General features: G+C 47.2%; 4 protein-coding genes across 7 annotated transcripts; all 4 read right to left on the bottom strand.

Moving 5' to 3' along the window:
• Positions 1–49,494: 49,494 nt before the first annotated feature.
• On the bottom strand, positions 49,495–59,191 carry MCM5 (minichromosome maintenance complex component 5). The gene is made up of 16 exons (XM_074168668.1): positions 59,015–59,191; positions 58,001–58,127; positions 57,761–57,889; positions 57,121–57,293; positions 55,693–55,848; positions 55,422–55,588; positions 54,651–54,822; positions 54,368–54,479; positions 53,488–53,631; positions 53,120–53,185; positions 52,003–52,179; positions 51,786–51,898; positions 51,396–51,524; positions 50,989–51,131; positions 50,301–50,428; positions 49,495–49,853 (listed from the first exon to the last, which is right to left on the bottom strand). The coding sequence occupies exons 1-16, from the start codon at positions 59,179–59,181 to the stop codon at positions 49,752–49,754; spliced, it is 2,205 nt and encodes a 734-aa protein (XP_074024769.1). The 5' UTR covers positions 59,182–59,191; the 3' UTR covers positions 49,495–49,751.
• A 3,114-nt stretch (positions 59,192–62,305) lies between these two features.
• HMOX1 (heme oxygenase 1) lies at positions 62,306–68,250 on the bottom strand. Its single transcript, XM_074168520.1, has 5 exons — positions 68,124–68,250; positions 67,677–67,797; positions 64,808–65,299; positions 64,090–64,198; positions 62,306–63,028 (listed from the first exon to the last, which is right to left on the bottom strand). Exons 1-5 carry the CDS (start codon positions 68,153–68,155, stop codon positions 62,892–62,894), a joined length of 891 nt encoding a protein of 296 aa, XP_074024621.1. The 5' UTR covers positions 68,156–68,250; the 3' UTR covers positions 62,306–62,891.
• An 11,050-nt stretch (positions 68,251–79,300) lies between these two features.
• TOM1 (target of myb1 membrane trafficking protein) lies at positions 79,301–99,828 on the bottom strand. 3 transcript variants are annotated; one of them, XM_074161981.1, is made up of 16 exons: positions 99,722–99,826; positions 92,158–92,242; positions 91,192–91,270; positions 90,897–91,046; positions 90,651–90,785; positions 90,261–90,407; positions 89,115–89,231; positions 88,538–88,671; positions 87,832–87,865; positions 87,174–87,282; positions 86,019–86,139; positions 83,485–83,560; positions 82,980–83,042; positions 81,215–81,274; positions 80,825–80,861; positions 79,307–80,720 (listed from the first exon to the last, which is right to left on the bottom strand). In XM_074161981.1, exons 1-16 carry the CDS (start codon positions 99,771–99,773, stop codon positions 80,572–80,574), a joined length of 1,548 nt encoding a protein of 515 aa, XP_074018082.1. In that variant the 5' UTR covers positions 99,774–99,826; the 3' UTR covers positions 79,307–80,571. The 3 variants fall into 3 exon arrangements, with proteins under 3 accessions (XP_074018091.1, XP_074018100.1, XP_074018082.1); XM_074161990.1 differs by lacking the exon at positions 82,980–83,042 and having other exon boundaries at positions 79,301–80,720; positions 99,722–99,828; XM_074161999.1 differs by lacking the exons at positions 82,980–83,042; positions 90,651–90,785 and having other exon boundaries at positions 79,301–80,720; positions 99,722–99,773.
• Positions 99,829–100,309: 481 nt separating this feature from the next.
• HMGXB4 (HMG-box containing 4) lies at positions 100,310–117,000 on the bottom strand. Of its 2 annotated transcripts, none has more exons than XM_074164782.1 (11): positions 116,939–117,000; positions 113,297–113,402; positions 112,581–112,699; positions 111,124–111,199; positions 109,042–110,156; positions 107,729–107,810; positions 107,188–107,252; positions 106,788–106,893; positions 106,078–106,247; positions 104,671–104,793; positions 100,310–102,718 (listed from the first exon to the last, which is right to left on the bottom strand). In XM_074164782.1, the coding sequence occupies exons 1-11, from the start codon at positions 116,951–116,953 to the stop codon at positions 102,674–102,676; spliced, it is 2,022 nt and encodes a 673-aa protein (XP_074020883.1). In that variant the 5' UTR covers positions 116,954–117,000; the 3' UTR covers positions 100,310–102,673. The 2 variants fall into 2 exon arrangements, with proteins under 2 accessions (XP_074020883.1, XP_074020891.1); XM_074164790.1 differs by lacking the exon at positions 116,939–117,000 and having other exon boundaries at positions 109,042–109,059; positions 109,234–110,156; positions 112,551–112,699; positions 113,297–113,327.
• Between the last annotated feature and the right edge of the window lie 24,970 nt (positions 117,001–141,970).

Genomic DNA, 141,970 nt, shown 5'->3' with positions numbered 1-141,970 from the left:
TACTATACACCTTTATTTATAATCAAACCAAGCCAGCGAATGGGAATCATTCCAGAGGGAAGATCAGGTGAGAGTGACAGATTGCTCTTTTATATTTCTTTTTGTTCTTGTTCTGCAATCATGTACTCAAGATCCAAAGCGAAATCTATTATAATAACAATGGTAATACTGTGTACTCTTAGTGTAACTTTTTTGCTAATATCTCCACACAGTCTGCAAATATCTAGGAAGCTAAGCTCAGTCCCTCCTGTGGACCGGGAATATAAATATTTTAGCAGTTTACAAATGGAAAAACTGAATGTGCGTACAGGTTTTAAGCGGTTACTCCCAGGTGACTCAGGGTGAGTATCTCCAGACATGAGCTCCCTTTTCCCACACTCCAAGCTATCTGGAAAATGAGCAGCCATTGCTAATGAGCTGTTGAACATGAGTTAATTGGCGCTGTTGAGAGACTGTATAGCTTTTGGCCAGTTTGGACCGTGACCAGAATGAGTTGTATCTGTCTGCAAAGGGCCACGAAAATAATAGGCTGCAGGCTGCAGGACTGGGAATAGCGTTCTCATCCAGTCCTTGTCCCCAGTCCTGGGCATCAGCTGTATGGCCAGGAGGTGACACAGCACGCAGACATGTATAACAAGCGCTCACTGCAGAGTAACAAAACCTTCCAGGGAAGTACAGTTGATGGACATGTCAATAACCTTATCTGCATCCTTGAAAGGAACCAGAGCACAAAACCCCTTTGGCCCAGTTTTTAGAAGACAGTGTTGCCTGCTACAATCTCTCCACAAATATACACCAGGTCCTCAAAATCATGAAACAGACTTAAAACCTGCAAGATTCAAACAAACTAGAGGAAAGAAGCCCCCAGGGTGCTGCAGGGTCAGGTTTTTCTCTGCGCTGGAAATGACTAGCATCTTATTTTTTAACTAAAAAATCAGAGCTCTGACTAAGGCTTCTATATTCACATGTATTTACTGACAGGGGCCAAATTTGAATGGGTCCCTTTAGTTAATGTGAAATCGGAGAATTTTCCTGAACCAGCCTGGTTTCTCTCTCTGCAAATCTGTCTGACGATCTGGAATGGGGAAAATTCAGATTTTTTGGTGACAGCTACAAGCAGTTCTTGTGTGCACGGAGCCAGCAGAGCTGCTGCCTGCCTCCTCAGGGGCAGGATTTCAAGGCTGGGGCGATCCACCCTGAGCCTCCGCCCCAATGTCCTGCCCAGAAGAAGCCGTAGGGCAACATCAGTTTTTCCTTGCCCCAAGGCTGTTTCCTCTGCTCAGGCTGTGTGAGCCTGACACCTCAGTTTTAGCAATGTAACAAGCTGTCTTTCTGACATGAAAGCCTATCAAAGTGGCTTTTACTCTGGTGTAAATGACAAAGCAAGCTGCTGAGTCAAAGGAAATCAGACCTGAGGCGTTTTCCAGGTGTTTGTTGTGGCTGAAGGCTTGGAGGACGTGTACGGGAGTATAAATTTATCCGTTACCTTCTCTATGACTCTGTATGGCCCCAGCCTCCCTCTGTCCAGAGGAGCTTGTTCCTCTTCAGATGATCTCACAAAAGCCCAATTAGTAAGAAAACTTTCCGTCTTCAGTGCCGGATGAGACTATAAGATTATTAAAGGCTCCCATTGGCTCTGACCTGCACTTTGCTTTCAAGCAGAGGGCAAATGCATCTGTGAAATGAACAGAAGGGACAAATTTAATTACTGGCAAACTAACCCATCAGTATTCCTACTCCTGCTAGTGCTGGAGTGTATAGAAAAGGGTCTGTGATTTATGTGTCAGGTTGAACAAAGAAAGGGAAGGGGATAACCATAAGAATTTGTTCAGTCCTGGAAATTATTGCTAATTAGGATAGGATGCAAAAACTCACAGCTGCTTCATCTGTCAGCCTCTTCCATGTGGTACAGACCTAAGCCACCTTGCATTTTTGTTCTCTCTCAAGGATTTGACCTTTTTGCCACACAGTATAATTCTATATAGTGCCCTTCTTAAGGGAGGGGGAAGGGGAAGAACATAAGGAGTTCAATGTTTTTCACTTTTGCACTTGAAGACAGTTTATGTAAGCACCCGGAAATAGCAAATCCTCCTTCTCAGTGTCTTTGAAAGGCACTTTACGCTATTTTAATGCTACAGAAAGGAAACCAGGCACACAGATTCATGCCGCACTTGTGATTCCTTTGATGAGTGACAGCACAGGATGAGTGCTGCCAGTGAGGACTGGAAACCAAATTCAGCAAGAAAGGTAAAGCACTGGCGATAACAAAGCAGAAGTGCTGCAAACCAGTCGCTCTGGCGCAGTCCCTCGTCGGTGGCACAAGGGCTGTGGATACACACACCTCCCAGAGTCCTTCAGACTTCTCCACCGATGGAGCAAAGCCTTTGCCGCCAGTGGATCACTCCAGGGTGGGCTCCTTCATGCCCACGGCATTGTTCAGTTGAGGAGATGGATAGGAGGAATTAGGGACACAAGTTGGCATAGCAACCTCAGGCTCTGCACTTTCAGGCTTATGCAACCATGAGCAGGTTGGGAAGGTGCGAAAGGGCACTTCCCTCCTCTCGGCCTCCTCAAGCAACACTTCACATCCTTGGTAGTTAAGCAGATATCAGCGATCTGCTAGAGCTCTGTGCTTCCCCCAAAGCCTCCCCCTTGACTTGCGTTTCCTTCTGGAGGCTTCACAAGTTTTTGGGCAACAGCGGGAGCTTCCAAAGCACCCTTCATCCCATCCATCACCCACCAGAGCATGCCCCGAGAAAGGTTACTGGCTCCGTGTTTTTGCCAACCACCAGCAGCCAACCATGGGTGCTTCAGGTACACAGTGAACTACTAAAAACAGGATTTATGACCCCCTGACTGCTATGCTGTAGCCTTTGGTGGGCCTTAGCACACCCAGACTTACAAAACCCTGTGCTCTAGGCCTGCACCACAGAAATGCAATCCTGCAGCTCCAAGGACAAGATGAAGAGGGTGTAGGACAGGTTTTTGCTCTCATTGCTGATAGGAAGCATGGAGATTTTAGGCACTAAGCATTTTCAGGTGAACAGCTAAGCAGGTCTTCTGTCCTCCCCCTATAAGCAAAGGGGAAAGGTGAAGAGAACCCAGAGGTTTTGTTTGCAGAACGAATCTCCAAGAGGCTTTACCAGCATACAGCAGTTCGTGGGGTTGGTTGGAGATCTGCTTTCATCTTGGCTCATTGCATCCTCAGCTATGAGTTTTTTAGACACCACTAGCAACTGTATCTATCATGCTAGACAAATTTTATTTGAGAATACTGAAAAGGGCAAATAGAGAATAAATCTGATATCCTCGCTCTATCTGAGCTAATGTAAACTCTTGCCAGCAGGGAGAGCTTTAAAGTGGACAGATAGGCAGCTTGGTCAGGGGTGCAAAAGGGCATTGCACCGAGCCGAGCATATGGCTGCTCAATAACGAGTGCAAATCCTTGTGATTTTACAGTAAATCTAACTGCTGATGAGATTCAAGTCCTCCCGGATTTGGATCTGTGAGATGAGAGAAAAAAAATCTCAGTTTTATTTTTATTTCAAAGCAGGGAAAGCAACAATGACAATAAACCAAAGTTTTCACGCATGCAGAGGAAATTCTGTAAGCATCATTTGAATTAACCCTACAGATGGAAAGGCTTGGAAGTAAAGGCAGGTTATTCCTGTTTTCAGTCAGAAAATAAATATTAATAACTTGCAAGCCAGTTTCATGATTTGGGAAGAGGTGACTCATGCTTCAAAATGCTTGGTGAGGCAGTATTGACATTGCTACAAGCACCTTCAGTGTCCCATTAGCACCTAGTTGGAGGTGCTAGGACTTCCTACAGAGCTGCCACATAAGCAAAAAGCTTTGGCTGCCCAGATATTAAGGTTTTGATATCCCTCAGTGCCTTGGCCTGCCAAACATGCCATGCTATGGTTCTCAGTGAACCTGGCCAAGCTTCTTTAAGCATGGATCATCAGATGGGATAAGGAGCGTCTGGCTAGGCAAAGCTTAGCCAGTTCACTACCTGCTCTGTGGCTGGACAGCTTTTTTCTTTACAGAAAATCTAAATTTCTTTACAGAAATCTTTACATCTCTAGCCAGGGTGCAGTTTTCCAGCACTCCAGACCCTGAGCTTCAGGGTATTTGTTATACAGGTTGCTGGAGCAAAGCCAACACATACACATTCTTTTGGGGTACTTCCAAGCATTTCTCATCCTCTGGGCAGAAGGGAGCAGGGGAAGGTGACAGAGGGAGTTGGAAAGCTTATGCCAGCTATTCTGAAGGTGGATGCGCTTGTGGAAAGGGAATAGGTACTTGAGCTGCCTTGAATGTCCTTTAACAGCTCTTCCAGCTTCCTGCCCAGACTCCTGTCTCACAGCTGTCCTGTGTGTGGCCCAAAGGACTCACGAAAATGGATCTGCAAAGGGAAGACAGGGAGGGACGATTACACCTTGTGCCAGACGGGAACACTGCTCCTGCTTGAGCCTGGCCAGAGCAAGCCCGGACTTGCTGCACTCATAATCAGGAGGAAGGTTATGGTCTGTTTACCAGCACCTGGGCGAGCTAACCCTTGCATACAAGCCAGCCTGCTCTGAAAGGTTCTCACATTCGGTGGCTTGGGTCTGTATGCTCCCTCAGGTTACCTTTCCAACCAACCCCAGGTTATGACACTAAGATGAAAATTTCAGGTAGCTGTAAGAATGAAATATCAGGTACTGTCACCTTCCCTCTGGTTATTGCTGAAGGAAGCTAAGCAGCCCTAAGACTGCAGCGTGTCAGTCCTGAGTTCACTGAGATCACACAAAGTCATAAACAGCCAAGAAATATGTTAGAGCACAGTTTTTAACTCTTGCTTAATCTAAAGGTTTTGCATTCCCTACCTGTCCCTTGGCTGTAGTGCAGAGAGGTCCTGCAGTATCACCTGCATCTGCATGTGGTGATGAAGATGTCCCTCAGATTTATTCAAACTGTCAGACCTTGCTACCACACGCAGATAGCATCCGCCTTCCTCAACAACAACTGTCTGTCCTGAGAGACAGTCTGAGACAGCAGGCCAGAGTTATATTGGAGGGGGTATTGCCTTTTGAGGCTGTGACAGAGACCTATACATAACACAGGCCAAACTTACATTTAGTTTTCTGGCTGGCGTATATGGACCACACAGCCAAGCATGATTTGCTGCCTGCTATTTCTCTCAAGTGTTTCTACAGCCACGGCTGCTTTGCATTTCTCCTCACCATGGCACCAGCAGCAAGCCTAACCCAGCGTACAGACACGGTTGGGAAGCCAAATCCCAGGTGTTCGAGGGAGTTGTGGGAGACATGGTAAGTGCCTTTCACGGTGCTTCATTGCTGCTGGAAGAAAGTTTCAGCTCTGAGAAGGAAGTCGACAGGGGATAAATTTAAAAATGGGCCGAGTGGCTCTTGGAGGGGGCTCCTTGCTGAGGATGGCAGAGGGACGGCGGAGAGCTGCTCATTGTTCTCCTCTCTGGCGGCTACCCCCCTCAATCCCTCTGCTCACGCAAGGGATTTACAAGCACTCCATGCCAGCCATTTTCTTGAATTTGGCCTGATGACCAAAGCCGCTCTCAAACAAGAGGACAGCCAAATTCTTTCACATCTCTGCTGTTTTCTGTTGTCTGCCATTGTCAGGGAGAGTAAAAGACAATCACGGATACAGCGCCCAAGTATGATGGAGTTGGAGTCAGTGGTTGTGGGGAATGGCTGGCATGCTTGCCATGAGACCTATAAGGACCTCTGTAAGACACACAGATTCCAGTATGTGGTCAGTGCAGTGCTTGTGCTCTGCAAAACCACCCTCTGTGATCCCTCTTTGGCCAGCAAGATGCAAGTCAGCGTGCAATTAATAGAGTCCTGTTAGACTGTGCACCCCAAGTGTAGCACTGGACCATTGTAGGCTTTGTCTCCAGTGGGATTTGGAGATGGGGAGGGGGAACATTGCAAATACTTCCCCTGCTTCATACTCTTCTGCCACTTTCCTGCAGCCAAAACTTTCCTCTCATTCTCCAGCATTGACTCTGGCCAGTCCCATTCAAACTTAGGCACTGGTCCACTTGCTGTAAAGCTCTTCCCTTCTCCCAACACTCATTGTACCAAGTTGGGTACTGCAGACAGCAAGCGTCAGAAGGAAAACAACCTTGTTAACAGAAATGGATTTTTCTCTCCACACAGATGGGCAGTGAATATTTTTAAACACAGTCTCAACAAGATGTGCTAATTGGTACCACTGTAACCCCATGATCCTTTCTTGTAAGCAAGCTAAAGAACAGATGGATATTATTATGAAACTCCAGGGAGATGGATGGCTGCATAGTGAAGTGGACACACTTGGCCCTTCTCCAGTTTTCCGAAAGGACCCCAACAAAGCACTTAATTTCTGAAACCCAGCCTGCAGTCACAAGTAACTGTAAGATATGCACACTGATCCAGGTTCAAAAACATCAACCATGGTTGCATCAGCAGCCTAAAGAGAGAAGGTGTATGTAGAGAAGACAGTAAGATCAAGTTGTATAAAATGCTAACTGTTGAAAGCAACAAAAAGCACAGATGCTCCCTGGGAGGGAGAAATGCAAAGCAACAGTGGCCAAAAAGACACTTGAGAGAAATAGCGGGCAGCAAATTATCTTGGCTACCCAGGCGATGTATGTCAGCCAGAAAACTAAACACAAGCAGTTTGGCCTGCGTTGGTTTCTGTCACAGCCTTGAAAGGTAATACTTACTATTTATGTGATTCTGGCTGGCCATCTTTTGGAATAATGAGCTTGAGTATTGAGTGTCCTGTAACACCTTGCCTGGAGTTCAGCTTAGATCACTTTCTTCTCCCAGAGGGCCACACTTCCCGGTCTTCTCAATCACACCCTGCCAAAATCCACCACAGAAATCTGTAAAGGGCGAGACTGACCTGCTTTTGACATCCCTATTTTGCCTTATTTAGAGCAGGGACTAAACCCAAACCTCTGGGACTGTGACCTGACCATCACATTGCTGATGATTCAAGAGTTGAGGACCCCAAATTCTGCTGGGACTACTCCTTTTTGAAAAACATTGGTGCTGCTGAAAGTGAGGATGTCCATGATGGTCTCCCATGGGCCTTGGATCAATGCCTTTCACTTCTCTCTGGCCTTTTTAAATGCTCTTGTCGATCCAATGATGATCTTTGTGCAACCTCAGTAAATCAAGGAATTATGTAGCTTTACGTATGAGATACCTGTAAAGCCTTTATAGGCTTCATAGTAGATAAGCTCCTTTGTGAAGTAAGTGAAACAAGAACATCTGCTACCTCAAATATAGATAGGTTTTTCTGCCCAAATTAAAGGCAGATGAAAGAATTTGCCTATTACTGTTCTGTGAAGGTCTGGGTGCCTGTGAAAAACAGGCAGCAACATTTGGAAAAACAAATGCATGGGAGAATGGCGCTGACAAAAGCCTGGAGAAAGAAGCCTCTGTGCTACATGCTCTTTAAAAAGATTTTAGGACCCAAGGGGAAAGAAGCTCTCCCTACCCATTTGAAGCCTGCTGTGTGCACAGAAGCAAGATTTCATACCTCCTTGGCAAACATACTGGACCACGTCAAAAATCCCCACCTGCATTAACAATTTATTTGCCTGATAAAAATTCCCCTTTGGTTGAAAGAGATAGCAGCTGTATATCCCTCCGTAAGTCGTAAGACCTTTGCACATGGGAGGTGCCTTAAATGGGGAGATTAATAGAGGATATAACCATAGTCCAAAACACCCCAAGGATGCAGACATCAAGGAAAAGAAAAAACTGTTTGGTATGAGCTGAGGAGCAGAACACTTAATCCAATGCCATGACAGTCTCTGAATACTGGGATCTGTCTGGCTTTGGACTCATCTCCAGGGGAAGTGGTGAAAGCCATGTTGCTTTTTGTCTCTTGTGTAACTCAACTGACTCAGCCGCTGGGAAGTGCCCTGTAGGGAGCAGTCCTCTTCTGGCAAGGATTTACTGTCTCAGATCCTCTTCCATCTCTAGAACTCTGCAAGAGCACACCATCACAATGAACACCAGCCTTTCTTACCCCTAAATAACCCAAGCAGCGTGCACAGCCCTGACTTTCATGAACAACCCTGTGTCAAGAGTCCCAGGAGTTTGCCGCACATCTCAGCCTTCAGACCCAGTGCTGCAAGGAACTCTTGGAAGCAGAAATCCAGGTCTAGTCTGCCGTTACAAAGACGGTTGGGAGGCAACGTGCATAAATAAAATGAGTGCACAGCTTAAAATGGGAAGCTGCCCATCTGACTGTCTCTTGGAAGAATCTTTTTTGCTTCTGAAATCTGACCCCGGGCAGCTCCCTCCCTGTCCTGAGGTCTGGAGCTATTCTTGTTGGTGTCACTGGATGAATATTGCAGGAGGCTGCGAGGTGATGTATGATGCTGTCAGGGATGGACAAAGGGAAGCATGCCCTTCTCCCAGGGAAGGAGACAGCAGCGCAGTGAGGGTGGCAAGACGTCAATCAACATTTGTTTCCCTTGGCGAGGCTGGACTCACTCTCTTCCAGCAGCAGGAATGCTAATCATCAGGGTGATTGCTCGCAGGTTGATTGATAGTAGTAATTAAAACTGCATTTCTTTATGGGGCAACTTGGTGTAGTTGCTGCATCTTAGGAGCTTGAGTCTTTTGGAGGCAGAGTTCGGAGTGGGCTCTGTCATATGGGGGAGGCTGGAAAAGCCACACTGGCCATGAAGTGGGGACAGTCAGCACCCCTGTAGTGCAGACCCTCCCACCATGCAAACTCGATTAGGTTTTTTGCTGTGTTTTGTGCTTTCATGCTGCAGATCATCTAATTGTCTTGGTCCAATTAGAGTTACAGCTGTTAAAGCCTAGAGCATGACTGTCTGATTGGGTTTTGAAGAATGTGACATTTTGCAGCTAGAAGTTTTATCAAGAGTAAGCAGCATTAACCTCTTCTCTTGCTTCATTTTTTCCCTTTAACATAAGCGATAGAGGTTTGCTCTCTCCAGCTGGACCACCTGCTCACATCAGGGTCTGGGCAGCCCACGATAAATCATTGTCTTCCCACAGCTTTGCAGCTCAGTCTTCCCAGCTCAGCTGGTGAGTGCTCCAGCCTATTGCATGGGAAAGTAGATCCCCCTCATTAAACCACACATCTGATGTGAAACAGTCCCTATGAGAACACACACGTGGCACAAACTCCCCCAAATGCCACGTCCCAGGTGGGCTGGGGCTCCCATTTTCCTTAGTAGGAGGGTGACAGCCCTCTCCTGCCTGCTCATCCCACCTCACCAGAGTGTGTATTGCCACGTATAGATATAACCTCCTCTGCCTCTCTCCTCTTAGTCTTACTCACCTCTCCTCATACTGCACCTACATATGCCCGTCTCTGCGCACTTCCAGGAAACTCTCAGCTCAGGGAGCAACTTTAGTGGGCTCCAGATGACTCTGTCAGCAGCAATTCCTTGTGCATTTTTAGCAATGGCAAAACAAACCAGGGACATTCCTGAACAAAAATCTTCATTAGACTGCAAAAACGCAGCAATGTTTCCCAGAACCCAGTTGGCTCCCCTCTGCTCTCTGAAAAGCAACACTATGCTCCAAAATCCTTCTAAGCTTGTCAGAAACACCTCTGCCTCAGAGGGGATGGAGGTGATTGACAGCTGTGATGCTGACTGGAGCTTCAGCACCATAGACTGGAGAATCACTGTCAGGGAAGGTTTATTGTGCTAAGTTATGTAGCAGGAGAGCTGCAGAGCCACCTGCGGGAGCTACGGTGGCTAAAAGACACCATCCATGTAGACAGGGATGGTGGAGCTCAGGAGGATGTTTGGACAAATGTCACCTTAATAAACAGGTGGATTTAACTGAAGCCACCAACGCTGCCAGAATGGCCCCAAGCCCAGCTCTGATGTGTCTCTGCAAAGGCCACGAGTGCATGGCTGACCGAGCCACGGCCTCTCTGGCTTCTTGAAAGCAAAGCACCATAGTGCAGAGAAACGGGCATCCTTGTCACAGAGCTAATCCAGGCTGGGCAGGCAACACCTTGTCCTAAGCCTCCCTCCGTGTGATTCACCTGAGAAATACTATCTTGCAAAGCTTTTGATTATGGGTCCACTTCCAAACTGGCAACATCCCTTTGCACTCTGCCACCCACTGAAAGAATTTCCTCCTCTCATCCTGATCAGGTGGATTTTCATCTTGCTGGCAAGCCACAGATAAGTGTTTGATATCAGGCAGCCATCAATTTACCACTGGGTACACACCTCCTCATGAACACCATCTAGGCTCGTGCCTCTTCCACATTTTTTGTCATAATGACCAGCAAGAGGAATCTCCTTTACAACTTACTGATAAGTGTGTTTTCTTAGCTGGAGGTGAATCTGGTTTACGACTCTGCTTCTAGTCCTAAGTACATATTTAGAGAGATAGGGGGTAAAATTGGCCACCAACCTCCTCTGAGCTTTCCCTCCTACTCTTTATTAGGGCCTTGAGACAGAGGCTGCTCTTTACCTTAGCTGGTGTGGGTCATAGTACTCCCTAAGCCAAAGGAAAGGACAGTGGGTCCCTGCAAACAATATCTTTCTGTAGATAAAGGCTCACAGCAAAAGCTTGACTTTTAGAAGGAAAAGGAAATCAAATCCTCCAAAACGTGTCTGCTTTGAAGATTAAATCATAATCAGTTCAGCCTATTTGTATATTTAGCACATTTTCTTGGCACAGATATAGATGCAATTCTCATTTCGTTTACACAGCTGCAAATCCCCATCTGAGTTAAAAGAAGAGGGTAGAGTCAGAGCCTGTTAATCCACCCTAGAAGAGATATTCAATCTTGTAATTCAGAGTTTACACTAGACCTTCACTGCAAGAGACTAAGAGGTTGTCTTTCTACTCTCAGAGTCAGGATGTAGGACTTACAGACAGACTAATGTGGTTTACTTATAGAAGCCAGTGCTGCCCCCAGCTATACCTCTGAAGCCTCCCAATACATAGTGGGTAATTAGCTGCTCAGTTGTGAAAGATTGCTGTGGGTTGCATCGGAATAACCCATGTCCATGGTCTTAGCCTTGTACGGCAGCCCAGCATCACTGTCAGAGCCTGGCTCATGAGCAGTCTATGCATCACTACAACCATCAGTACAGAAAAATACTATCCCCTATTCTTCAAAAGGGAGGGTTTAAGCAAAAAGACTTGTGGGAAGAGACATATCATGGGTACACAGAACCATTGGAGACACTGGTTGGAATCCATTTCAGAGGGTGCCTTTTACACTTGCTCAGGGAGAATTTGGAGGTGATTCGAACCTGTCACCATGAGCCCAGTCCTAAATGGGACATGGGGATCAGGTAGTCCTCCCCAGTTTCCATCTCTTCCTTGCTGATAAAGCCTGTTGTAATTTCACCTCTCTGTATTCATTACTGGTAGATCAAACTATTCTTTCAAGACTTTTCTTACTGAAATGCAGCATTTTATTGATGCCATATTTTTTACTCCAGGACTGAAATATGGCATCTCCATATGGTTGCAAAGCACATTAGCCAGCTTGAACATGAACATGGATGTAGAGTTAAGCACTAAAGATACAGTAAAAATCTGCTGTATGTTTGAAAATTCTGGCTTCCTTAAAATGTTTTCCACATGCACAAAACTGTACATGTTAATATAAATACCTATGACTTTTACTCCTTCTGATTGAAGCCTGGATCGAGAGTCCAGGATCTTCCTGGGAGCCTTCAGGCTTGGATTCATTTTTTGACAGATGAAAATAAATACCAGGGTCTGACGGATGGAATAGCTCTGTTCGGTGCTGGCGTAGGTCTGAGAGCTGCGTATGCGTGTGGGGGGAGATGGGACTCAACATCTCCCAAACACTGTGCAGCACGTCAGTTTTGCACAGAGGGTGCTTCAGCATAAAGCTGACTTGGGAGAAGAGTACAGTGGGGAATTCATGGGTGGAATGATGCTCACTCAGCCAGTCTGCACTAGTATAAGCACTGGTATAAGCCATCCTGTGCTGGGAACAGATGAGGGCCTGCCTTAACAGCACCCAAGGCAAAATCAGAGGCAGAGGGTGAGTGGGGGTGGGGGCTGGGAAATCAGTTTTTAATATTAAGGGACATTTCAAGAGACTCCAAGACCTGAACAGGACAATAGTCTGCTGTTTTGGCTGTGGGCTCTGTGTGTCCTACACCCCAGCTGTAGGACAGGGCTGGTGTCACTCTGGGTCAGCTATCTCCACCCCATAGGACAGGACATTTGAGAGCATGTCTATACTGCCAATAACTTAGCTCCCAGCTTTTCTCTTGGGTCCTGGTCATGGGATCATCCACACTGCACGTATGTTAGCTCACTCCTGGCCTCTCTTTTGGAATGGATAAACCAGCTGCTTCTGAGGCAAAAGCTGGGTGTCCTTCTACGGACATTCAGCTCTGCCCTTCAGGCAGCATGGTGGAGTCTGCACCAGACTCAGCTTCCTCAGCCTTATACAGTCCTCCAGTATGGTCCCCCTGGACACTGCTTGTTCACGTATCTCTTATACTACTTTCCAACACATGCAACATATGCACCCAGCATGGAGCTATAAAAAAACACTCTGGTGGGCTGCAACACTGCCCTCATAATTTCAAACTCCGAAGCTCAGGGGTGTGTGGGAAGAGTAAACACAAGAGGAGTAATAAGTGTGTCTTTGGAGCATATTGGTGCCCTAGGAGGCTCAAGGCCAAGCACTATGCAATGTAGATACAGCCGGACATGCTCATGCAGGTAGTTCTCAGCAAGACAGATACAACACTGTACTCCATGGCCAGGGGATCTAGAGCTCTCTCTGGAGTGCATAATTTCACATTGCAGCCATAGCCACCTTTTGCCAAGAGCGCTTTTCTGTCTCTTTCTCCGGCCCAGAGCACTGACTGTCTGGTGTGAGCCTTGGGGTGATCCCTGGGCACTCTCACCAGCTCCTGCAGTAGTTTTATGCACCTTCTAAATCCGTGGAAACTGCTTGTAAGATGATGTCCTCAGCAACTGCTAACCAGTGCTCCCCCAGCATCTGAAACTTGGTGGTGAAACACCATGTAACTTTCATCTAAGACTTACTTGCCAGAGGAAATCATGGAGATGAGGAGTTCCCAAGTCAAACTTCCTCCTTTAGGAGTCTAATAATGCCTCTGAAGATATGAAATAGCCTTTGATTAGGACTTTCTAACTGTGACTTATTTCTCTGGAGAATTTGTCTGTTTACAGCTTTGCTCATTCTTCTGTACGCTCACTCCCAACCAACTGGAGGTTGTTATTTTGGGGCTGCATTCAAAAACACCCATATGTGAAGAACATAAGCTGCTTTCAGAACAAAAATAAGTCATGGTTACGTACATGCTTTAAAATGCAATCAGTCCCTATCTGCTTCTTGCAGCAGTATTTGAGTGCCTTGATCTTTTGCAGTATTTACCCAGTAACTCAGTCAGCAAAGCACCTGAGAGGGATGGGATTTAGCCACAGCTCTCTTTTCAGGCATGTATTGGCTAGTTTAGGCACTGTCTTAGTCTACGAGGAAACCAATTGCAAACCCTAATTCTCCCAATGAATTGCCTAGGCATCTAACTCAGGGTGGGCCAGCTGGGCAGCTACCCCCGTCTCCTACAGCATCTGCCTGTAGCAGCTTCTGCCTCTTTCCCTTCCCTCTCCCCCTGTAAGAGGTTCCAGCTGTACCCAACTGTACCTCATCCAGCTGCCTTCGCAGTTTGAGGGGAGCAGGGGGACACATTTGGAATGGGCTGCAGAGGCTGCTGTTTGCCTTAAAGATCTGGGCTCTTTCCTCTGGGGGATAAGAAGGGTGAAGGACCGAGGTTTAAAAATAGCAGTTGTCAAGAGAGATGAACTGCTTTAAATTTTAAAAACTGGCTGAACTGGCTAATTGCCAGGAGTGAGAGTTTACCGAAGCAGTGGATCACTTCGACAACTGAGATGCCTTTTGCAGCTGAATAACATTTTTCTCTGCTTTTGTTCCCAGTTTACATCAGTCCAACTGTTAACCCACCCAAAGCTAAGAAGCAGAACAGACACTGAAAAAGGGACATTTGTTTTTCTCTTAGAAGTCAGGACTAGCAATTAGGCTGAGATCTACTAGTTCTACAGTCCTGATGAACTCCAAGAGGAAAATAACTCCCACTAGCATGTTTTCTTTGCAGAACAAATCTTATGTTTTAATGTAAAATATTTTGATAAGTGACTTCTCTCCAACACATGTAATGTCATTTGACTTAGCTAATAATATCAGTTTAAATGTTCGTTTTCTGGATTCTCAGCTGTTTCCTAATATTTGTCTAAAATTATTTTTAATAGGTTAGGAATAAAAAGAAAATGTAGCCATTTAGAGAATTGTGAATGGCAGTTCCAAAATACTATGAGTTTAAACATGTGCACTGGTTATTCTCTTGATTAGCAAAAAGAAACACCTTATTTATTCTGCAGCTTGTAACTACTTGCAAACCTGACTGCCAAGTAGCCAAAAAGAAGCAACTTCTTTTTTTTCTAGAGAAGCAATTTAAAAGCAAAGATGTCCCTCGCTCTCTCCCCCCCTGAATAATAATACTAAATTAAAGTTTCTTGTTTGCTAGCTTTCATCACAGCTAAATGTGGTGATTTTAAAATCAAATTCATTTCACCCAGCCGTCCTTGCAAGTGGTGACCTGACATTTCTGAGGGGGGCAACCAAATATGATCCTGTTATTTGGTCGTCCACCTGTTACAAAGCAGGGATAGATGGCTCCCTGCGCCGAAGCGAGATTGAGTTCCCATGTCCTCTGGCTCAGCCATCTCTAACCTCGTGCGCACCATCCTGTCTTTGTGCTCCGCAGGATCGCGTTCTTGCCAGAGACATTCAGATGTGCTGCATCGCCCTGGTCCTGGGGCCTGATTAAAGGAATGTGCTCTATCTTTATGTGTGGTCCTTTCTTGATACACCAAGGAGTTAGTTGTCTCTGTAAGAATCAATCCCCCATCCAGCCTTGCTCAGTACGCTCCGGTTCAGTACACTGTGGACTCAAAATACCTTTCCAAGTACAGTAACCTTATGATGCAGCGCTTAATGCTCCTCGATCATGTAGCCAAGTAAGTTAGAAAGATTGATTGTCTTGTCTTTTCACGTTGCTACGGCTCTGGGCTGAGTGATGGGTGGTTCCTGGCTCTCCCGGGCTAGCTTCACTCGCACAGCCTCTCCTTGCCAACCTCTCTGCCAGCCTTTTGCTGCCTCCTCCAGCTTTTGCCACTGATGGGTCTGCCTGCACAGTCAGTTCACAGGTTCCTAAAAAGCCTGCCAGACATGGAGCTTTTTCAATCTGAGAGAGTCACTGCTGAGTTGACTTCTGCTGTCCCTGAGGGCTTTCTAACTGTGGATCCTCATCTTAAGATACGAGCAGTGTTTTCTTCTAGTTCCTAGCAAACATGTCTCAGTAGCAGTGTGGACATGGAGGCCGCATGTCCCCTAGGTAAAGATCCTTCCTTAGAGCTACCTCGCAGATGAATATGGTGCCCTGGACTGGAGATACATACACCCTGGGGCACTGTTAAGGGGAACCTGAAGGGGAGCATTTACTCTCTACTCCTCCCCTCCTACATACATTGTGGGAGAAAAGTAGTGTGCCCATATTTTAACTAAGAATCAGGCTCAGTTAAGTCAAACCAATATTTTAGGACGTGTGGTGCGAGGGTACATCTGGGGGATGCTGCACCAGAGAAACCAGATCCTCATGATCACAGATGCAGTTTTCTTGGGACGCGGCCCTCAATTCAGCCTTGTTAAGGTGACACCAGCAAGTGAGGGCAAAGCATCCAGGGTTTTGCTGCCCAGGGAGAGCCAGGAGATGGGGTCTCCCTCAAGCAGAGGCAGGAAACCCCAAGAGGCAGGTGTGGGGCAGGGGAAGTCAGAACTTTCTAACCTTGCAGAAGCACTAGGAGCAAAATGCCCAGGTGCCTGTGTAGTTTTCACATATCTCAGAAAGGGGAGCTACAGAAATCCCTCAGGAAGATGGATAAGTGCTCTCCCAAATTAGTCAGCATCTAAATATAGTGGCTCAAACCTTGCTGAATGACATGTAATCAGACCTCTACTTTAATGCTGTATTTTATTGTTATGCTGCATTATCAAGAATAATCATCACATACGTGTGATTAATATACCAATACCAACGCATTGTATTATAATATTTTTTTCCCTAGAGGAAACAGATATGGGTGTATGTGGTAGTGAAAATATCCTTTAAAAGCAGACTTCAAACTTTCTTGAAGAATGAATCATCTTGAGGGGGGTCAAAAGATCGCTATTAATATGTCTGTTACGAACTCTAAGATAACTGCAGTTCACCAGCTTGCTCTTCAGATGGGGATAGTTATTCTTTCAGTTTCCTATGTTGGAGGGGAGTTGGGGCTTTTTTCGGCCAAAAGGATTCAGGTTTTAGAAGTGTAATTCTTAAAATTTTTAAGAATGTGAAAGGCCCAGCTGAAAAAAAAAAAAGACTAAATGACACAATGATCACTACAGCCTCTCCAAGATGTTATCAGATATTCCTAGATTTTTAAAATATTTCCTGATGTTGCAATAGGAAAGAGACTTTACAAGATTTCTAAGCTCTTTTAAATTTTTTTTTTTCTAGAAAAATGTCTTTTGAAGAACAGCAGCATCTTCTTAGGAATGAATGTTTTTGTGGACCAATTAACTCCGTTCCCCTTTTTATGGAGAAGTACCCCACAATATCCAGTTCACAAGCTGTCCTACCTCCGTTTTAAAAGCATCACTAGTTTTTGCCTCACTGGTCCTATCCGCGGGGGTTGCTCTAAGGTTAAATGCATTTGCAGAAAACTTTTGCTCATTTGCTGCTTTTTTAAGGTCATCCTATAGTTTTAACAGCTTCTCTCCCAGTCTGATATTTTCCTCCTGCTGTGTTTAGCTGGAGCCAGACTCAGCAGATAGTTCTTCTAGTCTCTCCTCATATGTCAGCATTTCTTTAATCTTCCCTAGAAACTTCCCTCTCTGTCCGTTGAATTCATCTTTCCTGAATGTGGCTTGACTAGAGTCGAGTGCAGCCTGCCAGTCCAGGTTTCACTGCAGCTGATACCCACTGTTCTTCAGATGTTTGAGCATCTGCAGAGCAGTTTTTCATTCCTTGAAAAGGTGCCCACATACATCCTAGGAAGACCTGAACTCAATCCCTATTCCCTTAGGAATGTCTCGTTCCATGCTTCATTCCAAAAGGCTTTTCATTTCAGAGTTGAAAAGCAGAACAGGTAATTAACCCGTGGGATTTACCTTATCACAGCTGCTGTCATTTCCCTCCTCATTTCCACCAGGGTAAAGTCTCATCAAGATGAGATTCTTTTAATGAAAAATGTGAAACCTCAGGGAGACAGCTTTGAGGGATGCTTGGCTGTAGCAGGTAGCAAGCTAGGATCCTGTATTGTATTTTTGGCTCTGACGCTGATTTGATATTAAGCGTCAGGCAGACCATTTCTTCTCCATGTCCCCTCCATCCATTTGTCTTTTTTGTCTGTTTACACATTTACAGTCCTCGGGGGCAATGGCTGTGTATTATAATGTAGGGAATAAAGCCTAGCACGGTGCAGCTAGGATTCAGTGACTCCAGTTGCTGATGTTTTAAATACTAATAACCGCAATTCAACAAAAAAAGTTTTTTGATGTAGGAATTCTCCTCCCATCCCAGCGGCTGATTGCTCTGACGTTATCAGTGCACAATTCTAGTTTAGCTTTACCATTTCAGCCCAAAGCTGAAATACTGCATCATGGGAGCTCAGGGCTTTAAGAATAGCATCTTTCCTATTCACATCAGATCATTCAGCATGTAATCTTTTTATCTCCTGCTGCAATTGCTTCTTGTGGCGAGTCCAATCTTCTATTGCAGCATTATTTGAAGTGATTAACTCTGACAGATTCTTAAATTCTGACTCCCAAAGTTGATTTTTGGAGGTATCGAACCACAGTGCTTCATGATACATTTCCCCCCAGATTATGATCAGAAATGGAGCGGTGATTGTTGTTTGTTTGAAGTTGAATCTTATTTCCCTTTAGGCATCTGAATAAGGCAGTTTCCTGGAGCTTGATACCCACAGAGGAAACACAAGATTAAGAGCTTAATCAAACTGCGAAACAATGCCTAGCAGGAGCCAAATACCTCCGAGTCTCCTTCTCAGTAGCAGCTTCTGCTTAGAACTGTCTGTAACAAAATTCCTGGTCAGGAACTTTCTAAAGAAACATTTTTTTTTAATGTTGTCATGCCCGTCCACTGAAACTGAGGATTTTTTTTCAGGGATATACCACTTGGGATGAAACTGTCCCTAGAGGAAGTGAGTCATCATTCAGCACCTCGCTGTGTATTTTTTGCTGTTGTTGAAACTGAAGAGAGAGACCCTCCGGTAGATTCATATTGGTGCAGGAATAGAAGAATGTTTTGCCATTCCAAAAAATTTTAAGGATAGAAAAATACATTTACTAACCAGATTTAATCTGAAATCTATCTCCCATTGAAGACAGCAGGCGGATTCCCATCCTAAATGAATCACAGACTCTTCTACCGGCTTGTAGTGACATTCTGCATCTATGTGGTCTTCTTATCCCAAAGAACTTGCAAATATCTTTACAGCCCATACATATGTGATCCAAAGTCAACAGCAGGTCTTACTACTTACTTCAAAAGCTTTAGATTAGTCCTCTCTATATACAGCAGGAATTACTTTAGGAAATGCACATCTGGTATGAAATGCGGCATCTGTTTAACAGCTTGCAGAAAGCTTTGGGGTTGAGAGTGAAAAAAAAACCATTCCAGCCCAAACTGCAATTAAAGTTTGTCAGACTAGGATCCGGCCAGGACACGAGCAGTCTGACTGCTGCTCTTTGAGAAGGTCCTTTTTGTCTGTAAATGACCATAAATGGCAAGTAGCCCAGGTTTTTGTATGATCAGAATTCAGAGGGTCTTTGACACCTGAATGTCAGTCTTATACTAAAGACGTTTTACATTTCTGAGAACAGAAAATTGTACAGTTACGCCAAGTAGCAGGAAAATAAATGTCTATTTTATGGGTAAGAGCTAGGCTAAAACTGGTCCCTAACTTGCAGTAATAGTTTGAACGGAGGTCCAGGAAAGAGCCAAGCCACTAAAATAAAATGCCAGGGGTCATACAAAAAGGACAAGTTGTTTCTTTAAATGGGAAACAAGAATTGTGGTAAATCAATATATATTTCCAACATTTTGAAAGTTATTCTGTTCCATCTTTTGGACTGCAAGAGGTGGAAGAAGTCTCTATTCTTGTCTGGAATGGCTGATAGTTCCTTTTGCAAAGGGCAGGACAAAAGGCTGCACTTTATTTTAATCGTCCCTCTGGCTTTAGCTGGTAGTGAAAGCCACCTAATTGGTAGCACAGAAGAGTGAAATCTTCCACTTTTCCACAAAAAAGCTACAGCTGTGGTAGCAGTAAGGCAAGCTACTCACCACCAGGAGAGGACCCTGGAGGAAAATACTTAGACAAAGTGAAAAAGGTGCTGTTCATAATCCATTTGATCCATTCAATTCCATTGAAAACAGTACTTGGGGGCTGTGATGTTGGCATCTGGCCACTGAGTTAAGGATCCTCTCCATTTCACCTCTTTTTATGTAGCTCAATGAAAAATCCAGCAGGCAGGAACCACTTTTAGTTACTAATGACCAAAACTAGGTTTGAGTGAGTGGTTGGCAGAGGAAAGTATTAGCACTCCCTGATTTCAGTCCTTTTTGTAAGGACTCTCTTAAACCTGCAATCTCTTGTATTACTGAGGGTTTGATTATTACTCTTTTCTAAAGACAAAGCTTCAGTTTTAATATGGCTATTTTCAGTGAATATCTATAGTGAGGGAAGAAGTGTGTCAGGAAGGCTCAGCAGTTTTATGTAAATGGAAGATACTAGCGGTACAGCATCTAGGCTGGCATTGAGGTCCTTGGGCAGTGTTCCCCATCTTTTGGACCAGTATCATCTGACACGTGTGGTTTCAAATCCAGTGGCCACCTGTCTCTGGAAAGGTTGTCCTGCACCCTGTCCCCAGCCAGGTGCTCTCACTCCTTCCCTTGCCCTGACACTGGTAATCTTCTGTTCCTGAAGTGACCCAGAACACAGAACACAGAAAAAAATAAATTATTAATTCTCCACTGCTTTTGGTCTCCAAACCAGCATACTAAAGGATCAAGTGAGACCTAGACCCATTGGAAAGGAGGGTGAGGGAGATGGTAACCGTCAGTGAAGAGAAAGGTAGGAACATCCCTTACAGCATGGTATCCTTAGATGGTACTTCAGAAATATCAGATTGTGACCAGGGAGATGACTGCAAACCGCTTTCTTTCCTAACCTCCTGCCACTCACCATTCTCCTGCTGTAGAAGCTGGAAAACACACAGGTGGAATAAACAGAACTAATGGATGAATTTCTAATGGATTAATTGTTACTGGATTGTGAATAAAAACCTCCATAGTGACATAACATAAGATGTCCTTGGAGCCCTTTCAGAAAGGAAAGGTGGTGGTCCTTGGATTTTAAAAGCTTGTGAAACTGCTCTAAGGTTTCTGCTTAGAAACTGCTCTAACTGCTAAACTGTTTCTGTTTGAGAAGTTTAGCTCTAATGGCTCCACACAATAAGTAGGGGAGAGGCGTCTCTGTTACTCTGGAGAAAGTGAGACCATCAAGGAGATGCATGGGCAGGAGGAACGGAAAGCACCACGTCAAGGTCTTGTGTCAACAACAGCTAGTCTGGGGCTGACAGAAAAATCCCTCCAGTCTGACAGTGAAAATAGGGTTTAATACCCACTGATAACAGCACTGACAGAAGTATCTTAGGAGAGCAGGAAGGGGATATGATCAAGTCAGGCAGAACAGCTTAAAGCCATGTACTGTAGCCTGAGGGGGAAGACACGTGTGAAGAACAGCAGAAGTCTTGCGTGAAGATGCAAAAGGGGCCTTGAATGTACGTCCTTCATATACATTAAGGTCCTGGATAGAGGTGTTTTGGTGGAATCAAACCCCTTGTACGGTATGCTTTTGTACATTAGACTACTGATCAGTAATCCTCCCCCAAAGTCGTTATGTCCCAGAGACCCCTGTGCTCCTTAGCACTCTTGTCCCATTTCTTCTGAACCAAACCCCATCCCATCCACAAGCCCTTGTCCTTCCCATGCTAGAGCTCAGTTGAGCTCATCAGCTTAGCAGCAGACAACAATTTTTATTTTGTGGCTGAGCTAATTTTCTGTCATCGCAGTGAGTCAAATCAACAAACCAAGGAGTCCAATGAGTGCCAGAAGTATGCAGTACAGGCTACAGAGGATTATGACTTTCCCCCTTTGGTGAAAGGGATTCCCTTGATCCACCGTATCACAGTGCAGGCTTGCAAGCCTGCAGCTCCTGTCATGACAGAAAGCACCTTTCTGAATTTAAACTAAGGGATTAGACCAGGGAATCAGCTAGCCTAGATTGCAGCACTATTTTTTTACAATTAAAAATCTTCTTCCTTTTTCACCGGATCTTTGCACTTTGTATACAAACACATTGCTCAGATATTTCATTCTAACCTTGACATGTTTCTACCAGTGGTTTTTGTGTGTGTGTGTGTGGCATCCCCTGCTTGCAAATACTGAATGTGGTGCTATTTAACCCTTCTTCAGTTCTACATTTCCAAGCAACTGTAGCTCAGGTTGGGCTCTATACTGTCCCCTTCTCCTACTGAGACAATCGTGTTCTGTGATCATCCTAAACCAAGAAACCTAGCCAAGTGCTGCTTCCTTCTCCTTAAGAGATCAGCTTTGTACCACACCAGTTTCTGCACAGCCTGGTTCCTTGTTCCAGCTGGTGCTTGTGAGAGGCTCCTAAGAGTATTTTCCCTACCTGCACGTAAGGTGTGATGCAAGTGGGGCACAACTGCACTTAAATACTTATAAGATGCGGTAGCAACTGAGTGAAGGTGTTGAGACTCTCCAACATACCAGGCATTGGTCTTTTGTGCTTCCAGCTGCTATTTTTAGAGGAGGTTATTTTCGTCGATTAAAAGCTAGGGGACTTGCCTGGGCACTCTAGAGCAGAGTTTTGAACATGGTGTGGCCAAGCTGTGGCCCTCACTGTGGAGTCATTCTTCCTTTCTCAGCATACCCAAGAGCTCTCTGTTTACCTATTTTTTTGTTTTCATTGGGAAAGTGTCCATGTAATGAAAAGTGACCTGTGGGAAACAGGGAACTATGAGCAGAATGTATAGGACATGAGGATACCATATAAGCCAAAGCTAGAGAGAGCTGCTGGAGCAATGGCATTATCAGGGATTTAAAGATTTTGATCTCATGCTGAACAGAGAAGGATGCTGTGGATTTACTGGCAGAGGAGACTGCATGAAAACAACTTGTTGTAGGTGGTGAGGGATGCTCATTTGGCTGTACAGCAATGATGATTTACTCCAGCTGAGGTAGATCCCCATTATTCCTCTATGCAGAGAAGAAACTGTAGCCTGCAGTAACTCTCTCCAATTAACCCTGGAGAAATGAATATGACTTTTCCTCCCTCCTTTCCGTAAAAGGTCCTGTCTTGCTTGCCCAGATCTCTCAAGCATCCTCCTGTGTATGCTTGAGGATAATGCATAGGATACCTGGCCCGCAGCAAGGGAAAGTGAGGTAATTACAAGTTTCATATTTTAATCACCAGGCTCTGTTGTCCTGCCTCCCTCCGCTAGCTGCTTGCACAAGACCGAAGCTGCCAGGCTTCCTTTATCCCTGGGTATCTTCCGTATCCTTGAGGAACACTTAAAATATGTGGGCTTCCCCCAGCCCCGTGGGCGACTCCTCTTTCCCATGGATAAGTCTCTTCTTCTTAAATATCACAGAATTACACAGACATGAAGAGAAACAGATCTACGGTCATTTGTCATGGAAGCCAGCCCAGTGCGCAAATAATAGGAGGGAGGACAGGTCCCCACGGGCCTGGAGGGTCTGCTTGGCTCTAACTGCTGTGACAACTCAGCGCTGCATAGCCCAACCAGATGCTCCCATCCCCAGCCAGCATAGAGGGTTAGGCAGCCAGAAAAAGGCAAGAGGGGAAAACTGACTGTCATTTTTTTAAGATGCCATTTCCTGGAACACTTTCCTATATTTTCTGATCTTTATGTGTTAGTGTGCTCCTGCCCCTGCTTTTCTTTACTGCCTGCAGAGGCAGCCCCTGTTGTCCTCCGTGGGTCTGCTTTGCTGCATGCTGTGGGTCTGGCACTGCCACCTCACCGCAGGAGGTTGGCTGGGGCCTGGGCTGAGAAGAAACCCAGCAGGTGTCTGAACACAGAGGCTTTGCCTTCAAGAAGCATGGTGTTTCCCAAGGAGGGGTGGATTTGGAGAGTATCATCTGTGCTTTCAGCATTTCTCATCACCCACTCCAGGACACGTCTGGGCAATGGCGGGGGGGTTGGCTCCCCCAACCAAGGTAGGAATAGGGATGTGAATAGAACCCAGATTATTGCAAGTGTGGATGAGAGCCTACAGTCTGAGTACTGGCAGGCTAATGGGCAACAGATTTGTCTGCCAGCTTTGCACCCGACCTGCGAAGCATCCCTGTGCCCACAACTGGGACTTTGCCCTCTCCCTGTTCCCACTTGGGCAAGCTCAGGCAAAGGTACACTGCTCAACTGGCTGACCTTAACCCTCTGTGTGACCATCTTAATAGGCTTCGAGTCTGCTTTAAATCAATTTTGTTGCAGCGGGTCCCTCAGTGAGCTGAGATGACTTAGTGCGACTTTACTGTCACCAGAGAATACAGTCACCGTTTATTTTGGTTGTTCAGTTAACTCTCTCTGTGTCTCCCCTCAGTTCTTCTCCAAGCATCTTCTACACTCCAGGTTTTCCTCCCACTTCTTGTTCCCTGAGCAGTGTCCTTGTTGTGACACCACTTTTACTGAATTTAAGCATTCCCAGTGCAGGTCCCAGGACAGGACCTTTAGCAGCTGTGCCCCTGCTCAACCATCCACATCGCTGCTCCTCCGCTCCTCCGTCACACAGCCCTTCTTGCTGCTGCAGCCTGTGTCTTCTTCTGGCCTCTCACCCCAGCACAACTACATAATCCAGAAAATTTTTGACAGACACTAAATGGAACTACTTGCAAAATTGGGTCAAAATCAGCAAATAATTTTGGCTGTAAAAGAAAAACTATGAAGAGAAGGAGGAATTTTGAAAATGCCATGCAATGTCACTTAGACAAGTGAAAAATGAGATGTTCCGTTTTGGAAAAGCCTAAATTGCATCAACATTTTCCAGAGTGACTTCAGGCTTTCAAGCAGCACTCCAGCCATCGAATTTCAAAACAGTGGGTTTTGACTGAATAGCTGACTAGCATTTTTGTTTAAAAAAAAAAAAGAAAAAGTAAGATTTGCAGAAGATACATGAGACAACAGTGAAGTGTCCTCTCCCGCCCTGAAGAAAAAATCTTCTTGATGATCTGAAGCACTATTTTTCATGTTTTTATTTTTTGTGTTGAGAAAAAATAGATGTAAAACTTTCTCTTTCAGTGTCACCCATACAATCCCTTCTACCTCTTCTCCCTAATGCCATGAAAAGTCAGTATTTACCCCATTGAAAATGCTTACTAAGAAGGACCCCCTTTTATCCAGTCTCAGTCAGAGCCTTGATTTCCACCATTTTAAACCGAATTTTGGACCATCTTCTTTCACCTTTGGCTACAGGAGCAGCTTCTTGAGGGAGATTGGCTTTGCTAGGCTATCAGTAGCCTTTGCAAATCCACCCAGTAGGCACACTTAGAGTTTTGTAGCAGTTTAATTATAACATGAAGAGATTTGAAGTTAACGTAATGCACTTCTTAATACAGCCAAGCCTAGAGATAACAGCTTTCAGCACATGGTGCCTCATTCAGGGAATGAAGTGGGTGACCTACTCCATTGCAATTTAAAATTAAAATGGAAATTAACTTCCTCATTCATCCATCATGACATTCTCACCTTAAAAAAAGCTGAGACCAGCAAGAAAAAGGCTATAATTATTTTTAAATTCAATTTCCATTATAGTGTGAATTAGTTTTCATGGAAATTCTGAGAAAGCACTTAGAAGAGACGCCAGAAAAAAAGAAGGGAAAAAAAGGACAAATTTAGTGTGGTTTACAGGAATGTGAAAGAGAAGGCTTTGTGATTTGTTTCTGAAGCCAGGTGCCATTTCCTTCAGGCAGGCGCAGCCCTAGCAGCCTCCTGGCATTCCCAGGAGTCAGGCTTCCAACTGGGACCTGCTGTGCAGAGCATGCGCCTGACCTGGCTTGCTCCAAGGACATCCTTGCTCAAAACAAGCCTGGCCAGCAGTGCAGCCACAGCAGCACAGCCGGGCTGCCTGCATCCCCAGCCAGTGCCTGCCTGCCGCGGGGCTTGCAGGCTGTGCTGGGCTCTGCTGTGGGTATGATTTGTACCAGCCCATCTGCACCCGTTTTTGCTACATCGGGGATTGCAGCATGGGCTCGCCTTCAGCACACAAAAGGTGTCAAAGGAAAATGTGACTTCAAAGGCTAGAAATGTCACCCTACAAAGCCAGCAGGCTGACCGCAGGATGTGAGTTTGGCTGAGAGCCGCAACATCCGATCCTGTGAATGATTTGTGGCATTTTTTTCCTCCAGCGTCTCTTTGGTATCTCTCATCAGCGCTGCTTGCTAATTAGCATGCTTATTGTGGGTTGCTTGCTTCTTTTGAAATGTGCTAAGATACACAGTTCTGGAAAAAGCACAGTGATAAAATTGCAACACCTGTAATTATCCGCAGTAATAGCTACAACTTGGGTCCAATGGCAGCGAGCCACGCTATCGTATCACATCCTCTGCCTATGAGCAGGCAGACGTCCCTTGCCTCCCAAAGCACCTTCTCAGCAACCAAGCTGCAGCACCTGGCCCTCCACAGCAAAAGAGTGCTCATCCCAAACAGGCAGCAACGGCGCTTCCACCCCACACTCAGAAGCGTGTCTTTTGCTGTGGGGGACTGTTGAGAACAGCTGCCAAAAATCACCAGGGAATCCATAAACTCCCCAGTTAAAATCATTCAGCTGCTTTCTTTGTCATTTCCCTTTTATATCTAAATCTGGTGTTCTTGTAGGACTTAATCAAGACCCACCCCATCTTTCTCACCGACACACACCTGACAGACACTGCTGAAATCAAATGTGAACGCTGTGAAACTTGGATCACTGTACGTCTCCTGAAGCAGATCACAAACTTGAGGGCACAGGCAGTATGAAGCAGGGAAGCCATGGCTGGAGAAACCAAATATTGTGTTTTAATCAGCACCTGCCTCCCTGCCCGATAAAGGAGGATACCAGTTTGCAGGTTCTTCCACTTTCTTCTGACCTATGCGTCAGCCTCTGCATCCTTGCTCAGATCACACAGCATTTGCATGATCTGAATCATACAGCCAGGGTTTATTCATTGTCACATGGCTGGAGCAAACCCACGTTTGTCACTTGATACATCTGCAACTTAACCAGGACAAGGGAGAGACCACCACGTTAGGCAGCAGCTGGAAGCTCCTTGTCCTGAGGCTCTCATGGGACACAGGGACCTGAAGGAGCTGATCAGGCCTCCAGGCAACTCTGTACCAATGAGTGCACCAGCCACGTCAGCACAAAACCAAGTGTCCTCAAAAAATCTTTATCTCAAGCCCACACAGAAGAGGAACAGAACAGCTGACCCCAAAGAGAAAAATGCCCTTTTTTCCACTTTTGAGATGGGCAACAATGTTCTCCGATCAGTCTAGAAAAAGGAGCTCCATCTAAAAGAGCAGCCAGCCTGCCTGCTCACTCCTGGAAGCGTACCGCTAAACCCTCTATGCTCCTTTAGCTGGATGCCAGCTGTAGGGTCAGCTGGGGTTTAGGCTCTCAGGCATATTCTTGTCATCTGTGCCTTGTCTCCTCACTGATTTTAAAATATCTATATGCCTTGTTACCCTTTGCTAGGTGCAGCTTTTTGTGACCCCATGGAGCGGTTGTGGCATGGTGACGAATTGCACAGCTCAGGCCACACGTCATGGTGTGGCGAAAGTGTGAGATGGGGGAGAAGGTGAGGTGGGAGGCTAACGCCTGGGATGTGCAGGTGCCCACCCGTGAAACACAGTGACCTGGAAAGGGGTGGTGAGATTTCTTCATCACCCCTCAGCTAACATCTGTGCCTCTGGGCTTGCCTTGCTCATGACTGAATCACCCCATGATGATTGCTTGCATTCCGTTCCTGCTCTGTGCTGGTTTCTCACCTGATTGCAGGAGCAAGAGAAGGTGTCATCTTGAGTGACTGCACACCAGTGACCCTGTATGACACCTCTGCCACTGTGGCATCCTTGCTAACGCTGGTGCAGCCTTCATCTTATGGGTGCATGACCGTGAGGGCTGAAGGCAGAGTGTTTCCATCAGAGGGTGGCATGGTCTCTCTGCTCACTGGGGCCAGCCACCATGCCAGAGAGAGGAGAGGCAATGAGAGGGGCAGAAGCAGGAAGGGAAGCTCCTCACTGCACAGAGTACAGCAGGAGACTTGGAGGATGGTGGACCACACCATACCTCTCTCGAGTCTGAAGCTATGTGGCAACGGAGACTCTGCGTGACCTGGAGACCCTGGTATCAAAGAGACAAGAGGGGCCAAGGAGGTGGTTGAAGGGTTGAAGGTCCCTTGGTCCTGCATCCCACAGAGCCGGGGACCAAGGCTGGTATCTGCTGCATCTCTTTGAGAGCTCCCCGCTACCATCCTCAGTCCTGCTGAACACCAGTTCAGATCTCAACACTGGGTCTTTGACCAGAGTGTAATATCCATCCTTTCAGCCAAAACCATTTTGGAACATGTATGTTTAAGCACCTGGCTAAAACCAGCTTGTGAAAGGACCACATCATGTCACCTGTCCTCTTAACAGAATTATATATATATGGTGTGTATACATGCAATGGCCCAAACTCATTCAGATTCACCAAAATAAACAGAGACAGCAGACATTTGACAGCTGTTTCTGCAGATGGCATAACTAAATTTTATTATTCTTTCATGTTTGACTTCAATAGAGAAATACGATTTAATTGCACCAGTATTTGCAAGGCAGTTTTAATTAATTTTATGAAATAAGCAGAGTAAAATTCTTTTACCTAAATTATATGTGTAGATTACTTTTGATTCTTCATCTCTGTTTCTCCTCAATTGCTTGTTCCCTTTTTTCTTGCATCTCTCATGCTGGCTTAAAATGCACTTTTCCTTTGTTCCCCATATTTTTCCCTCTCTTCCTCTCTCCCTCCTTTCCTCCTTCTTTTTTGGTTTGTTTCTTTCTCTAGTTCATTGAAATAAAAAATAAAAAATAAAAAAAAAAGAAAGATGGATTATTTTGTTTTCATCTGGGTTTCCTAAGGAAATAAGACACGAGACAACAGTGTCTGGCCATCAGTCTCTTTACTTTCTACAGTGGAAGTCACAAAGATAACAAATTCTTACAAGTTGCCTGAAAATCAATAGCTAAGATAGGAACTTGCTAAGGGAACGACCAGAGTGTAGATTTAACAGTTATTTTTCCAGTTTGGTATGCTGTCAAGCCAAACTGCAAATGGTTATTAGCCAGATGATCACTGTCTGTGTTATTTGGGCTCTGAGTGAAAATAGAGACAGGGACAGTGGGTACAAATTTATAGGAACTCACATTGCATTCTTTCTGCTGTTCACTGAACAACTTGCTTTTTACACTTTCCTAGAAGACATTTAATAAGTAAAAATAAACAAGACCCCTACATACATCTGGTTTATGGGAAAAAAAAAAAAAAAGAAAAAAAAAAAGAAAAAAGCTAGCACTGAGAAAGGGAAAACACTGGAATGAAAGAACATAGAGAAGAAGATTTTGGGACTAAGCGTTGGCTCAGAATTGTGAACAAAGAAACTGTTTCCTGCTGTTTCATTCCTATTTTGTGCAAGGAAAGAGGGTTTCATGTACCTTCTTTGTAGATAAAGCAGGGCTGCAGTAAGGAAATACAGGGCTCCATTATTAGCTTTTTTTTTTTTCTAAATGAAACAGTCCACAGGACGTTTAAAATTGGCTAACCATGCAAGTCAAAAAGGAATAATAGCTTTGTGAAGTGAACCAAAATGATCCCGACATTGCACAGACCTGGTGTATGTGCATTATCTTAACGCTCCACTTCTGTTTATTTTATATGTGTTGTCGTGTCAGAGCTCTGACAAGGCTGGAGCTGAGTTTCCATTCCCCTGGAAACATTTAACCCTCCCAAGACTGACAGCCTTGGTTTAATGAACAGAGATGAGCCTACACATCCTCCCATCCTCTCGAACTTTCCCTGTGCCTACAGTTTCCCTCCACCCCGCATTACAACTTCTCAGCTCTTCTGTCCTCCAGTGGCATCCAAACTCCAGTACCGACAGCTCCAGAGTATTAAACTGGGATCCAGGAAATTCCCCATTGAACTTTAAACTGTGAAATGTTAATGACTGAGAAACTTTGGCTTCATTTTCTTTCCCTTCTGATTCTAAACTTCCTAGGTATGTTGGCCATTTTTGTCTCCTAGTCTGTTGTCAAATTTGTGTCTCCTAAAACAAACAGTCTGCTCTTTTTTTTTTCTTTTCTTTTTTTTCTTTTCTTTTTTAATTGAAGTTAAGGTGGTCATACAGCTCATTGTTTCTGGGGTCTGGGTTTAGAAAAGCAGTATCCCAGACCACAGATACAGATTGTGATAAAGACTGAGTAGTACTGGCATCTGCTTTAGTACACTTACTCTGAGATTTGTCTTCCCTTGTTGCCAAAGAGCTTTCTTTACTCCCAACATGGGGCTCTGTACCCTCATTGTGATTAAAAGGATTTCTGATGCCAAGAAAGAAAATCATATGGATGGAGTGCATCATGTCTTAGGCCAAAAAGGAGACACGGACTGTTTTGCTTTCCAAGTTGTCTCAATAATCTTACCCAAATTTCCAGCTCTGAAATGCTGATATACCTATTTCTCGGCTTTCAGATGTCCTTTGCCTGACTGATGCACCGGACACTGTCCAGTGACTCAAGTGTTAAGGCAGTTTCCTTTATTGAATTATATTTTCATCCTGTCTCTACCATTCCCCATCCCACACCCCCTCAGGATTTTATAACCTCCATGCTCTATTTTGGCTAGTGATGTCAGAAGCAGAGCAGTTACCATGGAGAAGAAGGGGACAGACTCCACCGAGACGGACACAAACATAGCCTAAATCTACAGCAACCTTGTGATTCATCAGCCAAATTGTGTGTCATCATTAATGGCTTGCAAGAGGGGTCATCAATAATTTTTCATTTTAATGTATGTGGTGGTGCAGAAGTTTATTAAAAACTTCATGAAAGCCTGGCTAATGTTTACATCAGAAGAAGCCACAACACATGTTATTAATGAATAAGTGGAACAATATCAGGCACCATCTCAATAATGGTTACAAGAACATGGCTATAGAAACCAAGCTAGGGGACTGGAGCTTTTCACTGAAAGCAAACACAATTACTCATTGTATACTACGATCAGTGTTGCAATGATACACAGAATGCAAAGAGCTCCTTAAATGGTGAGCAGAGAGCAAACCCAATGGCACTAGGTTGTATAAAGGGCATCTCCATGAGGATCACCGATGTATTTCAAAATATTTCTGCTTTGCTTTCTGTTGTTTTGTTCATTTCTAATGTTTGGTTTGCTTTTTTAATTTTGCTTGTTATGTGAAACATTTGAATCCTGCATAACCCTCTTTTCGCAACAGTTGTTTAAACTTCTTCCTCTTCCATCACTCCAGAGACATTTTCATAAGGTGAAAGCTCCACAGTAGCCTTTGCTTGTGTGAAGGGGTAAGCACAGTACCAGGCAAGGGTGTAGCAACATCCTTTGGCTCCAGAATACTGTGACATCCCATGTATTCACCGGCAAAATAAGCATTTAAGAGCACTGGAAAACCCTATATGCTACCTGGATTTGGGAAGAGCAGTTCAGAAACACCAAGAACCCCTTTTTTGGTCATAGAATTTAGCACTAATGTGCTTTGCAAAACTGTTCTATGAAAATAACTTTGCACGTTATTTCTTAGGAATAAGAAATATTCTCATCCTATAAGTAATAACAGAGTTCAGAGCTATTTGTTTTGTCTGTTTCCTTGATGGTTGGGAGGCATTTTTGCTCATCACCAGGCTGCTGGGAGTATTTCTCTCTAGCAATAGTCTAAGCTGAAATGTCAAATTCAGATCACATTCCAACACATGCAGAACTGCATCCAGTTCACTCTCCTATAATTTTACAAAGCTTTGAAGACTGTCAAATAGAAAAATGCAGTTAAAATGACAGCAGTAAGCACGCTCTGAATCTTGGCAAAAAAATGCTCATTATTTTACAGTGGAACTACTTCCCAATGTGTTGTGGTAGCTATAGCTGGGTTCTCCAGTGATTGTTAAACACAGTGACCTGGAAGCACCTCCCAGCTCAGAAATTCCCATAACCATTGATTTTTGGAAAGGTTCTCCTGAGGCAAGACCACTCCAGATTTACCCTGCGTGCCCTACTCTTTCTTATGCATGCAAAACTGTCTGCTGGAAGAGGCAAAGGAAAGCTGGATCATGGGTTTGCACCACCACAGCTCTTTTTACCTTATGATCGCATCAGCTCCGCTGACATGAATCACATAAACCTCCTTTGGAAATCCTGACTCCTGTTTCTGTTGCCGCACTGTATGCGCAGAGGGAGAAGTATGGGGTCTGCTAACAGGTGTCCTTTTCATCTTGCAGCTCACTGCTGTGAATGGAACAGCTCTTCAACAGCTTGTGTCGCTGTAATTGCTCTCATGCCTTCAGCATCCAGGTTCCCAGAGAGAACTCCTCTGTGGTTATGGCTGTGCTGAGATTTGGTGCAGCACTGCTCCGAGAGCCAGAGCAAACACAACGTACCACGGAAAAGGGCTGAGAACCACTGTCTGGGGGCTACTACAACACCAGCATTAATCTTCTGAGTGTTTTTTGAACAGTTTGACTCCATTTAATAGTCTATACCAGCATCTTATTAAATCTTTGAGATTGATATTTGAGAACATTCATTTACAGGGTCAGTTGTGATGGTAATCATCCCTCTGGTGAATCCAGGTTTTCTGCAATGAGGCAACACTACCTTTTTCCCAAAAGGTCCTGACCCCTCTCAACTGGACTTGTTCTCTGTCATGAAACAGGGAGTCCTGCTCAGGCAAGAAAGAGGTACATTATCCTTCAGAAACGCATCGCACCCTGCTAGGGTAAGGAAAGGAAAAAAAAATAAATAATGAAATAATGAAAGATTCCCAATTGTGCTGCAGTGAAAAGGAATATCTTGTTCTTTTTGAGATCCATGTGGGAAGCTTAAAATGAATTAGTTTGCTTTATGGATTTTTAACTCTGAAGTCAAACAAACCCATGTATAATGAATTTGCGGAATGGGCAATCCTGCCACAAATCTGCAGTTCAAAGAGAAGAAGAAATACTTCTCTTTTTCCCCATTTACTTCCTTTCCTGACCCTCCCACCATCTCCCAGCTAAGGGAGCACTCCTGCAGAGTGCTTTTCATTAAGCAAAGCCCACTTGTTTGACGGCTGGAACTCAGCGAAGCAGGAGTAAACATTCCCCGTGAAGCATCAATGTAAATTTATTTAAGGATGGGAGTTTGTAATGACCAAACCACATCTTGTACTCTAAGCCACTTACATAACCAGACTAAGAGTGCCCAGAGACTGTCTGGGAGCTGTTTTTAGAAGAAGAAATGTTTTGTTCTGTTGTCTGGGCTGTCCCAGGAAGACCCTGCTGAGAGGATGTTTTTACCAAAGGGTGTCCTAAGTGGGTACTCATGGAATGACACTCGGTGAAAATTGAAAGAGACATGGGACATGGCATGGCAAAACACTGTCGTGGAAAGCCATCTATTTAGACATGATCTGTTTCCTTCCTTCCAAGATGAATGCCACCTTCACCAATTTTCATTCCTGGCTTTGGTGGAAAATGTAGTATTGAAAATTAAAAAAGATTTTTTTTTCTTCTGAAATCCCAACATATTTTTTTCTCTGTGACAAAGCAAACGTTAGGAACATGAAGTTTTGAAAAAAATTCTATTTTTTTTTTTTATTTCACTAAAATTTTTCATTTGCTGATCGGCTTTGCCTACCAACATTGAAAAGACCCTTGCCTGTGCCCTCCTTCATCCCACTTCTGCTGAAATCCACCCTATTGGGGGTCAGACATCACTGCCTGAAGGGTCTCAGGGCAATGGTTCCCAAGACAATAGATTTGCGGTTGCCTCAAAACAAATCATCTGAAAGTGGCCACTGCTCCATGTCACAGCATACATGCTCACCACAAATTGGCTGTGGCAAATCAAGTATGACCGACCTTTTTCCGAGTCATTTATTTTAGTATACCTGTCGTCGCTTGTTCCACTCTGCTGTACTCCAGGTCCATCCTGATGGCCTTGGTACTTAGAGATAATGCTTCCCTCCTCCTTTCTGATTTCAGGTGTTCCTGGGTGTTAACTTAATCAACACACTTGCATCTCTTTCTGCTGTGTTCTGCACATTCCCCTGGACACAGGAGCTACGCTGCCACTGCCTCTGCACAGCAATAGTGCTTTTGGACTCAGGGTCCCAAGAGAAGATGCTGGCCCTCCTCTCTTTAGGGGTGAGAGCTCTGTTGAGGAATCAGTTGCTGGAAAACCTATTTTAGCGTTGCATCTCACACTGGCTGTTAGCAACTGGTCACATGTGAAGCCCAGATCAGTGAAGGGCCAAACTAGAGGCCCTCAGGGATGCACAAAAGAAGCAGAAGTGCAGCCCTGGCTCTCCTGGGGCCCAAGAAAGGCTACACCATGGTTGCAAGGATCTGGGCTGTATCTAGCCCTACTACCTCAGGGATATGATATCTCCTTGCTGGAGGAGAGATAGTTTTTAGGTGGAGAGCAAACATCCAGGAGGAGCCCGTATCTGCTGGAAATCAATGTCCTTGTGTTTAACGAGGTCCCTTTGATGTAGAGAAGGCCAGGGAAAAAGCATGTTGTTAAATGGCAGGGTGTACTTATCTTGGTATATGCTGGCCCTTTTTCCAACTTGGTCAAGTGTGTGGCTGGCCAATGGTTGGCATCTGCTTACCATGAGCGTGCAGCTGCATTTTTTGTAGTGGTTGCAAGCTGTGTTGGGCCCAGCATAACCCTTCTCACTGCTGCTCTGTCACTGATCATGCCTCCTGGGTTTTCCTTCCCAAGTGGGGCACCAAGCCCCACCAGCTATCTCCTGCTGCACCAAGGCAGTCTGTGACATATAGCTCCAAAGCTGGCTGCCCACACTGACCCTGTGCCCTGCTGTCACTCCTAGGACTGCTGGACTGTCCACTGCTGGGACAACCTTGCACTACCGTAGATGTAGGTAGCCCAGTGGCACACGCTAATGTCCCCAGCCATGGTCTGCTGGAGCTGCCTCAGCCCTCATCGAGAACCTGCACCGGCTGCGGAGTCCCTGGTCCCTCCCTGAGCACCTCCTTTCTGACCCCCTTTCTACAGCCTCACTGGGGTCTCCTCTGCTTCCCCCCATAGCAGCCCTACTCTTGTCCCTTTAGCTACTGCCTTTTCCTCTGGCATCTCTGCAATGTCCTTTCCCTGATCTTTCTCCTTGATGTAGGTTCCCCACGACCTTTCTCGTATTTCCTTCTGCATAATCTGTGGCAGCCAGTAACACCAAACACCTCATCTCTCCTCCCTCATCTGCCCTTCCTCCTTCTTTCTGGCACTGTCAGCGATGCCACCCTCCCCTCTGTCCTACAGGTGCCAAAACTTGGTGTGACCTTCAACTACCTCTTTCCTCCTTCTGTGACTTTGTAATTAATTCCCACAGCTTCAGCTCCGGAGCAGTCCAGGGGTAGCAGAAGCCTGTGGACTGATCCAGCCCCAGGAGAGGGGCTGGTTCTGCACATCTGTACACACACTATAAACAGAGGTTTGTGCCAGCTGCTGAGACCAGAAAGCAGGCATTCACTCAGCCATGAGCCCTTTTTTTTAAAAAAAAAACAAACACCCACATAAAGAATGGTGAGAAATTGCAGCCATTTTCCTGTTTGGGGATGTGGGAAATTTCAAGTCTCCCTGGTTATTTATGTTGCTGGTGTTTTCAGCTGGCAGTTCTCAGGGTTTTTTGGGAACAAGGTGCTACACTTCCCTTTGGCTGAGGGGCATGGTGATTTACAACTTACAGATGAGTGCACACAGGCACACACACAAACTCTTGCACTTATCAAAAGCGGCAAAACACAAGTAATGCACCAAAACTGCAGCCAACTACATAGTCACACAACACTTGCTACCTGCAGAAATCTTGCTTAGGGGTCCTGTGAGGAACTGCTGGATGTAATGGCATATGGCCATCTTCACCATCCTGGAAAAATCCACGTCACCAGGCTCTGTCCTGTCAGGCAGACTCTGCCACTGCTGATCAGGTCCACTCTGGACAGAGTGAGTCAACTCTGAGCAATAAAGTATTAGCAAAGCAACCGCCACGGATCCACTGGGACTTCTCTAGGAAACCATTTCTGCTTCATTCCCACCGATCCAGCTTTACTCATCCCTCCTAACAGAGAGACAAACTACAACCCCGGGGGAAAATACTAACATAACATAACAAACAGATCTTCACTCCTTATCTGAAAACCCTGCACAGATCCCACTCCATGAAAGCCTCCATTGCTGAGGCAGGACGACCAGCACAGGCTGGGGTACACACCATCTACTTTTGGTGCTCTTTTACTCATACAGTGACTGCAATACTCTTATATCACATACACAGTCAGAAGACAGGCCCGTTCCACATAAAATAACAAAAAGCATTGGGCAGAATCACGGGCAGGGCAATACTTTAACTTTGGTAAATGGTGCTTACCAGTAATAGGCTTTTTCTTTTTTTCTTCTGTAGATAGAGAAGAGGTTTCTGTCCCCCTAAGTCTATAAAGTATGGGTCTCAGAAACATATTTAGCCCTCATGGCACAAAATAAACCTCCTGAATAGGATTGCTATAGGCTTGAGCACAAGCAAGCGCTGTTCTGATAAACTGGAACAATCCCAAATGCACTGATGATTATGGATTTTATACAGTTTTTTTTACCATGTAATTGTGGAATTAGTCCCCAGGAAAACTGCCACAGACATCAAACAAGTTCAAGATCAAGGGCTCCATTTCAAGTAAACATTCGAAGTCACCTCACATCCTTTCCATTTCTTCTCACACCCTGCCCCAGACCCCATCTTTATCTGCCCTTTAAGTACCATACCTTTCCACCTATTGGCATGGCTTTGTACAAACAGTAGATAAGAAGCAGAAATTGGGTAGAGTGGAAGAGGGCACTCCTGTACGGGATGAAGCTCATAGCCCTGTGATCCCCGATAGGGTGGGGAGGGCACTGCTGCAAAGAGGAATCTGGCACTGGGCACAGGACCAGTCCTCTCCCTTGAGTCTGCTGCAGACCTCAAGGCCAAGAGAAGAAAAGTCAGGTGTAGGGACCGGAGGCTGGGAAGCTGGGACTAAGCAGAGTGCGTCCTTATGGAACAATCGGCATTTCTCTGCTGGCCTCCTTGGAGCCAGCTGCGTGTTTTGTCTAAAGCCAATCTCTCATTTGAGCTCCTTGAGAACAAGCACTGAGGAGCCCCTATTGTAAACACCACACAAAAACACAAAGGAGAGAGCCCAGAGTAAAAAATATTTCCATAATAAAACTGTCAAGGGGAAATGAAAGACCAGAAACCTTTGCAATGCCAAGTAATTAAGAACAGTGACGCCCTCTCCAAAGCACTTGAGATAAACCATCTCCTTAATACTTAAATTGGAGAAGAGCAGTTTGGGGTGAGATGTATATGTGGACCAGGGGAGGAGGTGACCTAGGGATGAGAGCCCAGGAGCTGCAGGGGTTGGGTACATGGCTTGAGCTCCTGCCAAGGAGTACAGAAATCCCTGCTCCCCTACAGGCTTCCCAATGCTCTTTCTACAGTCTCTCCAAATTAGGTCACTCCCACACAGCCTATGAGTAACAGCAGCCACCAGACCACCCAGGGCAATGGGGAGGAGGCTAACGAAGATGAAGCAGAACCACAGATGATACAATGCAAGGGTGGATTGGGCAATAGGAAAATACACTCCAGTGAACAAGGGAAAACAAAAGGTCCTCACCAATGATGATGGAACGTGACCTCTGAGCTGTAGTCCAGCCTAGGGCAGGGAGTCCTCTGTGCACGTACCCAGCCTGGGCTGGCACACGAGGTCCATCGCCGGCAAGGAACAAAACGTGGTGTCAGGGCCCCAAGTTGTTTCTCAGTTAAAAATGGAGGATATCTCCCTCCTGTAAAGCATTTGGGATTTATTCTTCTCAGGACTAGACCAGTGGCTGTTTTCTTTCTGCATCTCACAGCCCTTTTACTACCTGCACTGCTTTTACCAGAGGGCTGGCTGCCTGAGACTGTGAAGAATAACAGCAACAGGCCACTGAAATCCAGTTTCTTTCTCTCCTCCATGCGAAATAGGCTATGGGGAGCCCTACCAAGTAGATATCAAATGCCAGGAGAGTCAGGCCTTTCTAAGGGAAATGGTGATGAACTCCAGATCTGGATGGCCTTACAGACTTTCACAGGAGTTTAGTTCACCTTTGGGTTTGCACAGAGAGTCCATCCAACAGGCACAGGAATACCCTCAGGCTGATTATTCCTCTTCCTCACTATAATTTGGAGAAGGCACTTATGTGATGGAGAAAAACCACATCTGGTTCAGCTCACAGAGCTGAATGAAACAGACTGTGGCTCCTGAAAGCAGCTCATGCACCTCATGGCCCAAAGGAAAGGCATGGATTATTGTGGGACTAGGAAGAGGATCCATATTTTTGAACAAATCACCTGCTGTTTTTAGCCCAGACACTGTAGCATAAAAGCGCACCAAATAAACTAACAGCTAAAACACAGATGTGGAAACCAAGACAACCAAGACCTGATGGACTTCAAATGACAGAAATAACCCCAACAGATCAATACCAGACCAGGCAACCTAGCAAAATCTGCAGTCTCAAATAGTCCTCTGTTGGATTGAGAGCAGAAGTTACTTCCATTTCAGAAGTGATGGAGTCACTTCCATGCCAGGTATAAAATATAAACACCAGACAGTTGGTGGTGTGCAGCTACCTGAAAAAGGCATTAACTGAGTTGGACTCACTTGAAGCACAGTCTTTTTATATTTTCAAAACACCAAGTTCCGTGCAAGTATTCAGGCTGCCATGGCAACATGGTACATTTGTTCCCAAGTGTCATTTCCCATCACAATTGGGTTTTTTTTTCAGAACTTTGTGCCACTTCAAAACTTTGGTTGCTGAGGCAACATCTCCCTTTGAAAGGAAGTGATTGGCTGTGCCCATCTGTGCCGAGGCAAGGGCTCTTCTTTGAAGACCAGCATGCTATGGCAAGGAAGGAGGTGTTAGGGAGGCTAAAAAGATGCCCAGGGAAGCAGGGGGAGAGGAGGGAACTGTGCTGAGATGTGGCTGTGGATGGACAACACACGCCTTCGCTTAAGGCAGGTGGGGGCAGGCTCTGAGTGGGAGGCTCCAGGCTTAGCACAGGCGAGCTAATGTGCCACATTACATCACTGGATATATTAAATGCGGTCTTGGTGAGAAAAATGCTTTGCCTTCAAAGTAAGCTGTCAGGATCTCATAGAGATCCACAGTCCTCACAAGACCTCTACAGGAAAGGAATTTGTCACTGGGCTTGTTTGACACAAGAAGTGACCAAGGCAGGGAGGGCTTGAATGAACTACTGAAGGTAAGACAGTAAATTAGGGGCTGATATAGGATATAAGCCCCTAGAGGTGTTGTGTTTCATTTGTAAGATCATCATTCCTCTGATATTTAACTTACGCTTAAAGAGAAACCCATTAACCTTCTGCAGAGAAGCACTGCAATCTCTTTTTCCCTCGCTAACATATTACAGTCCTCACCTCTGCTATTTGTCAATGTATTTGGCTGAAACGCACTGAAGCAGGGACTCCTTTCTTTCCAGACAGTGGGGCCCGGATCCGCACTCTTCCTGAAATCCTGCTGCAATCAATGTGATTGCCTCCAACAATTATGACAGCTTTTTAATTGGGGTCATTCCTACCTTCTTCTTGACTGGAAAAGTGGAAGGGGCACAGCCCTACCATCACTTGGCTGCCTATGGGCTCTAGCTGACTCCAAACACAGCAAGCAGCTTCTGCATCCAGCAGAAAGAGCAAATGGGTTGTGGAGGAGGTCCCGGAGGAGGTGGCCGGGTGAGTGTTGAGAAGAAGCTGGTGGTTCTGAGGAAATACACCGAATGCGGCCACAGGAACAGGCACAGGGTGAGGAGAACCAGAAAGGGTGAGAACAGGCAAGGGACGGTGAGAGGACAATAGGATGGAGGTGAGCATGGCACACCGCTGCTGCTGATGCAGGGACTGAGTGTGAAACCTGGGTCATCAGTACTGGGAAGAATATCCTGCCACAAATCAGTATGAATGGCATGAGCAGGAAGATTATCTTTCATTTCTTAAAGTTACTGAGGAGACATAATTGAAGCTGCAGCAAATATAGATCAGCCAGGCAAAACTCTTCAGAGGGGATTTATTCATCATGTCACTAGCCTCTTGTGGAGCAGAGGTGTTCCATGCAGAGGTGTTCCATGCAGAGGGCTGTGATTCAGCCCATGAGGAGAGGAAGGCTTGAGATGGAAGAAAGGTGGGAAAACAAGAAAGAGCTAACAACAGAAGGAGGGGGACATTATGGAGGTGAAAAGTCATGCCACATGTTTCTCTGACTCCTAAAGAGTCCAGGAGGATTAAAAACAACTGTGGATGTGGCATCTGTAGGATGAAGGAAATCCCCACAAGCAGAGCCTGGGACTGAAGAAGCTGGATTTCATCCTTTCTTCTTTGCTGTTAACTCTTGTGCACCTTGGGCTAAGACATGCTATTTTCCTGTGCCCCAACTCATGCTCTCCAGGACGGATGATCGGACTTCTCTACCACCAAAAAGGTTTTAAAGGATAGATATGCAAGGAACCAGTTTAGGACTGAGAAGTAAGACTGCACAGGCACGGTTTACACAAGATCTCCCCTCCTGCCTCTCAGCAGTCCCCATTAGCCTTTTATTTCCCTTGCCTCCACCTGCACCCATCAGTCTTCTTACATGCACTGTCCAGGCAGCCTTCAACTGCACCAACTGCCCTTTGCTCTGCTGTCACCTTCACATGAGGGAGCCCACAAAAGTGGCCAGAAAAATCACAGAAGCTGGCTCATTTAGAGCAATTTGGGCTGTAGGGATTTCGCCTACCTCTTTCTGCTCGCTGAGGGACCCCAAACAGAACCATTTACATCCTTTCTTATTTAATAAGCAGGAGGTTTACAAGCTTAAAACAAAGTACCACTTCAATAGGGGTCGTCCAAAGCCCTGGCTATTGCACTGCCTGTGAGCCAGCATCTTTCCCAGCCTGGAGATGCACACAGTATGTGCTGCTGAAAAGCAAATCCAATGAGTAGATACAGGGTACCAGTTATTGCTTGACCAGAGGGCACGACTGATTCATTAGGCTGGCTTGCCATGTCTCCATTTTGCAGCCTATGCCTCAGTGCCCTAGTTCCAGACTGATGGTGACTCTGATGTCCGTGTATGGGTCACTGCAGATTAGGCTTTGATTTCTTTCCATTTCAGCAATTTATAGCTGACTGCATAAGCAGAGTCAGATACAAACCCACTGCTTGGATCACCACCTGCCTGTTCCAAATCTGGGTCACTGTGGCATTTAAAAACATGAACAGCCAACACAGCCCTGCCAGGCAGAAGCAAAGAAGGAAAGTAAACATGAGAAGTGCTCTTGATGTCAAAAGAGAAACATAGAGACACAGGAGGCAGCAGGCTTTGTCTTTCTCCTGCATATAATTGTCTTTGATGCTTTCTTCCCAAAGGCATTGAATTTTAACTGCCTCTTCCATGTTGATGGAGGAGACCAAAAATGGCCAATGGTGATTGCATGCCTGGCAGGGAACTCCCCGGGGGCTGCATCCTCCGCATCCTGGGACACTTTCTTCTGTCCAAGTGACCACAAAAGCAGCCTGAGGAGTGGCTCCCATGGTGATAATATTTCTCTGGTGATTTCCAAGGATTGCTCACATCCCCAGACTTCTTTTGCTTGGGCTCTGTCTACAGAGAGTTTCCTTCACTGGTCCTGGGTATCTCATAGCTTTGACAACCCCACCTTACGTCTAGCAGCATGTGCTGAGGTTATGAGACCTCAGCGCTGCCTCCACTCTCCCATAGGTGATGCAGAACATCCCTGGTGCACAGATGAACCAGGTGGAGAAGGTGAAGGAAGTCCTATAGCTCCTGATAATACTCCAGCACACAGCAGAGGTTGAAGAAGCCCTCAGGACCTCTTTCCTGCCTGCCAATCCCAGTGGGGATGGAACAAGTCCTCTCTCATGCTCAAGCATCTGAGAGTTGCCTGGGAGTCTCCTACTCCCAAAGGCAGGATGTTCAGCAGCTGCTGGATGGGCCCAGCAAACAAAAAAGCAACTTCTGCAAAACGTGTCTGGACATCAGCCACATTAACCATGAGTGCTGCTCTCCCCCGTGGATACAACAGCTGCCCATTGGAATAAACAGGAAATCATTTTATCCTCTGAGGAGCAAGAAAGGTGAAGGGGTCATGACTGTAAATTTCATGTCTCTGGGTTTGGGGCATGCAGCATGAGCCACAAACATATAGGTCTTCTGTTTTTTCTCATAGAGCAGGGACCCAAATGCTGCGTTTCTCCTTCTGAGCTGGTTCTCTGACCTAATGCTACCCTTTTCGCCAGAGCAAGAGACAAAAGAACAGAAGTCCTGGCTTCTCCACTAAGGTTTTGGAAAGCTGTCAAATAGCACAGCATGTGGAGGCACTGAGGCAATACACCTGCCAGGTCACATGAAATACAGGTGTGGATCGGTCTTGTCTGATTCTGCATGGCCACACGGGATTTCTGTGTGGTCCCAGCCAGAAATACACGTGCTGCTGCACTTTGCCATCCTACCAGTTGGTGATGTTTATCAGGGAAAACATTGAGTCCCTTTGGCATCAACTCTTCTTGGTCATTTTAGAGTCTTTCACCCTCTTGGAAAGCAAACCGATCTTACATCAAAAGAAGGCAGCCAGCAAGAATTTACATTTGCCCAATGGAGTGCTCCAATCGCTGGGCTCCTTGGCTGGACTTCAAGGCTTGTGTCATGCAGGAGGTCAGGTGAGCTAGGCCAAAAGGGCCCTTCTGACACCTCAAGCTGCAGTTCAACTCAAGACTGGGGAAGCCTCACCTTCTTCCCGTGTGATGTATCTATTACTGTAACTTGCATCTATACCTGATTAGGGTATAGTAAAGTGACGTTGGTGCAGTGTGGCAGTAGTGATGTTGCTGTGGAAACCATTATATTTTAATTGCCTGACTCAGGAGAATCCAGGTAAATCAGACATTGTAATTCCCCTATTGAAGCAACTCTGCTGCCGAAAGATCTGGACTGAGCATCAAGTACATAGGGCTCTGCCTCTGACCAGTTTGTGAGAGCCATGTGGCACTGGGAAACCTCTTCCCCTCTTCAAGTCCTTTGGTTATCCCTAACCCAGGCCCTCACCCTTTACCTGCCAGACCCATACGGATGTCCCAGGTTGGTGACAGTCTCTGCACCACTGGTCAGACTACCAAACACCTCCTCATCACAAAGGACAAAGAGAAGATAACTGATAATGTTGAATATGCACCTTATTCTGGTGCCAGGATCAAGGATGGTGGGCATTACCTGTATGCTAGATGACCTGTCAACCTTTGTTCTAGAAACCTTATAAGTATTTTGAGCAGTGTGTATTTAACTCCATAGTCCTAGTGATATACTGAAGTTCATCTTTATGATCACTTGTGACAGAGTCCACGAAGTAGCAGGTGCAGCTTGAGACCTGACAGATTCTATCACGCGAAGGCTTTCCAGAAAGGAAAGAGGCCTACATATCTATTAATAGATGCCTATTTTTACTGCAGAGGTGCTGGATGCTGATGAGCACACAGCATGTGGCCAGATGTGGATACACCTGCTTTCCATTCAGCAAGCATGGGCACTTTGATCAAGGCAGGCAAGAAAACGCTCCTGCTTTCATTCTGAGGGCCCAAAATTGTGTGGTGCAAAGGGTATATAAATCAGTATAGTCCCGCTTTTCTGGACAGACGTCTGTGTGCTCTCTGGCCAAATTGTCCACATAGGAATCTGAAGGGAAAAAAACAAAAAACAAAACCCAAATCATTAGAAATAAAAAGGAGTGAGATGTGGTAAAGATCAAGAACAGGGAGGAGAGGTGGAGCATCTTAGCTGGATGAAAGCTCAAGGGCACAGAAGAGAGGAATGACCAAGAAGCAGCAGATGGTCCAGGGGACATTCTCTGATGCGTGTCCCTTAGCATCCCATTACTAGCAGGCAACTCTGAGAGTTGATCTAGCATGTTGTACCCCTGATGTCCTGCCTGCCTGTGAAGCCAGCAGGATTGAAAACAGTAGTGGGCAGCAGGGCATGGCTGCACTGCAGTCTCCCTCCCAGAGACTTTTCCCTTTGTCTCTTGAGCAAAGGACAGGGATTTCCCTGCCTCCAGGAGATCAGTTCTCAGCCTGGCAAGGGCTAGAGAGGCCCTAGCTCATGTTAATATTATTTGTGTCAGCAGGTAGACTCTGCCACTGAGATTGGGCTACCATTGAGCCAGGCACTACACAAAATTATGGTAAGAAGTGGTCTGTGCTCCAAAATGGTTATTATCCAAGACAGACAAGGAGATGAAGTGCTTGCTCAACTGGCCCAGTAAATCAGTAGCAGACAGGGGGAAGGAGCCCTGGCTTCTTTCATCAGAGGTCGGGGCCTGGTAGACCAGCTTAGATCATTTCTCACATTGCCCATATCAGCATATTCTGCTTGCCGGTGTTTCTCTCACATCCTTGAGCAATAGCCCTCAGGATTCTGCAGTTCGGTTTTGTTTTATTTTACGGAGGAAGTGACACTCACAACACTCTCAGAGGTTATGTTGCTAACATTGCAACAGCTCCCATCCTACATGGAGATGGAAGAGATCCGAGGGGTTCAGATGTGATGACTCAGCTTTGCTGGATTTTACAGTAGTGGAGCTCCACTGACGTTTCCACAGAAATAGTCTGATGAGCTTGGTGTAAGAGGAAAGAGAATCAAATCTAGTGAAGCTGCCCCAAAGTTAGGCATCCAAAACAAGCCTTCACCAAAGCCCTTCTCCTCCAATACATCAGTGCAGCACGCAGGGAGGAAGGACATGCACACTTCCCCAGCTTGAGATGCCTATGATGCAAAAATATGTACTCGATCTAGTTGCCCTAACCTCCTTTTGTAGTCAACAGAGAGAAAACAAATGCATTTAGGGCACAGCTTCTCTGGTTTGTTTTAAACATTTACTTTGGATAAAGCAACTTGCTCTCTGGAAGCACTCGCTCCCCTGCACTGACACAGAGAAAGCCTTGCTCAGACATAGCTCTTGATGCCTGGTCAGATGAATCCCAACCCAGCCCTTCCATGGAGAACCAAAAAAGCTGGGAAGAACCCAGTGCGCTGGATCTTTTTGGAGTGAGAAACTCCACTCTGCTCACACAAACTAACACATCTCATACAGAATTACATGTAACCTACAAGTTCTTTGGGGGCTAATTCATTGTGGGAAGAGGTGGGTGGCTCTTACACAGGCCCAGGCTTTGAATCAAAGGCACCTGAGCATCCCTGGTGGCTGCCTGGTTTGGGGTGGGTACACTCACCCAACTGTACTTCCCAAGGAGACAGGCTAACGGTGGAGAAGAGGTCTCCTGTGCCAGTGACATAGCGCTGAATTAAGAAAGGGACAAGGTCAACTCTGTAGGCTAGGTAAGGGGACGTTGCGCTGCTCAGATGTGAAGTGGCTACATGTGTCTGGTTTTACTCTCCCTATTGGCCTTGGATTTGAGGACGGTATTTTTGTCATCTAAGGACACCCAGACAGGGACTCTGTTCCAAGTCTCAGTAAGCCGAAATGTCAGGGATGACCAAGAAGAGACACCTTCACCAGGAGGATGACCACTCCTTTATCAAGAAGCTATCACTGAGCAAAAATCTGGCCATCTTCACCGGGAGGACCACCAATCCCTTATCAAGTAGACACCACCAAGCACTACAACTCTATACAAATCAGAACTGCTTTTCCTCACAAAAATTTCCATCTGCAGTGCAATGATCAAAACAAGCCATTACTAATCAATGATCTCAAGTTCCAAGATAATGCCAGAGTTGCGCACATCCCAGCTCTGCTTCTTGTGATAGAGCTGCATACATTAATTGCTAAACAATGTTGTTTTAAGCCGTACGTACACTTACATAACCTCGTACCATATAATCAACACATTTCATAGCACGAAGAGATCAATCATTCTGATCCCCGTCACAGAAATATACCTCTGCTCCCTATCATGTCATGAAAACAACAACAAAAAAAAAAAAAAAACAAAAAAAAACCAAAAAGAATTTCCAACCTCCGCACCTGCCAACAAGCAGCATAGCTTGATGTACCTTGAGATGTTGGTTCTTTTAAAACCCATGAGCACCACATGACCACCACTGGCAGTCAGCAGCTGAAATCCAGCCATGTGCTACTGCTCCAGCACAGAGCAAAGATCATAGGGAAAGGCTGCGGGAGGTCTGCAGGCAGCAGGAAGGAAGAAAACAAGAGTGATGGGAACGAAACCCTTTGCACTGTGTTCCCCTCCCCAGTCCCCTTCCCAGGACACTCTCTCCCCACCCAGCCTCTCTCCATCACAGAATGGCAGGGGTTGGAAGGGACCTCTGAAGATCATCTAGTCCAACCCTCCTGCCAAAGTGGGGTCACCCAGAGCGGGTTGGACAGGAACATCCAGGTGGGTTTTGAATATCTCCATAGAAGGAGATTCCACAACCTCTCTAGGCAGCCTGTTCCAGTGCTCTGCCACCCTCAAAGTAAAGAAGTTTCTCCTCATGTTCAGGTGGAATTTCCTGTGTTCCAGTTTGTGCACGTTCCCCCTTGTCCTGTCACTGGGCAGCACTGAAAAGAGTCTGGCCCCATCCTCTTGACACCCGCCCTTTAAACATTTATAAGCATTGATAAGATCTCCTCTCAGCCTTTTCTTTTCACAGAATCACAGAATCACAGAGGTTGGAAGGGACCTTTTAAGATCATCTAGTCCAACCAATGAAAAAAAAAAAAAAAAAAAAACACAAAAAAAAACAAAACCAAAAACCACCACACACGCAACCCACACACACACCACCACACCACCCAACACTAATCCATATTCCCAAGCACTATGTCAACTCCTCTCTTGAATACCTCCAGGGATGGTGCCTCAACCACCTCCCTGGGCAGCCCATTCCAATGCCTGATAACCCTTTCAGTAAAGAAATATTTCCTAATATCTAACCTGAACTTCCCCTGGCGCAACTTGAGGCCATTGCCTCTTGTCCTATCATCTGTAACTTGGGAGAAGAGACCGACCCCCGCCTCTCTACAGCCTCCTTTCAGGTACTTGTAGAGAGCAATAAGGTCTCCCCTCAGTCTCCTCTTCCCCAGACTGAACAACCCCAGCTCCCTCAGCCTCTCTTCGTAAGACTTGTGCTCCAGACCCCTCACCAGCTTCGTTGCCCTTCTCTGGACCTGCTCCAGCACCTCAATGTCTTTCCTGTGGTAGGGGGCCCAAAGCTGGACGCAGTACTCGAGGTGGGGTCTCACCAGTGCCGAGTACAGGGGGACGATCACCTCTCGGGTCCTACTCACTACACTGTTCTTGATACAGGCCAGGATGCTATTGGCCTTTTTGGCCACCTGGGCACACTGCTAAACACTTTTCCAGGCTAAACAGACACAGGTCCCTCTGCCTTTCCTCATAAGAGAAATGCTCCAGTCCCCTAATCATCTTCATAGCCCTTCGCTGCACTCTCTCCAGTAGTTCCTTGTCTTTCTTGAACTGGGGAGCTCAGAACAGGACACAGTACTCCAGATGTGGCCTCAATGGGGCAAAGTAGAGGGGGAGGATAACCTCCCTTGACCTGCTGCCCACCCTCTTTTTAACGCGCTGCAGAATACCAATGGCCTTCTTGGCCACAAGGGCACATTGCTGGCTCATGGTCAACTTGTCCACCAGGGCTCCTGTGTCCTTCTCCACAGAGCTGCTCTCCAGTAGGTAAAACCCTAACCTGTACTGGTGTACGAGGTTGTTCTTCCCTAAGTGCAGGACCTTACACTTGCCTTTGTTGAACTTCATTAGGTTCCTCTCTGCCCAACTCTCTAGCCTGGTCCAGGTCTCACTGAATGGCGGCATATTGCTGGCTGCTCTTTCCAAGCCTGGGAATGGAGACTCGCAGCCTCCCTGTTTTGCTGCACCTCTGGAAGAAGGACTGTAGTTAGATGGGTACTGCCAGCAGCTCTAAAGCAAGGACACAGAGGTACTGGGGAAGGGTGGCAGGGGCTGAAAAACCTGTAGGACCTGTTACTACGGTGCTGCATGGGCTACAGCGTGTGGCAGGGAAACAGCAGTGCTGACCCTGCTCTAACAGGCCATCTGCTCATGCTGCAATATCAAGTGCTTGACCAGGAGTGCAGGAGTTTGCAAAGAGGGTGGGGTGCTTTCAAACAGACATTGGCAGTTTTGAGAACTTCAGTCTCCAAGTGAGGATCTGGCCCTGTTATTTTCACTTCCACCTATTCCTCCTCTATGGAGCCGATACTCTCCCTACAGCAGCAACTCACAGCAGCTGCATTCCCACCACAGAGCAGTTTGAGGAGACAAATGCATCTTTTTTTTTTTTTTTAAGGGAAAAGAAGGGTTTTAAGGGAAAAACAGCCCACTTTTGCCCCAGTGTGGCTCACTCCAAGAAGCCTTGTGAGGTGTCTCACACATGAAGTGCACAAGTGAAGTACACTTGCAAAAATAAAGGGCAATAAAATCACTGATTTCCTGAGACCCATCCCTGCAGGGAGCCTGTGGGCCAGCCTCCTCTCCCCTCCACAAAGGTCAGGCCCATCTGAAAAACAGGAGGATGAAGAGCAAGAGGCTGTTTCTCCAAAGTAGAGCCTATCTAGTCAGGGCCACCACCTCCCCATTCCCTGCAGATGGACCCCTGACCCCATAACCAGCTCCAGCTGTGTACAGAGGGCACCGTGCACCTCTGAGAACACCCAAATGGAAGCAAACAGGGATACTGTTCAGCCCCCATGGGCCAGAGGGGAGCCCACCCTTTGTGTGACAGCTGCCAGGATGGATGCACCCTGCATCGCACCACCCCAGCCCAAAAGGACCCCTTAGTTTCTCCTTTTGGAGGAGGAGGCAGCACTGTGTGCAGCACCGCAGCCCAGCATCCTCAAGGCTCTGGTACCCTCTGCTGGCCCTGAACATTTCTTTTGCTAATGAAGCCTCTCCTGAGGTGTGTTTTTTCAGCCTGAAGGTCACTCACATATACGATAGCAGCTTTTCTGGCACCCGCAGGGGCTTCACCCACCTGCAGTGCCCGACATTGCACTGTCTTCAGAGTTCCCCACCTGCACTCTTGCACTTCTGAGCTGGCCCTGAGCTGCTGAGGGCAGGGATGTACCCACTCCTCCCATCTTCAGGAGAACACTTAAGAGAACCAATACTACTTTGCTAGAAGTGGCAAAAACCTCGGGAGTTTGACAAGTGCAAGGTCACACAGTAAACGCAGAAGGGCGAGTGGCTGCACAAGTCCCTCCTGGGGCAAAAAACCCAGGAGAGGCTCAGGCTCCTGGCAAGTGGGACGGCCCTCCCCCTGGCTGCCATCTCATAAACAAGGCAGTAGAGGTTTGGTGAGGAGAGCACATAGCTCTTGGACATCACCCTCCATCCCCATCCTTAACTGGCACCGCTCTACCCCACTGGGTCAAGACAGGGGGCTCTGCCCATGCCTCCAGCAAGGCTTTCATGCATGCCCTTTACACTGCAGGGCAAAGTACTTACCTACCACAGTCCTTGGAGACAGGAAGGAAGGATAAACAAAGAGCAACTTTGAAGCAGGGAAGAGCAGGTAGTTTCCTTTGCTGCCGCTGGCAGACAGGGAAGATGGCAGCAGCCTGCTCGCAATGACGGGCTAAGGTGCCTCCTGCATGGCTAAGCCCAACAGGGCAGCTGGAACAAACAGGATTTATGCCTTAATACAGATCAAACCCCAAGTGAGACATGATTTTCTACCTTCAGGGGTGCTGGTGCTGCCCACAGGTCTATGTCCTGCCTTGAGGTGAGTTCCCAAGGTGGGCAGTGGGCAACACAGGGGGAGCAGAAGTAAGGTCTTCCCAACCACAATCCTACACTGCCACCGATGGGGGAAGAGAGTACATCCCCTCTGTCCCTCCAGGCAGCCAAAGACCCTAGGCTACCAATATCAGTTTTTTTATTTTAATACAAACTAAAACCTTTCAGAGTTTGAAGAACCACTGATGTGACACATAGACAAAGCACCCAAGGGGAACCCCGACTGCCCCAAACCCTGGTTTCAGAGGGAGGCTCCAGGCTGTTTGGTCCCCAGGAAAAGCTATTTCCAGGAGCAGGCACCGACGCCACGGGGCTCTCCGCCCAAACATGGGCAGGCCTCAGGCAGCAGCAGTTCCCTCCCCATGTGTGGGACGGGGAGGTCACTTGATGCGGTAGAGGACTTTGCGTTGCATGCGGTGCTGGATCTCTCCCCGCCGCATCATCAGCTGCAGCACCTTGTAGATGGCATGTTCTGGGTATTTCTGGAAAAGGGGAGAACACAGGGAGATGAGCCAGCAGTGAAAAGCTCACTGCAGCCCCCTGAGAATCTGCAACCACCGCTAAAGCCTGACTGTGCCTCTTCAGAAGGAGGGAGTCCAGTCGCACCAGGTGCCGATGCTCCTTTCTGGTTTCACTATTTTAGCTCTGACTGCAGCCAGTATCACAAAATAAACAGTTTTGGTTTGGAAGGTAGGACCCCAAACTACCCGAACAGCCCCAAAACTCAGTGCTTCTGCAGAAAATTGAGTGAGTTCTCACCTCCCTTAAAACTCTGCAATCACATTGCCCACCACTCCTTGTAAACAACTTCAAAAGCAGGTATGACCAAAAGGCTCTCCAGCCACCTCTTAGGGAATGGGTTTCACCCTAAGAGGCAGTCTGGCATGCTTGGTTTCACAGCCCAACCCTCCGCAGAGTCCCAGGCCCACCTGCCGCATGAAGTCCTGGACAATGCTGTGCTCTGACACCTGAGAGCCGATGGCAAAGCGGCGCTTGAGCTGCTTCTCAATGCGAGACAGCATCTCTTGGTCCTCCTGTGTCGTGAAGCCTTCTGCCCCTGGAGGGAAAGGCTATGTGAGCTCTCTGCACTGCCCAGATGTCGCTCTCAGGCATTCTGGCTTTGTCTCCTGTGTCTCCCACCACATCTGTGTGTCTCGAAGACTTTAGGGAACCCATGAGCAAATCCACCATCAAAGGCTGTGGAGCTTCAAAGACACAGCTGAACATGGAACTGACTGCTGAAGCTTCCTTGAAACCCTTTGTGCTGCGCTGCCTCCCAGGGAGGCTTTGTCTCCACCCCCATAGGGAAGACATTAGAGGACTAACAGGTTGGACTCTGCCCTTGGGACCATAAGGAGCCAAACGATCTCTCCCCTGCCCACCACAGGTAGGGACCCTCAGTGTCATTTGTTGTTGCTCTCCCTGTGAGTCACAGCCCCAGGACCATGATGGCTCCTTGCTGCCACTGGCATTGCTTTGCCTTTGCTCAGATCTGTCCCGTGGGTGCCTTGTAGCACCCCCTGCCCCTTCCCAGGAGGGAAGTTCGGATCTCCTTGACCTGAGCAGCCAGGTCAAGCATGTCACACCTGCCCCCAGCACAGAGCATCTCCCCCTCACCTGACAGGCTGCCCGACATGGCTGCATCAAGCGTGGACACATGGAAGAGCCGCAAGGCTTCCTCAACATCTGCCTCAGTAGCAAAAGGCTGAAGCTTCATCTTCGCCAGGGACTCAGCAATGCGCACGATAGCCTCCAGCTGCCTACGGCCAAATGAGATGTTCCCTACTTTCTACTGCGGTTCTGAGGGGTTTTTCTCCTTTCCCCCCCAACCCCTGACACCCCCCACCTACCCCACTCCAGGCACCTCCTTTCCCCACTCTGCAGCACTTCCAACGTTGTCCCATTCACAGAGGACTCCTTCAAACCCCAGCATCCCACTAACTCCCCTCCTGGGCTACCCCAGGTGGCACCCAGTGATGCAACCCCAAGGGTTCTGGTGGGGTGAAGAGGGCAGGGTTGCTCACCGGACAGTGATGGGGATGCTGGAGCGGCGGTCGCTCTCCTGCTCGTGCTGGCGAGTGCCGTTCCGCATCAGGATGTAGCGGTTCTTCAGCTTCTCTGCTGCCGCCGCTGACAGCCGAGGGCCACACTTCCTGCAAGGCGGGACAGGAGCTGGAGGTGGTGGCCATCGGGGACGGTCCCCTGGGCAGGGAGGCCCCCAGGCACTCCTTGCTTCCTCATGCCACGCTGTGGCACCATTGTGAGCTGCTCTTACTTCCCTTTTTTCCGGGCACGAGTTAAAAAAATGTCACTTGGACAGAGCACTGGCAAATACTGGCTGCACGGTTCCCTTCTCCCAAACACCTCCCACCCTGCAGCCCAGGTACTGGCAAAAAGTCATGCCTCTCACTCACGTCCGACAGAAGGAGATGAGCTTCTTCAGCTTGTTCAGCTCAATCTCGCCCTCCACGGCCTGGGTCTGTGTCAAGGCGCTCACATGTAAGGACATCACGTGCTTGGCCAGCGTCTAGGAGAGCAGAGGGCAATCAGGCAGCTGGAAACCCCACCGCTGCCTCCTCCCAAGAAATGGGGCACTGTAAGTCCCAGCTGCACCCACACGCCCCAGCCCACCATGTCTCGCTCCTCATTGTGCTCATCCTTGACGATGAAAATCATGTCAAATCGGGACAGGATGGTGGGCATAAAATCAATGTTCTCCTCGCCCTTGGTCTCATCCCAGCGCCCGAAGACAGAGTTGGCAGCAGCCAGCACTGAGCAGCGGGAGTTGAGAGTGGTTGTGATTCCTGCCTGTGGGGGGAAGGAGAAATGGATGGGGTCAAAACCACGTCCACGTCACAAGCAGGGCTAGTGAAAGGTCCAAAGCAGTTTGCAAGGACACCTCCTCAGTCACTTGCATTTAAATAAAACCCTTTAAGTAGCACCTGGTTTCTATATAATGGTTCCGCATTGGAGAGGGGTCAGCACAGAAGCTACATGGGGTTGGGCGCGCATGCCTTTCTGGAGGAAGGCTGGCTTCAGCTGAGACTTGAGCGCTGAGTAACTTCACTTAAAACCTCACGTCAAGGGCAAGGACACACAAGACTCCACCCCAAGTTTTTGATCTAAGCCAGAAACTGGGTGGCCAGGGCTGAGTCTCCCTGGGCATCCCCAGGGGAAAAGCACAGGTTTGCAGGTAGCAGGGCAAGAGCGACCAGCAAGGACCAGCCGTGGTGGGTGCTCGGCTACCAGGGACTGAACAGCTATGGAGTGAGCCAGAGTGACCAGGAGGGAGCAGAGGTGCTACAAGAAAAAAAATAAAATAAAAAAAAAAAAAAAATGAAGTTGAGCAGTGGAAATAAAGAGATTCTGATTTGAGAGAAGACCTGGCATCAGGATGTCAGGCAGTTTCTGTAGATCTTCCAAGGGGATGGAGAGCAGGGAAAAGGAAGAAAAAGAAGTGAAATTAGGCTGTGACACAGGAACATCAGCAGAACTACTAAATCCAGAGGAGCAGAGAACAGGCAGAGCAGGAGGAACTCATTTCAGTCCCACTGAAGTTCAGGCTGCCTGAGCGAAGACAACCCAAAGCCTTCAGGCAGGGCTGGAAACCAGTAACCATCAAAACCACTGCCTGGACTCTAAATTGGGCAATTCTGGCAAAAGATACGTGACCACTGGTTGCTGGGCTCTCAGAAACCCAGTGGCAAGTCAGGCTCCCGCCTCGAGGCGATGTGCACCTGCAGCTTACCTTAGCAATGGAGATAGTCTGCTGCTCCATGGCCTCGTGTATGGCCACACGGTCATCCTCCCGCATCTTCTCATCCGAGGTGGCAGAAATAAGGTGGGGAGAAAAAAGTCACCATCAGTCACCTCCATCAGACTTCAGTTACACACCCACCAACGCTGACCCCTGAGGTAAAGCTCTGCAAGGACCTTTACCCAACAGCGAAGATGTAACCAGAACTTCCCTGCAGCCCCGTCCCCCGACCTTCCCCGAAAGAAAGCGAGGCAGCCTGAGGAGAGCTGCCTTTAATCCTGCAGCTCTGGGCTCTCCTGGGAGCAGCTGGCAGCCCAAGGGCTCTCTTCCCCGCTGCCATGTAGGCAGCCCCTGGGTACCTTGTCAAACTCATCGATGCACACCACTCCCCCGTCCGCCAGCACCATGGCTCCTCCCTCCATGAAGAAACTCCTGGAGGAAGGGTCGCGGATCACCGAGGCCGTCAAGCCAGCAGCGCTGCTGCCTTTCCCTGAAGTGTATACCTAGCAGCATGCGGGACAAGGAGACAGCATATCAACCACTGTGGGATCCAGGAACCCACCACTCCAGCTGGAGGACAAAGCACCCCCAGCACCACAAAATTCAGAGCTGCTGGAGGAAACACAAGGACCTCCAGGAAAAGTTCTCAGCACATGCTGAAAGCAGACCTGCTGGGTACAGAGCAAGACTATTGCCTAGTCCCAGGCCTCGGACTAAGCAGCTGTGACGCACCAGAGGGCTTGCAGACACACAAATACAGGTATTAAGTACAGAACAGAGCGATTCATTGTTTGGTGGGCTGCTGCATTAGCTTTGTTTTCTCCCTCAGGGAACAACGCAGCCAGAGGCTGAGTTTAATAGAGACCACAAGAAAACACAGCTGAAAATATAATTTCATGCCTGGGCTCAGCCTGGAGGTCCGTGCCTGAGATGCAGTCAAATTCATTTGTCCTGACCAGCCAGCCTCTCCACTGATCAAGTCTCAACAATCAACAACAGCAGCAGTCACATCTTTGGACGTCTGCAAATAGCCTGGCTCATATCATAATGAAAGGCATTACTTGCTTCTCCCCATCCTTCCACCCCGTCTCTTCCAGGCCAGCACCAGAAATGGCAGTTCGAACCTCTGCCAGCCCATCCAGCCGTGGATGCACAGGAGATATCTGCTATGACAAAGGCTTGGTCTTTGGTGCTATGCAAGGAGCAGAAGGAAGAAAGGAGCAGCAGTACACCACCTACCCCAATGGGGGAACACTTCTCAACAAACTTCAGCAACTGGGATTTGGCCGTGCCAGGGTCACCCAGCATCAGTAAGTTGATGTCTCCTCTGCGGGTCAGTCCATCCGGGAGCCTGGCACAACAGAGTAGGAAAAAGAGAGGAAGGAGGGAAGATGTGCCTTCATTTTGGTAACAAGTGGCAGGTGGTTAGTAGCACTGCCAGAAGATAGTATGAGGGCTTTGTGCCATGACTGACAGCCTTGCCACCACTCCCTCTCCACCAGGCTTGCTTTTCCCTCCTTACCTCTTGCGAGAGCCTCCAAATAAGAGGCAAGCAATGGCCTTCTTGATGTCGGTGCTGCCATAGATGGAGGGCGCGATGCTCTTGGCGATGGTCTCATAGACGTTGGGCATGGCAGCAAGGCGACGAAGTTCCTCCTCTTCTTGAGGAGTCACTGAGCCAGCAAAGCTGTGTCCTGTACAGGGAGGAGGAGAATGAAGCAACAGTGAACAATGGATGTTTTAAAGTAAATGGCACCACTCCCTACACCCCCAGCACCAAAATCCCTTTTTGAAAATCACGCCAAGTGCCACCAAGTGGGAAGAACAGAGAGGGCAGGCATTTGCTATGCCAGCAAGGAAGGCTGTGTCCCTAGAGGCTGGTAGGAAAAAGCAAGGACCTTGGGCAAAGCAGCTCTGGAGGAACCAGAGGGAGAATTACAGTCAGGACCATATTTTAAATACATAGCTCAATTTTAACCATTGACTTCAGCCCAGATCCTCAGGGATGGCTTAGCAGATTCCCACTAAGATCAATAAGATAAAAGCACTTAAATACCATGGAGAACTCGGGCTGAAGCCTCCTTATTTAATATCACTAAGAAAAAGTCATACAGGACATGACTATAGAGCATCCAGGGCAAGTTAGACCCCCGGAATGGCTCAAACCTTCTGCTATATAAGCAGCAGAGAAGGACCCAGGCTGTGACTTCATACAGTCCTTGACAGGGACCACCTTGTTCAGGAAGGAGGTTCTCCCAACACAGACCAGACAGGCACCACAAGCAGCCCTCACCTGAGCCCTCCACGTCCACCTGGATGCCCACCACACGGATGTAAGCACTTCGGATGCCCACACCCACGTTGTCACGGCTTCTGTTCTTGCTCTGGGCAGACTTCTTGATGGAATAGATGCCCATGACAGTGACTCTGTTCCCTGGGACAACTTTGTCACACAGGTACCTAAAGAGGAGGAAGGGGAAAGCAAAGGATGGTAGCAGGGGAAAGGATGGCACCAGCAACACCCGCTAGCCCTGAAGGGTGAGGTGGGGAGATGGCACTGGTACCTGTCGCAGTACAGCTGCAAGTGCCGGGGCATCTCCCCGTGCGGCACAGCGTCTGGGGACTCCTGCAGCTTCAGGACCTGGAAGTCCACGCACTTACACTTATCTGGCATGATGAAATAGGGGTCCAGTGGGCATTTTGGGCGGCCGGCTTGTTCTCTGCAGAGAGATCAGTCAGGGAAGGCTGCTGGCACTCCAGAGCCACCCCTGGGAGACCCCCTGTAGAGGGGACAGCAGTGACAGGGCCCAGAGCAGCCACCCCTCCGAGCGGTGCCCAGCAAGTGAGAAGGGCGGTCACACAGGGCTGAACCAAAGGCCTTTGTCTTGTCTTCAACAGCTGCCGAAAGCAGGCATGAGAACAAGCCAAAGACAGGGTGATACTTGCCTGAATACTCGCCCTGCCTCCCCCCCCTTCCCCTGCTAGCTAAAAGCGGCGAGGAAGGTAATTCATTAATTACACAGAAGGTAACAGTACAAACTCAGCAACATGGCAGGGCATTTTTCTTTATAACCTCGTGCACAAAGCAAATGTTAAGTGGTTTCTGGTGAGAAAGCAATTAGCGATGTGACAAGGCTGCCATCAACCTCCCAGTCTCTCGAGACGTATCTGCCTTGCTAGAATACACGCTCTCCGAAACAAGGAGCACCTCCACGTCCTGCTGCCGTCTCAGCACATCACCACGGATGCCTGACTCCATGCAGGTGGGGGACAGTGCTTTTGGGGAGGGTAACACGAGAGGGCTGATGCACTCCTGCAGATGAGGATCAGGGGCCAGGCGCTGTACAGACCACACGCAAGAGCGATCCCTATCCCAAAGGCCTCTCAAACCTCATTAGAGATAAGGCGCAGGAAATAAATACTGGCAGGCACGAGGTTGAAGACACAACCCACCAGGATCAGTCAGCACAAGAGCTGCAGCACAGCACCTAATGCCTATGGTTTGCAAGGGCATCAAGAGATGTAAAGTGGGATTTCAAAGTTAGTAGCAACGTGTCCCTACAGAAGGTAACACAAAACAGCCCCCTGGGGAGGGGGAACATAAAAGCAAGGAGCTTGTTTGGAAAAGATAAGCACTTGAAAGGAAGTTAAGACACCAGCCCTACAGAGCATTATGGGACAGCTGGAAGCAGGAATGAACCTTTAGGTACAAGAGGCAAAGCGCCCTGCAGATGTAAAGACCTCCTCGGACACAGCTGACCAACACAGCTTACAGCACTGGTCATACAGCACCACGACCAGCGTGGTTGTAGATGGATGGAGCTAAAACCTGCCAGCCATAGGTGCACACGGGCAACATGAAGGGGGAAGGCAAATGCTTCTGCCTTGTGTGACAGGGAGCTGACTCTATGCAGCAGGCATGGGACGGAGCGGGAGCCGAAGCAGGGAATGCAGCCTTTTTTCTCCACCAGTATCCCCGTATCAGTCCTTACGTGTTACATTTCCTGGGGAGAGCGTAACCCTCCAGGCCCGGGCGCACCGCAATGTTGCTGATGGTGTTACGGCAGCTGCGGCACTGGATGGCTATTTTGGTGGCTTTGGCTCTCACAGGGGTCGCTGCAATTACGATCCCAGGGATCTTCACGAGGTGGGACATCTGGTCAGACTGAAAGGCAAAAGGTTGAAGGGAAGGTGAGAAAGGTGTCACTGGAGGATGGACGGGAAACTCAAGATGTTAAAGAAACACAGTTCTTTCTTAGCTACACTTCCCACAGGCATAGGGCTAAGGTACCAGAACAAAAAAGTCTGCATTTCTTGACATTGTCACTCTCCTGCTCTAGAGTAGTAGGGGAAGGTTGCATGACTTAAGGCATGCTGATTTCAAAACAAAAGAGAAAAGGACTAAACACTAAGTGTAGAACATCACTAATAGCAATAACATTCCCACAGCAGGAGCCAGTAATAACAGTCCTTTACAGTCAGATTTAAGTTGCAGAGTATCCCTGCTTGAAAATTAGTGTACAACCCATGTCCTGAACTACACGATCAAGTAGTGAAAGCTCCCCTGCCATCACACCCACACATGAGCAAGCCCTGCCACTACTGCTCAGTGCGGCAGCGGCTTCACCTCACCTTCAGGCTGCGGATGTTGGCTGCGTTGGCATCCGATCTCAGCATGACCTGGATGTCTTGGAGAGTTTCCTCCCCTGAAGGACGAGGACGGGTGACCTCATCTGCGACTTCTTTTGCTGCTTCTTCCAACTAGAAAGGGAACAACTAGGCTATTAGGGGTATATTATAGCGTGTTGTCAGGGCTGCTCTCACAATGTGAGAACATCAGCGCATCAGGTCAGCCACCCACTCTGTCCTTACCAGCTGCAGGTGCTCCGCTGGTTGCTTGTACAGATAGTCAGCGAGATCTTCATCAAAGCTGGCCAAGTCTTCCATCTCCACCTCCACCCAGTACTGACTCAGGTTATAGTGCCGTTTAAGCTCATCCCTGGAAGGCAGCAAGCGGTAGAGGTTTGAAGGGCAGAAACCACAGGTCACCCACAGTGACCTCATGACAAGTAGGGAGTCCTTGGTTTGGAAAGCAAATGGAGCAAATCAGGAGAGTGCCAAGAGATGCACAAGGCGACCTGGACAAATTTTTCACCCAAAATCGCTTTGAAATGTGACCTAAGACCAGGGACACCAGTGCTTCCAGTGCCAATGTAAAGTACAACACTAATTGTTTACTACAGTTAGGCGACCAGATAGGCAATTAGAAAAATTCTATGCAGGATAATACTTATTATCCAACTTAAAATACAATTTAAAAAAGAAAGTAATAGCATAGCAGGCAATGTTCTCCTTAAAAAAGCTGGGATGCTTGTCAGAGATGAAAGGTGAAAGATCATCCCAGGCCTTGCACGATACATCTGTATGTCCTCTCACAGTCGTCTTTCCAAGCTCCACAGGCGAAGGGATGGCCAAGGGACCTTCACAGCCTCAGAAGGCACACACAGACAGTGCTGCACTGATTTTAATGGATACAGACAAAAATCCAGACCAGAAAGCACTAGAACTTGAGGAGAGACCCTGAATTTCAGAACCAGGGGCCAGTTTGGCAGCGGGGATCCCTCTAGTGCTACCTCTGCTGCTGGCCGGCTGCTTAAAAAATCTGGGAGAACACCAGACCTCGGTTTCCCTACAAGGTTAAATGGGAACAGCAGCATTTCTTACAATGACAAAGAGCTCTTTACGGTCTACAGAAAAAGAAACGCTGAGATGTGCTAGACCTGGGGAGGGCACAGCAGGAGAGAGGTTAACAGCAGGCAGGATGTGCAAAGAGGAGGGGTTAAGGCTACGGCAGAGGACGGGGCGGGGGGGGGGTCGCAGCCTCACCTGTATTTGAAGGTGAAGCCCGTCCGGTCCGTGCCCACCCGGTACTGCCGCAGGAACTCCTTGAACCGCTTCTGCAGCTGGGACTTCCGAATCTGCCCCTCGTCCGCCGCCGCATCGCCCCCGAAGCTGTCGCTGTAGTAGATGCCGGGGTCATCGAAGCCGGACATGGTGACGGCGGCTCCCCTGCGAGGGCGAGAGCCCACGGTCAGCCCCGACCCCCTCCTCCCACACACCCCCCACCCGCGCCAAATACCCCAGGAGATGCCGGCCCCCTCCCGCCGCACTGTGCCCCGCCACGCACTGCCCCCGTCCTCGTCCCCTCACCCCCAGTGCTCCACGGGACCCCCCACCAGCACCACCTTCCCGCTGCACCGCGCCCCACGCACCGCACCGCCCCCCTCCCCCCCCGTATCCCAGGGGATCCCCCACCCCGAATACCCCACGCGCGACCCTCTCCCCACTGCACTGCGCCTCCCCCCCGCCCAGTGCCCCAGGGGATCCCCCATCCCGAATACCCCACGCGCGACCCTCTCCCCACTGCACTGCGCCCCCCCCCGCCCAGTGCCCCAGGGGATCCCCCATCCCGAATACCCCACGCGCGACCCTCTCCCCACTGCACTGCGCCTCCCCCCCGCCCAGTGCCCCAGGGGATCCCCCACCCCGAATACCCCACGCGCGACCCTCTACCCACTGCACTGCGCCCCCCCCCGCTCAGTGCCCCAGGGGATCCCCCACCCCGAATACCCCACGCGCGACCCTCTCCCCACTGCACTGCGCCCCCCCCCCCGCCCAGTTCCCCAGGGGATCCCCCACCCCGAATACCCCACCCGCGACCCCGCTCCGCACCTGGAGACCCGCGAGAAGCCGCCACCAACTTTTTCGCGGCAAAACCAGCGCGCGGCGGAAAGCAAACTGGTGGGCGGGGCGCGCCGCTGCCGCGCTCTCCGATTGGCCCGGCCTCCCTCCCGCCCCGCCCACAAGAAGATGAGCGCGACACCGCCTCTGCCGCCGATTGGCCGGGGAGCTGCGCTCCGCCCCGCCCCCTTCCGGCTGGGCACGGTTTGGCGCGAAATCTGGGGGAGAAGAGCGGGGCGGAGGCAAAATGGCGGTCGGGCGGGACCATTGCGGCGGTGCGGGGAGGGGGGTGCGCGGATGAAACCATTGCGGGCGGGGGGAGCGCGTTAGTTGCCCTCAGGCGTGGGGAGAAAGCGTGGCTGCCTCAGGCCCGGGTGGAAGGAAAGGCGTTAGTTATCGAGAATAAAATAAATTACCGCTGTAGGGGTCTTGGGGGCAGCTGGATCTTGTTGTTGCAGGGCCCGGTGGGGTGGCAGGGCCTGAGCGGAGTGTGTCTGTGAGTAGGACAGGCCTGGGCCCGGGCCTAGCTGGCTGCGGTGCAGTGGACCCACAGCCACGGAGGGCATGGGACAGGAGAAAGCTGCTGGATGCTGTGGGATGTAGTGTGGGGAAGTGGCGGGTAGGCGGTCTGGCCGAGGCCCTCCAGGGATGGCAGTGGCTGAGCAGCAAGCCTGACAGCCTGCAAACAGGCTGCTGTCGCCTCTGGGTTCATGCTCTTTGGGATGCTTTTCTACTGACTAGTAGTATATTATGGGGGAACGCTGGCAGGTCACTGGGTAAGCATTGTTGGCCCTTCAGGAATGTGGTAGTGAGCATCCTAAGTGAAAACAAAGCTGGGAAGCGTAATGCATTGCAAGGGAGCTTTTAACTGTAGCAGATGAAAAATAAAGACCGTCTCATTGCAGAGAAACCAGATCTATTCATAAAGATCATGGACAAGTACAAGCAAAGCTTTAGTCTTCACCTCTGAAGACTTCTTTAGGCTCAGCCTGGAGTCCTTCAGCCGCAATGGCTGTGAGATACTCAAAGCACCATCTCTTCTGCCATGAGCCTGGAGGAGATGATGTCAGTCAGAGTCCAGATTTCCTAACTTTTAGATCACAGTTATGATCTCTTTGGGCAGCAGAGACGGGCTGAGTGTGGTAGAGTGCATTTCTGAGCTCATGGGTGTTTGTTTGCATGCTTGGGATGTTTAGTTACTCAGCATGGTTGAATGAACATCATTACTTAGTTGGGGTGGGTTAGAGGGACCGAATAGGTAGAACTTGCTATAAATTAGAATGAATTAATAAGTTTTTGTATTTGAATAGCTGTCAAGCCTCATATCCCTGCTTTTCAAACATCTATCTTTTTAAAGAATTAACTATTTTTTTCCACCAGGGTCCAAATAGAGAAGTATTAAAGGGGATTTCGGAAGGGATATAGGGTAGATAAGAGCCTGAGAATAATGACAGTCCTTCTTTCCCACTGCTTATTCTCAGCAGGACGTGCCTTCTGATTCTTGCTCTTGGAGCAGGTTCAGTGCTGGTCGTTAAAACAGATCAGTAGGAAAGCATGTGTTTGGGATTAAGGTCACAGCAAGAACAGGCAGCATCATGGAGACAGGTTGATCACAGAGGCTTTCTGGCAGAAAAAGAGGAAAGGTGAGAGGTAACAGCCTTGTTGGTGCCTGCTGTGCCGCAGCTGAACTGCAGCTTCTCCTGCAGTGACTCCTGTGGTAGAAGACCTTCCGAAGCAGCCGTAACAGTGGCTGGCCACAAAGCCAGACCTACCTCCAGATCTGCCTCAGCAAAATGGGAGGAAAGCAAGCTGTGTGTGTGGGCTGCTCCAGCAGTGCTGTGTGTTTGGAGTGTCTTTAGCAATGCCACGTGTGTGCCAAGTCCTGGGAGTAAGTTGGGTTGGTTTGTTACCCAGGTGAGGGCATGCAGTCGCATGCTTGATGTCTCCCATTTAGCTCCCGTTTAGTGTGCATTTCATTTCTGGGTGGTGAAAACATACTGGCTTTTCTGATTCATGCAAATTCATGTTCTCACAAAGGCAGTCTGGTAATGGAGCCCTTAGCTGGTAGTGGTCAGGGAGACCTGCCTTGCTTTAGACCAGCAGAGGGTCCTGTCACCTTTTACGTTTAATAGAATAGCAATCAGCTCTTATGTACAGTTTCCACCCCTTAAAAAAACCTTTGTACACTCACAGAATTTCATGTCATTTCTAGAAATGGAGACCAGCGTGTAGGAGCTGAAGAAACCTGCCCCAGCTTGTAACAGGTTATTGTTAGCACTGAGTGGGAGCCGAGTCTGGCTCTGATGGTAGCTCCCACTTTCGTCTATTGTCATGTCTGTGGAGGCAGCAGCTCCAAAAGACATAAAACTGAGAGGAAGAAAGACACCTCCTTTCTCCCCAGGTAAGGCTTTAATAATAGGAAACACCAGGCCTGAAGACCTTACATTGAAGTTTATTATGTGTATAAATTAATAACCAGACAAGAGAATGACACTGTATCTTCAACAGCCGTCTTCTGCTTTTTAAAAAAACCAAAAATGATTGGAAAAAGAATTAACAAAGACCTACTAGTGTCATATAAAACAGTCTATAACGCACAGGAGCCATGTGGCTCCACAGAAAAAGTGATCACAGTATTATCTAGCAGTATAAAAAAATCGAGCAAATAGCTCCATATTTCTGAGGAGAGACAGACGTCAAAGCTGTGTTTCTGATCCTGTAGGATTTTTGCAGGCACTCTCTAAAGCAATGACAATTCTTGGCCATTGTTTTTAGCCTTTTCTACCCTTAGTTTTTGGTGACAAAGTTAGTCTCCAAGAAGAGCTCACACCAAGCACGGGAGGGACTTTGACCCCCCCTTACAGCGCACTCTTTGATTTCTGGGGAGAAAAATCTCCTAATATTAGTGGCAGAGCCAAGATCACAGCACCCAGTCATGGGGAATTTCTCTCACAAGGACTGGGGAAGGTGGATTAGTTCAGGGTGAGGGAAGGCACGACGAGAAGGTGAAGGTCCTGCTCCTTCACATGGCAAATAAGCCCACGGCAACCGTGGTGGCTAGGAAGCCAAGCGCCAGGATCCACCGCACCAGGGGAGTGCTGGGCATCATGTCCGTGTGTTTCCTCTGTGTCCTCTCAGTTTCTTTCCCAGGCACTGGACCTAGATCAAATAGGGAAGGTTAAAAAAAAACAACAGGTGGATGAGAAGAGGTTGGGGCAAGAAGCTTGCAGGTATGATACACTTGCTCTGCCCAATGCTGGAGAAGACCCTGCTGGAGTTGTCAAGGGGAGAAGGAGGAAGCCCAGAGCTCATTTGGGCAGGGGGAAACAGCGGCAGCAGGTTCTGCTCTCCTGGGGTAGGCAAAGAAGGGAAGCAGCAGACTTGGGAATCACAAAGGTTCGCAACCCCTCTCCCTGTACCCTTCTCTCCTTACCGGCTTACAAATGCATTGCCCGGCTCCATCAAACCCCTGATGTGTGCAGAAGACAGAAAAATACTTAATCACTCTCCTCTAAGCATCTGAGCCTGCTCCTCACTCGGTTACAAGCCTGACTCTGTGAAAAGGGATCCCTGTGCTTGCGGCAGCTGCAGGGGCTTTGCCCACTCCGGGATGGGAGCTTGCCAGTAGATGGAGCTTTTTCAGTTTTGGAAAACTGATGGGCAGCCCATACCTCCCCGTGTCCCAGCTGGTTACATTTCACCATCCAGAACAGTGCTTGCTATAAGCTCAGCACACTTTCAGGAGCGTTTTCAGTAAATACTTCCGGAAGGCAGGAAAATAACCAGAGGGAGAGTTAGTCCAAAAGGAGAGGCTGTTTGATAGGGCTGTGTGTCCGCATCACAGCACCACGGCTGATCTGCTGGGCCCAAAATTGCAGCCTTTGCTTCTGCAAACTTGAGGCCAGTTTTCCCTGTGGTAGAAACTCGTGGTGAATGAGCCTTACACTTGCTAAAAGCTAAGAGAAGGAGAAGGGACTCTCTTCTTGTAAAGCTCCCTCAGTGACACTGTTTCTGGAGAGCCCTCGTGTCATCCTTCCTTGGTCATGTCTAGAAGAAGCTTTGCACACCAGGGCCTCTCCTTGCACTACCTACTGATGGCTGGAGAAGAGACGGGGCAAACACCTCATGTTCATTTCTTGGTGGCTTTTACAAACAAGAACAAGGAAGGGAGGAGAACAAAACCACAAGGTGTTAAACAGTTGCTCTTAGAAGTGTCTTACCGTGCTCATATGATCTATTAATGTTCCTTGTGCGAAGCTCTGCCGTTGGCTGCACAGGGTGACCATTCTCCTGGCCCTTAGATACCAGCTCCTGCAGTGCCTCAAACACCTGAGAACAGGGAGCATTGTCTCATTATGTAGCCTCCTCTTCTTCTTTTACTACACCCCTTGCCCCTGCCCCAGGCACTTTAGGAACCAGAGGAAGACACAAGCCTTCAGTCCAAGTTTCCTGGCACTTTTTGCACAGAACGTAATCTGCCTGTGGTGTCAGGAGCATGTCTTTCAAACTCCTTGTTCACTTTACAGGTTCTTTCTGAAGCTTCCAGCTCAGGAGAAGGCTATTGCCCATGTTCTGATAGGAAGGAAAGCAAGGTACCTGTGCATCTAGTCAGCATCCACAGAGGACCTGTGGAGCTGTACTACAGAGGTAGGACAGATAGGTGGTGATCCCCACTCTCAGTATAAGCCCTCATTCATGTCTGAATAATGGCCCACAGAAGAGACTGAATTCAAACCCTAGGGGAAGGAGGAGAGTTTTTCAGAGACCAGCCTTTTACTAGGCTGGACAAATGTAGCCATGCAACTCTGACTAGCTTGGCCTAATCTACAACTTCTCATAAACTCCACAGCAGATATGCCGGTTTTGCCTTTCCCCTGTAAGCTGTTATGTTGTTTGAGAGAGGGTGTGGGCAGGCAGGGCTGGCTGGTTGTTACTCACCTGTATATTTAGCAGGAATGCTTTCTTGGCCTCCTCCAAGACTCTTTTCTTAGTGGCATGATCCATCTCGAGGGCATTCATGCGGGAACGGTAGAGCTGCTTGAACTTGGTGGCGTTGGAGACTCCATCGAATGTGAAGAAAGCCAGCCCTTCTCCAGTGCTGGGAAGCTGGAGGGCCTTTTGGGCAATTTTCTTCAGCACCTGCCCCCCTGACAGGTCTCCCAAATACCGAGTGTAGGCATGGGCCACCAGGAGCTCTGGGTGGTTCTTGCCTACGTAGTGGAGCCTCTCAACGTATTTCTTAGTAGCCTCAGGACATGGGATCTCTTCCCTCCAGTTGCTGCCGTAGAAGTACTCCAAGTCTTCCTCCAGGGCAGCTTTCCGGTGCAGCTCCGCCGGAAAATACACAGGGGCATAAACTGGGTTGTTCTTGTTACGTTCAATCTCTTCCTCCAGAGCAGAGTAGATGAAGTACAAGGATGCCGTAACCAGCTGAAAGAGAAGGAAGAAGATGAGCTACAGGTGCATCTGCCTGTCTGCAGGTTCTAGGGGCAAATCCTACTAATGCAAAAGTTACTCATGGGCACAGCAAGTAAGAGTCATGCACATCAGTGATGTTGCAGGTTTCCCATGTGGAAAACAGAGTTGCAAGGTGCAGTGAGACACCATTTAGCCTCTCCCCTTCTGCTTGAGGCAGCATCAGGTAAGACCTAAACCCTTTCCCACAGATAATGATCTTACCTGCCCTTAAAAGCCACTGCCTTCACCTTCAAGTTAAAGGTCGTGCAGCTTGATGTAATGGAAACTGGAGCCCTATTAAGTCATGCCCGGTCTATTCTCCTCATTCCCTTGGTCAATAGCGAGGGTATTCCCAAAGGTATATTTTCTGCTGCATTGTTCAAATCTGAATGCTTCAAGATGTGGATTCCCTTTGTGGGGCCTTGTGAGATGATGACACACCCTGTTTATTTTTCAACATATTCATCATATTGTCAGCCCACCATCCTGGGAGCTGAGGCACCACCACTCATTTCTTTCAAACTTGCAAGTGGAGACAAGATAAAAGGGGGCTGGAAGCACAGCCTGCCTCTGAAAGATGCCTTTGTGATGAAGCGCTGCAAGGCTGTGTGTTCTCCTCTCTATTTTGAAACCATTGTTATTGTTGTTTTTCTCAGCTTACGTGATACTTTCTTCCATCTGCCAGCTTTTCCACGTGGCGTTAAGACAATCTAGCTGTGTTCTTTCCTTCCCCAGGCATGCTGTTTTCAGAGACTGTATACATATTTACAACTACACCACCCCTTCCTTACACCGGAATCCCTCATCAGCAGCAAGGGCTAAAACATGAAGGCATTGTAGTACGGGTGAGTCAGGTTTGGGGAGGGGATCACCCTGACGACAGGAGAGAAAGCACTTTACTCTCCCACAAAGCCATCAGTTTGGCAGTTAAAGAGTTGCCACTTCAACTTTTCCCCACTGTGCCAGCAAATAGGACTTTGATAAGCACACGGGCAGTGGCTTGGTTGTGGAAACAAATATTCAGATTCTGGGGAATCACATGTCAGGGCAGATATATAGGTTTGCCAAGAGAGTAAACAAAAATAGAGTTTTTTTAAACAATAACATGTTATCCAGCTTACCGGAAAAGAAACAAAATACAGGAACATTGCTTAACAAATTAAGAAGATATAACTTGACTGGTTGTTTTCAGAGGCAGGTTAGAGGGTTAGTGGGAAATGTGACTTTTGAAAACTGTTGTTACTTTTTAAAACTCATATCACATCTCACTCCACATCTCATTTACATCCAAGATATGTAAATATCTTCTAAAAAACTGAGTTGTATTCCTGAAGGCCTGACTTTTTACATTATTGCCAGCCTGTCTCAAAGTTCACTGCCTGACCAGTGCCGCATTACTAACAGCAGGAAGTCAGCACCTGAGATTAAATTTATGCTTGACTAAATATCCTGAATGCGACCTGTCAGAAATAAGTAGTCTTTTTCCTACTCTTGTGGATTTATTTGCCAAGGAACAATTCAACAACAAAGTAATTAAACCACAGGTTGGATCAGTAGCTGTTATTTGCAAGCCCATGCGTCACATCCTATAGCCTCCCAGGAATTTCTGGCCCAGATGTGTGCTGGTTTTGCTCATGGCTTTGTTATGTGGCTCAGATCCCAGGAATCACATATCTAGCCAGGTTAGGTGCAAACTAATACATGAAAATGTTTCTCTTTTATCTTAAGAAAAGCAACAGGCTCCTACCTGTTAGTGGGAGACATGGCTTGCTCAAACTCAGTCTGCTTTTGCGTTATTATTGTTCACAATCTCAGCTGTGGTATAACCCAAGTGACAACTGAAACATTGCAAAGTTCATTGCCAGAGATGATCCCACAGCCTCATTTTCTCACTATTCCATCATTGTTACTAGATGTAGCTGCTTAGAGGGTTGTAAGGTTAGTATTCTCCATCTTTTTGGCATTTCAGCCACTCCTGTATCTGCATAGCAATACCTCCATTAACTATCATTGCCAATAATTAACATGCAGGCATTTATGAAGAGTGAGAAAAACAATTACATTAATCCCTTCAACCTCTTCATCCTTTTATCCTGTTTCAGCTTGGCTGCCCCTCCTGATACGCCCAGTCCTGCCCTGCCTCCTACAAGAGGAGCTGGTAGGACCTTAAGGTGCTGGAGTTTGAAGAGTGTGTTTCGCACGGGAGGTGCTTACACCCCACAGCTGTAGTGGAAAGGACCGCCTTCCTTGTGCCATCCCCATTCTCCCCTTTTTAGTCCCCATGCAGCCTGTCTGATCTGTATTTCCTGGCTAGGAAATTCCATCCCCAAGCAATGCTGCTACCAAGTACCTTAAACTCTTGGAGTGACACCTGCCCCTTCTGGAAATTCTTCATGAACGGTGTGTTCTCCGCCTGCTCATGCACCTCCTTGGTAGCTTCCTTCATCAGTTCTGATAGGTCCTTGGACAGGCTGGGGAAGAGCAGCAAAACAGATGTCAGTGCTATTGCTCTCCTCTGGCAAAATGCATCTTAACTCTCTAGGAAAAAAAGGGGGGAGACTGGGATGGCAGGAAAAGGAGAAGAGCATTCCCGAGAGCCACGGATAGGAACCAGGGAGCACCAGCATCCCAAATGCTGTCCTGAGCGAGGAAGACTGACAGACTCCATTCAGAGGTGAAAGCAGGAGCATGCTGTTCCCTGTGGGGCAGAAACAGCAACAGCATGCCTAAAAGCAAGGGGAGAAACACAATACTTTTCTGGCAAAAAATTTCCCTCTCGTTCCTATCCCACTCTTACCTTTCGGAGCTGTGTGTCTGGGAAGTTTCCATGTTTCTCTGCTTCGTTTCACTCCTCCGCTTCCCTGCTGTTTTTTCTTGCTCGTGCTTTTCCTCCTTCCCTTCTGCTCCCAGGACAGCGAAGCCTCTGAGCTGGGAAGCCCAGATCCCGCATCCAGCTTTATATTGCCAGGCCACGTGAGCAGCCAAACCGCTGACCTCAGTGTGAGTACAAACTTCTTGCAACACAACAGCACTTCCCTTCCCAGCCTGGCTGTCACCCTCTCCTCCCCTGCAGCCCCGAGGGACCAGAAGGAAGTCACCTGATGCCTCTTGATAACTAAGCACAAACAAGAGGATGTCCAGCAACTTCTCCTTCAAGGGTGCCTGGCTCCATAACCCTTTCAGTGCAGAGCCCGTGGCAGGCAGAGCCCAGGTGCTGGAAGAGGTGCTCATTGTGCTGGGGTTGGACAAGGAGGGGTGGATTTACAGAGCTAGAGCCTGGGGCAGGGTGGGCAGCCTCTCCTTCCTACACCCCAATCTGTGTCCCAGCTGCACCCTGCCTGGGGAGCTAAAACAGCACCCGCCCTCATGTACTCTGGCACGATTCAGGTGTAAACGTCTTATTACCCATGATTGTGCACATCTTCAGAGAGTCTTTCGGGTAACACGGTACTTGTGGGGCATGGGATGGGGAGCTCAGCGCTACAGGTTAGGAGCATACCCCCTTCACGGCTGGAAGCACGGCAAGGATGCTGGGGTGTGTACCGGTTGTGGGCACCCAGGGTAATCTGGCTGCTGTGGCACACGCATCCACCAGCTCTGGTCTGCAAGCACCAAAACTGCCCTTGCACAGTGCCTGGGCACTGGGGAATAAACCCTGTCACTTTGCCCAGAGCCAGCACAGGTGTGCCAGCACTGATGCACAGCCAAATCCTTTCCATGCTGTCTTGCACGTGGAAAAAATATCTTCTGATATATGTGGCAACTGGCCCCTGATGTTACCACAGTTGTGTGCAGGGCAATTTATGAAAATAGCACTCCATCTCCTAGACACCCAGAAGGCTGGGGTAGCTAGTGGATAGAAAAGATGGCGTGCAAGACTTGGGGGAAACTGGGGAAGTCTGCAGAGACTTTCTAGGGCAAATAATTTCTCTGATTTGGGAAAAGAGAGTTGGACGAGGTGCTTCTGCAGTAGCTGCCTGCTCTGCTGTTTTGTCTGGTGAAGAGGTTAATGAGGCAGCCAACGGATGAAGTGGAGCCCTTCTTTTCCAACTGTAGCTGTGCTGGGAGCAGGGCTAGCCAGGACTAACGATGCATTGGCCAGCTGTAGTTTGGAAAAGCACACATTTTGGGCTCAACCTGAAGAACAGGACACTTAAAGCCACCGTTTCCTTGCTGCTATGGGTGTGAGAAAGCCCTCTGCTACAGTCGGTGGTAGGGAGGCAGAACTTGGGGAGGAGGGAGAGGGACTGTGGCATCTTCTGCTCCCTCCAGCAAGTCCACCCTGCGGCTTTGCTGGTGGATGCTGTTGTGCAAGCCATGCACCTCATGTATCTCCCTGTCACTGCACCTACACCTGGCCACGGCTGGATTTGGTGCTGTAGCTTAGAAAGCTGTCCTGGAGGAAATATGCTTCCATGCTTGTTTTTCAACTCAGGCAGACATCTGGCCTGCGGTGCAGCTCTCGGGAAGGATTACTCAGCGCTTCCACCCTGACTCAGCCAGACTTTTCCTGTCTTGTTTTTGTCTTTTAAAGCAACAGTGCACACTACCAAAAGCTGTCACGTACTACTTTTACCCCCATGCCATGTTTTTGTGTAAGGTAAAATACACGTATCTTGGGTTGTGTGAATCTTTGAAGCAAGTGTGACAAAGCCCCAAACGCCCCCTAACAGAGGGCTCTTGTGCAGAGCCCATGGGAGCATAGGGCTGCATGGCCAGTCCCTCCTGAAAACATTGATGCCATTTTGCCACAGGAATGGCCCCAAAATTAGCGTTTCCCTCTGGCATTGCTTCTTAAAGCTCACATTTTCTGTCCTTCTCAGTGAGTCCTGTTCTGACATGGGAAGCTGGAGCACAGATTGAACCTGTAGTTCTGGTGGAGGAAAGTAGGAAATGGATGAGAATATGGAAATGAATAATATGAAAAAAAAATAATATGAAAAAAATCCAACCCCCAAGCCCTGCTTCTCCTTTCATCTCTGTTCTGCAGCTCTGGTAATATATCCAGTTCCTCCCCAAGGACTTTCTGGTTCCTTTCAGGCCAGTGCTTTTGTCCCCTGCCTTCCTGCCATCTTCTAAGAGGTTGCATGCTTGGAGGTGCTCTAAAGGATGTATCCAAAAGGTCCTCCTCCTTCCTTTTTGTCCAGGGTTGTGGTAGGTGTGGATGTGAGACTGGGGGAGAGAGTGGCTGTCTAGTCATGTTGATGACATTCCAGGTAGGGTACTTCTTCCCAGGAAGAGGTCTGGGCTCATAACCACACTGCCCCAGAACATGGAGCCAATGTACCTCCTTCTGGATCTTGGGGCTTGATTTTCTCCTGGGCTGGTCACAAGAGATAAGGTCCCTACTGCAGTTCGCCTCTCTGTGAGCTTTTCCATAGGTGCAGGCAAACAAACCGTGCCCCAGAATCAGTTTATGCTGATCAGGGTTACTTGGGATGGAGCAGCTGTGAGACCAGGCTCCGGAAAGGCTCAAATGCCCTGCAGCAAGATGGAAGGAGAACTGAAAGTGAGGTGTCATCATCTTTGCACTTGCTGGCCTGGAGCATTTCTGGCCCCATCCAGTGCTCTGCAGCAAGGACTTGTATTGTTTCTGCTGTGCTGTTGCTGTGTGGTGCAGGGAGGTTAATGACACGGCATGTGCCAGTGTGCTGGCAGAGATCTGTGACCAGAGATCAGGACCATCTTTTCCTAGAAGAGAACTTGGGAAGTCAACACTTGAGAGTGATGCACGAGGAAGGAGGTGTGTGCTTTTAGCAGAAGGAACAAATTGGCCCCCAAAGCAAATCACTCCGGGCATAGTGGGCCACTGGAAAGCAGAGGCCAGCCCACATCCAGTTCTCTAGGAGATTTTTCTTGGACCTCATCAAAACGTCAGACTTGTGGTCTCCCACCTTGCCTGCCAGAAGTCATGCCATCTCCTACTTGTGCAGGGAGCAGCGGCTGGGTGGTGCCAGAGCTACTCGCTGTGAGGGTGATGTCCATGGGCACCAGTGAAAGTGCCCGGGAGATTTCTAGCAAAGATGAATCAAGTAGCCTCAGGCAAGATGTTTTTAATAGTTCCTGCTGGGCTTAAAAGCCTCCCTGAGAAAACGCTTAATCGAGAGATGGTGTGGATGAAGGGTTAACAACAACAGAAAGTTACTGAGGGGTCGGTGTTTTCATCAGAGGTAGAGAATTGGGGGATTTTGTCCTCTTTATAGACTTAACAGCATGTTCTGCCAATAGATTTGTAGTCAGAAATGTCTAGTTACAGAGGCAGTCACGGAGTGCCAAGTCAGCTCTCCTGAACCCCTGTGGGAAGTGCTGTTCCACACTGGGCTCCGCAGGCAGCTCCCGGCAGCTCTGCTCATCTCGGCAGAAAAGGCACTCCCTGGTGAAAGGCAGCCTTTGCCGGCTCGGAGGGGTTAATGAATGGACTCTTTCAGACCATGACACAGCAAAATTCAGCCGCCTGATTTGCACCCGGAAAGCTGACTCAGTAACCAGGAATTGCTGTGTAATGGCAGGGGAAAAAAAAAAAAAACAGAACACAACAAAGAAGTTGCGATAACTGCTTAAAATGACTTGTTGAAGAAGGGAATCGGTGCTGGAGAATAAGTTATGGGTTAATTCATGTTTATCAAAGGGAGATTGCCTGGCCCAGCCCAGCCCTGGCAGAACGGACTGTGCTCGCTGCTGTCAGCATTGAACGATCCAAGTCTAGATCAAAGATACAGGTGGAAAAAGGGAGGCTGGGAGCGAAACACACTGGAAATCACCATGGGGAGCGCAGGCGCTGCAGGCATTCTCCGGAATGGCATTGCTGGTACCTATAGATGGACATGGCTGTGCCAGGCAAACCCCACACACGGGAACCCCAGAGACCAACGTGGTGGGAGAGGGAGGTGCAGGCAGATTTCTTGGGCATAAATGTACCAGCATGACAAAAATAAGAAGCACAGATTACAACACAACACATATTTTTATAGATGTATAGATATATACGTCTCCAGTGCATGGCTATGAGCAAGGAGAGAGCTCTGGGCTGGCTGGGAACCGAGCAAGGAGGAGGAGGGAGAACAGAGCAAGCACCCTACAAGGCAGGTATCTGCTTTGTGGCCAGAGACCCAGGGCCAGGCAGTGTCCTGAGGTGTGATGCAGGGCTCTGGGTTACGGGTACACTGGGTTGAAATTTTGGGGGAGAGTACGTAGAGCCCACCACACTCCTCAGAGTTTTGGTGCTGGTGGGGACAGACCCCGTGATGTGCTGGGGCTCTGCTTTGGGAGCAAAAGGGAGGTGTGGAAGGGAGCAGTGCAGAGTTATCAAATAAAAATCCCATTTGTACAACCATTTCAGTCCGTGCTGCCTCCTTTGTTTCTGTGCTACAACCGTGTAAAACAAAGTGTGCCCTGGCTGCGGGACAGGACGAACTGTGAAAATCTGGATTCAAAAATCACACACATGCAACAAGGAGGACCTTGTGCCACAGCTCACACCCCTTTCTCAGGGGAGGGGAGGAGATAGAGCTGGCAACCAAGTTTTGCAGAGAAACGGAGAACGAACCCCTCCCCCCCCGCCCCCAACCCCAAAGTTTCCAAACCATGTCTGCATGGTTCCCTACCCCTGGGTTATGGGAGACGTGTGTCCTCCCTCCTCCTCCACACTGCCGGGCAGCCAACGGGCTGCGAGCAGCTGGGGCTGTTTCTGGAGATTTCTCCGATTGTCCTGAAATGTGTGACTGGGGCCAAGAGCAGCAGCTGCAATCTCAGCGTGGCGCTCAGGAATCCGCCCCTGCAATACACGGCCTCACTGCTCCACCGTGACTCAGCAAAAGAGCCCCAAACCTTTACTCAGCAAAAGAGCCCCAAACCTTTACTCAGCAAAAGAGCCCCTCCTGACCTTTACTCAGCAAATCTGGGGCAGCCCAGCCTGACCCTGACTCAGCAGGACGCCCACGCTGGCTGGGGGAAAGGGCGAGTCAGCATTAGCGGGAGGCAGGCAGAGGGTTTTGGGCTCACGCAAGAGTCGGGGGTTCCCAGCGGGACATGTGGCAACGCTGGCAGCCCCAAAATGCTCCTCATCCAGCTGTGCTTCCCAGCTGCACCAAGGGAGGGTGGGGGGCAGGAAAGGTTGGAAAAGCTGGTATCCCAGGGTGGGAAAACTGCACATCTTGCTGTCCCGGGGACATGGAGGACACTGGCCATCTGCCCTGAGACCAGGACAGTTCCCGCTCCATACGGGGGGAATCAAGGCATGGGAACACTGCTCTCTGGGGATGCATGGCTTCGCCTGTGCTGGCAGAAAACGCCAAACCCAGGAAATATGAGGTGTGGGAAGGAGTTTATTTTAGAGGCTGGCATGTGGGGCGTGTCGAATTTAAGCGATTTACTCAAGGCCATACAGGGTGTCTGTGGCATAGCAGTGTCCCCCCCTTCCTCCTCCCTTTTTCTTCCCTCATTACAAAAGATCACTCCAGGGCAGGGAGGCAAGACTGAATTTACCTGACCGAGCTGCTCTTTGGAAGAACTTTGTTTTGAAAGTATGATGCTACTTGCTAACAGAAGGAATAAGAAAAAGTGGAATTAACAAGGGCAGATATTTCTTCAAAGCTCTTCATTTAGGGACAGGGTGGGCTCAGCATTGGAGAGCCCCATGCACTGTGGTCCTTATGGACCATGGCTGCTAGTGCAAAAAAGCAAGAACATCCCCCTTTTTGGGGATGTCTTCCCTATCATCCTAGGCACCGGGGAGCCGGGACTATTGGCTCTCTGTGTCAGACACCCCCTTCACCCACGCAGTGCCTAGCACAGCAGGACCTTGGGACCATGGCTGCGGTTCTTAAGCTAAATAATCATTAACAAGAGCTCCTGGGCAATGAAGGATTTGAATTAAGTGTTCAGCTGCTGGGTGCGGTCTGGCAGACACAAGAGGGACCAAAGGTTCTCGGCATGGTGTGGACCACCCCTTTATCATTCTGCCAGAGCTGGTGGTTCATAGTGTGAATCACTGCACAAAACAAGTCCCTGCCTGAAGGCACTGGGAACGGGCAGAGGGACACTGCTGGCAGTGAATCACCCACACCCTGGCTTTTTAAATCTTTTCTTTCTATTTTGAAAATAGAAAAAGGAGCAAAGGAGCTCAGAGAAATTGGCACCTATCTCCCACTGAGACTGACCTGGTATTTCAGGCCTTTTTTTTTTTTTTTTTTTGGCCAAGGAGCTAAAAATACCACCGAATTGCCTTGCAGCAATTTTTCTAAACACAGATTTTCCTGCTGCTCTGTGCTCGAGAAAGAGCCTCCCCTAAAGCCGCAGGAAAGCTGTGTCCTCGCCTCACCCTGCCGTAAATTCACCTTGTGCCTGATCCACGCTTTTCTGCTGAGATTGGCCAGGAAAATGCAGTGCCTGGACACTGGCACATGCGGCTTTTCTGTGCCAGGAGGGAATTACTGATCTCCCCCAAGAAAAGCCCTGATGCAGAGCCCATCTCCCCCGGGGTCTCCTTGCCAGGGCTGAGCCTTGCTGTTGCAGAGTGGAACACCCCCACGTACCCCAACCAGGGGCTCCCAGCAAGGACCAAGGTCCAGCCCCACAGGAATGCTGCTGGAGACAGCACTGCCACGAATTTTTCCCACCCACGGGGAGTGATCCTGTCCCCCCTCACCCATCTCCATCCCTCTGACCCCTGGTGACCCTGCTGGGAGGGGGAAATGAATCTGCCCGCTCATGCAGTCCAAACCCGCTGCGATTCCCATGCACCCTCCCACACACATGAGATTTTGCAAGGACGGCAGCAGAGAAGGAAGAGTAAGCTTTTGCTTGTGAGCCCGTGCCCCTGAGTCCGTGTTCCCTCACTTGCGTTTCACTGGTCACTGACAAAAAGCAATGTGAGCACTTGTTCACCCAACTCACAGCAGAGCTGCCAGGCACCCTGTGGGATGCTTGGGGTACCCTAAAAGCCAGGAGAGAGCCAGCAAGTCAATGCTAACAAGCACCCAGGCATCACTCTGGTGCCGGAAGTCACCCCTGTCCTCGTGGTCTGTGAAAGGTCTTCAGGAGAAACAGAAAATAAACAGACTGGCTGCCAGTACAGCTCCTTGTGTTGCACCTCCTCTCCGTGACCACCGGCCACCTCCATTTCCTCGCTTCCGAGCACTGGGGCTCGTCCTCTTGCATTTTTGCACATTTTCCTATCCTCCTTCCTTTTTTTTTTTGTCTCTTTCCTCTCTTCTTGTGCTTCCATTTGCTTATGCTCCCACACAGATAAAAACAAGTTACTTATAGAAATGTTTTCCTTCCTCGCAACCCCCCTTTCTGCTGCCCACTGGATCCCCACTGTACATCCCTTCCCAGCTCCTCTGTCCGCCCTAAGCAGTGCCACTAACAGTGATCTTAAGGGAAGGGGAAGTGGCTTTATTTTCATATTTTGAAGGAAGGGGGCATTTTGTTGTCTAAAATAAGCTTTGAGGAAGCTTTGACATGGCAGAGCAACATGAAAGTCCTGTGGGATGGAGAGCAGCCTTCCCGGTAGCACTAGCATGGGACACTTCTACGCTGATTTGTGAGACGATGTGGGAAATCAGATGGTTTTGTTAACCACTCTTTAAAAAAAAATAAATTCATATACTGTTTGGAGGTTGGTAGTAGTAAAAACAGAAGCATGCATTTTTTTGTCTCTACAAATGTGATGCTAGTATGCCAAGAACCACACAACGCAAACATCATGGAAATTCTCATCAACTTTTAGCATATATTTGATTTTTAGAGATGTGGAGCAACTCTGACCCAGTACAAGGAAGTTATGCCTTTCCTCAGCTTACATAGAAACAACTGCTCTGGGTCATGCAAAATATCCATTCAGGTCAGGATCCTGTTCCCAGTGTGGTCATTAATGGATGCTTAGACACAGTGCAAGCGCTCCTTCCCAGCTCCCATGCAGTCGCCACGCCTGAGTGCATGCTCTGGAGCAGTTGCTGTGTGAGTCCACGCTGGGATAATGGTGGCAGCATAATACTTAGAATAAGGGAAAAACTTTGGTTTGTTTTGTTTCCAGGGGTTGCACAGCCAACTAAGCAGGTCACTGAGAAGCAAAGAGTTATTGACTGCAGCTGGTGGAGCTCGGGCTGAGTGTGCGAGGGACCACAGCCATCTGGTGGTCACAAGCGATCAGGCAGCACTATTCCTTTTTAAAATCGCAACACCAGAAAACACTTTTTAAAAGGTAAAGGCAATTAAAGGAATTCTTTATAGTGGTGTCATTTTATTAAAGCAGTTTTTGACAATGCAAAACACCTGGCCTCTACATAAAGTCATGCCTTGCAGACCTGGCAGGTTTTTTCCCAAGTTTGTCCTCAATGGAAACGTTGCAAAATTGGTCAAGCTATTACTGGTGTAATCTCTAACAAACACTAATTTGGGCATGGAAAGATTCCACACCCTCATCCCCATTCTTAATATTTTCAGTTGCTTGAAAAAAAGAGACATCATCCCTGTAGGGTAAGTCTCTGCGCTGGGTGGCCCACAGTGAAGAGCACCACGACCACGGCTGGCTGCATGGTGAGGAGGGGACAGGCTCGCCCAGGTGGCCACGAGCAGCACTCTGAATTTTCACCTGTTGGTTATTGCTTCAAACTGACCCTATTTGGCAGCCACCAAAAGCCCTTCCCAACTGTTCGCCCCACGACAAAAATAGCAGTGGCCCAATTCCCCTGCCCTCTAGTCTTCCTTGGGGACGGTCCCCTCTTGGCTTTGCTAGCTCCTGTGCTGTCTGTCTGGGAGGAGGAAAACAAGGTGAGGGTGGAGAAGGGGTCCTTACCCTGAGGTGGGCTCAGGGCATCCCAGGGGCAGCAAGGAGGAGCTTGAGCTCCTCATGCTGAGGGTATACATTGGGGTATGGCTTCGTTTCTTTTTCAGGGGAAGCCACAGGCAATGCACCGAGGGAGCTGGAGGCACTGAGAGCTGTAAGCGCTTGCTGAGGCACCATCCGGCATTCAAAACATCACTGGTGTGAACAGGCTGGTGTCCTTCACAAATGCTGACTGAGCACCAGCCCTCCCTTCCCAACAGAGCCATGCAGCTAGAGTCCAGGCACTGGCAAGAGGGTTTAGGCATCAGGTCCCTTGCTCCGGAGACCTTTCTGGCCCCACAATTGCAAAGCCCACCAGCCTGGGCTCCATCGTGCCTCTGCTTTTGCTTCCCCTCCTGCAGGTGCCCCGGGAGGGGAAGCTCAGCATTTAACCCTTTTGCCTTTCCCTCTTGTTCTCTGTTTTTCTGTTGAGACTCACAGGAGGGAAGCTGCAGGAGCTCTTAGACTCTCCCATCTCAGCTCAGAGTCCTGTCTCCTCAGAGGGACCTGCCCTCGCAGGTCTGCAGCACTGGGGGGGATGCTGCATTAGCCTGCAGCTCATGGACTCTCATGGGCCCTTGACTTCAGGTATCCTCCTGCAGGCCACGCTCCCAGCACAGAGCCTTTGGTGCAAGCTCTGTGTGCCCTCACTGCGTTTGGGGGAAGGTGCTCTCCAGGGAGCTGAGTTCAGCTCTGGGCTTGCCACAGGGGTGACAGCAGAGGCCAGAGCCAGCGCTGCATGGGCAAATCCAGCCTCTCCCCCCAGGTTTCGCTTCTAGCATCTGCTGAGCCAAGGATGCTTTGGAGAGTTTAAAAAAAAAAAAAAAAAAAAAAAAAAAAAAGGGATATTTCAGAAAGCCGTGTGTGGTAAAAATGCACTTGCACTTGTGACAGGGGTGTGTGGCCCTGCTGCTCCCCTGCATTTACCTGTGCTTGCCACATGAAACCCTCATGCATTTGGTAAGGCAGAAACCCGCAGCTCTTTGGCTGCGCTCTTCATTTGCACCCTTTGCTCTATCCAAGCCCTTTTTAGGTGAGAAGAGTGGGGTCCTGTGGCCCAGTGAAGTCCTGCTGCTGAATTGGCTGCAGGAGGAGGAGTAGCTCAGAGATGAAGCCACAACTGTTTAGCTTCAGGCAACCTCCAGCAGAGCCACTTGCAGACTCATCAGCAAGGTGGGACAGGACAGGCAGGCTCTTAGGCTGATTAGGCTGGGCTTTCTCCTCCCCATCACCTCCAGAAGATAGCATGCAGACCCTGCTTTGAGGACTGGTGCTCAAAAAGGGTTATATTACATATATATATAATACCACCTGGTGGAGAACGGAGAGATTCTCCCCTGTTCCTCCCAGAGGCATTGGGAATGCAATGGAATTGGAAATGGCGATTCATTTTTCTAAGGGATGAACTGCCCAAGGACAGTATGTGCTGTCTGACTTGGAAAGCTGAAGAAGAGCACAAAGCCTCCTCCCGTCCCACAAGTGCTGACAGAGGAGGAAACCCAGCACCCTGCTTTTTCCAGCCCTGCTGCCACCAGCCGCAGACCAGCTTTGCTCACAGCTCTTATCCTCAAGCCTCTGCCTGAGCTTGGTACAGCTGAGACTGCAGTGCAGGCAGGGGGAGTGGAAGGTGCTGAAGTTTGGACAACTTCAGCTAATTTAACTCCTTCCTACAAGTCTGGGTCTCAGATGACAGTTTCAATCTGTTCAATCTCCTTTTAAAAATCCTTCTCCCAGCTCCCACTCAGCTGAACACCAGGGGATGGCATGGGTACAACTGAGGACGCCCTGTGGATACCAGAGAGCCCTTCTGTAGCAACTGTATATCTTGCATGTCTTTAAGTGATTTATGGGCTGCAAGGTGGCTATTTGGATCTGGTCACAAGGCAGAGAGGGAAAGGTGAGGAGGTAGCTCGCCCTCTTGCTATTTTGAGATGGGCTGTAGTCACCTCCCCAGGAGACTGTGCTAAAAAGCAGCGAGTACCTGGCTTGGCTCGCAGCATCCTGAGCCCCCATGACATGCCTCGTCTCAGCGCCACAGTGCCCTTACCTTTCCGTGGAGAGCAAATGTGGCTGCAGGGTCGCACCCCTCTCCTCCTCCAAAGGGCCCTCCCCTCCCCATGCCGGCACTGACAGCACACGCATATCTTCAAGAGAGGCTCGAGACTTTGCTCCTTTAATGTGCAATAAAAAAAAAGGCAACTCTCCCACGCTCAACAAGAAATCCCATGAGCAGGAGCCCCAGGCTTGGCACTCTCCTCCCTGGCTGCCTTTTTGCAATTAGGCAGCGTGTGCAGTTTGCTCAGAAGTTTTTCTCCCCACGTGCAAAGGAACGCCTGGCTGCTGCAGGGCTGCTTTGCTGGGGTGAGATGACTGATGTCTTGCTTCACCTCTGTGCTCACCAGCTGAACAAACTACCCCAGCCGGCATAACAGTGTCAATGTAAGGGCCTTCTGCTTTAGGGAACACAGCTCTTTGCCCCCAGCACACAGAGCTATCCTAAGGAGTCTACAGCGCTGGCCTGATCAGAGGCTTGGAGAGACTCCCCACACCGTGGCACAAAGAGGTGGAAGGCATCAGTGGAAGTGAGAGAGGGAGGTGGGATTGCATCGGGGAGAGAGGGGAAGGTAGTATAATAATGGGAGAATTAAATTAACTGCAAAGAGTTTGCTGAAAGCACATCCTATCCCATAGCAAACAGCCCCTTCAGCCTGGAGTACCGCTCGCAGCTCAAGCCCTGTGTGCAGCCAAGGGCTTTGGTAGCTGGGTGTCATGCAACGGAAACATTCGGGCTGTGGGTAGGTTTCTGGATAAACTGAGGGGGAGGGGGAGGAAAGGAAGAGGAAGAGAAGGGGTTGTGAGTGGGAAGGTGTTGCATACCACAAGCACTTGTGCAAGAGAGACTAGAGCAACAGGGTCCCTCTACCAGTAGTGTTCCTCCTCTGCCACCTGTAATGCTTCACATCCTCATGCTTTCCAGTCTAACAGTGGCAGGCAGAGGGCTGGAGATTCATTCTAGGGACGGGGTGAGGGAAGAGGCAGGCAGGAATGATTTCAGCAGCAGACTGCAGCCTCTCCTGTTTCTTGGGCAAGATCTCTAACTACCTCACTGGAGAGGAGGATGGGAAGCTTCTTCCACTTTGCCCACACTGTACCAAAAAAAAAAAAAAAAAAGCCCACCAAACTCCCACATTCTCTAGCAGCTTTGAAAACCCCCTTCACAAGTCTATTGTGTGACATCCCTAAACACAACAAAGATTATCTGAAATCCGAAAGCAGCTTAAAAATAAAAACAACTCAAAGGGAAAACAGGAAGAGAGTGGAGGAAGGGGACAGAGTCCTTCCCCTGCTGGCCCCTGGTCGGAGGCAAGCAAAACAGCACACACAGCCTCTTGCTCCACAGCATACCAGTCCATAGCATTCACAAGGCAAACATAGCATCATCTTCCTTTGCTTGCTTCCGATGATGGCTGGCAGCAGGAGGGGAGATGGACGTCCCTGCTGAGGAGCTGGACAAAGTGGGTAGCCGGTCTGCAACTTTTGCTCGCTCTTCCAGAAACTTGTCAAACTCTGAGGCAAGAGAGGGGCAGAGCATTAGCAAGGAGGGATGTTTGTGGAAAAGCCAAGGCGCTGCCAGAAACAGCTGGAGAAAGGGGTTGGCTGGCAAGTCTTACCTTCACTGGTGACACCTTTTCCATCCTCTGACTCTCCCTAAGGAAGGAGGAGAGAGGCATGGTTAGAAGGAAGGTAGGCAAAGGCATTTCCACATATGTGATTCTTTGTCTGCATGGAGAGAGACAGGATATAGGGCTCCCGCCACTTCTGCAGCACAGACATGTTAGAGTGGCCCTGAGCCTCAGTTCATTAGCTATGCCTCCCAGAAGGCCAATTATACTGGTGTGGTATTCCAAACCCTGTGTCCTTGGATTTTCCTCCCCAGCTCCCTCCAAGAAGCCTCTGCCACACATTCAGCAGTGCCGATGCTGTAGTACACTACCTAAAATCCAGCCCTGCAGACAACTCTGGCAGGACTGCTGGCTCCAGGAAAGCAGCCCCTCGCTTACCACATCAGTGGAGAGCCACTTTTCTATGTCTTCCATGAAATTGGCTTGGGGAACCGGCACCTGGGACAGAAGGAAAGAGTGTGATGAGGCCAAGAAAATGGCCCAGGATGACCTGATGACCCAGGAAACCCACTCTGCAAAAAGAAAGCCCAACCCAAAAGCTAACCCTATTGCCCCACCATTCAGTCAGCTCAGCCCTTCCAAGTCTAGCCAGTGCTACTGCAAAGCTCTCCCAGCTACTAATGCCACCGCTCGCCTGCTTCCTCTGCCCCATCCACAGGCAGACACGCACAGTTTCTAGGACATGTGCCACTAAAAGTATCTGGGGTTTGGTGGTTGGCTTTGGGGTATTAGGACTGGACCAGGCTTTCCATTTTGGTGAGGACTCACTAGGTGGAAGTTGGCTGCTTGTGTCAGGCAGCCAGAGAACAAGAGACACACTTTTCTCTACACCTCATCCCTTCTACAAACCAGTGACAGTCTGATGTCAAAGTCCGTGATGCTGAAGATATTGGATGTGCCAGGTTTGGCACCGCATTAAGGGGGAAAGACACCTGTCAAGAAGTGATTCCCTGGTAGGATCATGGAGCACAGCAGGATTTGACATCACACCAAACTACAGAAACAGACCCATCAAAGAGGAAGTCCTCTACAATTAAAGTAAATTTTACTTCCAGAAGGGATGAGACTAGCTCAGAAGACTTCATGTCCTTGGCCAATGTAAACAGCAAGGAAACACATTCTTAGTGGACAGAGGTAACTTTGAAGGAAATCAAGTCTGATTCAAAACCCCAGATCCTTTTCTTCAGTCACAAGCTCCTGAACAAAGCTGAGCAAGAAGCAGCCCTTGCTAGAGGCTCTATAAGCAGAAGCATGAGAGAATATTTGTGGGAACTTACTTATTAGTCTCCTAATATGTATAGCTCCCTTGCTCTCAGGAAAACAGCAAGATCAAGAATAAGAGCAACGCTTTCTTATCAAGGACAAGCAGATTTCCCCAGACTGGGGAGCAAGTGCAGATAGTTACCACAGGTGGCAGATGGATGAATGGGGATGGAAGAGGATGTGTGAGATTAGGGAAGTTTTGAAGTGAACTGGCTTTGTCTACCCAAAGAGGAACTCTTTGGGGTAGAAATGCATCCAAGCCAACTGGACAGCATGTGGGGAAACTTCCTTTAGCAGACATCAGTCTGGGCAGTGCCCGTTTCAGGAAGACAGGCTAATGAGCTTCAGACCTGGGAGTATGTCAAAGTCTCAATGTGTCTGAGGAGATGTAATTGCAAGAATTCCTGCTGCCAAAAGACCAAATTCAACAGCCTGAAGGATCAAACACTTTAGCTAGAGAGGAGGCCTTGAACAGGGTAAAAGCTGGAATGCGTTTTCCTCCAAATGGCACAGCTCATGCTGAACAGGAGAGGCTGCAGGGGGAATAATGGCAGCAGCCTTCCTGATGATGCCACCAGCTAGTGCCTCTGCCCCAGACACCCACCCCAAAACAGGCTCTAGCTCAAAAAGTGGCACATGCTTTCTTGACCTCGGAGCTCCTAGGATTTTTTACTACAGACATGTTTCCTTGAGGTAGGACTGACACTCTGCCTGCTTCCTACCAACCCTGGTCTCCACTACTTGCCCAGACCAGGGTTGCTCCACTTCAGTTTGCAATCTCTGCTGATGTCTGCTGTGCATCCTCATGTGCTGTGCCAGCACCACCTCTAGTTCAGCAGCCCCAGCCTCCTTCCTCCCTGCTGGTACTCCATGATCTCACCATTCCTTGCCGCATCATCCACTTAGTCAGCTGGGCTCCATCATTAGAGGCACCAGAGTCCCCCTGGTCGAGAGAAAGTCTGCACTGAAAGCTGCTATCACAGAGGGTGAGGGAGAGGGAAGGCAGTGGGTTTAGGGTGAGGGAAAGAACACACTAGTACAGGTGGCCTGCTTCTTTGATTGCAGAGAGAAGGCAACTGGACTTGGATACCTGCTGAAGATGAATAAAACATACATTTCCTGGTGGAAATTTCCCTGCAGATATAAGGAGGCCATCCTGTTACTGACTGAGTCAATCCCAAACTTTCCATAGTTCCCCTATTATTCTCATTAAAGAATGAGGTATAGAGCCCAGGTAGGAAATGTGATTTGGTGGAGACTGGGAGTTATCATCAGTCATGTTAAGCGCTTGATTTTTTCCAAGCAGACAGCACATTTATTGTGTTGGTGAGCAAGGAGGATACTCTCATTCCTGGTGATGCACTAAAAGCTCTGTGGCCACTTACCGTTCCTGTGTTCTGCTGTCGGGCGTCCAGGGCACCAGCGAGCCCTTTGGAGGCTTGGGGATCTTCGTACTTTACCCTGAAAGCATGAAGTTAGATAACACACAGGCTGATGAGATGCGTCAGAGTGAAGAGCAGGAACTCCTAAACATATATTCAGGGCTTCTGACTGCACAGCTTTTGCTCTCATCATTCTGCTCCCAAGAGCTTCTAGAGAGGTGTGCAAAACCCTTACTAAAAGTGTAGCCCACCACAAAACAGACTAATCTACTCACTTCAATATCACTGTGGGATACCACAGGACAGCCCTGGCACCTGACAGGAGGATGACAACGCATCATATGAAAACAACCATCCAACAGACTAAAATACAGACTTACAGAGCTAGGTGCATCAACCATGACACCCATCTGCTCTGGGGTTGACTCCAGAAGAGAGATAACTAACACAGATTGACCACAAGATTACAGCTACTTTAGAAAGGATTTGAGCCACAAATCCCTCATACTCACCTACCTTCACAGACACAAACACAGCTCAAAACCATCCCTTTTTCCAACACCACTCATGAACTGATGGTGGTGGAGACTCACTGGTCTGTGCTACAGAGAAGGTGAGACTGGATGATCAGAAGAGCCTAGTGTTGCTTCAAGGTCTCCAAATGCACCATTACAGCAACCTCTTTCCACACACAGATACGTCTCACCCATAATCTCCCTCACCCCATTTCTGTGTCCCCTCTATGCTGCTATGACACATGCTAATGCCACACATCACCATTTGATCCATGCAGAGTGGGGAAAACAGTCCGTCCGTGCTGGGAGAATGTAGCCTCTCCCAGATACTCTCCACAAGTCTCCTCTCCAGCTGCTCCCAGGCCCCTTTTTGCAGATCCAGCAGACCATCAAGTGGAGCTGTTTTTGTTGGGAGCCAAAGGCTTGGGCCACCGGCGCTCAAACTTCTCAAAGAAGTGCTCATCAGTGAAGGGGCCGCTGTGGACAATGGCATCAAGGATGAAGTACAATGCTGCTATCATGCCACTGATGAGGAAGAACGGTAGGAAAGGCTTGAGGTGTTTCAAGCACTGCTTCACCGAGACACACATGAAGCATGGGGGGGCCAGGAACAAACCCCAGCAGCCCTGCCTGTGTCTCCTGTCAGCACGTCCCGTCCAGCAGCAATAGGGCAATGGATCTGTACAGACGGAGGGAGACACTGAGAGCAGAGGCTGGTGAGTGAAATGGGAAGCCTGAGCCAGTGAAAGTAGAGGCTACCTGGCAGGAGTGCAAATGCAGGCAGATGGAGGGCAGTGAGGAATAAATAGAATGTCTCGTTACTTGTGCTGAGATCACAAGCCTCAGCCCATTAAGGATTGCGCCACAGCAGAGAGGATATGATTCCACCCCTGCCCAGATCTCCCTCAGCCCCCAGCATGGAGCACATACCAGTGGCTCAGATTTCAGACCCAGATCGGGTGCTGTTGGCACCACTGTTTTTGTCCTGGACTGCTTCTGTCCTCAGGCAGCACACCCCACAGTAAAACTGGTGGGGAAACCCACAGGCAAAACACATGAAGTTCTGTGTAGGCCATGGATTTCCCCACCACTTTTACCAGAAGCAGTCTGAGGCAGAGGAATGAAAGGAGACGTCTTTAGGAGACCTTAACTTGCTACTGCCCAGCTGCAGAACAAGGCACTCCAGTGGATGGAGATCAGGAGCACAGGTCTCTGAGGGCTGGAGGCAGCCATGTGCCTGTGGGCTCTACTGCTTGGTCACCGATGGAGAGCAGTGGGTGATTCTCACAGGTAAAACAGAGTGAAATCAGCTGCAGTCTCTCAAGCCAAAGGGAACTGGTCAGCACAGCTCTTGTTGGCTCCTCCCAGAACAAGGATTCAGGAATCCACTCTTTGCAGTAGAGAAGAGACCTCTTCAGTTCAGCCAGTACTATGGAGACCCAACTCTTAGTACTTTACACCAGAAGGTCTCAAACACACTATGGAGGAAGAAACATCAGTCTCACTTACCAACAGGGAAGCTGAGGCATAGAGCAGTGCCCTGCCTTGCAAACCACAACTGACTGCATACTTCCTGCACTCCAGTTCAATACTCTGCCATCAGGCTGCATCGATATTCAGCGATTCCCAAATTCAACATCACCCGTCAGGGCATATGAGTTCAGAGACAGAGAAGAAAACTTAGCCAGTCCCACTCCACACCTTAATCTCCAGACGCTAAGTCTCCCCAGCACATGTGGCACCACAGTCCACTAACACAGCAGTGGGGGACACGCACACTTAGAGACCACTTCCTTCTTCCCATGCCCAGGAAGACACTGTGAAGAGGAGATGACGGCAGCAGGAAGAATGACTGGGAGCACACAGGTCATCCTACAAACACTGTGTGTCAGAAGAGTGCATTTCTATTGCATCCTACTGTCTCCCAGGAACTGCTGCTAGTTGGGGTCACAGCCCCAGTTGCCCTGGGCCCTCCCCCTTTGCAAGAAGGCAGGACAGGACAGAGTGGGCTGATACACTCACTCTCTGCGCTGCTCAGCCAGTGAGCTGCCACGGGTCAGGGCAAACATGTCAAACTCTTCTTCCAGCTTGCCAGAGGTGTCGAGGGAGTGCAGTCCTGCGCTTACGCTGCTCGAGCCCAGGTCTGTGGGAGAGAGAGCAGGGTGAGCAGACCGCACAGAGCAGTAAACGGAGGGCTGTGGGCTTGGAGAGTGTTAGGTGGAAAACTAGCATCAGAACAGGCTAAACTGCTCTAGGCCCACTCCTCTATCCTGCCCCTCAGCTGCAGCATATCTATGCATGTGTGCAGTGTCGTGGGTGAAGTAACAGAAGCTGTTTCTTCACCTGCTCAGCAGATATTTTTAGCTCAGTCTCAGGCAGCAGCAGCATCAATTGACTGCACTGATGCTGAAGGCTAGATGTTCCTGACCATTTAAGACAACTCAGAGGTAATTGCTCTATAATCTGTGGAAGAGGATAACCTGTGCATCTGGGAAAGCACCTTTGAGACAGATGAGTGGATTTTCATGACTCAGGCATCATCTGAAAAACCCTGACTTGAAAAATATCTCAACTGGCTTGTCTGTAAAAACAGTCTTGACAATTTTCTGTAGCTGCATCCAAGCTGTACTAAATGTGCTCAGAGCTAGCGAGAGCTTCAGGCAGTGCTATGTAGGCTGTTGGTATGTCTTGAAGAACCCTCAGGATCCCTCAGGCTTTTTGAGTAAACAACCTCTCAAATCCTGGGTACCAAGCACAAGATGCTCATGGCTGCCGTTGCAGAACAGCTCAGCTGCTTTCCTTCTCCCGGACCCCAGAGATCAGCCTGACGCTACACAGTGAGAGGCAACTGCACTGCTGCTAGGCATTGGCAAGGGAGCAACTTTCTCCCCTACCCTGCTGGAAGGCCCAGTCCTTAGCCACAGCCTAGTGCTGAGATCCTTCTTAAGTCATGTCCACCTCCTGCACAATGTGAGGTGTGGATGCTGAGACATATGCTTGTGTGTCTTGGAGCATATACAAGTTTCTTCATGAGTTTATTATTTGACAATACACCCTATTTCTCTAGGCTGCTTTATGAATGTGACTAAATAATTTTAGGAGGCAATTCTAGGGCATGAAAGGATTTCCAGAGCAGCACAGGAGAGGGACTGAGGGGAAAACTGCAAAGCAACGTACTCATTCCAGCCAGCTGAGAGGAAAGGTTGTTGGTGACTTCAGGCTGTCTCACAGCAGAAGGAGTACTGGGTCCTAGGTCAATCAAGCTGTTCTCTGCCTCATTTGGTGCCTTTGAAGTAAAAAATAAACGGAACATGGTGAAGACTTTCTGAAGCTTAGACACCCTGACCCTGCAATCCTAGCTCATTAACACTGGAGAGGGAAGCTCTTCTGTACCCATCGAAAGATAACAGCTGCAAAGCCTCTCCTTGTGAGAAGGGGGACAGTGACCAGAGAATTGGCTGGGAATAGTGTCCCAGGGCAGAATAAGCCTTGGTAGCCAGCCTCCCAGCTCGGCTGGATGTCGGTAAGTAGGGTAGGTGCTGATTCAGAGGACAGAATAGTACTCAGAGGACAAAGGGAGGCTCATATGGGAATTGGTCCTCTCGATGTTCAATACCAGAAAACCCTAACTGCTGCTGGTCTGCTCTTGCTCTTTGGGTGAGAGGAAGGCTCCCAGTGGCAGGGAGGGAGAGGCTAGCAGTGGGAACTGGAGTGTTCTGAACACTAGAATGGCCTGGTGCAGCTGGGCTGGGAGAGCAAAGCCTACAGCTTGTAAATGGGGCAGACTGAACCTCTCTTCAATTCAGCCGGATGCGGCACAGTTGCTCCAAGTTACCTTAACAGGCTGTCCTGTCCGAAGACGCTCAAACCTGCAAGAAAAATGACAGGATGCATTTCAGTAGGGTGTGCTTATTCAGCCCAAGAGATTTCTTATAAGGCTTGGCACAGTCTGCCCTTTCCTACACACTAGGAAAGGGGGACCATGGCTCAGGGCCCAATTCCCCCTCAAGACTGAAGACACCACAACAAGGCCACACAGAGCTGATGTCTCCTGAGAGGTGGTGTGAGGAAGCTTCTTGTGATCCTCCAGAGCTACTTCTAACAAAAATGGTTCAAACCCAGCTGTCCCTACAGACACAGGGACTAAATTCTCCAGACTTCATCCTAACTTAAGAGATGGGTTTGACGAAATGGAAGAAAAAGAAAAGGGTGCTGATCCCACCTGGGCAAGTCCTTTCTGTCCCTGTCTGCCTCAGAGCTAGAAAACCAGCTCTTTCCATGCAGTTCTCTCCTTCTTCTTCTTCTGGGTTATGCCACAGGGACATCTTTATATTCCATCAGTAACTTACACAGCGGTTTTGAAGGAATAAGAACAAATCAGCAAAAACTGAGAACTGGCTTTGTTCTCCACAATAGATGATACAGGCTGATACATCTTGAGCATTTTTCTCATGGGCAGATCAAAAGGGCTGCATAGAAGGCCTTCAAGGGGCAGTAAACTCTTGTGGAAGAGCAGGGCAGAGAAGGGAGGAGAGAGGTACCTTTCATGGCGCAGAAACACATTGTTGAGGTTGTCATTGATGAGGAGCAGTTCCTCAGTGAGTTGCTCATGGAGGACACGGGGAATCAGCTCCAGCACACGTTGCTGCATGGCTCTGCATGTGCGATTCAGCTCCTGCTCACAGCAAGGTGAAGTTACCAAAAAGGTCAAGCTGAGGCTGAACACTCACAGATTTGGAAGTCTGACTGGGACAGAAAAACCCAGAGGCTACTGGGGTCTGTCTTCAAGGGTTGATGGCCAACAGATATTGGTGTCAGAGGTAAAGTGAGTCTGAGCTTTACAGGCAATAATTGTATGCCTCTTATGTAAGACATCACCCAGAAAGAAAGGCTCTTGCAGACTACAAGTCCCCATGTGAGATGATTCCAGCCTCAATAGTGCAACTTTCCTTGGCCATTGAAACTCCACCTTCCCTGTGTTTCCCTTATCCCATTGCTCCCTGGTAAGTCCCACACTAAACTGTCCAATTGTTCCCCACGCCTGGCATGCATCATGCCCTAGTCCATCAAGTCATTGCTAAATTGAGCTGCATGTGCCGCCCCTCCAGTGCTCCTTACTTGCAGCAGCTCCAGGTCAGAAGACTCAGCCTGGGATGGCACCAGCTCCGTTAACATCTCTGACATGACCTTCATGTTCCCATTCACGACTTCCAGCTCACTGCGCAGCTTCCCGATCTGCAAAAGGGAGGGAAAGTGAAAACTGCACCTGGGAAGACTCGGGAGATAACTGAGGCAGCTCTGAATGGCAGTGCACCGCATGCATGTGCACATTCACAAAGCCAAAGTGAATGGCCACAGGGGAGCTCATTTGTCACCACTCAGTTTAGCTCTAAGGAGCTCCCAGCAGAAGGAAGCTCCATTACTCACCATCAAGTTCATTTGCTGGTAACAGATGCCAGGCCCTCACCTGGGATCTTTGGCCACTAGCCTAGCCTTGATTTTTAATAGCCAGTACAGGCTACTGTTATGATTCAAATACAGCTAGCAGCTCCTGTGTGGCAGCCACTCAAATAATTTCATTTCCAAAGCAGTGTAAGAGGGGAAAATATTGAATTCCCACTCACAAGGTGAACCTTAGCTAAGTGTGCAGTTGAAGCTTTATTGCTCTGGTTTCAAAAGCTGCTAATGAGTCTCTTGAGAACAGTCTCTACCCTCTGTTCTGCAAGGGGATGCAACCTACCAACAGCTGGAGGTTTGGTGCTAAACATAGTGTCATACGAAGTCAGGGTAAGGAAGGAGAAAAGAGGATGGGGAAACAAGTGAGAAATCCCTGGCCTTTGGAAACCACAGAGCCAGACAGGGTTGATACATATAAAGTCAGCAGTGAGGCAAGATAAACAAAGACGATAAGGAGGCATCTACTAAGCGAGCTTTTGCTGTACTGCACTACAAAGACCTCACTCAAAACCTCTGTGTCTCGGTTCCCTGCTTCCCTATAGCAAGGAGATCCTTCCTCTACCTGAAAGCATCCCTGTCTTAGGAAAACATAACCACTCCGTATTTGTGGTATCCCAGCTCATCACTATGACCACAATGGAGCTGTGAGGAGCTCTCAAGGGTCTATGCTTTAGAGGAACATCTCCTTGAGGACAGAGGCTGGGGAAGGACCAAGATAGCAGTCCCAGAACAGTGCTTGTGAAACAGCCCCCAAACGCAGAAAGAGTCAGCAGCACCATGGGGCTCTGGTGCTCACCACCAACTCACCTGCTCTGGTGTGGGTGTGATGGGCGCGTCACTGGATGTGCCTCTCCCAGTGGGCAGGGTGACAGGGTGGAGGATGGACTCTATCTGCTGAGGGGAGTTGACCGCAGGTGAGTTCTGTTCGGATTGGGAGTCAGAGCTATACACAGTCTACAGAGAGAAATGGGAAAAGTGACAGAGAGAAGGAGATGTTAGACACTCACAGCTGACAGGGCAGTGCAATTAGGAGAGAAATGTTGATGGCAACTCCCCATCTGCTTTCAGCAAAGAGGCTGTCCTGGAGCTTCTCCCTCCCCAAAAGCCCTCTAAATGCAAGCTAGAGTTCCTGAAGTCCCCTCATAGCTCCAGAATGGCAGCTGCCCAACACCCTTCTCTTCAGCAACGCTTCCATACCCTCTGTGGTGTGTGGATGGGTGACAGCATGTCCAGATCAGTCATGGGGAACTCCAGGCCCTTCCGTCTCAGGTCTTCATAGACAGCAACAACACCAGTCAAGTCCGGTGAGCTGCGGAAGGCATCTGCCCAGGACTGGGGAGAAGGAGACAGTACAGCCTGTCACCATTTGCGTAGTCTTTTGTACAAACATCTAAAGACAAACACTCTCTGAACTAGCGCAGATGCTCACACTTCTTGGCTCACCTGGATGAGGGTCAGCACCTTGTCATGCACTATGGCAGGTGGATTGTTCTTCGGCAGGATTGTTCTCACCAGGACACCTTCTACGAAGTCCTGGCTGGACACAAGGACATGGAAGCGATGGCCGCAGTTTTTGACGCATGTCTCCAGAACCTTCAAAGGCAATGCAGCATTAGCTATAGCCTTCTCTGCCTATGTGTGTTCCCCTTGTTGGCTTTAGGTACCCGTGTCTTTTCAGCCAGGGACTCAGCTTTACAGCAGGATATCACAGAGTTGAGAAACAGCCCTGACTACTCACCGTCAAAGCTAGCATAACTTCATGGAAGTTCTTATTTCCTACAATTCTTTTCTTAATGGCTCGGAAGGCATCTTTGGGCCTGCAGGAGAAATCAGAACACCAAGTGGCCACAGCTTGGGACTGAGAACTGTGAGCAGAGACAGGTGTATTTGCACTGTGGGGATAGCATGGAAAAGACGTGGTGACAGATCTGTGAGTAGAGATGTTTGACTTTGTTTACATGCAACTGTGAAGCTGAAAAATAGGCTTGCTAATTCTCTGTCAACATCACTGTGGGGTAGGACAGCAGGAGTGAAACCAACATTTTTTATTCCATGTAGCACCTTCCTTTTTACATGCTGCTCTTGAGATCTCCACTGAGAGAAGGAGCAGTCCCCCTTGAATTCACTGGCAAATCCCGAGGTCTAGAGTTAACAAGTCTGGTAGATTCTGAACATCTCCCTGCAGGGAAAGGGAGACAAGGGCTCCCCCACCCACTTTGCACATGTCTGAGTGACCGTACATGAAAGTACCTGAGAAGCAAACCCCAGCAGGACTCGCACAGTCAGAGGACTGAATAGCAGCCTGAGATTTTCCTCTCTCCTCAGTCACCAGCCTGCAGATTTTTACATTCCCAGAGGAGAGAAAGAGAACATTATGAAGGAGGAAAAAACCAAAGTAGAAGAATTGCAAATATGCCTTTGGGAGATGGGAGGCAGCGTGGCTTGAATTGAGGTTTCTCTGGGGACCCTGAAGGCCTGTTAGAATGGCTCTCAGTGCTCACAAATATTACAGGGAAGCACCTAACAGATGCTCTGACAGCTTTGCTGTGTCTCTAGGTTTCCTAGCAGAGTCTCATCTAAGGGACTGTTGGAAGCCTAGCTTATTACCTCCACCAGTGCATGCTCCCGCTACAGTCTAGGGATGTAGTGTTATAGGGTGTGTTGGGACCTGCCGCTGGATGTGTACGCTTGCCAGCTCCCTTACCCTTCTTCAGTCTCGTTAATGATGTCACAGATCTCCATGTTGAGAGCCCAGTCCTCGCTCCGCAGGGACCCATCGGTAGCTCTCTCTGGAAAACAGAAACCAAGACATGGCAAGGCTAAGAGTGGCCCTAGCACTCTCTGCCAGGACACCCCAGAGCCCAGCCACCTTCTCCCTGGCTTCCATCACAACATCCAAGGAGGTGAAACCAGCTGCAAAGTCCAGGCCACCAAGTGCTCCCCACTAGGTGTCACCACCATAAAGCACATGGCTGACAGGCACTGGGATGGGTGGTTGCTCAACTTTGCCCACTCCACCCATGCTACCAACTCCGAAACACACACTAGGTGATCTCTGGTGTCCTGCACACAAAAGGAGGGGGTCAGCATGACTACAGCTCCACAGCTGGAGAAAGGGGGTTTAGTTGCTTTGTTGCTGCAGGGCCAGAAACCGTGAGTTTGGTCTGGTCACACTGACATGGACCTAATGTCAATGGCACCACTCTTTGTTTGCACCAAATTAAGGAGACAAAATAATCAACCCCCTTCTTTTTACATGGACCCTACAAAAACAAACAAGCAAACATAAGCAGCCAAAGCAGGGCTCTTCCTTGTTTAACATTTACATCTCTCCTCTGAACTTCTGGCCTTTGGGGAGTATGGACAGAAGTGGACTGCAGGCTGAAGTTGAAGCAATATTGTTTCAGCTTTGATTGTGTCCCCTTTAATTAGGAATTCCTCAGTGAGCATTTATGTTATTCAAGGCAGAGATTTGGGAAACGAGCAGCTATTACCGAGAGCACCAGTGTCTCCACCCTATAATCAGCCGTGTCTCAGTCCCGCCGCGCCAGATGACTGATGCCTTCAGGGACACCACCAGTGGCTGGGGCAACAGAACTGCCAGCAGGGCAGGCAGGATCCCAGCACTTTCCAGGCCACTGGGAAACACAGAGATGTAGCAGATGGCAAGCAGAGGACAAGAACCATCCTTCCCAGCTCTCCCATCCTATAAAACACCTGACTTAGCACTGGGCAAGAGAATTAAAACTAGCCAGACCGGTTTAGCACCTACCAGGTTCTCTTCAGGAGAGTCAGACCCAACAAGGTACTTAAAGAAGTGTATTTTAAAAAATTGCTGGCCCTTGCTGCTGTGGGTCCTCTACCCCTTTGGAAAGGCTCTTCCCCTGCAGAGCTGCCTCTTCCTGCTTTTGACCCAGCAGCCAATGATCCCTCTATGGAAATGAAATAAAATGCCCATTCACACAGTTATGGGATAGGGCCATAACAGAGGAAAAGGAAGATTTTTTTAACTCCTCCCTGGGCAAGCACATCCATCATGTTTTGGGATGTCCTGTTTTTAAGGCTCAGGCAGAGAGCTATTCACAGCACTGTGCAACGCAGTCTCTTAGGCACGTGTCTCTCCCACAGATTACACACCACAGCATGAAGCAACTTATCCAGATCTTAACACAATCCAGCCACCACCTTTTCTGTTGACTGCAGAATGTATTGATTACACTGTGATTATGCTGATTACATTGTGGGCACAGCCAGATGGAAAAGGGCAATCAAGGGAAGGAGAGTGGCAGAATGTTCTTGATGCTCTTCCACTTTTCTGAAGGTCTGGCTACTACTGTAATATCCTGAAGGACCCTTGATTCAGAGCATTGGATGATGTGGCGGAGAACATACTGAGGGCAGTGGGCTACAGGGAGCATGCCTGGTGCATCAGGGCATATACCAATGAATGGGTGAAGCTGTGGTAATGCATGGGGGAAAATGTTTTCCCTCAGGGCTCCTTTGGGATCAGGACTCATTACTGTAGCAGAGCTCCAGGTTCCATCCTGCTCTGGGACAGCACACGACCAGCCTTGCCGACAGGCAGATTGCAGCTTAGGTCAGTCTGATGAATTTGGCACACATGGTCACAAAGACACCCTTCACTTGCACTGTCCTCTGGCATCCCCTGCTCATAACACACCTTGGTTTGAACCCCAGCCTAGCCAGAAGTTTCTCCGTACTGTTTGCTGCCGCTGGCAATGAAGCACACAAATCAATCACACAGGGGTTGCTCTCCTGAAAGGAAATCCACATCCACTCTTCTCACCCCTGAAGAAAAACACCGCAGATGAAAGGAAAAAAACTACAACTCAGGAACAGGGCTGAGCCTACTGGGAAGCTCTGAGCTTCAGAAGAAACCAAGGATGAAACGAAAACTGCCTTTAACCATCAAGTCCCTGCTGTTCAAGCCTCCCCAACTCTCCTCATTTTCTCTGCAGTCTGCAGTGTTCACTCAGTCTGCAAACACCCTTCCCTCACTTCCCCATGTTTGGTGGCACTCTGTAACCTGCTCCCTACCACCCCCCTTTTTCCTCCAAGCACACCAGTCCTGACAAGGTCAGGCAGCAGGTTTGCTTTTCAGACAGGAATGCAAACAAACCCTGAGTCCTCCTTCACCTGGCTGGCCACTTATGGGAAAACGGGGCTTCCTCAGAAGTGACACGCTCTGCCCCACTGTTACCCCACAACGCTGTGGTCATCCTGCTATTGTCATCCCCGTTCACACGCTGGTCAACCAAGAGCTGCAGGAAAGCAGCAAACCTGCCATAAAGGCAACATGGGCTCAAAAAATACAAAGCTGGAAGAGCACTACTAGGGCATACGAAAACCAGGAACGTGACCATGAGGCATTTCCAAGGACAAAGCGCTTGAATTTACCCAGCACAGACTAAGGCCTGGCCTATCTGTCCTTGGGAGAGCTGGAGCTAATGCCCTTTTAATCCTCCTTGCTTCCAAGCACGAAGGGACTGTCCAAGCCTAGTAAGCTATGTTGGCGTTTCTCTGAAATCCTGAACTTTAGCCTTTTACTAAAGCCCGCAGAAGAGAAGAAAACAAAGTCTATTCATTAGTCACATGAAGGATCAGGGTGGCTGGCCCCGTTTCACGAGCCGTAATTAGCACATGAGCTGCCTGCCCCTCAAGAAATCTGAGCCTGGGATGGCTGGGGACAGCGACAAGTTCCTAAAAACAGCGAGCACAGGAGGCAGGGCATGGCCACCCGCCCACCACTCTGCCTGCCGGTGCTCATCAGGCAGCATCTACTTCTGTGTGCTAACGAGCTGAACCTGACCTGCCACAGAGAATTCCCCTGGGCAGAGGTTATCGGCGAGCATATGAATGCTGTCTCCCTCCAAGACCGAAACCAACTGGCTGTTAAATGTACAGGAGACCCTTCGTGGGGCCGCTTCAAAGCCACATTGTTTTGGCAGCCAGTCTGGCTCCCCGGCTGTGACAGCGCTGGGGTTTGTCTGATTCCAGTCTGCTGCCTCACAAATTGCTCGGATCGACCCAGAACTGCTGAGGACTGACTGTGGTGCAGGTTGAACCAGAGCATCAACTCTTTTCCAGCCTGGCATTTGACATGCTCCTGCTGACTGCAACTCGGTTACAAAAGCTATCTGGCATCATCAGATAAGAAACACCTCTGAGCTTGGCATAACTGGCAGAACAGAACCGTACCTTGCTTTGTGCCATGAGTAGATTTCATACCTTTGCTTCTTCTCAAGGGGGGACCCCACTGCGGGGCCAGTGATCCCACCCAGCAGCGCACCAACAGTACAGTCAATATTGCGGGGAAGTATAGGGGCTGGGGACAGAAGATACTGCACAGGTTCCTGCCCCCTTTGCTCCCCGTCATAGCTCTGAAGCACCCATAACCAGCCAGGCACTGTTCAGAAACCCTTCGCCCGTGACATGCTCTGCTACAGCTTGTCAGAGACTGTGTGCCCCTCCTCCAAGCCAGGCCCTTAACCAGCATTCCACACAGTGCTCAGTCCCGCTGGCTCTAAATTCCCCAGCAAAGCATCAAGCACCTTCTCACCCTTTTCAACAGGTCACCAGCATTTCATTGATTGGGACAGCGTTTTCGCAGAATCACAGAATGATATGGGGTTGGAAGGGACCTCTGGAGATCATCTAGTCCAACCCCCCAAGCAGAAAGCAACCCAACAGTCCTTTCTCCCAACCTCTCTTCAATGCATCACCCCCCTGGCCCAAATCAGCACCTGGTACAAGCCTCCTTGCTGAGCCTCATGCTTTTGCTTCCCTTGAGGAAACTTCAGCAGCAGCTCAGGCAGGACTCCACCATTCAGCTTCACTGTATTTCTCCTCCAAAGACAGAGGAGACGACTCCCTTTCTAGAGAGAACAGAGATATGGCTCCAAATCTAATTCAAGGATGATGGTGGACACAGACTCGAACTGGCATTGTGCTGTGGGTATTCGGGTCTCTGAACTCCCCCTCCTGCTCCTTTCCAGTGAATCAGCTCAAAGTCTTAGGGATCAAATAACCCTTTAATTGCTGCCTTTGTCTCTTCTTCTCCAGACAGAGCGGGCACAGAAGACAAGGCAATGCCTTATTGAGAAGCACTACCTTGCACGGGACCACCTGGTGCTGAGAGGAGAGTGTTATTGGTAACAGCTGTTAACTGCCTCCCACCAGCTCCCAACTCACAGAGGGGAGCAGGGATACCTGCAAGGTGGCATCTAAATGGCTGTGGGGATTTTTGTGGCATACTGTGTTGTACCTGCCCCCCTTACTCACCCACGAGCAGAGGAAATCTGCTCTTTCTTACCTGCTCCCTCTTTACAGTCTCAACTTCTCCTGGTTCTCATGCCCAGCTCCCAACCATAAAAAATCCTCTTCATCTCTGTGCTATGCTGTTACTTCTTCCTCTTGCCTGCCCTCGTTCACTGAAGTAAACTGTCTCTGTCCCTTTCCCTATTGCTTAATTACTAGCAATTACAGACTTCCAGGGTCAGGAGAGAGTGTTTGTGGTTTCCTTTCCATTCTCTCACCTTGAAATTAGAATTTCCATTTTGAAGTTTATTTTAGCTCCTAGATGGAGGCACAGTGGATTTCCCTTTTGAGGGGGGAATCCAAACTATGATGCTTCAGCACTCTTTAGAAAAACTTCCCACTGGTCCGAAGTACTGTGTTTAAAAAAAACAAACACCAAACACCACAAAACAGAAACAAATATCAAAAAACCCAAACAAACAAGTCTCTATTCGCCTTACTTGGGGAGAGACATCACGGTCCAAAAACAGAACAGAGGCAACTTTTGTGACTAAATCTCAGGACTGGGAGTAAGAAGCTAGAAAACCTACTCCTCTGCAACTGACTCATTCTGTGACAGATCACTGAGATTATCAGAGCATCGGTTTCCTTGTTAGCAAAATAAATGGGATTTAATAGATTAACATTAATGAAGAAATTCGAGAACGTAACTGCAGTGTGCCACAGAAGATTTGTTGGTTTTGGGGTTTTTTGTTGTTTGTTTTTTTTTTGTTGTTGTTGTTTGGTTTTTGTTTTTTTTTACTCCATAGGCTTCATCTAAAGCTATTTTGAGACTTTATAAGCTGTATCAAGCATACATGACTTTGCCCAAGTAATTTACAAGGACACAGTGATAGCTTTCTGCAGACAGCCCAAAGCAGCAGCACTAGGCAGGTTTGGTGATCAGGCTCATGGATTCAACATGCAGCTGCCACAGACCTACCAAACAAGTTTGGGTAAGTCATGTTCGCGTCTCAAATTAAACTGGGAAGATAGCATTTATCCATGTCCCCGGGATGTTGATAGGCAGTGTTCAAAAGGAGAAAACATTCATATTTTCAGCCACCAGTCCTTTCAAGTCCTCCACACTGAGTTCCTTTCTCATACGCTGCAATTCCTCCACCCCTTTGGACTCCCATAACCCAAATCAACTCCAGTCATTAAGAACTGTCACACCTCTGGCACTAAGGACTCCAAACTCCTGTTTGACAGCACTCTTGAAATACTTTTTTCTTCTTCGCTGTTGGTTTGTTGCTTGAAAATCCCTTCTTTAATCGAAGCAAAGCCCAGAGGGAACCCACTTACAATCTGGCTACTATACTGATCGGAAGATCCTGAGGGCAAAAAGTGATCTGTGACATCTAAAGATAACTTCAGATTGCCTCTACCCAAACACAAAAATGTATCTGATGTGCTCACTGGGGGAATCAAAGTGCATTCATTCTGGAAAGGGCAGGAAACGGCTTCTCCTGGAAAGTGTGATGAAACATGTGACATTCATCTGGGGAGACAGCAGAGATCATCTGCAGGTATTTGTTACAGAAAACCTTCCCTGGTGATCCTTTGCCCACCTTGCTGTAGTGCGTGTCACCTATATCACCCAACAGTACAGTGTCACATCGCCACGGCCCCAACCCACATCACTCGGACACTGCTTTGGGCAGCCTCTAAAATAAATGGTGCCTCTAAAAGCATTACCTAAAGCAGCTGCTTGCTCCCTTCTCACCCCAGCCACAGCAGCCTATTCACCTGTGCGAGCACACCGAAAACAACTGAATCAGGGACCAGATGTTCACAGCGAAGAACAAAGGTCCACACGAGTGACAAAACACAAGACTGAGCAAGTACATAAACTATAAATGGCCGGTGCACAAGCTGGAGAGCTTAAACAGGCAACATCAATCTCCAAGCAAAACCTGAAGGCACTTTGACAATACAACATAGGGTGAAAATAACTTTTATTCTAAGACCTTTAAGAACTCCATCTCTGTTTTGAGAACAGTGTAGCTCTTGACGGTCTTGTTCTTTCTAACTGTAGCATCTTTTTGCTCCCCTTTCTCAGACTATGTCCTTCTTCCCTGTTCATCTAGCTCACCTGAGCACAGGGACCAAGAGAGATTGCCTGTCCATGGGCCTGCAAGGTCACAGAGTGGATGCTACGCTCCTGCTGTTGATTTCACTGCTGCGGCTGGTACTCAGTCCTGCGGGAAGGCCCGTGATGCAGGGGAGGTGCTCTCCACAGAGCCAGGGGACAGCCCTGCTGGAAAGTTCGGGGTGGGCAGCCACCCTTGGGGTGCCCAGGATGCTCGTCCTTCACAGCAGGGAGCTCTGACACAACTCGGTGAGCTGGGACGCCCCAGGGCCAGGCCACTCGAAGGCCCTGTCCCCCAGCGGCCTCCAGAGGGGCAGTGGCCGCCGCCCCCCACAGCCCCCTCACCTCGGGGAGAGCACGGCCCCTTCCCGCCCAGAATGCGATAGGCCGCTGCGGCTGGAGCCCAGCCAATCAGCAACCCCTGCTCTGCCCCCTACCCCTCCGGAGGGTCCCACCCCTCCCGCGAAGCCCTCAACGAGGTGCGGGCGGGAATGGCCCCGAGCCAATCAGGGACCTCGGCTTTGCCGGGGGGCGTGGCTCGGACCACCGGCCTGCGGCCCCTTTAAGTGAGGAAACTTCGCCTCGCCACCTCAAGACCCCCTCGCGCCCGGATTGGCTGGCGGGGGCTGCCGACGGCACCGCCTCGGGCTGCGCACCCGCTATTGGTCGGCAGCGCCCGTCAGTCAGGGCGGAGCTCTCCCCTCATTGGTCGACGCTCTTTCCATCCCGCCGGGGGGGCGGGGACCGCCGCTTCCCCGAGGAAGGGGTCCGGCGGGCGGGCGAACGGGCGCCCCCCGGGGGCTCAGGGTAGGGGGAGAGGGCGGGAAGGCAGGGAGGGGCGCGGTGCCGCGGGTCTCACCGATGCGCTGCCCCACGGGGGAGCTGAAGGGGTTCCCGAGGAGAAAGTCCATCGCCGCCGTGCCGCGATCAGCTGACGACGCCGCCGCTGCCGCTCACGTGACCCACGCGCCAGGCTGGGGCGGGCCCCTGCGCGGGCCCCGCCGTGACGCCAGCGGTCGACGCCCGGGCGGGGCGCGCGGCGCCGCCCGTCCCGTCCCGTCCCCGCCGTGGGGGCTGAGGCGGGCAGCCAGGCCGGGGCCCCGCTGGCTGCCACCGAGCAGCGCTCGGCGCCGGGACCGGGTGTCGGTAACCAGCACAGATCACCGCGTCACACCGCCAGGCTCGGCGTTCCCCCCGCGTGTCGTTCTCACCGCCCGGTTGGCAGCGCCGGTGCCACCTGCAGGGTGCCCAGGCGGTCCCTCCTGTCGGGGCGCCGGTTTGGGTGAGCGGCGGCGCAGGGAAGGGCGGTGCTGGCCTGCAAACCCGGGCGCGTTATAACGAGTTTAGGGTTGGACGCGTTTTGCCGAGAAACACCAAACACCGGTACTAACGGCAGCTGCAGAAAGCACGGTGCACGCCGGGAATGAGGGACAATACTCCAAATGTTAAAAAAAAAAAAGAAAGAATTATATTTTCAGTACAGTACAAAAACGTTTTCTTTGTGTAACTGTCATCTGGATCAAACATCAAGGAAATAACAAAAATATAAAAACTGCTAAGACTTGCCAAAGTTTTCCCTCTAGTACCAAATACCACAAGATACAGATTATACAAAGTATACAAATTTTTAAATAAAAATACAATACACCGGGTTGTGTGTGTGTGTTAAACTCTTTGAGAGTTCTCCATTGTACGGACCACGAAGCTAAAGCCGATCCCCTTCTGTTCTTTGGAGAGCGGACCTTCCCCTTCACCAGGATGCTCCCGACTGCAAAGGGCTGGAAAGAGCCAGTGATTTTGTGCCGCTCCCAACAGCAGATGCTTTAGTCTGGGCCAGGATCCCAAGTGGGACCGGACTGTTGCCCTCCTGGGCCCTTCCCAATTCCAGGCTCACTGGGATTTGTCATATATTGTTAAAACACGTATGCTCCGGGCCGAGGCCGGGGTCGAGAACTTGTACGGTGGTCTGAGAACCTTCTGCCTCCTGCACTGACTGAGAAAACCGAACGCTGCACTGAGAAAAGTTCCGTAAGAGACAGACTACCTTGTACAGGCACAGCGAAGGAATGCACGGCAAAGAGGGATGGGGAGAAAACCATCCTGCTGCACACCTGAGGATTTAATTTAAATGTGATTTGGGGCTCAGCCACAATGAGGGGCACCTCACTTGCAACTGCCCTCAAAAACAAGCTAGACGACAGACTGGAAGTATAAAAGTGCTCTTCTGTTATTTTAAAACTTTTATGTTATAAGGCTGGAAAGGCTAGAGTCAAATTATATTCCAGTTGTTCTACCTACCTTCACAAGATAGCCTGTTTCTACAAACACTTAAAATCTTCCTGGTGTTTCCCCATAACAATGCCAATGCTTACTACTGCACATATAGCTGATGCCTGCAGGAAGTGGGGTGAGGCAAACTTGATTCATATTTTCCACACACTGTTGGTGGAGGGAGAGATTTTTGCTTTTAAATTATGTATATATATATATATATACACACAGAGAAATATACAGGATAAATTAAAATCTCTTACAGATACTGGTAAAAGTTAAATACATATGATATGAACACCACATACACATACATACAGACACACAAAAGCCTATATGAGAATCAAGTGCTCTCCTGCGGCTCCTCTTCCAGAGGAGCAGAAAACCAAACACCAAGTATGTGGCTGGAAGGAAGGGGAATCAGTCTAATCAACCCACGTGTGCCTTACTCAGCCCTAACTGCTTCCAACTGGTCATTAGTCACCGCCTCACAGCAGCACCATGGCTCTTTCAATACTGCTGGTGAAAGGGATGGGGGATGAGCCATCTCAGAAACCAAAGTTGGCTGTTCACAAAATGGGTGCAAGATAGGCAGAAGCAATCCCAGTTTTTCCCATCTGCTTCCATGCTCCTCTCCATCAAAGCAGCCCGACCTTGCTCTGGAAAAATCAGCAGGAGATTCATTCTCTCAAGCCAATGCAGTTGGTTGATATATCATGCTAATGACAACTTGGGTGCAAGTCCATAAGAAAAGATAAAATTCATTGCCATCTCCTATTTTACTTCAAATGCCAGCTACCAGACCAGCCAGCTGACGCTGACAACTTTCAGTTATACTGACTGAAGAGGGGGGATTGGGGTTGGAAGAAGTGACCAAGAGGCAAAGAGCTCTGTAACTTTGAGCAGCTATCCAGCTTCCCCCTCAAGCAGCACATTTTAAACCAAAAAAGAGTTAGATACTGGGCTAGTGAAGAGTTCAATTCTATTCCTTGGTCCAGAATATATTATCAACTCTACCTATACATGCTCATAGAGTATCAGAACACTTTAGGTTGGAAGGGATATCAGGAGGTCATCTGGTCCATCCCCCTGCTTAAAGCAAGTCAAACTAGAGCAGGCTGCTCATTCCATTTTTGAATATCACCAAGGATGGAGAGACAACATCATCTCTGGGCCACCTGCTTCAATGACCCCTCTCATGGTGATATTTTTTTCTTTACGTCAGGAAATCCATTCTCTGGCTGCTTCCCCCACTAAAGGATCTGAATTTAAGGCCAGAATCTCAAAAGCTTTCTGAATTCTTCATACAAAATACTTTCAGATTGGAGGACATTTCACACACCAACACAAAAGGGTTTTCCCATCTTAACTTCACAACTTTTCATAAAATAGAAGTCAAATAGTTACAATCCTATGTATATACTATACAGATATAAAACTTTAAAACCCTACACACGGAGCCCTTTGGGAGTGCCGGCGTAGCGTATATGTACACAAGTCAGTTACACAGAGGCTGAGTACATCCCAGGATCCTTTCCCATCAAAGTCCAGGCATGATGTAGGCGATGTTGTCTAGTGTGTTTGACTGGGAAAAGAAATTCAGTATTTTTTAGTGTCAGGTAATGACTCAAAATCCTTAAAAAATGACACAGATGAGGGTACTAAGCATGTTCACTTGTCTTACAAGTTATCATATGATAAGACAACCAAATCTGCCTAGCCACCACCACCACTGCTAGGCTTATTTTCACATTTTTGGAAATGTAAATTAACTAAACATAAAGGTAGCCTCAGCATTTGTAAGCACCTGGAAACAAAGAAAATGCTCGAGGCTTTCCTCAAGTGACCTCCTCCTTACAAACCCCATACTCTACCTCTGAATTTGAAACAAGTCACATTGACCATATCACATCAACCACAGGAAAGACTAGTGATGAAGGACTTGAGCAAACTGATCAAAGTTGTAGCATATAAAAAATATACTAGTTGACTTTACACTCACAAGTCCTTGATGAAATTCTGTAGTGTAAAAATAAAGAGAAAAACCCTTAAACACCCACTAATAGGGAGTCAGCTGGGGAAAAGTGCCCTCCAGTTTTCCTTGCAAAATGTAACAGAATTCTCAGAGTAACAGTCCTTCTTGTGCACATCAGAAAACAAGACCCAGCAGTGTATTATCTGTATGTTCTTCAAATGCAGTACTCCAGTAAGCTCAAGCCTGTGGCCGGGTGGCTGAAAGCCTTAGGAAAACCACTTTTTAATTGCTGAAGACCGAGGAGCTGCAGCTGCAGAAGTGGGGATTTTAGAATTTAACAATGCCACCTCCTGACTGAAAAGATAAATTGCATTCTACATGCAACACGACCACTAAAAATTTTACCTGTATCTTAAAACACCACTGTCATTATGTAACTGATGGCAAAAATAATAACAATTTATTTATTATCAAGTCTGAACACTAGTTTTCAGAAGTGAAGGGTGAGTGCCTTAATCCACCTAAGGCTCCACTGCCCCTTATAACAATAAGTTGATCAAGTTTCCCACATAACACACCATTAGTCATGTGGTGTCATTGCTCTGAATGCACTTGGCAAGCAAGAAGGAAAAAAAGCATAGGATGTTTTTCCATGGCTTAGGATGGGAACACCCCGCTGACTCAGCTTTTGTGCAGGCAACCACTTTGTGGGAGCTCACAGCTGTGACTTTGTTGTTGTTGTTGTTGTTAATAGTCCATTCTCAGAATGAATCAGTGTTTGGGCTGCCCCATTATAACATGCCATTTTTGTTGTTCCCTCTGCCAGATTTGGTTTTAATCTCTTAATTTTTGTTAACTATGTATTTATTTTTCATTTCTGCTCCTCTGTTGCTTTATTCATGTCTCCTGTTGGAGGTATGACTCCTGATATCTTTTACATTGCTGCCATCTTAATCTATGCCCACATCATGCTACATGGATGCCACAAGCTGTTGCTAAATCAGGGCTCAATTTTAAGTTTAGTTTAAAGTGGAAAAGAACCTGTAGTTATGCAGTTCTTTAAAACAGAGACTATTTTTCTTTCCTTGAAGAAGGTTATAGCCATGTGTAAAAGGCCCTACTCAATCACATTAGGAATCCTGAGACACATGTTACTTTTTACGCTACTAAAGGAAAAACAGATTGTGTGATACAGGGAAGCTAGAAGGTGCTTTTTATTTTTAGGGAAAATTAGAACTTTCAGAAATACAGGTATGTGTATAGGCGCTTCTGTTTGATTCAGATGGATTGATTCCGTCACTAAAACAGGACCTAGACACACTGCGATCAGTGCTATAAATACTAGGTCAGTTGCCACTGGGAGAAAAAAGTTGTACAATATCGCACAACACTAACATCTGAATGAAATTCAAGAAATATGCATCATTAAAAGTGTATGACGAAGACAATTTCATATTGCACTGGAATTACAATCACATCATCAGACTGATTAATCAAAAAACTCTCGCTGGACTCTACTGAAATTAACAGTGCTAGAATGAAAATAACCACAAGGAACTCACCAAAACGTGCTTAGGGCAGCCATTCAACTCAGGTAATTGTGTGGTCAGACATGCTAATGGGCCCAAAGCACAGATGATTGAATCTAGAAGTACTGACAAACTTCCTGAAACAGCCACCATTCCCTGGAAGCGAGGAAAGAAAAAAATGGATAGGGATGAGTAGTGGAAATAATAGTTCTTTCACAACTGTATTGATTCTCATGCAGATACAGTATCTTCACTCTTGAGCTCCTCTAGTCCATTTTCATTAGTTACACAGTGAATTAGTTACACATTAGTTACACAAAACTATGCCATGTGCTTCACAGAGAGACTTGCTGACTCAAAAAAATCTAAGAATTCAGTAGCCAACACACTGGTGTAGGAAAAAAGTAGGGAACAACAGAAAAGGTCAAGAAGTTGTCAGTTGCATAAAACAATTAATTCCACATTTGTTTTGTAATGTAATTTCTTTGGCATTTTGTACCATCTATTTTGTTAACTGCAAGAGTCCTAAAGACAATAGTTGTTTTATTACTGAAGTCTAAAGAAATGCTCAGTCTGTAACAAATTTTTACACATTGATATACTTTCAGGAAATTGAATTTGTTTGTGTGCTTTTCTGTAAAGGGGGAGATTTTACTCCGGTTGTTCTTCTGAAGAATGACCTCAATTGGTCATACCAGAAAAAATGCAAGAACACTTATTTTACTGCTGATAAAACAAGCAAGTATAGTGGGATAAGATGACCATGCTAGCCATAAAATTCGATGATACTATTTGAGCCAAATATGTGTTCTCCTTACAGGCTGAGTTCTGAAAGTGCATGTCTGTGTGTGCATGCATAGAATCACTATCATTTAACACTAGGAAATCATTAAAATATGACATCTTCTAGCTTACCAGGTAAATTGAAACAATAGTAGCCCCTATCAAAAGCACCGGCAATATGACACTGCCGGAAAGCACCGGGACAGGCAAAAACCACCTCGGTAAAGGCTTATGGTTTTCTAAGAAGGCTTGAGACAGTAACGGAAACTGAACGAGAGACTGGCAAAGATAGCAAGGAAGTACCAGATCCAAGGTGAACATACAGTAAGAAAAGACTTATAGTAAGTAACAAAGAGTAACATATAGTAACATATAGTAAGAAAAGAATTTGCTGAACTAAGAATTGCCTTCAAGAACCTAGAGCTGCAAAGAGCCCATCTTTCTTTGATGCCTACTGTTTTTACTGAGAGACAAGGCTTTTTATTTCACTGAAAACAAACACCAATGCATAAAAGAAACACAACAGGCCATCTCTAATTTTTCTTCCTAACAGAAAAGCATTGGTTAAACTTTTTAGTAAAATAGAATAATAATCCTCCCCCAATCCTGTGTGTAGATTACATGACATTACTGTGACATCACCAGTTACAGCCTCACCTCTGTTTCCTGCAGTCTGTGTCCAATGAGGCTCAGAGATTCACCCAGCAACTGTAAATGTGCAGCTACATCAATAGGTTCTGTCTCGGGGACTTTGGCTGGTGAGGAAGACACCACCACAGTGCTGGTGGGGGATTTCTTATGAGGGGAAACCACTCCTGTTGGAGAAGCTGGAAACACATACATTAAAATTCCATATTCTCTTTTTTCATTCTTTTACTTACAAGCCTATTTACTTAGTAAAGTTCATATCTCAAAGGCATGAGATGCTTAAATAGTTCTGTGGACCTGGTCCTGTGGTCCTTGAAGTCAAAACTTTTCTTCTACATGTCCAAAGCATGTACCTCAGCTGAATGCAATTTGGGAGGTTCGGTTTGAGAGATCTGATAAACAGAGATGCCAAGCCAAAACCAGCCCTTTTTCCTCTAGCAGCAGACTAATCCCACTAGAACTTCCCTGCTGCCTCTTCTTTTTTCACATTTCAATCCCTAAACTGCTAAAACCGATACCTTTTGGTATTTGGTACCTTTTTGAAAAATTCTGACATCATTCTTGCTCTCACAGAAAAATTGTTTTTGAGTAATATGATTTAAATTTTGAGCCTTGTGAGAAAGGTGTGAAGCAGGAAAGGACCTTTGTTCTTTATTCCACAGGAAACACTACCTTTCTGTCCAAGAAAAAGATCAGAGTAAACAAAGTGCAACAATTACCTTTTATTTTTGGTGCACCGTCTGAAGATGATGCCTTTCTCTTCACAGTGGTGGCCTCTGCTTTATTCTGCTTGTGTTGGAGATACTGAGCTTTCTGTTTCCAGACCTACAGTTACCATGGTATGAAAAGAGAGATTCGTAACATTAGGTAATTCTGATACCTGATGCCAGGACCTGGAGGCAGAATGATATTATGTAGCTAACTGCTGAAGCAATACCATGAGAAGAAAACAGATGCTTTTATGATGGTAAGGGCAAGGTTTCTGTACTTCCCGCCTTTTCATACTTTGGGGGCACAGGTAGCATTTTTCAAGGTATGGTGGCAATGCTGCCAGCACGTTCTGACCTAAGCTGCAGGTTTATAGAAATAATTTTACAAAAGCATCTCACACACACTCACCAATTTATCCTTCTCAGGTAGCTGCTTCCACACTTCTGCCAGTTTTTTACTTAGCTCTCCAAAATCTGGCAGAAGGAAAGAAGAAAAATGTTTAAAACAAATGAAATCATAAAATCATGCAGAGAACATGGGAAATTTACTGGCCCATGCATACACATTTAGGAAGCAACCCATTCCACAACTGGAACTCTCCACACTGTCCTGAAAATGATTGCCAGTATGCATTCCCATTACTGTTCAAAATGAAAAAAAGCTGATACTGGAAATATAGTCACACATGTACATACAGGAAAGTGACACAATAAAGGTAACTAAGTAAAGAAAGAAAGCGCTAACAATTTCTTTATCCAGATTCACAGCTTGTTTAAAATGTAATTAAATTAAAGCATGAAATACACTGCTGTCCCCTTTGCCACCTCTTACTCAAATAAAATTGGCAGATTCTTTGCATTCTGTTGGTATGAAACAGAGACGGTATGTTCTGCTAATTAATCCAACCAGTATATTATGAAGAGAAGAGAAGGCCAGACTATTCTCTCACCTATTCCAGGGTGCTCAGACACAATAGTTGTACGATATTCCTTACAGAACACTTGATAGGCAGACATGTTTTTCTTCTTTGGCTAGTCAGAAGAAGAAAAGGAAACGAAGATTTTTAATTATGATAAGACCCACTTGAATGTAATATGAATTTGGCATTTATTTAAGACTTATTTTTATTTAAGACTTATTTGGCATTTATTTAAGACTTAAAGGAAGATGTGGTGCTTAGATCAGGAACTTAAAACCCCAGTGTTTTACATGTTCTGGCTGAACTTAGCATTTGTGAAAGCACAGGAACCAGCCAGAACCAGCCTTAGTATAAGGCTTACCTTGCAACAGCCCTATCAATACATTTCATTCATAAGTTATAACAACCTAAATCCAGGATCAACATACAACTCTGTTAATATATTTCAGTTTTAAAACTTAAAATAATCAAAAAATATGTATCTGTCATACCATTGACAGTACCGATTATAGATCTGTCAAAACAATTCAGTCCTCATCATAATGTTTTGTTCTGTTCCTTGCATCCTTACAAAACACTTCAAATTGGCAGGAAAATAGACAGTATAAGTACATTGACAACAGAGGCATAGGCAGTTGCCAAGCTACAATCAGAGAAAACTTACCCAGTTACAGCTGAACAAATCTGGGCTACATCTGCCCATTTCCTGACACAAAGCCACTCTGGTTTATCTGAACATACAGAAACTGCTTTTCCCCACTTATATACTTACACAGCTACAGTTATATCACCTGTGAACTCATTCATATGCTATCAACATTTTCTCCTACTCATGGTTTTATGCACTAACCATGGAAAACTGAATTTATGAGTATAGGACAAAAATGGGAATGCGGTAGTCTGTAAGAATTAGAATTCCATTTGAAATGAGCAAATAACTTCACTTTTCAGGTGAGAGCTTGATTCCTTTTTACGGGAACTGGAATGATGGGCTATGTCACTAGTCCAAAAGTCTGTCTGGCGATAGCTAGAACTGGTTACCTTAGAAAATGATGCAGTTGTGCTTGGTACATACCAGTACCAAGCAATTTAAGTATAATCTTTTCAAAGAACCTCTATCAGTTAAAGATTGCCTGTGCCACAAAACCAGAATGATATATATCCCTTTTGCTACTAACAGAAAACACAGTGGCTTACACACTTTTCCAAACATGCTTCAGTGAAGCCATTGATCCTGGTATTAAGTTATCTTTCTGTTTCAATTTAACATGCCTTTGCAATGGAGTGTCTAATTCACCATTACCCATCACCCAATTTCTACTTTCCCTCCAATTTTTCCTTACTTTTTCTCTTTCTCTTTCCTTTTCTCTTTCCTTTTCTCTTTCTTTTTCCTTTTCTCTTTCTCTTTCCTTCTCCTTTTCTCTTTCTTTTTCTTTTTCCTTTTCTCTTTCTCTTTCCTTTTCCTTTTCTCTTTCCTTTTCCTTTTCTCTTTCCTTTTCCTTTTCCTTTTCTCTTTCCTTTTCCCATTTCTCAGCTTTGTCCTTCTCCTTGTCTTCCTTTTTCCTCCTCTTCTCACCTTGACCATCTGAGTGAAAAACAGCAGGAGGAGGTGGAGGAAGGACATAGGCGGTACTGGGAGGAGGTGGTGGTGACACTGTTACTTCTGCTACTGTCCCAGAAGCGTGCCCAGAACTCTTTTTAGACTTAGAGTGCTTCTTCTCTCTGTGTTTCTCCTTGTCTTTTTTTTTCTTACTTTTTTTGGACTTCTTCTTCTTCTTGATTTCCCGGTAGGAGTCATCTATCACTAGCTCTCCAGCCTCCAACTCCCCACCAGAAGAGGAACCTGATTCTGGTGGTGCCTCCACACCTGAAATCTCATACTCACTCCCATGGCCCTCTGAAAAAAGGGAGGTGTCAGCACCAAAACTCTCAGAAGGTGGATGTGAGTCCGGAGGTTGTTTGTGCTTCTTCCGGGATGACTTCAGGAAGCTCTGCAGTTCATGACCCAGCAGGAATGAGCCTTGCTCATCTCGAGCTGATTTCTTTGAAGATTTCTTTGCAGCTGCTGATGCTGAAGAGTAGGAGAAAGAATCATCATCTGCTGCACTACTTTTCTCTTTCGGTGAAAGTATGAGCTTCATCTTCAAGCCATCAGGTTCACGAAGAGTAAGTGTCTCTGTGTTCACGTAGAGAGGTTTCATTTTTTTAGATTTGTGGAAGCTACCATCGTCCACTGAGTGCTCCCCACTGCTCAGCTTCTTCTTGTGGTGCTCCTTTTTGCTTTCGGAATGGCCAGAGGAAGAATGAGATGATTTTTCAGACATCTTCTTTGAAGACTTTGAGCTTGTGGCCAAAGGTGAGGTGATAGCCTTGAGTAAATCCATGGTTGTATCAGCTGAGGATGGGCTAGAAACTGCTTTTTTCTTCTTCTTTGATGGTAGATCCAAAGGCGAAACACCTGAAAAAGACCAAGAGAAGTATACATGAAGGTGATTCCCTTAAAGATGGCATTGCACTAGCCCAAAGAACCAAAGTAGGAATCCTGTAAGACTTGGGATTACAGCTAACAGATTTACAACCTGCAGTAAACAGAAGATCTCTGAAGCTTGTAGCCAGTTCAGCACAGCCTTACTGACATCATTCAGGACCTGCAATGCCCGAGCTGGTCAAATCACTCAAGGCAGGAAAATAGAGCAGGAAAGCCCTTGAAGTTTTGTCAAACTCTGAATTCTATTGTGAAATAACATATTTTGATGAAAATGTAACTTACTGAGCCTGAAATTACATCTCAAGTGGAAGTTTTTTGTGACATTTTTAGCCAAGGTGAGACCAATGAATTGAAAATAGAAGCTTTTTAATTCTGAAAAGAGATTTTGATTAAATTTCAGTTTGGCTTTCTCTTTTCATTGGGCCTGAAATAAATCTTAAAGTGGTTAAGCTTTTATGAACAGAACTGTCATTTTCTGGCCAGCTTACTAATTGTGAGAATAATGTTTCTATATTTAAACTGAACCCAAAAGCATTTATTTTTCACCTTGATGCATTCTATTTTTATAAATTCAGAGAAAGAATTACTATCTGCAAGTAAAATTAGAGTCTGTAATGCAATAGGGAAAAAAGAAATGCAAATGCCAAAAGGGAAGGCATGGATTAGAAAACTACAACTTGTCAATGACAAGGGGGTGGAAGATCTCTACCCTCAGCAATGGCAACTTGTTAAACTGGACTCTGAAAATACCAGTCTCTAACCTTCTGCTGCCTGGCACTGATCAGCGTCAGGTTTCTGATTGCTTGTCCAAAGACAGGTTGACATACTCTCCCCCCGTAAAGTGCTAACCACAAAGCTTGATGACACTGGTTTAACAGCATCCTTTCATCAAAGTTATGATCTGTTAGCCCCTTCCCCTGATTGATTACTATCTTACCTCTGTAGCAGAACTCATCAGAGGAGTGCTTTCTCTTCTTTTTGTGAGGTTCTGTCCCCGGAAAAAGCTCGCTGTCCTGGAATAAGAATAAAAAAGCTGCTGACAAACAAGAGGGAAATAATATGAGATTCACATAGACTACTGACATAGATAGTAATTTGTAGGAGATATCAAGAGTTATTTGTACTACTGTAACATCAAGGAACCCTAGGTATGAACCAGGATCATTATTCTAAGTGCTAAAACAAGCAAAGGAAACATACTCTGTCCCCAAAAGCCCATAGTGTAGGTTTAAGGTCAGAGACAAAAAGCGTGGTACAGATAGGTGGGATAACACAAAAGATGGTATTAGTCAGGATTGATTTCTGCACATCAGCCACCTAACTGGCATCAAGCTTTCTGTAGAGATTGCAGCGCAACAGGGCTGCAAGAAAATTGAAAGACAGACCTCTACAGGGAGCTCCCCCCAGATGAGAGGAGCAATACACAAGAAAACTTGAAAAAGCACACTTGAAAGTGTTAAGAAATGGGCAATGAAAGCCAGCACTTGGAGATCAGCTGATGAGTTGGTAAAAGACAGACATCTACCTCTTAATAAAGCTAAGAAACAACTAAGCATGCACAGGCTTTCAAGCCTTGAAAATGAAGGTGAGCAGTTCATGTTTAATATGCTGAAAAAGATAAAAGAAGTGAAAAAGGGTACAGAGAGGTGACAATTAAAATGACGGGCCAAAAAAATCATCCTTAATATGTCATGTCACCTAATTATTATTTGTCTCTTGACCAATTTATGGTCTGAAAATTAAGCTCCTCTACAGAATTCCATCTGCACGGTAGAAGAAGATTTTCACTTTAAACTAGAACTTCTTTTCCATATTAAAAAAAAAATAAATCACAGGATAGTCAGCTTTGAGCTAACAGCAGAAATTTTAGCTCAGAGGAAAGTTCTGAAGAAACTTAAGTTGTCACTATGTGATTTCAGAGTTAAGGCCCCAAAGAGGTGAATAGGGCAAGTTCATACCTCTCAAGAGCTATCGTTTCGGGCTGTCTGCAGAATCAGGAAGACAACAGTGCGTCAGTTAACATTATATTCATCCTTTGTTGGCTATTTATACAACCACAAATTCTAAAAAATCTTTTCTTTTTCTTTGTGTATGTGTGTAAAAAGTAATTCATGCTATCTTATGACTTGCAAGGTTCTACATCAAGACTACGACAGCATCCTACTACCCTATTTTCTGAGGCCAGAAAAATCAGAATCAGTTCTAATCAGGACTGACTCCCTCCTTTTCCCCAGGAAAGTTACCGTACAGTACAGAACACAATTAGTGGCTCTTGCTGTCTTCTACATGCATTTCTATATAAAAAAAAAGAACAACAAACCCATCCATCCTATTCAATCACTAGCTTTACACATATCCTTACACCTTTAACCTTTTCTCTGAGGGCTTCCTGACCTGAGTTGCTATCTCGTCTTCCTCTTGCAGCAGATCCTTGTAAGAGCGCTTTTTCTCTCGTTGTATCCTGCCAGTTGCCAGCCCCACGTCATCAACACTTCGGTCACTCTCTAGAAACTCTAAGATTTATGTGAAATGGGAAAAAGGAAGAAATGAAATACCCCATTAAGGAATGACAGACATGTGGACTACGCACAATATAAGACAACAGCAGATGTTGGCACAGAGCGATACACAAAACCCAACAAGCACAGGGGCATAAAAGATAACAATCTGTACTCTCTGACCACAGGGATGGGGCTCAGTTCTCTAACACTGTAACATAATCACTCAAGATTTCATTTCTAACCCTTGCATATTTATTTCTTCCTAAACACAACTGGACCTAGAAACGTTACCATGACTAAACATAACTTCATCCCTGGTCTCCCATTCCATTGACCTGGCAGGGAGAAGAAAGGCTGCAGTGGCAGAGTTTCCAATCAAGTTTCTTATGTTAGGAAATACCACCCATTTCTCTCAAGTTCTAATCCCAGTACTTTACACCTGGAAGTCAAGGGCTTGGGATCCTCCAGCAACTTGGTCAGGTTAAATTTAAGGGCTCCACAGCACCCTAGCTTCCTTTCCCACTCTGACTGCATGGCCTGGCAAGGGCTGCAGAGGGTACTCTTTTTTTTTGTTTGGCAACTCCCTCTGAGATTATGAAGCAGTCATACCTTCTTTCTTCTTGGAGTCATCATAAGCCATGGTGGTCCTGCAGGAGCCTGAGAATGTGTTGCCACGTCTGGGCTCCTTCCCCCGTTCCCATCTACAGGAAAAGGTCTGAGAAACAGAGAATGAAAATAACCCTCCCATAAAGACGAACCACGATGCAAAATGGGAAACTTCCTCTGAACCAAGTGAAGATTCTCTGGAGGACAGTGGGAAAGGAAAGGAGTCTACCTTCTGGTTGGTTCATGCTCACTCCTCAGGCTTCACAGAATATTTTTTTTTACATTAAACTGGAAGCTGTTCTTCTATTATTTTAAAGATATAAAAGACCACCTCTTCCTTGTAAAATCTCAAAATTGCTGAAGCAATTTATTTACAAAAAAGAGTGAGAAGACCGCTAGGTTTGATTTTCATGACACACAAAACTGCACCAAAACTTGTGTCAAAGCCACTTTTTGTCAGGAGCCACTGTAGCAGAGTGGGATGTTTAAAGAGAGACTTCAAACCCTTGAATCTCAGATGAAGTGAAGGAAAAGAAGGAAGCAGGCAGAAATCATTGTACTACAAAAGAATAATTTCAAATGTTTTTAAAACTAAAGGATCACACATTTTGTAGTGAAGGTGTGCATCCTTCTGACGTGTTTCCCAACACTACCACTGCAGCCATTCTGAATGCCAGCCTGGGAGAGTGAATGGAAGAAAGCACTCCTTTTCACTAGGCCTTCTGCAGCACCCCAACTCTTGCCAGCCCCCAGGTTTCAGGCCTCCTCTGAGTCATTCTGTTCCACAGTTGCTGGCATATAGCAGGACTGTGCCCTTACAGAATAGCTGCGCTCTGGTTCTCTCAGATTAAACAGCTTTTGTTCTTCAGTCAGCAACCAGTTTAACATGAAAAGTTCAATCTACTGCTCATAAGCGATTAAACCAAATGCACCTTAGTGATTTTGTGTGTTTCTGTGTATGTGCACACATGTGTAAGCATTCAACCAGAAAGACCATGCAGCTTGTTCATTGTAGCCATCACAGTAATCTTGCCACACTGAAGTTACATTTGAATACCTTGACAGCAGGGAATTTGTGCTTGTACATCCCTGTACATACCTCAATTTTATTAATAATTGGTTGAGGCTGAGAATGTACAACATATTCATCTTATAGTAGTTACTTAAGTGAAATAACAAAGTCTCAACTAAGTCAAGCTTGCAGGTACATAGGAGATATTTCTGTTTAAATTAATAGGAATCCATGTTATTACTTTCGGTTTTAGGAAACCGCCATAAAATGTTTTATGTCAGTATTCTGACCACTATACATGGTTGGTAACAAGCACATGATTTTGTAGGCAAAATTTATGTATACATACAAGAGCACTGAATATGTATACGCACTAGAGCACTGCACTTTGCAATAAAAAAAGAGCATCTTGCCACTTATGGGTTCAATCTTGAACCAGATCTTGCCAACATTTCATAATGTTCAGTTGTCAGATGGACTTCAGTGGGAACACACAAGATACTAAAGCACTGTGCTCAAAAGGGCCTAATCTAGATACTGCTTAGCAAAACAAAGCTGAAGACAGTCATTGATGAACGGACAACTTGGAGAAACTAAGATTTCTTTATAGCTACATGAACGTCTTTTAGTGCCTTTTTAAATTTTATGTTCTTGGCAAATATATAGGTTGGTAAATAATGCCCGAAGGGGCTTACAACCTAGACTTCTAATCCTGCAAACACAAAACATTCTTAACTAGTCTCACCCTACAAATCCTAATTACATTCCCCTGCTTCAAATTCTTCGGTTTCAGCAGTGATCACACAGGTTCAGTGGAGAAGTTCGCTCTTCACGCCTCCCGTTCTTTAACGCACACGCTTGCGGGACCAAGCCCAAGCGCTGCTATTCTGCAGCCCCCCCGGACTCCACGGGGACCTCCCCACTCTCTGGTCCCCCACGGGAGGCTGAACACCCCACTGGCGACAGCCCGCGGTGGATGGAAGCAGAGAGGCGGGCTCCCTCGCCCCATTTCCAGCGACCTGGGGGAGGCCAAGCGGGCCCCACAGGTAATTCCGAGCGCGGCGGAGGAGACGAACGGCAGCACCGGCCCCTCCGCAGACTCGGGGCCAGGGTCAGGGCCGTCCCGCGCCCCCAGTGCGCCCCGCGGCCCAGCCTCGCGCATGCGCACCGACACCCTCAGGGCCCGGGTCCCGCCGCCGCCCGCCGTCCCCGTTTAAAGCAGGCTCGGCCGCCCCGTTCCCGCCCGCGCGCCCTCTCACCCGAGCGGGTTCCGGCCTCACTCCAAACCCACGGCTCCGCCCCTCCTGCAAGCCCGAGCGTGATCCGGCAGCGGGGCCACCCAGCGGCGACAGCGCCCACCGGTGCCGAGCCGCAGCCGCAGAGTGGGGAGGCGCTGCGGGCGCCTCACTCTGCCCCGCCGCTTCCCGCCGCGCCGCCACCGCCCGCGGCCGCCATCTTGGAGAGGGAGACAGGGGACACCCGCGCGGGGCCGCAGCCAGGGGCAGCCAGTCGAGTGCCGAGCGCCTCCAACGTGTCACCCGCGGGGCGGTGGAGAAGGCGGGGTGAGGGATTGCCGAGCGCATCGATGACCGGGGCGGGCGGGCAGCACCGTTCCACGGGGACTGAGCGGGGCCGCCACCCCGCACCTGGCGGCAGGGCCTTGGGGCGCAGCCGCCACGCATTTAGCCATCCCCGCTACCGCCCGCCGCTCCTGTCACGGGTGGGGTTCGGAATACCGTGCTCCGGGGCCTGCCCAGCGGCTCGGCCCCGGGGCCTGTCCTGGGGCCTGCCCCCTCTTGCCCGCCCGGTGCAAGCGCCCGGGCCCAGGGCTGGGCCCAGTAAGGGGTCATAACGCGCTGCTGCTCGCACTGGGGTCTGGGCCGCCCACTGAGCCCCCAGGCACTCCTACCCCGGGTTTGGTGTGCTCCCTCAGAGGTGTGGGAGCCACGAGTGGGCTGCAGGCAGTGGGCCTGTGCTCGGCCCTGGTTCTGCCCCTCAGAAACTGGTGTAGAGCCTGTGCCCACCTTCCCCGTCTTTGGCACAACCTCTGCTTTGTGCCGGGGTGTCACGGCACAGGTTCCCTTCTCTCGTCCCTTTCTTTAAGAGACCAGTCTCTGCGCTGGCTGGGCGTGCAGCGTGGGTTAATTGTTGGCTGCTTGTGCCTGCTGCTATGGGTCAACGGGAAAGGGTGAAATCCTGTTATTAAGCAGTTACAGAGCCAGCACTTTCATGAGATTAGTCGTGCATGCACGTGAACAGGCAGATCTCCTGTAAGACTATCTGATTGCCTGAGGAATTGAGCGGATGCACTGCACGCAGGTGGAGATTCAGGACCAGCCAGAGCCAACATAAGCACGTCTGAACAGCACTCCTGGGGCTACTGCCTATGAAGGCATCATGCAACCCTCACACCCTTTCCGATCAACTGTCCAAAGGTGGCAGGCAAGAGAAAGGCAAATTTCCCCCCACATCTTCTAAAGGGCTCATTCATTACTGCAAAGGATTCAAGACAGGTAAAAAAGCTCAAGAAACAGTCTGGTCAGAAAAGACAAGTCTTTTTCCCACCAGGTTAGCCTTTCTTCATTCTGACCACTCAGGAGGTCCCTGTTCAACAAACCTCATTTAACTCTTACCTTAAATCCCATCATCTCCACTGATGAACGAGTCTTCTTTTTATTTAGATGCCGGCAGACACTCACATGACTCTTTGTCAGAGGCTGCTCACAGTCACATGCTGTCTGCAGACTACAAATCCCAGCCATGCCTGAGGTTAAACCTGATCCATCACAGACATGCTGGTTCCCCAGCACTTACAGATCCGCCCTCTGGTCCTGCTGATACTTTTGTCTCCTAACAAGTACATAATGATGGCAGTAATTATTTGCAATATAGTATGGCCTAGTGGAATTGCAGGAGGATAGAGGTTTATGCTGTGTGAAAGTATAGTTTGATCCAAAGTGAGGGCTACAGCCTCCATGCACAGATCGATGTCTGCAAGTGCAGCAGCTGTAACACATCAGAGTAAAAACCCACCAGCCCTTAGGCTGAGCACACGGACTGTGAAGATGTTCTCACACATGTACACATGTGTCTGCTGCTGGCGAAACTGTCTCTAAAATCACTCCTTGCCCTCCAACCCATAACCCAGGGAGGAGTTACCCAGGTGGACAGGTGCCTCTGCAAATTTATGACCAGGACCTTGCCAGAATTCAACTCACCGAGACCTGCTCTTTACCTCCAATTATTGATGAAGTTTCTAGAGGTCCCACTGATGGATCCATTCCCCATTTGGCAATGCACAGTACAACAAAAACACAGCTCCTGTCACCAGGATTTTACAGTCTTCAGCTTTCTTGCTCGTATTATGGACAGTACAGAAACATCAGTTAACTCCTTGGACCACTTAGCCTATGGGTCAGGTGGAGGCAGAATGTGAGCAAGTCAGAATAAGCCGTTAGCATGGTTGGGAGAGGCTAGGTGCAGCCTGAAGGAACAGGGATATAGATTGCTTTGAAGACTGAAAGCCTAAATTAGCCTGGTATTTGATGATGGTGAGCACTTGATAATGATAGCTAGTAAATGTGTAGGGATGGTATGTTTAATATTCTGCACCCTAGAATGAGAAAGGATCCTAGCTCCCCTGTAGTTTAATTTTTTTAGTGCTGGATGGTTTATAGGTATTAGATTGTGTCAGTGATTGGGTGTGGAGGCGAGAGAATGTATTTGCAGGTGAATTTGCAAAAATGAGCATATAGCAGGATACTTGCACATAAAGCCACCGAAGCACCAATCATTCAGACTTCCCCTGGTGAGATCTATCCATGCTCCTTTCCTCCCGCAGAGCAATCATAATAATAATGATAGTAATTTTAATAGTAACAACAACATGTAGTCCCTCCTACTGCACTTTTCATCAGTGCAGAATGCTCAGGAAAACTCATTTCTATCATTCCCATTCTTCAGAGCTAATAAAGGGAACCAGCCAGCACAAACCACTGGCATTTATTGGGTGCTTTCAAGCAGCTTAGCCTTTCCCTTTTCCAGAAAATCCAGGGATCTCTTTAGAGTGTATGCGTAGATTATACAGGTCAGGTGGGGAAAATGTCAGCATGTTGATAGCAAATTTAAGACAGTCACAGCCCCTTCAAATCCTTAACACCTGACAGAATTGTTTCTTTGTACTCTTGAATATAAGAAGTCGTAGTGGGGGAATCAGAAAATCAAACAATCCTCATAGTTTTTAAGACGTAAAGTGCAGCTTCAGTCAGGCTCAGACTATTCTGAGAATGTTGCTTAGTCCTTTTGTTCAGAGCTTCTTGCATTCTTTTGCCTACATGCCAGGGAGAGAAGCTGCGAAAGGGTACATGATATGTTCCCCCTTCTTGGCAGTGAGATACATATTGTAAGAAATGCACTTGCCAGTGCTGAACGTTTTAGGACGTAGGTATACTTTCTTATGCTTAATGAAAGATTAGTTGTGTGCTAAGGGCTTACCGCCCATGAAGCCACCCAGTATGGTCTTGTTTTCTCCACATTATATCCACCATCTATCCTCGCCTGCCTATTTTCTCCCTTCTGCACCAAGGTGCAAGTTTCTAGATTTAATAGCCCTCTTTTTGTTTCATTGTTCTTTAGTACCTTTTTACTTGTTACATTGTTTTTTTTAGTTCCCTGGGATCTCAAGTGCAATGAGTATAAGAGGAATGAGTAGTAACATCAGCACAAGACCACAGCCAAGTTATGTACAGAATTAAATGCAGCACTCAGAGCTGTATGAACAATTATCAATTCTCACTATCATAGTTTTCAATTCACAAATCTCTTTTCACTCCTGCCCCATTTCCCCATAACTTTTCCCTAGATTCCAAGATGATTTGGCATTAATTGGAACGGGACCTGGATGAAAATCTCTGATCCCCACCTATCAGCGAAAAGCTTTCTTTGTTTTGCACTAACAGTGCTACTCTTCTCTGTGCACACTACAACATTGTATGTTACTAGATACCAAGCTGCCCTTAAAAAGGAAGCACGGCTTGTTACATTTGGATGAGTTGTATGAAAAATAAATATATTTTGAAAGTCTTATGGCTATGAATATGGAGGAAGTAACCACAATGTTACAGTGGACTTTAGGACCTTGCATGCCAATTACCTTAGCCACAGAATTTCCAGAATCTTATTTATAAATGAGGTTAGTGAGTCCTGCTTGAATACAAGGACTTGCTTCCTTAGATAAGCAAAACTTCAAAAGATTTGTTATGTGCATTGTTTCAGTCCTGGGGATTTACTTAAATTACTTCCCATTTGTCTCCAGTTTTTTTTTGCAGGATGCGTTCATTTTCTTGCCTCTTCATCTGGGAATATAGCCATTAATGAAGCCACAAGGGTGTGTGTGTTCATTTGTATTGTCAGTACAACAGCCTGAATGTTCCCTAGAGCCACAGCATCCATCACGGTGGGAACGCACCTTCTCCCCCTGCTCCTAGCGCTGCACCCTCTGTATTTGCATGCTGAGAGAGGTAAAGTGAGGTGGGAGGACAATGTCCTCGTCCATCTGCTGGGGAAACAGCACTGTGTGTCACAGCAGAATTCATGGGGTCTGGAGAGAAAGACTATGCTCCTGGATGTGGTTAGGCAAAGGGAAAGGGATGGTACCGGGGTGATATGCATAGAGAAAAGACTAAATGCAGACAATCAGTCAGCACTGGATTTGCCTCTCTTCACTGATTTTGATCTCCTCTTCCTCACCACCTGCCAGGGAGGTAGAATTGGTTTAATCTGAGTTTCACAGGGCCATACAAGGCCTATGCCACTACTTTCAGTGCTCAGCTCTCCCTCCATGCCTGCTCCCTGGGGACTTTGCTGGTCTCTGCTGACCATAATTCCTCACAACGCTGGTCCCATAAAACATCAGGCATTCAGACCTACCTGTATTCTTGTTTTACATTTTCCTTTTTTTCCTAGGATGTGGTAATTTATTTCATTCCCTCCTCATACCTTGACTCTCTCCATTACAGCCCTCTTCTGTACAGACCTTCTCCTCTCTTTTTAAACAGTGGCATGATGCTTCACCTGTATAAAAAAGCCTGTAACTCTGAGCTGCTTCATTCCTGTAGTTTTGAGTTTATGACAGAACCACTGCTTCAGCATCTGTCCTGTACTGGGTAGCAGAAATTATTATATTGCTAAAATTTCTCTTTAAATAGTGTAGAGGGGTCATGGCTCTTTCTGTGGACCAAGCCTGCATATTGCTTCTGCTTCTGGCTACAGATGTTATAGCTGAGGATCAGAACTTTTGAGAAGAGCAGAAGACTTCACTGTTCCCTGAACAGCTGCAAAGTGGCAGTGGAGTTTGCAGAGGCTGGCAACAGGATAGTGCTGCCTGCAAAACTCTTGGGGTGCCAGCTGGGCTAATGCCAGCCTCATGACTGTCATCTGCTGCAAAAATATGGGCAAGAGGTGACACGTGGAAAGGGCTCCAGACTCCCAAAGTTTGGAGGCATGGCAAAGGCAATAGGAAGATGCACTGGTGTTAGGACCGGGTGAGGAACAAAAAAACATGCCCTGAACACCTACATGCATTGCAGAGAGGTCTGTGTGTGGGGAAATTGGTGTTGCAGGACATTTTATATGTTGCAGCCATTTACACAGCAGGTAATTTGCAATGCTTTCAGGGTCACGGGACTAGAGAGATGATCTGGGTCATCAAGTGCTGTTCCCTGCTATTGCAGGCCCACTGTCATTCAATCCCTATTGTAAACTGATTGATCTTTGTCTTTAAAGCAATCAAGTCTCATCCCCCCCAACCTCACTGGGAGGCTGTTCCAGAATCTCCTTCATCTGATGGTTAGAAACCATCTCCTGATTACCAGCCTAAATGTGTTCATGGTTAGTTTGCATCCATTTGTTCCTGTGCCAACATTTTCCTTTAACTAATGTAATTATTGTCTCTTGTTGCTGTTTTTGCTCTTATATATTTATATAGAGCTGTCATACCTCCTCTCAGTTCTCATTTTGTTAGGCTAAACAAGGCATGCTCTCCTAGTTCTCTCCTAGATAGTGACCCCCTCCTTCCCCTCCCTATGCCAGCAGCCTTGCTCTGCATTTGCTCACATTGAATTCTTCCCTGAAGCTGGGTGACTAGCAATGGACACAGTTTGCTCAGAGGTCTCACCAAGGTCTTATACAGTAACTTTAATACTTCCCTCTTTCTAGAGGAAATACTTTTTTTTTTTTACTTTTTTTTTTTTTTTGTGAGGATAGAAGAATATTTTCTTAAAACCTTTGGATACAACTTTCTGATAAGATGTTAAAAAACAGCAAAAGGCAGTCTGCATTATCATTTCCCCTATAGTCACAGGGGGATATATCAAACAAGGAACATATACTGCTCATTCCTGGCCTTTTGGGGACCAGGACAGAGCCTGCTCAGCTCTAGGTTTACTGTGACTGCAACACATGTAATGTGGAGGAGGGACTGTTGTCTCAGGTAGGTAGCACTCTGTGATATCACTATGCAGAGTGGATCACCGCCATCATGCTGGTGGCTTGATCATATGAGGTCAGGTGCTGATCATATGAGGCCTGGAGCCGACCTTTGTCTTGCTTCGTTTCTCCAAAATGCCCTAGCTACTGCACGGTTGTACCATCTTTCTTCTTTCTCTCTTTATCTCCCTACACCACTTTTGTTTTTCCTGATAGTCAAGGTGCCAGTGAATGCTGAACATGCAGCTGTGACCCTTTTTCTGCTTAAATGCAGATACTCCTTTTACCACTCTCCATAAACTGGTCAGCTGCCTGCACGGCCCACATCTCTCTGAGATGATACTGCATTTATATTTAGGTGGGTACCAGTTTTAACTGTCTTAAATAAAAATCTAAATCTGAAACAACCCCAACAACAACCCCAAGCAGCGCTACAGGCTTGGGGAAGTGTGGCTGGAAAGCTGCCTGGAAGAAAGAGACCTGGGGGTTCTAATTGACAAGCGGCTGAATATGAGCCGGCAGCGTGCCCAGGTGGCCAAGTAAGCCAACGGCATCCTGGCTTGTATTAGAAATAGCGTGACCAGCAGAAGTAGGGAGGTGATTGTGCCCCTGTACTCAGCACTGGTGAGGCCACACCTCGAGTATTGTGTCCAGTTTTGGGCACCTCAATACAAGAGAGATATCGAGGTGCTGGAGCGAGTGCAGAGGAGGGCAACGAAGCTGGTGAAGGGCCTGGAAAACAAATCATATGAAGAGCGGTTGAAGGAGCTGGGACTGTTTAGTATGAGGAAGAGGAGGCTGAGGGGAGACCTCATCACTCTCTACAACTACTTGAAAGGACACTGTAGAGAGGTTGGTGCTGGTCTCCTCGCACAGGTAATTAATGACAGAACAAGAGGGAATGGCTTCAAGCTCCAGCAGGGTAGGTTTAGACTGAACATTAGGAAAGAATTTTTCACAGAAAGAGTGGTCGGGCATTGGAATAGGCTGCCCAGGGAGGTGGTTGAGTCACCATCCCTGGATGTGTTTAAGAGACGTTTAGATGTGGTGTTGGGGGATATGATATAGGGAAGAACTTTGTAGTGTAGGGTAGATGGTTGGACTCGATGATCCCAAGGGTCTCTTCCAACCTGGATGATTCTATGATTCTATGATTCTATGAAAATAAGGACCTGTGGCAGTGTGACATGGTACAAGAGAACTATCTACCTGGGAAGCTGCAGTATGGGCCTTGAAGAGATGGGCTGGGAAAGATGTAGGATTGGAAGTCCTCTATAAAATTAATTTTAACTGTACTTTGCATCAAGCAGACAAAGAAATCATAAAGCTGAGCTTAATTTTTTTGTGTGTGAAGACTGTATTGGTCTGAACATAAGTAAAAGATGAGGTAAACTTGAAATGAGAACATTTTCTGTGCAATCTGCATCAGAAACCTACAGAAGAAGTTGAGGTGCTTCAAAATGAATCAGAGTAGAAGCTCCTTCAGCTCATAGCTCACTACAACCATGCAACGATATTTTGAAATGTCTTCTTTTTTTCCTTTAATTGCTGTCCAGATGGAAGTTAAGGGGTTTTAACACTGCCTAGGGATGCTGAAGGTGTGACAGTCTGAGAAGCAGTTTTGACCAGCCCGCCAGTGATCCTCAAACCATTGCCATGTGCCCTGCCTGTGTACTGATCAGTTGTACACTATATAAGGGAGGATAAATTCTTCTCCCCAGAAGTGCTGGTCTCAAATAAGACACGCAGGTCTGTATGCTCCACCTTTATTTTGGTAAGAAACCTGGGGAAGAATTTGATGTTTTGTAGTTAAGATTTCGGAGACTGGGGGAGTCCCAAACAAGAAAAAAAGCTGTTGTTCGTTTCTATGAAAGATACAACACTTTGTGTACTTACATAGAGAGAAGTAGAGAGATTGTATCAGTGTACATCCCAGTCATAACTCATTTCTCTTTTTAACAGTACCAGCCTGGTAAGGCTATTGAGTATTGGTGCTGCACTTGGAGCACAGAAAGAATGGGATGTTTTATGGTCCTAAATTCAATTCATGGTTAAATGTCTCAGGTAATGGAAGCTTTTACCACATCACTTGAGAGACCATTGTATTGTCTGCTAGATTTCATAAGCAAGGAGTTTTCTTTTTTATTTAGTTGAGCTGCTTGCTTTTTCTGAAGAAATAAATGACCAAATAAAAAGCAAATCTGAAAGCCTCCCCCACTGAGTCTATTTCAGTTGTTGCTGTTTTCTTCACATTTTCCTCCTGGAAATGCATTAGTTTCCAGTTGAAGGAACCTGAAGAAAAGATGATTATTACCAAGAAATTTGCAAATTAGCACAGCTCAAAACACCCCCACAGCAGTGTTCTAGTAAAATGAGTGAGGCTGGGCTAAAACCTCTATATATTTATTTGGATTGTTCTATATTTGGATTTAGCAATCCTATTACTGAGCTGAAATTTAGGACTCTTTAGATACATCTGTCCTGGAAATAGCACTGGTAAATTATAAGATCTGATAGGTGGGAGGATGAGGACAGCATCTAAGATCAAACAAGGAGAAAAGCAACAGACATTCTTCCTTTTCTATTAAGTGCGTTTGCATATTTTCAGCACATTCAGCAAATGAGTATTTTCTGTGGATGGACAAAATTAGTGGTTAAAGAGAAGCAAAATGTACCAAGTATGGGATGTGGGATATTGCAGTGCTATTATACAAATCGATGCTATGCCTTCAGCAGGAGCTTTCAGTTTAATTTAGATCACCTCCAAAGGAGGAGGAGAGGGTGGTTGAGTCAGACCTCCATGATGGAAAAACTCCTATATAAAGAAAGATTGAAACATTAGCGAAGAGATGAAGACGAGAAGGGATAGGAATGTACACCATATAAGGTACAGTGTCAGAGAAGATGTGACCATTAGTCACTGTTTTTTATGAAACAAGAGGAAAGGAGAGTTTAATGGAGAGGAAAAAGACTGGTAAAAAGGAAACTTTCTTCCATATGACAAAAGGAGGCAGTGGAAATCCCTGCTTTTGTATTTCTTGTAGTCCAGGAGCACAGCTTTAAACAAGGGTGGAAATTTCTGTGTTAACGCGAGCGTAATTACTGTAGTTGCAAATGCATTTTTATTTAAACACTGCCATTCTGGAAAGCAGAGCCCTGCCATGTTCCAGAACAGAAGTCAGATTTGGATTCTGAGAACTTGTCAAGAAATGCTCCTGGGAGACAAATGATCACATAAATGTCAACTGCAGCATTTCTTAAATGTTCCTGCTCCAGTCATTGCCAGCAATAATGTCTCAGCAATATCTTTTGGGCTGAACATGAATCCACACACAACATTATGTTCATTATGTTCTGAAGACATCCAGCACTGATTTTTTTCACCATATTCCTCTCTTTACCACAGCTAAGTTCACAGTTTATGTATGTATTATCTTGTGCTGCTAAGCTAGTGCTACCTGCCAAGATTTACAGCATCTTTCCTTAAGCTCAAGTGGCTATGAAATTCACCAGATGGCAGCAGAGTCATTTCTGGTCTCTTCTTACCCTGAACAACTCCTGGTCACAGCTGCATGCTCTGGGGTGCTCCCTGTAGCCAGAGTTCCCTACTTTGCATGGAATGCAAAGGCAACTATCCCTATTGAGAAAGTACTTGCTTCTTCCTCAGCAAGAGATTTATGATGTTCTCCATTTGGCGCTTCCACAAAGGCTGGGCTTTAAGGGATGATTCTCTATGGTTTCCACAGATTCCTTGTTTTTCTCCAGAATTGCTGCAATTTGTAGCTTGCAGACACTGGTAATGCTAATGGCTGCGTTCTTATGGTATGTCATATGCTGCCAAAGTAATGCAAGGTAACTAACTCACCTTTGGCTAAGAGCAGAGGCTGTCTCTGGAACCAGCAGAGGTTGACCCCACGGCTCAAGGAAGAAACTGGCTAATAGGAATCTTGTTAATAGTGCTATTTGCTGTTGTTCCATCGTTGTGGTTGGTTTTGCTCAACAAAATGCTAAAAGCAAAATGCTAAGGCAAGAGAAATACCCTAAAGGATTGAAAAATTCAGAATAATTTTGGGCTGCAACAATCCTCAAGTTTCCCAATTGTAAAATTTCCCATAAAAAGGAATAATTCCCCAGCAGTTTCCCAGCTACACTGGGGCTCCGTAGCAGCCTAATGGATGGGTGCACAGACAGGAAAGCAGCTGGGCTGGCGGTGTTGGTGTTGTTTTGCCTGCTTTCCCAGGAAACCTCACCAAACTTGAGCAGTTTCCAGTAACCATTCAGATGTCAGTGCCAAAACCAGAAGAAAGTTGCCTCTGGTGGTCAGGGTCTGGTCTCTGTGGGTCCAATGGCTCCTTCCCTGCCTGCTTCAATTACAAGCTAAGCTCTAGGACAGGGAGAAGAAGGAAAGGTTATTGTGATTCTTTTGGCTTGCCAAAACCCCCAAACCCCCCCAAAACAACCCTCACTTTTATTCCACCTAGAAGAGCTCCTTTCAATGGTGTTTTAGGTCTTGAAATGTCTTTCCTACTGGAAAGGACATGGCTCTTTTTATAGATTTCAAAATCACCTCTACCAAACTCTTGCAAAATCAAAAAATGCTGCTGTGCTCAGCAAAAGGCAGATGGAGGCTCCTAAACTCAGGGTGGTCAAACACATTCCTGGATAGAGACTATTCCAAGGTCACCTCCTATGTCACCTGTGAAATTACTGATTTTTTATTTTTTTTTATTGATACCAGAGTTTGGTGCATCTGGAAACTTTCTCAAGATTAAGGGCTTAATTCTTATTCCCACAAGTGTCCTTATTACAATCTGGTGGTGGAAGAAATCCCCCAAATTCCACCCATTTTTAAAGCCTTCTGTACATGGCCAGAGTTGTGGAAAGATAGTAAGCAGAAAAGAAAAGGAGACCATTTTATGTATCTGCACACTCAGACACATATTTAGGGCTGCAAACTTTAATTTCCTCATTCTCCATCCTACTTAACTTTCTCCATGCTGTCCTCCAGCAGGGGTTGGAAGTTTGAAATGGATTTAAAGCACAAATACATGCTCTCTTTTATTATGAGTATATTTCAAGGGGAAAATGGATTATACTTTGATTGGACTGAATGCATTCAATTGCAGCAACTTTTATTATTTTGAAACAAAGTTTTGTTATTCAAACAAAAGGTTAAGTGTTACCCACTATGCCAACTCTAAGCATTTTCCTATAGCTCATTTTTAAAATAGCCTTCAGGATTTACTTGACTAAATCAAACCTCAGGAAGGAGAAGCTTGCAGGGAGAAATTCACTGCATTAGAGGTGATAAAATGAGAAATGAGAGAGGCGAACATCAGTGCAAACTCATCAGCATCAGAATAAACTCAGAAATAGACATTCTACATTTCCATAATGCTGTCAGCTGCCACTACAGAGACAGGGATCTATTACCTCTGTTTATACTGCTGCTAACTTAATTTATAGCAATTTATTCTATAAAAGTAGACAGTAACTTGACTGGCTGGGAAAAAAAATCCCCTTTGTGCTGAAAATAAAAATGATAATGCACATAATAGATTTCTGAAAGTAATTTGAATGGCCAGTTAAAATGCAAGGTGAGTTAGACATATTTTTAGTAAATCTCAGCACGAATTATCTACTTTCATATGCACATTTGTAGATGGATCGATAAAGGGCAGCCATGGGACTTTTACATAGTAAGATTGGATGGGCCCAGGTTAGCTCACCACTTGCAGACTTCTTCACTTTGCTGGGGTCGCATGGGAATAGGAAGTGAGAGCAGAAGTAGGTAGCAGCAGTAGCCCACCTGACTGAAATCAGGTGCCTTTTCATGATCAGCATTGTGAGAAAAGAACCTGATACAGGTTTGTCCCAGAAAATGAGCAGTTCATGCCGTATCTGTCCAGATGGTGAAGAAGATAAGAAACACCAAGCTTTCCACAGCTTTCAGTCTAAGGCCGTGTCCATGAGATATTTTGCAGGCAGATATCAGTGAGTTCTGCTTTTGCCCCAAACGAGCTGACACAAGCTCCAAACTGGAGGCTTGTGTTATTGCCCATCCCTCAGCATGGTGTCTTAGAATCGTAGAATCATAGGATGGTTAGAGTTGGAAGGGACCTTAAAGATCATCAAGTTCCAACCCCCCTGCCATGGGCAGGGACATCTCCCACCAGATCAAGTTGCTCAAAGCCCCATCCAGCCTGGCCTTGAACAATTCCAGGGATGGGACATCCACAACTTCCCTGGGCAACCTGTTCCAGTGCTTTACTACCCTCACAGTAAAGAATTTCTTTCTGGTATCTAATCTAAATCTCTCCTCTTCCAATTTAAAACCATTACCCTTTGTTCTGTCACTACATCTCCCAACAAAGAGTCCCTCTCCGGCTCTCCTGTAGGCTCCCTTCAGATATTGGAAGGCTGCTATGAGGTCTCCCCAGAGCCTTCTCTTCTCCAGGCTGAACAACTCCAGCTCTCTCAGTCTGTCTTCATAGGAGAGGTGCTTCATCCCTCTGATCATCTTCATGGCCCTCTGCTGGACCCGTTCCAACAAGTCCATGTCCTTTCTATGTTGAGGACTCCAGAGCGGGACAGAGTATTCCAGGTGGGGTCTCACGAGCACAGAGTAGAGGAGTAGAATCACCTCCTGCGACCTGCTGGCCACACTTCTCTTGATGCAGCCCAGGATGTGGTTGGCTTTCTGGGCTGCCAGTGTGCACTGCCAACTCATGTTGAGATTCTCATCCATGAGCACTCCCAAGTCCTTCTCCTCAGGGCTGCTCTCCAGCCATTCTCTGCCCAACCTGTATTTGTGCCTGGGATTGCCATGTCCCAGGTGCAGGACTCTGCACTTGGCCTGGTTGAACTTCATGTGATTTGCACAAGCCCACCTCTCAAGCTTGTCCAGGTCCCTCTAGATGGCATCCCTTCCCTCCAGTGTGTTGACTGCGCCACCGAGCTTGGTGTCATCGGCAAAATTGCTGAGGGTGCACTCTATCCCACTGTCCATGTCTCCAACAAAGATGTTAAATAGCACTGGTACCAGTACAGACCCCTGAGGAACACCACTCATCACTGGCTGCCACTTGGACATTGAGCCGTTGACCCTTTGAGTGCGTTGACCCTTTGAGTGCGGCCTTCTAGCCAGTTCCTTGTCTTAGCTCGGACTCAGCCCCATGCTCATCACCACTGCTCCATCTTGGGTCTGGAGCTGACTGCATCCAGAGCAAGATTGCATTGGTTTGCAAGATACCACGAAGACATATCTAGAGATGTTGGATTTCAGCCCTTTGGGTGTGATTGAATCCCAGCTTGTTAAAGCCTGTGGCCTGTTCTGCTCTCAGGCAGCGGTCCTCAGTCTCTTCGTTCCCTGAGGAGGAGTCTGGACCTTCTCCATAGTAAACAAACCTCTTGGTGAGAAGTTTGCTCTTCTTAAGTACCTTTCAGGCCCCCTTAGAAGTAGTTCATGAGCCTCTAGGGATCCATAAGCCAGAGGCAGAAAAACATGTCTCTGGAAAGTGTAAGGGATATAATCATCAGCCTACAGGTAAACATGTGCTTAAATGCTTTGCTGATCAGAGACTGACTGCTGAACTGGGGCCTTGGGAGCTGCCTTGTGACCAGTTATTCCCTTTATGACAAGAAGTTGATCTTCAAATTGAGGAGGAACATTTTCCTGTTGCAACATAACCTGGTTTTGCAGGGGAAAGCAAAGCGAGGAAAGGACTGGCAATAGTTTGTGGCAATTTCTGCTCAGGATAAAAATAGTTGGGAGCAGAGCAAAATTAGGAGTACTGTCACTGCTGTACAGATACCACCAGGTTTGAATAAAACAGGTAGCTGAGAACTAAGCTGCATGGACGAAGCCACAGAAGGAGAAATGTAATGCAGAAACAGCAATGTCTGGCATATCTGATGATGACTGGGTGGAGAGAGACATGAGAAGTTTGCATGATACCTGTCCGCCAGCCTTCTGGCTCCAGAGAGTGCTGGTCCAGAGGACTCCCACATCTCATGACAATGACATGAGCAAAAAGAAGTCCCTAATCATGTTTTGCATCACACTGATCCCACTGGCATCCGCAATGTTTCCAGGGTTAGCAGGTGAGGTTGCCCTCATGCGGATCATTGCTTCAGAACTGAGGGCTCCCATGATAGCCCACATATCTCACCCCAGCTTTGTCCATGCCTCTCATCACTTGGAAGCCTCCAATACACTTTACCTCAAGCAGCTGCAGGTTGGCACCACATCCTCACCTCCCATGGTTGTGCAAATTGCTGAGGACAATGCTGCTGTGCAGGACTGGCTTGTGGGAGGACTGGCAGCACCCTTGGCCCCACGAACAGCCTCTACTGCATGTACTCACCTGGCATTCACAGAGCATTCCCATGAGTCCCATCTGAAGGCTCACAGTGTGGATGGTGGGAAAGGGCAATCCTGAGGGTAAACTCGCAAGCTGTTATCTCCAAGATGCATCCCCAGCTTTGCCTGTGTTAGTGCCTTGGGATCAAACCAGTGGCTGAACTACTTTGCTGATGCCTGCACTGCTTCAGATGTGAGCTTAGTAAAAATCTTTATTGATAAAACAAAGCTGGACTGTGCTCAAAAGCCAAACTAATTCTTGCTTCAGGCCCTGGACCCTTTAATTTTCTGCTGCTGGAGGCTTATCCAGCTGCTAGCCACAAACTCCTCCTGCTGCGGGACTATGCTGTGTTATGTTCCTGTTCTACCCAAAGGGAAAAGAGGAGATGAGGGAAATGTTGAATTTAGAAGGACTTTTGATTTCATATTTCAAAGCTTTACAAAAGACACAGGCAGGGGTCTGTATAGACTCCTCATTCTAACTGAGATCTCAGATTAAGATAAACAAGCTGTTGATTCATCAGCACAGGTCTTCATTTGTGCAAACCAGCAGGGCATTGATTTATAATAGGTGAGAGTCTAGGACAGAGTCTGGTAGCCCACATCATGAGTAAGCATACAAAAGGCTTTATAAGAGCGCAAAAGAATACTGTTAATTTTTAGCTGCTTAAATACCACGCATTTCAATGGGTGTCAGAGGATTAATAATTTTGAGGATCTGCCATCTTGCACATCATTTAAAACCTCCCAATGGGGTAAGAGAGCACAGACAAATTTTCTGAGGTTCTGTGTACCTCAGCGCCTGTGACAGTCTTTCCAAATTTGTACAGTCAGGCAGAGAACACAGACATCTGCAACAGCGTTGCGGAAAGGAAGGGATATCTCATTGTGCATTGTAAGAGATGACAGGTCTAAGCTACAGTGCCTTATGAAACAGGACACTAGGCTGGCTGTGGGAAACAAAACCCAAGACTAGACAGGGGCTGAGAGAGTGTTGAAATGTGAAGGAACAATATGCATGGCAAGTGGAAGCCTTCTCGGTGTACAGAATGTACTAAAAAGAAAAAAATCATTTGCTATGATTTCAAACCTAATGGTTGCTCCTTAAGGGCCTCAGTATAACAGTTTATTATCGATGTGAAAGCAAGAGCTTGCTAGGAAACATGGTTAAATACCATTTTGAACTCTAAAGGCTTTGATCATAGGGCTGATTTGTGTCCACTTCAACCCAACTTAATGTATATAACAATAGGTAATGACAGCATTTTTGACAGTAATCATATATAAAGCTGGATTGTACATTGTTTGAGCACCCATTGGAGAGCTAGAAATTAAGTCAATTAGCAGTGCAATGTAATGCGTTCAAACGTGACACATACCGTACCAGTCAGCCACGCTGCAGGTTACAGACAACATTGCACATTGCATTCAAATAGCTGCATTGTCACGTCTGTGGAACTCCACGAGGTTTGCCTTAAAGTGCTGTTCTGCTCTGAAAAGCAGGCACTAAAAAGCTCACTCTGTGGCTCCATGTTTATTGCATTGCTCTAGTCCTCATCAGATCACGCTACTTAAAAGAAGATACTTTCTTTCTTCTATTTGCCAGCTCAAGATGGGATCAGAGAAGAAAGATGGATTGTTCTTCCATGTCAGCTCAAAGGGGATCAGTGATACATGAATGATTGCATCCCATTATGTTTTCCACTATGCTTGGGCAGCCCTCATTGTCTCACCCAGTAACACTGCTGCTGAAACATTCACCACAGTATTTGTTTTTAATAGAAGCCAGCTTTGCCTTCCCTGACTGGTGTCATTTAGGTTGAGACAATTAGTCCTGGACTGGCTGCAGTGCTGTAAGCTGCATTTCAAGGTAAGACAGCTCGCAGATCAGTTGGTCAGCTAAGAAGCTGGGGTACGGACTCCTTCCTTTGATGTCTGTTCTCAAAGGTCTGCCCAGCCTCAGGCTCCTGGGCTGAGTGAAAAACACCACCAGACACTAAAGGGTGTGCAGCTGCTCATGCTTGCATGAATCAAAATCTCTTTCTAACAGATGAGAGGGGATCCAAATGAAGCGAGACGTGGGGTATTGAACACATCTGTCAGAAACAACGGTGAGAAAAGCTGAGTACAGTTTCACTGCAGTGTGATGTGATGCTCGTCCCTTTTCAGTAGGTGCCGACTGGGCCTTCTGGGTCTTATTTAGTTTTCCTAGGTAGCTGCCTCCTACCCTTCCTCTTCTCCTTTCTTTCTCCTTCTTTTATGCAGTTTTTCCTGAGACTTTGGCCCTGTGCTTAAAAGAGGGGTCTCCAGGAGGCATGGAACAGTAAGGGACTGGGCAGGAGGAAAAGCACCAGGAGTTGTGAGCAACCACACAGCATGGTGTCCTTTGGGTTTGTGATTTTTGTGGGGTGCTAAGTTCCACCTCAAGGTTTTATGGTTGGGGTGTCCTCAGGTGTTTCTTCTTTATGGATCCTCTCATCTCTGAGAGCTGAGCTCATTCTTGAAAGCTGTTTTTCAGCTGTGCGATTCAAGAGTCTCTACTACTCAGACAGCTTTTGTTCACTGACTTCTTGGGACATAGCAGTCTCTGGCCGTCTTTGACCAACCTGGCTGGTATCACTATCAGCCTCTTCAGAAGTCACGCAGGGGGACTGGAACTTGATGGTTTTATTAGCCTTTTTTATTAGTCTTGTTTCCATGGGAAAGCAAGGTAACAAGTGCAGATCCAATGAGTTTTCCACCAACTAAGGAAATGTCTTGTAATACTGATGCATTGCATCTGATTTCTTCTGACGTGCCTGTGGATCTCTTGATCTTTTCTGTAGACAGTCTGCTAGGAAATGCTGGTAGTAAGCATTTTCCCAAGTGGTCTTCCCAGCACACTTGTTTGTTTTCTTCCTAATCCACCTTGCAGTGAGGCCATGATTTTATGTGGGGTCCTGTATACACTATCTTTCCAGAAACAATTACATTTCCTGCTTTAACAGTGAGCTCAGCCCTCCCTTCCAAAGCTGGAGGATGGATTTCTCTTAGCTGTAGCTGCACAGCTCTCACTGACTTAAAGATCAGACAGGTACATGATAGGAAGCACCCAGCCTCCTTCAGGATTCCCACATGTATCGGCATGGGGAGAGAATCCTCCTTGCTTTCTTGTGAGAATGAACTGCTCAAATCCCTCCATAACCTCTAAGGGAAAGGTATTAACTCAGAAATAAACACTGCCTTCAGATACAAGCTGCTTATCTGAGTGTGGAACGGGGGCTTTGTATAGGAACCCTTTAGGAGGCACTCCATCACATGCTTCCCCTCCAAAGCAAGCAGTCAAGTGGTGAACCCTCCAGCAAGGGACAGTGATACAGCTCGAACTAACCTACTTAACCACCCTAGCAGCCTTAAGCAGGTTCCCCTGGCTGTTGGCCCTGCTCTGACACAGGGAGCCACTGCCTTTGCTATGTTGCCTCACATCTACAACCATGATGGTCAGGTGGGGCTCAAGGACTGCTGCCTTTGCCAGAATCCCCAGCTGTGTGTGCTTGAGTTTTGGTGGTGATGCTCTCCTGCCTCTGTGCTGGCTGTGCAGTCTATAAATGGCCCTTGGTGATCTCCATTGCTGTCTTTGGGCCTTGACAAGGTCTTATCCTTGTGAGTGGCAGTGGATTAGCAGATTAGTAGTAACCTAGTAAGAGGGAGGTCATCTGTGAGGTAGTAGTCACAAAAAAAATAATTATCCTTTCCCTTAAGGGCTGTTTAGAGGAAGGTGGGAACCAAGGATAGTTTCCTCCTTTTACATAATTACATAATTATAAGAGAAACAGGGAATACAGAGCCTCTGCTCTGCATAAGCAGCCAGAGGGGCAAGCGGACATCGTAGGGGCAGAAGTGGCTATTTTCTCCTTCCTCATTCCCTGTTAATGAGAGAAAAGATGGAGGGAGGTCAGTGGCCAGAGAGGAACACTGCTGATGGCCCAAGAGGAGGTGAAAATCTGCTGGGAGCATATAAGAGACACAGGAGTAAAGAAGTGAATAGTCGATGACAAGGGGAACTAATGAGGCCTGGTTTCAGTACATTTTTGTCTCATGGTTGATTGTCAGTCTGATTAAAAGTTTTCCTGTGGTTGGGGCATTTATAAGACTTCTCATTTATGTGGTTGCCTTGAGTCTAATAAGCTGTGAGTTCAAGCTGCAGAATTTCCATCATTTTGGGACACAGGCACTCTGTCCTCTACTTGGACATCCTCCTTTTTTTTATGAAAAGCTTTCATTTATGCCTGTCATGCCAGTGAAATTCAGCTAAAATTGTATAGTGATCTCAAGGGAGTGAGGGAAGGAAAGGCAGACAACCCAACAGACAGGCACATGTGGATTAACACCCCTGCACAAAGAGCATAGTTGTGTGAGTCCCATTTCCTTAGAAAATCTGGATCAAAATGTCTGATTTTTCAGCAAGTGGAAGATGGACTAAAACACCCTGAGAGCCCTTGGGAAGTGAAGGACCATGCAAATGGGATGCTCAGTTTTTATTGCCCAACTTCCATCACTGTTCTAGAAAAGGACAAATGCCACACATGATGTCTGAAATCTCCTGCCAGTATCTACCTCCAGCTTCTCCCCTGCAATTATCTTTTAAATGAAAGAAAATTGTTTTCTGCTCTTGATCTCTCGCTGCTGCTTTCTTCTTCATCCTCTCTTTTTTTCATAAACATCATGAAATCATCACTCGAAAAGAGGGAGAGATTAATTAAGAAGCTTGTATTCCAGTTTGAGGCTTTCACTGATAATCAGAAACTGCTTGAGTTGCGCTTTCAGGGGTTTGTAATATGAACAGAATCTCTGGATAGGGAGACAGGCTGTAATTAATTTCTCTCTCCAGGACAATTACAGATATAAATAGTAAAACAAAGACAGGCAAATATCAGCAGAGGTGCCCACGTTGCATGTACTCCATCGTAACGTTGCTCAATAGCAGACTATTTTCTACTCAAGGTCAGTGGTTCACAGCATGAAAAGGATATGGAACTGGATTTTCAGGTCGCTCTTCCTGGCTTTTGCTAGCACAACACCTGTTAACCATTGCTTTCAGTTGCTTTTCCAAGTTTCACGCATAGCAAAGAAACTTTCTCTTCTCATCTCATCCCTGCATTATCAGAGACCTGTCCCATAAAGGGCTGGCAGCAGAAACTAGTTAAGCTGGGGTAGCCTGAGTGTTAGCGCAGTAGTACCGTGGGAAGCAGGAAGCCTTAGCAAGGAGGTGAAAGGGAAGGATTGGCAGAAATCTCTAGCTGCTTTTCAGCATCTCAGGTTTCATGGAAAAAAATAAGTGCCTTGCTGCCAGGGCCCTGCAGCAAATTTCAAAAGAAAGAGCAAGTCTAGTGTTGCAGCACTGAGCAAGTTTGCAGACAACCTGCAAAAGCAGCCACGGTATATGAATGACACCGATTTGTTTTGGTACCTACTGGAGATGTCAGTAGGTGCCATCTCCACGGCCAGAGCTGACACTTTCAGTGTCTTCAACATGAACTGTTTTGTTGCTGAATGAAGCCTAGGGAGAAGGCTGGGCTTACAAAGGTTCATGTCTTCTTCTCAGACAGACCAGTGGCCTGGGCAATGCTTTGGGCTACATGCTGTAAGACAGCATTGGGTAGGGGTGGGGGGAGAACATGTCCTTGCTTTCATGGTCCATGAGGATAAGGAGAGGTAATGTTCTGGAAATGTGGCTCTTCCATATGCCCCTCAGTCCAAAGCTAAGGGAAAGCAAGTGAGATAACAGCCAGCTTTTTCCTAGAGCTCTTCATTAGCAGCCATCAATGTTTTTTCAAGGCAGGTCACCAGCATCATTGACTATTTTATAGAGAGGCACAATGAGGCATGAGAATACACAGAGCAATGCACCTACAATCTCTGCTCACAGCAGATGCTGTGTCCCAAAAACTACAAAACCCCAAAACTACAACTTCCTTTAAGGGCAAATAAGCTTGAAAGAGCTAAACTGTGAGCAGTTTCCAAAGCAAGTTGATGCCATAGCAATGAAAACTGCTCCCATTGTTCTCTCCAGGCTTGTCAGCAGCAATATCAGATTCCAGCTCTGCACGTATGTTAGTAGTAGGAATGAGGGGATAACTCACTTTGAAAGCTTTCTTCTGGGGTTTATGTAGACGTTCTATCAACTTGTTCTCTCACTGACAATCTGCCTAAAATAAAGGACTTTGCTTTGAAATCAGGGAGTCCGGTACCTACTTTTAAATAAGTGGAAAGGAAGCAGTAGTCAGGGACTGGCAGAATAATGCAGCAGGCTGCCTTCCAGAGAAGGACAGGAAGGACTGAGCTGATGATGGGTCAGAAATCGTTGTTTGTCGGGTGAAGAAAAATGTAGGAGATATTGAAAGGTCCAGAGAAGGTCAATGAAGATAGAAGTGTCATTGAATTTACAGATGATGAGAGATCGCAGGGAGTTTTTAGCCAGAAATGATGACTAGTTAGAGGGAGACTTGTCTGAGACATTCACAATGATTAAAGATGGAAAGTGAAATTGATTGCTCCTTCCTTTCTTTCCTTTCTTTTTTTTTTAAACTCTGTCCTGCAACATGGGAACAAGGGGTCACTCGCTGAAATTAAAGGGCAGCAGCTTTGGAGATGATAAAAAGAAATCTTTTTTCTTTTAAAAATGCTGCATGTAGTTTATCTGTGGAATTTATTGTCCCTCTCCCTGAGGTTGTGGAGGCAAAGGCTGTGGCTGGATTTTAAAGAACCGGACTAATTTCACAACCCTTTACAACATTTGTGGCGACTTGACTCAAGGCAAAAAGGGCAGGTATTGAATCTTTGGGGCAAAGCCTCAAAAATCCTGCTCCTGAGGCAGGATGGACGTGTCTTTTTCAGAGTATGGCAGGCAGCTGGAGTGAATTTAAACATGCTCACCCCTGTACACCACTCTTCTGCAAGGGGTTTCAGCCTCGCTGTAGAGGTATTTGAAGGGAACATAAGCCTCAACTCAGCTTCTCTCATTCCTGGGATGGGATCTTAACAAAAACGCACCACGGCTGCCCTAAGCCCTGAACTGGTGCACCCTCTGCCTCAGGGTTGTCAGCTCCAGCAGAGGGGTGAGGAGGGTGGCAGGGGACAGCCCTTTTAAAACTTGATACAAGTCCACTAGGCAGAGCTTATTTGTCAGAGTCCACAGTTATCTTGGGCGCTATTATTTATCCAGTGACTCTTCTCTTGCCTTTCCTCTAATGCAGCAGAGACAGGTGTTGCAACAATACTAGGGACACCGGCGCTCAGTTCCACCACCACAAACCTTGAGCTGCAGTACACTACTGGAGCAGACAATGGCTGCAGAGGCAGTGGAGAGGCATTTCTGCAGCCAAGGAGTCTGTCAGGGTGGAAGGGTGGGTGCAGGATGGGAAACACTGGAAGGCATGGGTGGGAGGGATGTTAATGATGTACATGCTGTTTTGTAAAGTGCTTGTGGGAAGCAAACGTTACTGTCAGACTGACAAGACGAGCCCTCTGTCAAAGAAATAAATACATGCCAAGCCCAGCACCTGGCTCTTGAGTGCTTTCCAGATCTGAGTTCAGATCTGAAGCACGGATTCAGCTCTCACATTTATCTTGGCCTTGTCTTTTTCTTAAGCAAAGAAGCAACCATCATATTTTGTTCTTTGGAAAGAGATAGTTTCATTATTCATTGGCCATGAAACTCCATCTTCTTGGGAAAATAGTGAACAAAGGACAGGGAAAGCTGCAAATCTGTTGTGATGTGAGTCCCAGGGTGAGTCTGCCAAGGATGAAGAACTTGCCATTTTGACAGCTGGGCCCTAAAGATAAAATTACAGCCTTCTAATGTGCCACAGGTACCTCACGCAGAGTAAAATATGGGCTGGGTTTTTACTTTTGGGGACTAGGATTCAGTTTTGTTTGCAATTCTGTCTTCAAAGGAAGATGGTGATAGAACTTGTATGGTTGTTTGAAACAGAGCTTGTCCTCTGGAAAAACATGGATTAAAGAAGTTTATTAGCACTGGAGTCTTCACTGGTCACATCAGCGGTCACACCCCTGTGTCCTGGAGAGCCATCAGCTGTTTCCAGTGTTAAGGGAAACACAGGGTGTTTGATCTTTCCCAGTATTTTCTGAAGTAGGCATTATGTGTCAATGCCCCTCACATTTCTTTTCATGACAATGGTCTTCTGGCTAGTTTTGCTTTTTTTTTTCTTTTTTTTTTTTTCTTTCCCAACAGCAATGACTAATAGCTAAGGTTCTTAATTGCTCTGCTCTGCCACTAGACCTAAGTTTTCCCACCTCACCAGTTGGAAATCATGGTAAAATGTCATCTTATTGACAATACTGTCAGCTCACAAAATGTTGCATGATGCCATCCCAGTGACCTCTTTGGCCAAGCAAAGCTGTTATCTGTCTGGTTTCCTGCAGAGTTTTGGGTAAAATCCCCATTCAACTGCATACTCTTCACATACTGACCATATCAGGATAGCTTCCTGGTTAGTGCCATTTAAATGTGTAAACCCTTATTCTCTTCCCTGTCACCTCATCCTTCACTTGTATTGTGCACGGCCAGCTGGAGAGGACTTTAACTAATGGTGGACTGTTCCTCAAACTGACATAGCCGGACAGACTTCTTGTGAATTTTTCCCATATCCCCAGATGGTGCCCTCCACTGAGATTACTGTTGATTAGGTGGAGCTCTTTTCCATTTGGGCTACAAAAATGCACATACACACAGATGAAGGATTATTAATAATGCAACAGTGACTGTGATGAACCATGATAGGTGGTGACAGAAACTGGGAGATGAATACATTCAGATCAACATGCTTGGCAGGTATATGAAATATTATTGTGTTAGAGATGGGACCTTTAGCACTATAACACCAATACCCCAGGCGAGAGATCCAGCACTGATGCTGTCAGTCAAATTTGATTTTCTCCAGGTTCCTCTCACCCATCACTATGGTGTAGGAGCACCTTTTATCAAGCAATATCACTGGTGTCTGTCACAGGTGGTTCTTCCCTCTTTCTTCCTTTTCTGGCTCCAGGAGAAAGAGAGCAAAATTAAAACAGGAAAATAAAGAGGAGGAGAGTGGGAGCTGTGGGACAAAAGGGACTGCACAACACTGCAGGCTATTTAAGAGCTCTAGGCAGACTCCCGGTGCTAAAGTAATTAGTAGATGTGAAAGGCAGGGAGAAAGAGATACTCAACTGAAGAGGATCATCCTCATGTATGCAAGCGCAATTACTTTTTGAGACTGTGAGGAGAAAATGGGAGGCAAAGTTTTCCAAACAGTCCATTGATCAGGCTTATGCCTTTCTTGATCCTTTAGTCAGGAAGGGTTGAAAATATTTCTAAATTTAAAGCCTTCACAATCTGAGGGCATACTTTATACCGTGGAAAAGCAAAAAGTCCCGTGATCTTTTACACTTGTCTTCTCCTCTGATCCTTCTTCCTGGGAACATTTCCCCTTTTTCAGCCTGAAGAAATCAAGGCTGAAAAGAGCTGTGTGTTTGACAGGTCCCTTGGCAGTCTGCGAATGTCGAACTCTTGAATGAAGGTCACACCAAATGATTTGTGAATCGTCCACGTGCAGTTAAACATGTTTGCACAAAATGCTCATCAAATAATTCTGAATAATGAGTGCACGTGCTAAAATCTTGACGTGTTTGCAGGCATTTAATGATCAGAAGTAAGAGATTAGAATTTGCCAGCTTAAGTTGTTCCTGACAGAATAATCAGCATGCTCTGCTGTTCCCTGTGGTTGCACCCTCCATTCTGTGCCTGAATTACAGATACAGGAGATGCTCAGTGCAGTCATCCCTCCCTATCTGGACATTTTAACAAGCCAGTTTTCTCATTCTGCCAAGCAAGAAATCTCAGAAGCAGACTCACTGCCAGATAGGTTGGGTTTGGGGAATTAAGAATAACCAAAACACTCTCATGGCTCGCATTCAGAGGAGACTGGAGTCTCCTCTGAATCAGTGGATATTCAGAGTGAATATCCAAAAATATTGATGAATATTGACAATGAAAATCAGTGAGTTTTTATGAAACAAGACCGTCGGTGTCGTAGTCATGCTGGTCAGCCCTTGGGTCTTTGATTATTTTTTGCATGCTACACCCAAGTCCGTTCTGAGAAGAGATGACTTGGCCCAGACTGGCTTTCTGTGAACCAGTGAGCTGTACTAGTTCAAATCCCCAAAGGCTGCATCCAAATGTGTAAGAAGGAGAGGAACTAGTGACCTGGGTGAGGTTGGCACTTCTGCTTGTCACAGGCTGGGCTACATGAAGACAGACACAGCAAAAACCCTTGCAATCCAAGAGCATCTGTGTTTGGGATCTGTGCTTTGTGGACTCTTTAGTCATGGAAAGAAACGCTAACACCTCATGTATGAGTAGTTTGGACACTGTGGCCAAGAGCCAGGCAGGACCGGTGACTGGGAATTTCCCTTGCCACCAAGGGACCACCTTCTTTAGGAATACTTCTGACCACTTAATAGTACCTATGATATAGATGTGTCCAGTTTTTCTGGTCCTACAAAATCATGTCAACATCTTTCTCTGGCTAAGAGTCAGCAGACAATACATACTTCCTAGAGCCAAGCCTGAAAGAAATGCTAGAAAAGCTTTACAGGCAGGGATTGACAAAGCCTGGCCAGGACTCCTATTTCTCCTTGATGAGAGGGGACCAGTCTAACTCAGACATGAGGATGGGGCTACGGTGGTTTAATCCACTTCCTATCCCAGCTGGGGGTATGGATTACCTGCAGCTCCTGTACTGGTATGCCCCGACGTGGGATAGATCCTAGATTTGATCTGCACTTGAATTGCCTGGGAGTCTTGTTTCAAGAACCACAGGCTGGTTGCTCCTAATTAAAGGTCAGAGTCGGTAAAATACAGATATGGGGATAAACATCTTTGGTCTAACTACTCTAGCAGTGGTACCAGTGCTGCTCAGTAACTATACAACAATCTAGAGTAGCTGCATCTCTGATGGACAGGATGAGAATCCCTGAGAGGGCAGCATCTGTTCCCTGGATTGAATCTCCTTTGTGGTCTTTAGGGTTGTTGACTTGGCATATTATCAGGGTCCTATATGCAAATGTAATTATACATATGAAAAACCCCTGAGAAAAATCCAAATAATTCTTAAATTGGCACAAAAACTATACTGCTATTGACTTTGAGGTGGTCAACCTGCTGGCCATTGCACTTCCATTACCTTTATGTTCATTTGGTGCCTCTGAAGTGAAGTAATTTTCACTGATTAATGCCAAGGACCAACAGATATGTTCTTCCCTTTTGTTTTCTCCTTTTCAGATTTGAATTTAGTGCTGGTGAGCAGTGCCAAAATGACAGCTCTGCAGCCTGCAGTGTTTTATTCAGCCAGGGAACTAGTCCTAGCACAGTATGAGCAAGGGATGCCTTGCTCAGGAATGGATGCACTGAGGAAGGAATCAGGCAGCTGCACCCTCTTCCTTTTAGCGGTGTGGTGCATTGTCCCAGTGCTGGGGATGGAGGGGCAACTCTGTGAATTTTCACAGCCCTATCTCAGCTATGAGGCACACTTTGACTTTCCTGGTGTCAGGCATAATTTTTGGACTGGAAGAAGTAGGTGGAAGGGGATCCTACACTTGTGCAGTGCTCAGACACTGTTGTCTTGTGCCTGGCAGTGGTAATGGAGTGTGCATACAGTGTGCAGTGGAGTGAAGAGAGTCTCTTTTCTTCTCTCAGAGTCAGCATTTACTGGAGCTCCCTATATTCATGTAGCACAAAGTGTCTCCTGGGGGTTAGGTCATGGAAGAAGTGCAGGAT

Source organism: Numenius arquata, chromosome 2 (assembly GCF_964106895.1).
Source record: "Numenius arquata chromosome 2, bNumArq3.hap1.1, whole genome shotgun sequence".
NCBI lineage: Eukaryota > Metazoa > Chordata > Aves > Charadriiformes > Scolopacidae > Numenius > Numenius arquata.
Note: the sequence above shows the minus strand (reverse complement) of the source record. Positions and strands in the feature narration are given on the sequence as shown.

Coding starts and splice junctions, on each gene's coding strand:
- MCM5 (XM_074168668.1), bottom strand. CDS start 59,181: ATGTCCGGCTTCGATGACCCCGGCATCTACTACAGCGACAGCTTCGGG. Junction 58,128..59,014: donor GGCTTCACCTTCAAATACAG/GTGAGGCTGCGA, acceptor GCTGCCTTCCAG/GGATGAGCTTAAACGGCACT. Junction 53,632..54,367: donor AGAAGTGTTCCCCCATTGGG/GTAGGTGGTGTA, acceptor GCATGCTGCTAG/GTATACACTTCAGGGAAAGG.
- HMOX1 (XM_074168520.1), bottom strand. CDS start 68,155: ATGGAAACTTCCCAGACACACAGCTCCGAAAG. Junction 64,199..64,807: donor CATTCCTGCTAAATATACAG/GTGAGTAACAAC, acceptor CCCTGTTCTCAG/GTGTTTGAGGCACTGCAGGA. Junction 63,029..64,089: donor TAATAGATCATATGAGCACG/GTAAGACACTTC, acceptor TATTTGATCTAG/GTCCAGTGCCTGGGAAAGAA.
- TOM1 (XM_074161981.1), bottom strand. CDS start 99,773: ATGGACTTTCTCCTCGGGAACCCCTTCAGCTCCCCCGTGGGGCAGCGC. Junction 87,283..87,831: donor GGACAGGACAGCCTGTTAAG/GTAACTTGGAGC, acceptor TTTACTTCAAAG/GCACCAAATGAGGCAGAGAA. Junction 83,043..83,484: donor GACAGCAGAACACAGGAACG/GTAAGTGGCCAC, acceptor TCTCTCGACCAG/GGGGACTCTGGTGCCTCTAA.
- HMGXB4 (XM_074164782.1), bottom strand. Junction 112,700..113,296: donor TGACTCCAAGAAGAAAGAAG/GTATGACTGCTT, acceptor CATAAATCTTAG/AGTTTCTAGAGAGTGACCGA. Junction 104,794..106,077: donor ACAGACTGCAGGAAACAGAG/GTGAGGCTGTAA, acceptor CCTCGCTTCCAG/GGAATGGTGGCTGTTTCAGG.